The following is a 144,179-nucleotide window of genomic DNA, read 5'->3' on the forward strand; positions in this document are numbered from 1 at the left end:
TCCATCCATCCATCATCCACCCATCTATCCATCCATCATCCACCCATCCATCCATTCATCCATCCTTCCATCCATCCATCCTTCCATCCTTCCATCCATCCATCATCCACCCATCCATCCACCCATCCATCCATTCATCCATCCTTCCATCCACCCATCCATCCTTCCATCCATCCTTCCATCCATCCATCATCCACCCATCCATCCTTCCATCCATCCTTCCATCCATCCTTCCATCCACCCATCCATCCTTCCATCCATCCTTCCATCCATCATCCACCCATCGATCCATTCATCCATCCTTCCATCCATCCATCCATCCTTCCATCCATCCATCATCTACCCATCCATCCATTCATCCATCCTTCCATCCACCCATCCATCCTTCCATCCATCCTTCCATCCATCCATCATCCACCCATCGATCCATTCATCCATCCTTCCATCCATCCATCCATCCATCCTTCCATCCATCCATCATCCACCCATCCATCCATTCATCCATCCTTCCATCCATCCACCCATCCATCCTTCCATCCATCCTTCCATCCATCCATCCTTCCATCCATCCATCATCCACCCATCGATCCATTCATCCATCCTTCCATCCATCCATCCATCCTTCCATCCATCCATCCATCATCCACCCATCCATCCATTCATCCATCCTTCCATCCACCCATCCATCCTTCCATCCATCCTTCCATCCACCCATCCATCCACCCATCCATCCTTCCATCCATCCTTCCATCCATCCATCCTTCCATCCATCCATCATCCACCCATCCATCCACCCATCCATCCTTCCATCCATCCTTCCATCCATCCATCATCCACCCATCGATCCATTCATCCATCCTTCCATCCATCCATCCATCCATCCTTCCATCCATCCATCATCCACCCATCCATCCATTCATCCATCCTTCCATCCACCCATCCATCCTTCCATCCATCCATCATCCACCCATCCATCCATTCATCCATCCTTCCATCCATCCATCCATCCTTCCATCCATCCTTCCATCCATCCTTCCATCCACCCATCCATCCTTCCATCCATCCTTCCATCCATCCATCCTTCCATCCATCCATCATCCACCCATCGATCCATTCATCCATCCTTCCATCCATCCATCCATCCTTCCATCCATCCATCATCCACCCATCCATCCATTCATCCATCCTTCCATCCACCCATCCATCCTTCCATCCATCCTTCCACCCATCCATCCTTCCATCCATCCATCATCCACCCATCCATCCATTCATCCATCTTTCCATCCACCCATCCATCCTTCCATCCATCCTTCCATCCATCCATTCATCCATCCTTCTATCCATCCATCCATCCTTCCATCCATCCATCCTTCCATCCATCCATCCATCCTTCCATCCATCCATCCTTCCATCCATCCATCCATCCTTCCATCCATCCATCCTTCCATCCATCCACCCACCTGTCCCTTCCTCCTTCCCTCCTTCCATCCTGCCTTCTTTTCCCCTCCCTCCCCCTCTCCTCCCTCCCTCCCTCCCTCCTCCCTCCCTCCTTTCTTTCCTTCCTTTCCTTCCTTCCTCCCTTCCTTCCTTCCAGCAAATATTTTCTGAGTACCTACTATGTGCCAGGCTCTGGGCTAGGAGCTAAGGACACAGCAATGAAGAAGTATCGTGCCCACATTACTAATACCCAGCTGCCAACTAGACAGCTCTACTGGGCTGTTCCCAGGCTCCTTGATTCACCAAGACCCAAATCAAACTCTGCTACCCCCTGCACCATGAAACCCACTCTTTTCCTCTAGGACCTCCGCCAAGATAGTAGCCGTTAGCAAAATCAGAAATTCAGGGACATCCTAGACTCCTCTCCTTCACTCTTCACAGAGGCAAGTCCATCCCACCGGTTCTCCCTCTTGCATTCATCTATACCCTCCCCTCTGCACCACCGTCCTGGTTCAGGCCGTTATAATTTCTTGCCTTAATTCCATTCCAGTTTCCCAGCGAGGAGATGGTCAGTCTCCGCAGTTCAGCCACATTGTGCGCCCTGGATCTTTTTTCCACTCTTCCTGCCGGGCTCTGTGCCCCAGGAGGCTGATTTCTGTGGGCTCTATCACCTGGCCTCCTTTGCTGTCTGGCATCCAGTCACATTTGGCCAACGGGAGGAGCCCGCAGGAGATCAGAGGGTGCGGAAGGGTAGCCGAGGTATTGGAGGTGTTCCTATTTTCCCTTGCCCCTCACCAGCCCTGCTCTTTCGCTGCATCCCTGGGGTTCTGGAAGTGGCTGCACTCTTCTGGGCCATGGCTCTGCAGAGTTTGGTAACACTGCTCCCTAACCTCTTCAGCCTCGGAGTGACTGCGCCCACGATAGCTAGACTCCAGGGGCTCCATCAGCCCTTGGTGCACTGAACGCGGCAGAAATTTCAGGAAACAGTCTCTTTATGAAATTACCTTAAATTCTTTTTTTTTTTTTAGAATTTTTTAAATGTTTATTTATTTCTGAGACAGAGACAGAACATGAGCAGGGGAGGGGCAGAGAGAGGGAGACACAGAATCGGAAGCAGGCTCCAGGCTCTGAGCTGTCAGCACAGGGCCCGACGCGGGGCTCGAACTCACAGACCGCGAGATCATGACCTGAGCCGAAGTTGGGCGCTCAACCGACTGAACCACCCAGGCGCCCCAAAATTAGCTTAAATTCTTAAATTCTCCTTTTCATGCCAGAATCTTGACTCACAAGGCATCCCACAGTCAGTAGGATAAATTCCACGTGACACACTATTGGGATTATTCTCCCAGTTGTTTAGCTTCCCTCCTCTGTTACTGGAACCCTAGATGTGCAAGTACTTTGATTTTTTTCTGCATAAGTTTAAACAGCTTTCCCAGGAGAGAGGTTTCCCTGGGTCTAGCTCTCTGCTCTTTCAAACAACAATTTATTTATTTTTATTTTTTAAAATATTTATTCATATATTTCTGAGAGAGAGAGAGAGAGAGACAGAGAGAGACAGAGAGAGAGGCAGAAAGACAGGGAGAGAGAGAGAATCCCAATTAGGCTCCATGCTGTCAGCACAGAGACCAATGCAGGCAGGGCTCAAACTCACAAACTGTGAGATCATGACCCGGAATCAAGAGTGAGATGCTTAACCTAATGAGCCACCCAAGCACCCCTCAAACAGTAATTTAAAAAATTCTTTTTTCCTCTGGGATGCCTGGCTGGCTCAGTCAGTAGAACATGAGACTCTTCATCTTGGGGTCTGTGAGTTCTAGCCCCATGTGGGGCGTAGAGTTTGTCTTTAAAACAAAATTTTTTTTCTGTAATGTTTATTTTTAACACACAGAGTGTGAATACTGGGGTCAATGTGGTCTCCTAGATAGAATCTCTCTAGGTCAGATCCTCGACGTGGGATGGCTGGTCCATGGAAGACGGATCTTTGCAAAAGTTTTTGACAGTGGTTTGTTTGGCTGTTCTCGATTTTGTTTTTTCAAGGATTTAGGTAGGATTGTGTGGGAAAGCCTGCGAATCTCTCTCCTAGTGAAACGATTTGTCAAGGCTTCTTCCAGAAAAAGGGAGTCACGGTGCGCCCTCTGGTGGCTGCTTTCTCCACTTACAGGCAAATAGGTCCAGGCCTAAAAGAACCCAAACCCATCAAGGGCTAGAAAAGCCACAGCAAAGGAGGGTTCCGCTCTCGCCGCCGCTGGCTGGGCAGTTTCAAGGCCACTCCCCACCAGCTTGCAAGAGTACTTTTAACACTGTAATGCAAGAGTGACCAAAGGGAGCCTCTTTTCTTTCCTTTTCTTTTCCCTTCCTTTTCTTTTCTTCTTTTCTTTTCTTTTCTTTTCTTTTCTTTCCTTTTCTTTTTCTTGGTCTTAAAAAAAAAAAAGGCCATATGGAGGCATCATTGATGCATAGCAAACCATGCATTAAGTGCCCAGTGGGCGCCCCCGTGTGGCTCAGTATCGTTCCTGTATTTTACCGACACCTCAGTGGGGACGGGGCCATTCTCTGTCATCGAGCACATCACTGTTTCTGCAGTGAGACTGCAGAACTTTTCGCGGTATAAATAAGACCCGTGAATAGCCTCAAATCAATTTCGCACCAAGCGAGTTTGCTTACAAACTCACCAAAAAGAATTTGGTCTTTCAGAGCCTCCTGGATTTCAGAATGATAGACTCAAACTGTATTTCTATTTTACAGCCGAAGAGGCAGAAATATTAAGTATCGTGTACAAGGCCACCTAAGAAAGCATTCACGCCCTGCGTCGTCCCTGTCTGCCGGCCATGAACCACGTAGTCTCCCAGGGACCGGGGAGCTGGAAGTAAGCAAAACAGACAACCGCTTTCTCTTAGGAAGCTGGTGTTCTCACACAAACACTGTATGTGAGTGTTCACAGCAGCCTTATTCACAACAGCCAAAAAACGGAAATGACCCAACTGTCCAACTGATGAAGGAGAAACAAAATGTGGTCCATCCATACAATGGCGTATTGTTCAGCCATAAAGGGTATGAAGTACTGATACGTGGATGAAACTTGAAAACATCACGCTCACGGAAATTTCTGCTGAGCCAGACACAGAAGGTGTCACCATACATACTGTGAGACGTAGAGGGTTTTATAAGAAGTGTCCAGAACAGGCAGATTTATATAAAGTGGATTAGTAAGTTGCCTGGGGCGGGGCGATTGGAGGGGAAATGGACGATGATTGCCATAAGGGGGACAGAACGACGGAAATGTCCTAAACTCGACTACAGCCACGAGGGCACCACAGCCCATTAACAAGCTCTCGATAAAGCTGTTTTAAGGAGTGGATGCTCTTGGAGGTGGGGACAGATTAGCACAGACAAAAATACGGTCAATCCTTCCCAGAAGTCACCACCCACTGGACACATACAGTTGAAACAGTTCTAGTTTTGCTGAGCATTGGTTTCCTACCTACCCTGCGTCCAGATACTCACCAATCGTTCCGGCCCAGCGTCCACATGCTTTCTATTAGGAGACGGTCTCACTCTGGGATGCATTAGTCAGGGTATTACAGAAAGAGAATGAAAACAATAGAATTGTGTATATATCGAGAGAAAGAGATCTTTTTTTTTTTAAGAGTTTTTAACTTTTTAAAAATATTTATTTATGTTGAGAGAGAGGGAGAGAGGGAGCATGAGTGGGAGAGGTGCAGAGAGAGAGAGAGAGAATCCCTAGCAGGCTCTGTGCTATCAGCACAGATAGCTGTGCTAGCTATCAGCACAGAGCCTGATGCAGGGCTCGAACTCACAAACCATGAGATCATGACCTGAGCCCAAATCAAGAGTTGGACGCTTGGGGCGCCTGGGTGGCTGAGTCAGTTAAGTGTCCCACCTCTGCTCAGGTGGTGATCTCATGGTCCGTGAGTTCGAGCCCCGCATCAGGCTCTGTGCTGCCACCATCAGAGCCTGGAGCCCGCTTCAGATTCTGTGTCTCCCTCTGTCGGCCCCTCCCCCCCACTCGTGCTCTGTCTCCATCTCTCAAAAACGAATAAACATTGAAAAGGAAAAACAAAACAAACAAACAAAAAGAATTGGATGCTTAACTGAGTCACCCAGGCGTCCCTAAGACTTTAAGTAATCTCTACACCTAACATGGGGCCCAAACTCACAACCCTGAGGTCAAGAGTCACTCGCTCCACCGACTGAGACAATCAGGTGCCTCCAAAAGGGATGTTTTAAGGTACTGGCTCACATGATTGTAAAGGCTAGCAAGTCCAAAACCTGCAGGGCAGCCCAGCAGGCTGGAGACCCAGGAAGGGGGTGCATTTCAAGTTCAAAGACTGTTTGCTCCTGTTGCTCAGGGGAGGTCAGCCTTTCGTTCTAGTCAAGCCTTCAACTGATTGGATGAGGCTCACCCACAATGGAGGACCATCTCTCTACTCAAAGGCTACCGATTTAAATGTCAGTCTCATCCAAAAACACCCCCACAGAAACATACCAAGCTGACACATAAAATTAACCATCCCGGATTCCATCCTGTTTATTCTGAAACTCCACTCTCAATATGGATCTGGAACTTCCCCTTCTGGTTTCCAGAACCCTACCTCTTCCAAGCGGGGCTCCTCTGGGCGGGTTGCACTCTTATCCGCGCACGCTCCCTGGCCTGGCCAGGGCGCCCACTGCAAGCCCCTCTCTGGCTCAAGCTCTTTCTCCCACTGCCATTCGTGCCCACCGCCCAGCTGGCTGTCCTTCTAGAAGAGCAGGATGGCTCAGAAGCGGCTCCCTTTCCCAGGTTCCCATAACCCCCCTGAAGCTCCAGGGACTGCGTCTTCCCATCCCTGAATATGGACCGAATCTACTTTTCTCAGCCGAGCCTTGTGTGTGTGTGGGGGGTGTCTGCTCCCCAGGGCTGTGACCAGAGTAGCAGGATGTCCCCAGCCCCCTTGTGGGGAGTGTGAGGGGCCAGGCAGGAGGAGGGCAGGGCCTCGTGGACCACGGAAGCAGCTTGGGGTCCGTGCCCAGTGCAGGGGGACCCCCCCCGGGGGCGAGGGAAACCTGGAGCTTTTTAGTTAAAGGAGTAACACCCCCTCACAGGCTAATGCAGCCTCGCCCCGGCAGGTGTGTCCCCGCCACATCGGGCAGGCCGTCTCTAATTCCCCCCCTGACTTGGGCCGAATCACACCAGAATCGAGCAGATTTGTGTGTGAGGTTTTCATAGCTCCTGCTTTTTTACGGCAAGTGGCACTGATTTTCCACACAGTGATGACATCGCCAATTTTCCTTCACCAAGCGATTGTTTTAAAAAGTTGGTCGTAGGGGCGCCTGGGTGGCTCAGTCGGTTAAGCGGCCGACTTCGGCTCAGGTCATGATCTCGCGGTCCGTGAGTTCGAGCCCCGCGTCAGGCTCTGTGCTGACAGCTCAGAGCCTGGAGCCTGTTTCAGATTCTGTGTCTTCCTCTCTCTGACCCTCCCCCGTTCATGCTCTCTCTCTGTCTCAAAAATAAATAAATGTTATAAAAAAAATTTTTTTTTTTTAAAGTTGGTCTTAGGGGTGCCTGAGTGGCTCAGCCGGTTGAGCATCCGACTTTGGCTCAGGTCATGATCTCGCGGTTTGTGAGTTCGAGCCCCGCATCGGGCTCTGTGCTGACACCTCTGAGCCTGGAGCCTGCTTCGAATTCTGTGTCTCCCTCTCTCTCTGCCCCTCCCCTGCTCACAGTGTCTCTCTCAAAGGTAAATAAACATTAAAATAGAAAATCAGTTGGTTTTAAAAACTACGAAGTCAGTGGAGACTCAAGGTGGTTCAGTGATGTGGTAATGTAACAGGGGGTCTGAGTTGAATTCAGCCTACAGACTGTTCAAGACCCAGGGGCATTTAAAGCTTGTCGTTTTTTTTTTTTTTGTTTTGTTTTTTCTGTGAGTTGGTTGGACCGCGGTACAGCCTCCCTCACTAATGGAAGCTGGGCCCTCATCCACCAGCAGGTCTGGGTGCTCCCCTACCTAGGTCAACAGCCAGCCAGGACAGGGGCATCCCCAAGGCTTGGACCGGGCTCGTGGACTAGGGGAATCACTCTCTTGCCCCTTTGCTGGAGTTCAGTCTCTGCCACCCAAGCCGACCCAAGTGGGGGCTCCTGGGGGCCTCACCATGGCTTACCTTTTGCAAGCATCAGAGCAGGGCAACTGGCTTTTTAAAACACTATCTGTGGATGAAAACAGCAACAGTGCAGAATGCAACACATGTTTTTTTGACCCGAGGATGCAGAGTTTAAACCTGTGCACCCTAATCCCGAGGAGATGCACTTCTCCGCCCTCTGCTTAACTTTGGGGGTGTGCTGGTGGGGGGTTTGAGGGTTGCTGCGCTATGCTTTGTTTCCTGTTCCAGGGCCACGTTGGGGTGCTCTGAATGAAGGTCAAGCGAGATGTGTGCAAAGCACTGGGCATGCGGAGGACCCTTGAATTACCATCACTCTTGTTCCCCCTTCCCCACGACCTTGCAAACGTCTGCTCGGAGGAGGGCCTGCCGGGGCCAGAGGCCAGGTCTCCGGAAGGGGCTCCCAAGGCTCGATAGGGTTGCGATTCCGGCTCCTGTCCTGCGACCCCGCCGCCCGCACCTGAATTTAAGGGCTCCACAGGAGAAGAGCGAAACTCTGGGGAAGAGGGAGGACGGCACAGAGCCAGTGCTTCAGGAAGTGGTGTCTTAGCCCAGTGGTGAGTGAGCCAGCTTGCTGGGTGCGACTTCCGTTTGTCCTCGATCCGAACATCCGCCCCCTTCACCCCAATCCCCTATCTTCACACTGTTCCCTCCATACCCTTTAACCTGAATTTGACCCCACCTTGTCAAGAACTTCACCCCCACCTTCCCTGGTACAACCAGTTTAACAGAGAGGCACCATTGCAATTTTTGGTCCTCGAACGTCAATGGGCAACAGCGGTTACGCCTTCCGGTGTTTACTTAGCACCGACCACGTGACTGAGCACGTGGCTTCCACAGGCGAGCCGGAGCTCACACGGTGGCCTGGCCCAGAGCCTCGGGATGACGACCAGGGAGGGGATGCCGATTTTGTAGCAAGCGGCAATGGCAGGGGGAGGGGCGGAGGTGAGGCGAGCTCAGCGAGGACCGTCCTGGAGGGTAGGTAGGGTGGGAGTCGTTGGGCAGGCCCGCTTGGGGACAGCAGCACCAAAGCAGCAAAGCAGAGCAGCTCAGGATATCCAGGGCCCGGCACGCGTCCAGGGGCACGGGAGCCACGCGACTGTGGCGAGCGGTCCTTAGGAACGCACGACCGGGAACGGTAAAGCGTTTAGGCCGCCTCCCGCAGGCAGGCGGCGACTCGAGGCCGTGGGGCCAGCACGGGGCCCGGGGACACGTCGAGGTCGGGCCCGGACTGAGGCCCGAGCGCCTGCGAGGGGTGACGGAAGACTGAGGAACACGGTCGCTTGGGAAACGGGAGTTGTAACAACGGCAGGACGGGCCAAAAATCAAGACCACTTTTTCATTTTTTAAATCAAACACTTTATTTTCCACATAACAAGCGCAAAAAACTCCCAAACACTTTAACAATACAGTTAACGCAGTTATGAATTCAATTATAGATACTACTCAAAGCCCCAAAAGGTCAATCAGCTTAACGTTCCAAACATTTCCAAACGTGGTTTTTCAAAGCTACCTTTGGTTTTTGGAAAAACCAGTGTGGAAGTCAATATACATTGAACGCACTGAACATTCGCTCGTAGGAAGCTGTCCAGTGGCAGCTCACACCCGGCAAGCTGGAGCGCGATTTGGAGTCCTCCACGGAAATACACGCGCAGGTTTGCCCCCGAGCTCCCACGGCCGGGACAGAGGGCCGTGAAGGGGGGAGAAAAAGGCCAGTCCAGGTTGTGGCATTTCTCGTTTTGTAACAGAGGTATGAGTTTGACACCAGAACACTGTCAAGTCATTAAGCTTCATGTTCCAAACGGTCTCTTGCTGAGGCTTGAGGTGGGCACAAATGGTGGGGAAGATGCAGTCACAGAAGAGCTTTGAGCAACCGGATCCCAAAGATGCTCAAAGAGGGTAGGGAGGAGCAAGCTACAGGTTCCCATTGTTCTCACATTATTTCAGGGTGAAATTGTGGAGAAGTTCGGATAGAATGTTCAAATATTTGCTTAGATTTTTACTCGGTTGCTCTATGAGGACCCTCATACACAGCAACGTTGAAACGTTCATTGTAAAAAAAAGAGCGTACAAATAAATTCACAAAAAAGAGACAATTAATGTTGAGCAGCCAAAAAGTCATGGTTTATTATATTGGGAGGGATTTCATAATTCAAACACAACCAAACTGTACATTTTACAATCACATTCTATTTGTAAACAGTTAAAAGCCACTGACTTCTTTTGCATCTTAGGACACAAACAGTTAGCATCAAGGCAATGAAATGATGGCAAATTCTGCGTTGTTAAAATGTTTACCCTCGTTTGGCCCGTCTTCTTTGACTAAGCAAGCATTATAATACCATTTGTGGGCAAAGAAAGGGGGGGGGGGCGAGGAGAGAAAGGAAGTTTAAAAACGGTGTAACTCGTTAGTTTGCAACAACATTTAAAATCTTTATACAACGAACAATTCTGTGAGCCCAATACCTTGGCTACAGTATGCATAGTTACTGATTTCGGCTTTAAGGTACAACAGTTCAACATTAACACAGTCACAAGAGAGCAGAAACAGAGAGCCACTTGATGGGATTACAAAAATTATTATCACCTATTGATTATTAGCAAACCATCATCACTCACTAATAAAAAGACAGCATCTGAAAGCAGAATGTCGACTCCAGCTTCAAGCGTTTTTTTTGTTTTTTCTTCTTTTTTATTTTTTTTTATTTTTGGCAGAGAAAATTCTTGAACAGAGCAATGTGTAGTATCAGTGCTAAAAGTCGGGGTTTTCTTTTTTTCCTATAAGAAACTACAAGGAGGTTTTTTTTTTTTTTTTTTTTTTTTAATTTTTATTTTTTTATTTTTTCCTAACTGGGGAACTGGTTTTCCTGAGAACCATGCTCTTCGATTTAGGACAGGAATAGAAAAACAAAAGAACATGGCCAAATGCTGCTCCTTTTTCCCAGAGATAGAAAGCATCTTGTAAATCATCCTCCATTTTTTTTTTTTTTTGTCTTTTACATTTTTTTTAAATGATGGAAGAGTAAACATTTTTTTTTTTCTCAAAAAACAAACAAAAAAATCTGTAAACAAGAAGGTTCAACGTGGGAACCTTCAAAACAAAATGGAAAGCCTATTCAAAGTGCAGGGCCCGTCCTGGGTGGCAGGGGGGGCTGCAAGTCACAGCTGTGGCCACAGTTTTTCAAACTGCAGAGCGAAATTCTTTAGTTTTAGAACATGAAAACACTGGTGCAATACTTTCATTTATAGTCCTAAGTCAGCATCAGAACTCGATGTTTTAAACTCCACAACACCACAATAAGGTAGGCAAACATCAAGGCATAGTAGAGAGCGCACACCTTTTAAGAACATCCTTGAGTAAACATTTACACTGGAACAGCTGCCCCCCCATATTGCCGATGAGACGGAGAGAACATCATTCAGTGCAAAGTTAAAAGCTCATACATTATCAGCCCAAAAAAATGGTTTTGACAAAAAAATAAAAAAAATTAAAAAAAAAAAAAAAAGGAAAAGAAAAAAAAGAAGGGGGGGGGAGGAAAACGAAAATGGGGTAAGGGACGGGGAGGGAAACAAGGAAGGCAAAAAACAAAAAACCAAAAAGAAACCAAACCCAAAGGCTAAACATGATGACTATACACGTGAGCTCATTCTATACGGTTTAGCATGTATGGCGCTATTTGGGAGTGTAAATAGATAGATACCTTTTCACATTATAATATTGGCCTGCATGATTCAAGTATTCAAACTGATATGTTTCAGGGAAAACAAAGTGGAAAATGTGCAGAGAATAGCTGTTCCCACAGGTGGCCCCTGGCTGCAGGCGGCGAGCCCAACTTAGTGCTCCTTTCTTTCGCGTCTTGAGGTCACAGTTCGTGAGTCTGCGTCTACGCGCTACATGGACTCTCCACCCCCACCCAGGTGGTCAACAGAAAGAAAAGCATTAATGGGGGATGGGCTGCTCATTCCCCGGGGGTCGCTGCTGCTGGGAGGCCCCCACAGGCTTGTGGAATAATGGGGGGCCCCCCAGAGTGAAGTGCCGTGAAGGTCTCCACAGCTCGTTCCCGACAGCCCAGCACCATTCCAGTGATTGAGATCGGTCCGGCTGGAGAACGAGTGCGAACAGTCGAGGGAGCCCAGCCGGCTCTGGCTGGACCCGAGAGACTGCCAGCCGGGAGAAGGGGTCAGAGACTGACTTTGTGCAAAGAAACGGCTGATCTCCTCTTCACTGGCAAACTCAGCAAGAATAGTAGTGTTCCCCAATACACACCTGGAGGGAAGAGACACGGGGCGCGGTGAAAACTCAGGGTGTCGAGGGGTCTGACCCCAAGTGGGGGGAGAACTCAGCCTCTGCTCCAAGGGCCAGGGGAGGCGGGGAGGTGGCGACAGGCCGGCTGCCCGGGGCGAAAGCTGCCCCGGGGAGTGTGGCTGTGCCCCCAAGACCAAGGCTCCGGTCTCCTACAGGTGACTGCAGAGGTCTGGGGCCACTGTGGCGGAAGACGCTTCGCCTCCGAGTACTGACCCGGGAGCCTGAGACACGGCGAGGCTGCCGCCCTGTGAGGCGCTCTCACCGCGGGGCCCCGCACGCGGGCCCGGAGACGCCGCACAGTGTCATCAGCTGTGCCCTCGCACACAGGGAACCCCAAACTCTTGCATCGTGAGGACGCTTTGCGGGCGTCCCGCACTGGCCGGAACTTACATGTGCAGAGACTTCTGTGCCTTCACTACCTCTTCTTTTGAGCTGTAACGGACCAGGGCATTTCCATGTGGGAGGTTCAGGTGGAATGTTATCAGTGGGCCGTGCTGCATGCACAGAGTACGCAGAGTTGAGCCATCGATCTAGGAAACAGTGTGGGGGGCCGCCCGTCAGACCAGCCGCCACGGGGACCATCCAGGGAGGCTGCCCCCGGCTGGGACGCCGCTGCTCTCTCTCCTGCTGCCACTGGTCACTGGGGCTCACTGCTGTGATGGGGTACAGTGCCCCCCTCCCCACCTCCACTGGTCCCAGAGCCATACCTCTGTGGCCTCTAGACTCCTGGACACTCCCCAGATCCCCACTTCCTTAGTTAGCCATATGCCCCTGCTGTGGCTTCGTGTCTTCTCTCTTCCCTGCCCTGAGGACAGGATTCATCAAGGCACTGCTCCCTGGGAGAGGAGGGGGTGAGCTCTTAACATCCGGCCTCCAGAGGAGGGTGGTCCGGGGACTAAGGAAATGTTCTAGTCTGAGAGGGTGGACCAGGGTTTCTCGAGTGCAGGAAGGACCAGGACCACCTGCTCCAAACTGCTTCAAATAACCTTACGAAATGCAGACCCCGAGGAACCTGTACTTCGGTCGGCTCCTGGGTACATTTCACAGGGTAAAAAAAAAACCCAGGTCGGACCATAGCCTGCCTGAGGCATCTGAAGATCGTGCCCTGTTGTGTCCTCTGCCCGGCCTTGACATCTGCTTTGTCCCACTTAGCAGGCCTGGGCAGAACCTCCTCTCAAAGCAGACTGGACCCCTTTGCTCCTGTGCCGGCTGGCGTGTGCCCAGCAGCCAGGATGCCTGGAACTCTTACCTGAGGTGTAAGGTTCTTTAGAACAAGCCAATTTGTTATTCTCCCTGAGCTGCTCTCACCCCAGCTGGAACCTAAGGACAAAAAAGGGCGAGTCAGTTTTCCAAGGCTGTGGCCTGAATGTCCTTTACGACACACACTTCCCAGTCAAACGACAGCTATTCAGGAGCATCACCTGGGCCCGTGGCGCGCATCGCTTCCCTCTTACCTGCACTCGTACACGGGGCGCTCTCCCCCCAGGCTCAGAATGCCAGCTCACCCCAGCTCTGACTGGGCCTGACTTCCTGGGACACGTGGCTCTGCCTCTGGGGAGAGTAAGCTCAGACAGCCCCCAGCTCATCACATGGCAGGCGGGTGAGGCACAACAGGCCAGATCCCTTTGCGACCTTTTCAACTGTAAAGCTAAAACGACCTCAAAAGGGTGCTCTCTGGGAAAGGCCTCAGTTTGGGGCGACCTCGGGTATCCTTCCATGACTCTGCATGCCTGTCGTACAGAGTGTGAAGCTCTAAGGGGACTTAAAAGCTTGCAATCGGTATCCATCGACAGATGATGGATAAGGAAGATGTGGTTATACACACAACGGAATATTACTTAGCCACAAGAAGGGAAGAGATGCTGCCGCGTGTGGATGGCAACAACACGGATGGAGCTAGAGAGTACGATGCTTAGCGAAATACATTGGACGGAGAAAGACAAACACGTATGATTTCGCCCATATGCAGAATTTAAAGAACAAACGAACACACAAGGCAGAACCAGACCTATATGTACAGAGAACAAACCGATGGCTGCCGCGGCAAGGGGTGGAGGTGGGCAACTTGGTGGGGGTGGGGGGAAGTAGGCATAGGCTTCTAGCTGTGCAATGAATAAGGCACAGGAAGGAAAGGCACAGCATCAGGGACACGGTCAGCAGCACCGGAACCGTGCATGGGGACAGACGGTCGCCACACTGGTGGCGAGCAGTGACGTGCAGACTTGCTGCATCATACGTCCTGCGCCAGAAGCCACTGCAGGGCTGTGTGTCAGCTGCATTTCAGTTACAAAGAGAAAGCTTGCAATGGCCCAGACGTTCCCACTTCTGCCTGGGGGGGGGGCCAGGAGCCCCAAGTCTGGCCTTCCGGCTCAGCCCCAGGGCACCTACTCCCAGAACTAAGACATGCTCAAGTCACCCCTACGGGCATCCAGGGTGCCTCACAGAGTCTCCAGTGTGGCTCGAGAAGATGCCGCGGGACAGGGCTCCTGCCTGTCCTTTCTCCCCCTACGTCTCTAGTGACTCCGCCCAGGAGCACTTGCGCCCCACGCACACGCTATTCCCTCTGCTCTGCGTGGCTTACTCACCCTCAGCCGCACCCACCCTCATAAGGGGGGTGGGGGTGGGGGTCCCGGGCCACGTTCACCATCTCCCCTCCCTGGGTACTGCCACCAGCCACTTGGCCACGCCCAGCCATGCCTGGGGCCTGAAAGATCCACTCACACACCCGACACCAATGACATTCATTGGCATTTAGCAGCTTGGAACACATTCAAGTGTTCTTTTCATGTAATTAAAACTCCACCCCCCCCCCCCCCCATGTCCCCCCAAGTGAAACACTGCCAAGCTTTCTTTCAGCCAGTCACAGGTGTAAAGATCAGAAATCACTGGGAGGTTTTACTACTCTTTTCAGCCTAGAGATGGGAAGGCTGCTACAGTTCTGGGCCTGGGGGAGAATGAAGACTGGAACTGTATTTACTGGTAGAATCGGTACACAGCTCTGAGTTAAATCTGTGGCTGTGTGAGTGTGTGTGTCACGGCGGGGAACACAACGCCCGTCCAAATCCCATGCTAGGGGAAGGGAGGAGGGGAGGCGTGTGTGACGGTGTCCTGGGACAGGCTGCCCTGTGCCTGCTGGCCCCACGGGGTTAAGTCAGCACCGCCTTTCACCCTCGTGTGCCCCTGCTGAAACAGCAAAGGTCAGCATCATCTGGAACACAGGCCAGGCTTCCCTGAACAGGGCCCAGTCTGCAAAGCCAGGCGGGCTACTTCCATCTTGCCCAGCCTCTACGTGTCTTTGTGACACGGCGATCCTCTGCGGGCTGCTGCGACCCGGAAGCTGTTGCACGGTTTCAGATGCGTTCCCGAGGAACCTCTCAAAGAGAGGTGATGCCCGTTTCGTGAACCGGACCACTGACTGTTGTGTGTGTTTGGGTGTAAGTGTTCCTAAGTAAACCAGACACAACTTAAAGTAAAATTTAAGAGTGACAAGGACATGGAAGTTGCGGAAGATGGTGATGACGGAGAACCGTGTGTTTATCTAAGGTCTAATCCTGCTCCACAGAGGGTAACGCAACATATGCTACTTCAGTCTCTGTTAAACTCAACTGTTCGTGCTGGTTCCTGTTCAGCAAATAAAGCACACGAGACCACCCTGCACATCTCACCCATCTTACCTGGGGTATACCTGGCGTCAGAATTTCCCCATCCTCCACCTACACGAAGGGGAGAGTTATCCCACGTAGACAAGGGTGGCTTCTGACCAGTCAGTCCCGGAGGTGGGCGGGACGGAGCAGTGATGTTTTTAGGTGGTAAAGGGACCTTCCACAGCTCATGAGCCAGAGAGGTGTTTGTAACTGAACCAGGAGACCATGTCAATTTGGAATCACTATTTCTGGCTACTCACAGGGAGAAAACACAGCAGAGAGGGGGGAAGATAATACTTTTAGAAAAGAGAAAATTTAAATAACGATAGCACCCATTCTCCCACGAAAAGCAAACCAATCAAAAGACTGTCAAAAATCCCCAAATCAAACTAAACAGCCAAAAAACCACAAAAACCAAAATGAAACTGCTCCCTTGACTCAAAACAACTCAGACCATTCATCTAATATTCTTAATAATTTCAAGACTTGTGAAATTCTTAGCCCAGTGTACATAACTGTACTGTAATCGAAACTGAAACAAAGCTAAAAACACTCTGGATTGCACTAAGATAGCAACCGGGAGCACATTCCCTTCATGACCATAAGTGAGCCACTCGAGACCGCCACATGGATCATTACATAGATTTTAGAACTCTCTGGTTTACACACAGGAAAAAGGACCACAACAGTAGTCAGGCGGTGTCCTCAGGGGGTCTCCACCGCAGACGTTCACTGGGGGCCTGTGTGCGCTAAGCGCCCAGCCGCTGGGCACTTGGTGTGTGCTCTCTCTCTAGTCCCGACACACATCCTACCGAGGAGCACAGAGGTCAAGCAACTTGCCTATGGGTCCCGCACACAGCCAGGATTCAAACCTAGGCCTGTGTGGCTTAAAAAAGAAAGGGGGAAAAAAAAGCCAGCAAGCTCACTTCCTGAAGCATGCAGCCTCGTGGCAATTGGGGTGTGCGGGATCAGGCACACGGTAAACTATTTCAAAATAATGCTAAAAAACCATGGGGGGGTGGGGGTGCAAGAGGATGGAGAATTTTATAACTTCTGTCACTGTCCACCATTTTTCTACTTGATTCATAACGTGCACGTCCTGTAAGTCAGCGTGACTTCGAGTGTGGTCAGAAGACTGGTCACAACAGTTTCCTACTGGTGTGTGACAGCCGAGTACAGAAATTCAGAGTGAGTGTCTGTAAACCGACAGCAACGTGACATTGCCACAACTTGCACTTTTCCAGCAACTCCAAGTTCAGGTTTACTACACTTCATAAAATTATCAGTCTGTGAAGGATGAGAAATTACAAAAATAAAAGCTTCTTCATTGGAGAAGCGCTCTGAGAGAACGCGCACTAAGCTGGCTCTCGGACAGGAGTGACAGCAGGCTGTTTTGGGAAAAGACTGCTGGGTACGGTCCATTTGCAAAAGGGATCAGTGGGGTTACAAGTACTTTCCCAGGCTCAGAAATATACCCTCCTCCCTCCCCGAAAAGCCTTTAGACAAAAAGGAGAGGCCCCCCCCCCCCCCCGCTCTGACGGGGCCTCGGCAAGCCCGGACGAGCCCACCTGAAGTGCTTTGTGCTGTACTGCTGAGGGGAACGTTGTAGTTGGAGGCACGAATGGATGACCAGGCACTAGTTGAAGGCAGCGTGGTGTTCAAGGATGAGGATGACCCTACGTGGGGGAAGAGCCCAATTAGTCATCCCCAGAGCAAGGGACGTACGTGGTGCCTGAGAAGCAGCAGAAGCACCCGGTGAGGCTGCAACGCGACAGCACGGCCCAAGAAAGGAAAGCGGACGCCGGGGTCCGGGGCCGCCGCCCGTGCCCACAGCCGCACCTTCCTGTCCGCTCATCATCCTGCTGCGGCTCGGGACGTGGCTCCCCTCCTCCGCCTGATTCTCAGCACTGTCCGTGTCACTATCCGTGACACGCCCGGAGACAGCAGGCCTCCCAGTCCCCGTCCCCGCTCCAGGAGGGCTCGATCCCCCTGCCCCCAAGCCCCGTCTCAGCTCCAGGGACATTTTGGTACACGCCCCCTGCCCAGCACCACTCGCTACTCTGGGCTGGACCGTGACAGGTCTGTCCTGGCTTCCCACTCCAGTCCCCCCTGCTCGCCGCGGCCAGCCCGCCCGCCCACCTGCGACCGCAAGTCTGGGGCTCAAAACCTTCAATGGTGTGCTTCTTCTAACATCGAATCCAAACTCCTCTTCTGGCTATCTTGTACAAAAAGAAGCCCGTTTCTGCAAGCCACCAGATGCTTCCGTTAAGAAGCTGTGAGGCTCTACACTTGGCTCTGTCCCGCTTTCCTCTGGGAGAGCAGTGGGTACGTCCACCACTTCTACACAGCGGCCTAAATTCAGCCATTTTACAACGAGGAGGATTCCGTCCTTACCACTGTGATATGGCCAACACCTGTTCACGAATGATGCATTTACCGTAAAATGCTGACCGCTTTACATTTTATTATAAGCTGGCTAGCGGAATAGGAGGATACAGGTTTCAGAAACGGAAGATACTTCCATCTCATTCATCCTTTTCCAGGAGTGTGCACAGAACCCTGCAACTGGGCTGAAGAATAACCATATGGTAGGTGGCGGGGCGATTTCCTCTGATAGATACCCCACTAAAACGTGTCTGAGCGAGACCCTTAACTTGGCCTTAATTTTCACTTTCGGGAAAACAAGGAAAGCTCAACTGCTTCTTCCCACGAAGTCCTTTAACACCCAGAGTGCATAAACAATTAACGACAGAAAATCTTTTACAAAAAGCAGCACCCGTTTCTTAACGATGTCAACACTGAAGCCACATATAAAGCAGATAAACACCTTTTAATTGTTACTACAATTACTGGAGAGCAAACGTTCGCTGGAGCTTTGTGTTACCCGATGCAGTGAATATGTTTGTTTACCATATCAAGGGCTAATAAGTCCCCATCGTTTCTAAAGTGGCAAAGAGTCACCTCTGGGAAAATGGAGAATTCTCTTTTTATTTTCACTATTCCCTTGGATGTCAGGTGCTGTGCTGTAAGTTTCACATCTGCTTTGGACCATTCTTAAACCACATCGTCCAGCATCATTCAGAAATTCTGACTTGCGCCGCCTACGTACCACTGTTCCTGTCCCTGAGGTGGTCAACTTCCCGCACAGTATTAATTGAAAGATTGTTTATGACACTGCCAGGAGTGACGTAAGGGTCAGTTTCAGGGTCGATGTTTGGATAACCTTTCCATGGTTCACCAGGGCGAAATTCTGGGAAGGAAATACTTAAAATTAGTCCAGGCTTATTTGTCACTTAAAAATCCGTTATTAAATATCCAAAACTTTTATTCCTAAAGTCCACGCAATTCTCCTGATTCAGTTACCAGAATTAGTGTAACATAAGCTGCTACTTATGAACAATTTGCACATTTTTGCTAGTGAAATAATTTCTCTGCGCTTGCATATTTTTAAACACTAACATTTTAAAGCGCTTTATTAAATCACAAGCCATAGCAACGCAACAGAAAAGGCGGCCGTAAGTACATTTCTGGTGACTCCTCAGCCCACAGAAAACACGGTCAAGTTGGTCCCCCAACACGGCGAAGAGGAACAACGAACGGAGGTTTTGTGTTATTCTTCACGCTGGCCTGCGGGACTGACTCCGCTCTCGCCGCCTGGAGCGTAGGGGCACCGGTAACGGGCCAGACCCACTCGCTGGCCCAAGACCTGATGCTCAGCTTTCCATGCGTCCCATCTGTGTCCCCCCCACCCTCGGCCCAGGACTGGGCTACAGTAGAACCTACAACCTCTAGAGATAACACAACCTTACTGGGAAGAAACCCCCACGGAGGAAGCCGGCAGCACTTTACCTGGTGGCCAATTAACACTGCTAGAGCCGTTAGGCGATTTGGCACGTGGCCAGCCGTCTCCTATTGAACCTGGAGGACTGGCTGGAGAAGTACTGCTGTTCATAAAGTCATAGGGAACAAACGGAGACTCTTCCAGCCTGAAACCACTTGAAATAGCACCTACAGAGGGAGACACAGGACAGTGAACATGAGGCAAAATATACGCGTGAATTTATTTCTTGCGGTTTCTCCAATAGCAAGAGAGAACTCGTCATGGGTCTGCGGGTTCCAAGTTGTGTTCTGCAGGCCATGTGAAAAGGCAAGGCGAAAACAAGGCTCTGCACTCTCCCAGACTTCAGTCACTTTTCACGCTCTCATGTACCGAGATCTGGAAATTATCATCATGAATTTTATTTCCGGAAGGATAATAAGGACCAGAGCCATCAACAAGTGACCCGGGTACGGGTACGAGTACACACTTATTTTCAAATCGTTAAAACACTGGTATCTTGGCCTACATGGAGACCGAGCACAGTGAAGTCTCTGTCCAGGAGGTGTGTGTGGGGGGAGGATGGGCAGGGGGTGATGAGGAGTGATGGAGAGAAGAAAAGAACCGTGGAAAAGGAAGAATGATGGTGGGGAACACTGTGAGTGCCAAAGAGGTGTACCCGAGAATCGAGACTGCTATGCATGTAATGAAGACAAATATCCTTTTTTTTCAGGATGTTTATATTTCTACTTATACACACCCCCTCGTGACCATACCACATTAGCGAAGCTACCTGTTATCAAAATTGAGTGTGAAATCCCACAAAAAGACACTTTATGCTCACTTAGAAATCGTCACTTGTTTCCTGATGATTTATTCTCCACACTGATCTTTGTTTTGTCTTATTAAAATTTTTTTTAAATCTTTATTTATTTTTTTGAGAACAGAGCATGAGTCGAGGAGGGGCAGAGAGAGAGGGAGACACAGAACTGGAAGCAGGTTCCAGGCTCTGAGCTGTCAGTGCAGAGCCCGACGTGGGGCTCGAACTCACGGATCGTGAGATCATGACCTGAGCCAAAGTCAGACGCTTAACCAACTGAGCCACCAAGTGCCCCTGCTTATTTATTTTTAATAGATATACCTTGTCTATTTTTTGCTGACAGCAGAGCGCCTGACACAGAGCTTGAACCCACGGACCGTGAGATCATGACCTCGCCAAAGCCAGACACTTAACTGTCTGAACTATGCGGGGGCCCCTAATTACCTTCTATTAATTGCTTCATGGGAGAAGGTGCAGAAGATGGGAAATGAGATCGTGTAGGCGGCAAGTGTAGTTGAAGCAAGCAGAGCTGGATTTACGCCACAGAAATGCTGTGTCTTAGAGGCGGGCGTGTGAGCGGTGACCATAAGGAAGGCCAACACCGCCTGGGCACTAGTGTCTCACCCTGTCCTAGTGCTTGAGTGCTTCTGAGGTGTTGCCTTACTCACCCTCCAAACACCATAGGAGGTATTATTATACTCCCACTTAGCAGGTAAAGGTTAAGTTACTTGCCAACAGCTAATAAATAGCAGAGCTAGGTCTCAAATCCCAGGTCTGTGTCTATTTTGCCATTTTGCCATCATGTCAACTACCACTCCCACGCTTAAGAAAAATTCCAAATGTGATATGCCACTGAGTGGCAAATGTAACTTAGAATTCAGGTCTGTTTGATTCAGGGTTCGATGTTCTTTCTGCCATGTGACCATTTCACCTTCCATTTCTGATAATCATCAGTCCAAAGTTCACAAACTAGCAAACTGACCTTTAAGCCAAGGTTACTCAAATAAAGTTTCAAGATAAAAATCCAGTGGAGAGGACCGAATGTCACAAACGTGTTAATCAGAGGGACAGATTTGATGCTGCTTAGGTTAGGAAGCAGAGAGGCTCTCCTGGCTGCCACCCAACCCCCCCCCCCCCCCCCCCCCGGCCATCACTAAGTCCTATCAATTCTGCTTCCTACAATTTTTTGTTTTGCACAACTGCAACAATTTAGTTTTGATAGAGCGCGCGTACCGCTGAGCGAGTGAAGGCAGGGCAGAAGGAAGAGGGAGAGAGAGAATCCCAAGCAGGCTCCGATCTCAGTCCAACTCGGGGCTTGATCCCATGACCCTGGGATCATGAGCTCAGCTGAAACCAAGAATTGGATGCTCAACCGGCTGAGCCACCCAGGTCCCCCAAATGCAGTGATTTCTGAATTATTTTGTTTTGGGTCCCTTGTATGCAAAGAGTTGGATTTTGCTTTAGGATTCAATCTGAATTTATTCTGATAAATTACTTTGGCTCATTTTGCTTATCAATTTTATATATATTTTGGTTCTAGTTTCTCATATTATTTTATATGATGCCTTTTATTTCTTCACAGATTCTTTTTTTTTTTTTAAGTTTACTTATTTTGATAGAAAGAGAGAGAGAGGGAGAGAGAGGGAGAGAGAGGGAGGAGAGAATGAGAGCAGGGACAGGCAGAGACAGAGAGGAGAAAATCCCAAGCAAGCGCTGTGCTGTCGGCACAAAGCCCAGACTTGGGCTTCAAAATCACGAACTGTGAGATCATGACCTGAGCCGAAATCAACCGTCGGGTGCTTAACTGACTTGACCACCCAGGAGCCCCGATTTCTTTATAGATTCCTTAAAAACTCTAAAAATACCTGTTTTTCTCTTTTCTGAAAATGTGGAAGACTTACGTTTTTGTTTCAGTGGGTGTCTTTGTAACTTGTTTAATCTCGTCTTCAAAAAATTCTGATATAGCTGACGTATAACACTGTGTTAGTTTCAAGTGCACAACATAAGAATTTGATGCTCTTATGTACTGTGAAATGATCATATAGCTCTTGAGTAATGACTACACTGGGTCAGGCTACACTGTCTCCTGTTTGGCTAAGCTCTGGATCAGGCACAGAAGTTTCCCAGCTGATCTCCTTGCCCCAGCTGATCTCCACTCCCCAGGTCTCCACAAAGCAGCCAGAGTAATCCCAAATACAAAACATGCCACTTCCCAGCTGAACGTTCTCCAACAGGTCTCCACTGCAGAGGGGGGAATACTCAAACTCTTCAATCATTTATAAGGCCTCCACCCATCAGCCCTGGGTTCCCCTCTCATCACCTCTGCTTGGTTAACTCCTGTTATCTTTCGTAATCTCAGCTTAAGAGATCACAACCTTCTTCTGGAATCCTTCAGCTACTGCCCTCAACCCCAAGACGGAAATAAATATTCTATATATGTACCCCCACCACAGAACAACGTGCTGGGTGCTGATGAGGGGAAAAGATTTTATCAACTGCCTTCTAGTTGTAGGATCTTAAGACCATAAAGCTTCCCAGATAACCTGGTCCAACCCTTCTGCGACGCACGCACAACTTCCTGGTCAGATGTCCTTGCCATTCCACCCTACCTCACTTAACGAATCTGTCTTTTCTTACTCCGGAAGGTGTGCAGTAAAGAGTTAGGACAGTAGGCCCAGAGTACACATTACAAAGAGCTACGAGACTGGCCCTCCCTCACTCCTGGGCTCCTCCAAGCCCACAGCATGTCCTGCAGATAAGAGTACCTTTGCATACCCTGCACCTCAGCCAAGCCAGATAATTTCTGGTAACAAGGTGACTTCTGGTGAACATCTACTTCTGTCTGCCCGAGGCCTGGGTCATACAGTATTTTTATCAGATCTCTGAGAGGTCTGCGGGGGTTGGAGACCGCGTAACACAACCACGCAGGTGCTAATGCCTATGTGACTGACCCCCCGATAAAGACCCTGGATGCCAAGGCTTGTGTGAGCCTCTCTGGTCAGCAATACTTTGTATGTGGTTTCACACACTGTGGCCGGAGAATGAAGTCCGTGAAACTTCACTGGGAGAGGACAACAGGAAACTTCTCCTGGACTCTGCCCTATGCACCTTTCTCCTTTGCTGACTTCCGTCTGTATTCTTTTGCTGTAATAAAGCATAACCATGAGTCATACGGCTTTCCTGACTTCTGTCAATTCTTCTGGCAAACCAGTGACCTTGAAAGTGGTCTTGGGGACTTCTGACACAGAAGGTCTCCTGGGTTCGCCCTTTCTTCTCTGCTCCACAAGTAACTTATTACTAGCTCTCTATGGTGATAAACAGAGACCCCATCTCAGACAGTGTTGTGAGCAGTCAATGCCGGCCAAAGCCTTCCCCAGCCTCAGCTCGGGTCTGACGCGAGCCTGAACACTACCATCACATGCCTCCCCCTTAAAGATGATCTCTACCCTGCTCCACTGCTAGGGGACAACAGCCCCTCTCTTCTACAACAGGGAAGCACAAATGCCAACATGAACTCAGGGTTGATGAAGAAGCGAGGGAGGCTGGCTACAGGCAAACTCCCGTGGTCCTTCCCCAAATGGGAGCATGACTAGAGAGCGAGATCTCTCTGGTTAGGGATTGTAGGAAAATCTCTTTCCCCCAGTGGAAGGGAGGGCACAGGTGTGAGGGGAGGGAGAAGAGAAACGGAACAAGCCCCGCACTCCCAAGTACGTGCAAACGCAAATGGCAAATGCTGCCACCCGGGGCTGGTCGGTGGGGGTGGGGACCACGGGGCGGGGCAGCGAGCACACCAGCAGGCAGCTACCCCGCTCCGGGTGTTCACTGCTCCGGAGCTCCGTGCCGCCAGGCCTGCTTGTTTCTAAGAGACGCCACAAGTCTGAATTTGTGCGTGAAGTTTTCTGAATGTTTACACGGATGCTGAAAAAGATGATTTCAAAATCGTGAGGGTCTAACAAAACATAACACGTGGGCTGGCACCTAGCTGAACACTGACAGCCAGGTGTGAATTTGATTATAAGTGAGAAAGGGAAACCGCAGTGAACTATCAATAATGGGAATAGAATGATTAACATTCCTCTCCCTCTTCTTAATATAAGGAAAGGGAAAAACAAAGCCAACAAATAAGATTCCGAGTCTCTGCTGGGAGAGAGGCCAGCAGGAGCCACCGATCAGGAAGGAGCAGCCCCGGGAGGGGAGACCGTGAGAGTGTGAGGAACTGGAGGGTAGTAGTGTAAGAAAAAGCACTTCTTTACACAGACTGCAAAGCTTTTTGAAAAAGCCAACACTCTAAGACTCGACATTTAGCAGGCTCTCACATACAGATATCAAACCATCTTTCCTTCTGGAGCTGAAGACCAAAACCACAACCGGGTCAAGAAGTATTTCCGAAATCATTTTTACAGAGGAGGAAAAAATACAATGACAAAGAAAGAATCAAAGCAACCAAACAGAATACATCAGATCAAACATTCTTGATTTTGAAAAAATTTTTGAGAGAGAAGGAGAACCTGTGCAGGGGGTCCAGGGGGAGGGGCAGAGAGAGAGAGAGAGAGAGAGACAGACAGACAGACAGACAGACAGACAGACAGACAGAGACAGAGAGAGAATCTTAAGTAGGCTCCATGCTTAGCCCGAAGCCCAACACAGGGCTCAATCCCACAACCCCGGGATCACGGTCCAAGCTGAATTCAAGAGTCGATCGCTTAACTGACTGAGCCACCCAGTGCCCCATTCTTAATTTTTAAGGGGATGAAATGTAAGTCTGGAGATACCGAAATAATACCTATGAAACAAAAACCACTGGTCTTGGGTTAGTTACTATCAGCTATGCCACCTGCTCAAGTACAGACAAGGAGAACATTCTGGGAGCAGAGAAGCTTGTAAATATTAAGTAATTTGTATTACTAATAGAAATATTTTTAAGAAAAGAAAGAATGACTAAGTTTCAAGCATCAAATTAAGTAAATAAAGAACAGCAGGGATCTAGACTGGAGCAAAGAAAAAGGATCAACCTCTTCCTTATTCGGAAGAAGAGCACTTTCCTAGAACATATATAAGAATAAAAGTATTTACTGTTTAAGCTAGTAACTAAAAAACTTAAGAATTTACTGCTTACACTGCAGATTTATGCAAAAACAGTCCATGCGATAAAATGAGTGGGAAAAAAAGATCAACATTAAGTTGTAAAAGAAGATAAAATATAAACACAAAATCATTTGATTAATTGAAGCCAATGAAGGACACACAGGAACGGGCTGCTTACAGGAAGGCCCCGCCGCCCAAATGGGCACACACCAGGTGCCAAGCCGCAAGGGAAGAGCTTGACGGCCGTTACCGCATTCAGTCCCGTTAACAATTCTGGGAGGGCTCATTTCCTTTTGCAGGTGCAAACACTGTGGCTTAAGGAGTTTAGGAACTGGGATGAAATCCTAAGCGTATGTGACTTCAAAATCTATGCTGAGGACCCCATTTATGTGACACACACCATGTACCGGCGTGCCCTGGGTCAGTATGCCGAGCACTGTAGGGTACATGAGGGATGTGACAACTGCCACAGCAGTGCACGGAAGGCAAGAGGTCATTTTTACAAAGAAACTGAGGCTCAGATAAGCAGGGCAGACATGGAAAACTCCATTTTACCCTGAGAAGACAGAAAACCGTATGACAGAAGCGTTTCTCTGGCTCTCTACATCTGACCTCTCCAGCTACTCCTTTCACTAGAGCCACACCCGGATGCTGTCCTTGTTCTTTTCTAGGCTCCACTGCTCTCGGCAACCTCGTCCATGTCCATGACCTCAACATTCTGATGAATACCAAACCTTATTCTAGCTCAGATTTTTCTTCTGAGCGCTGGCCTCTATTCCTGATTTCTTTAGAAAACTTTTTTTTTTAATGTTTTATTTATTTTTGAGAGAAAGAGACCAGGAGCAGAGGAGGGGCAGAGAGAGGGAGACACAGAATCTAAAGCAGGTTCCAGGCTCTGAGCGGCCGGCACAGAGCCCGACGTGGGGCTCCAACTCACAAACTTCAAGATTGTGACCTGAGCCGAAGTTGGACGCCTAACCGACTGAGCCACCCAGGAGTTACCCCCCCTTTTTAAAGTTTATTTATTTTGAGAGACAGACAAAGTGTCAGCAGCGGAGGGGCAGAGAGAATCCCAAGCAGGCTCTATGCTGTCAGGGCAGAGCCTGATGCAGGGCTAGATCTCATGAACTGTGAGATCATGATCTGACCCAAAATCAAGAGTCGGGCGCAGGGCGCCTGGGTGGCTCAGTCGGTTAAGAGTCTAACTTCAGCTCAGGTCATGATCTCATGGTTCTAGCCTCACAACGGGCATTGTGCTGACCGCTCAGACAGAGCCTGGATCCTGCTTCAGATTCTGTGTCTCCCTCTCTCTCTCTCTCTCAAAAATAAATAAACATTAAAAAAAAAAAAATTCTTTTTTTAAAAAAGAGTTGGGCACTTAACCAACTAAGCCACCCAGGCAGCCCACCCCAAGCCCAGTCTTAAAGGTCAAGGGGTTGGGCTGAAGGAGAGAGGCCCAGGAGGTACGTTACGGATAATCATGTATTTGCACAAGGACTTATGTTAGTTACCCAGCCCTTCCATCCTTAATTCTAAGGCTCTTTTTGGTGCACTCTCTCCTCATCCACTGCCTTCTGCCTCACTTACACTGCTTGGAGTCTTCTGTGTCTCTGGGTTGAAAGTTTAAGATGATTTACGGCACAAAGTGGTCTGTGATTTGCTCATTCTGGCCTCTACTGTCCTAGATTCTTCTTCCTCCCTTTGCCCCCTCACCTCTGTGACACGCGTGCATAACAGAACCCCGCGGGTTGTCCTGCGTTTGAACTTTTCAAATGCTCTACTCTTTTTGCCATCCTCTCTCTACCCCTTCATGTGGTCTGAAGACCCGCTTCTTAGTCTCCATATAAAAGCCTTTCCAGACCCAGCGCACCGACAGGTTGTCGTTCCTGCCCCCTGCCACCCCCCAACAGTGGACCGCACACTGCCATCCCACGTGTGCCAACATCTCAGTCCGTCCGTGTTCCTGGCACCTACCACAGGGTGTAAAAGCTGTTACATGCTGACTTTTGCTACCAAACCAAAGAGCTCCGTTCAGGGCAAGTACTGCTCCTGGCTCATCTATGCTCAATGGTGTGCATGCCGTGTGCATGTGTATCTATGTAGTCCAGGTGGCCAAGAACGGTCCTTTGGAAAGCAGAAAATGTTCCACTAACATTTGCTAGATGGATTGATGTTAAACAGGTTGAAAATTATATTTCTAAAAAACAAATGTAATTAACGGATGAAAAGACAATAATATTGAAATCTATATGCTTTACACAAAGCAACAAAATACATGAAGAAAATGTGCCATTATACAAAACGCTGACAGAAATCAAATTATGCTGGGAGTTTTTAATACCCTCCCCATCATACTAAATTAAGTAAATGTTAAGTAGAACACTAGAACGACCAAATCTATTGCAAAAACCTAAATGACCATTAAAGAGGGACAAATTTTTAAACCCCAAATGTATACTGAATCTCGATTTTGTACAAAATCATTAATTGTGTTAATTGTGCCTTTTTAAAATTTTAACTAAGATTTAATAACTAATAAGCACTTTTTAATAATGAGGAAAGGGTCTACGTGGATTTGGCTACAAATATAGACATTTAAGAGAAAATAAAAGCCTAAATTTAGTATTCTACAGGGTTTTGTTTTGTTTAAGTACAACATGTAAGAATGTATTTCATACCATGTTTGCTGGAGTTTTGATCCAAAGATGTGTTCACAGAAATGCTGTCCACTGTAGTCCACTTCCTTAGTCTTGACTGTGGCTCTTTAATACTGTTCATATCCATATTTACATTCAAGTTTGAGTTCAAGCCTGAAAACAAAACAATATTTTAATAGAAAACCACTTTATAAAATATAACATGTTTTCCTTCCAATACCACGACCTCCATTTTCTAGGAAAAAACATGTAACTAATCTAATGTTTTTAATCCTGTGACCTGTGACTGTTCCTTAGCAGGTATCACCCTACAAATGTGCACAGCCAAATGATTACAGACAAGCACAAGGTAGGCAGAACACTCTGGGCCCCTGGCCAAGGTTGTGTAGAAATCCTCAATTGATATTCTAATATTCAATAACCCAATGTTTTCAAACCATGAAACTGTTAAAACTATAATTGTGTTAATGTGGAAAACTATTTCTCTATAGAATATGATTATCTTAAAATTCCTTGGTGGGGCACCTTGGTGGCTCAGGCAGTTGGAGCATCCAACTCTTGATTTCGGGCTCAGGTCATGATCTCAGGGTTGTAGGATCAAGCCCCACATTTGGCTCCATGCTGAGTGTGGAGCCTGCTTAAGATTGTCTCTCTCTCCCTCTGCCCCTCTTGTGCTTGCTCTCTCTCAAACGATAAACAAGCAAACAAATAAATTTCCCTGGTAAAAAGACAATTTTAAGGAAGCTCAATCTTAAAGTTTATCTCCAATAAAATAGATCTCTTTAGCTATCCCCCAAGAGCACCACGCATGAAGAAACATAGGGAATCACGTTCAGTTATCTTTTGCTTATAAACAAAAGTTTTCAACTGGCTGGCCAGCCAAAGGACACCGTCATTGAAAAGCAAAAATGTCCTGGGGCGCCTGGGTGGCTCGGTTGGTTAAGCATCTGACTTTGGCTCAGGTCACAATCCCATGGTTCGTGAGTCTGAGCCCCGCATCAGGCTCTCTGCTGTCAGTGCGAAGCCTGCTTTGGATCCTCTGACCCCCTCTTGATCTCTGTCCCTTCCCCACTTGTGCTCTCTGTCAAAAGTAAAACAAACCTTAAAAGAAAAAAAAAAAAAAAAAAAAGTAAAAACGTCCTGCTCTAATAATTTAGAGACTCCCATATCTCAAGGCGCAACTTCCTTGACCTTTGGTGATGAAACACATCGCACTCAGATATTCTGTTGGAACAGGATGGAAATTTCCATCTTGCATACTGTGGGTCAGAAAACTGACTGTTAAGCCAGGGTTTCTTAAGTGTGATCCAGGGACCATCAACATCAGAATCATCTGAGATTCTTGTTAAAAATGAACACTTTTCAATGGGAGCCAGAATCTCTGGCCACATAGCCAGGTGGTTCGTATTTTAAAATTTCAAAACAAATAGTTTTAAACACTTGGGTTTGACGACAGTCCATGTGATATCAGGTCAAACTTAAAAACTTTTTTTTTTTTTTTTTTCAACATTTTTTTTTTTTTTTAATTTATTTTTGGGACAGAGAGAGACAGAGCATGAACGGGGGAGGGGCAGAGAGAGAGGGAGACACAGAATCGGAAACAGGCTCCAGGCTCCGAGCCATCAGCCCAGAGCCCGACACGGGGCTCGAACTCACGGACCGCGAGATCGTGACCTGGCTGAAGTCGGACGCTTAACCGACTGCGCCACCCAGGCGCCCCCAAACTTAAAAACTTTAATAACGTGGGGCGCCTAGGTGGCTCAGTTAGGTGACCAACTTTGGCTCAGGTCATGATCTCACGGTTTGTGAGTTCGAGCCCCGCACTGGGCTCTGTGCTGACAGCTCAGAGCCTGGAGCCTGCTTCGGATCCTGTGTCTCCCTCTCTCTCTGCCCCTCCCCCATTCACACTCTGTGTCTCTCTCTCAAAAATAAATAAAACATTAAAAAAAAAAACTTTAATAACGTAAATTCTCTAATATCATCCCAATTTTTGGAAGACAGCAATTACATTTGCTGTTCTCTGGACTCGTCAACCAGACCCAAGACTTGGCAAATTTTTCTGTGAAGCTTCAAATAGTAAGTATCTCAGGCTCTGTGGGCCACAAGGTCTGTGGGTCTCTGTGCAACTCTGTTGTAGCACAAAAGCAACCACAGAAAATATGCTAACAAAAGACCATGGTTGTGTTCCAATAAAACTTTCTTTACAAAACCAGGCCACCGGCCAAATGTGGCCAACAGGCTCCAGTCTGCCAATGCCTGATTTAGACAACCATGCTGTGTTGGTATGGGTTAGGCAGACCTCTTAACCAGGAAAATGTATCTCTCTGTCCTTGCTGAGAGTCCGCAGCAATACGAGGGGGAGCCAGAGTGAAGCGAAGCAGGGCAACAGCAGGCCCCACCCCACCCACGGCCAAGAGCAGGCTAGCTTGTTAGCTGTCTTCAACACACTTGGGCTGGCTACCAATCAAGCTGGCTTTCGAGAAGCCATTTTAAGGGAAAAGAGAGAAAGCAAAAGCAAAATCAACAGTGTCAACAATCAAGGCTCAAAATATAATCAGAGGCACAAAGAGAAAAGAGACCCAGGGAGGGGGAAAAAACATACAAGCCTGAAGTTTCCAGAGGGAGACAGGGAAAGAAAGGAAGAGGGGGGCTACTGCAAGGGCAACAGAGGCAACCCTCCTGCCTCTGTGTCCTACACTCAACACTCAAGCCAGAAATCACCCCTAAAGACTCAGACAATCGTGACAATTTCAGGCGCTGCCCCACAGAAGCCACTCATCCCAGTTATTCCCCAAAGCGGCACTGCTCCGGGTGTCTCTGGCCTGTGGTTACTCACCACCCTTCCCCCCCACACACACTCTACAAGGAAACCACCTGGGGCTCGAGAGCAACTTCACCTTTATTCTAACCCACTTTAAATGAGCAGGGAGTTTTTGAAACAGCATGGTTTTCTGGAATGGAGAGAGGCCTTCCTGGAAGCAGGGAGATAGGCTGACCCTGGGAGAGGCAGGGCAGCTCCCAGAGAGGAACGAGCCACAGAGCCGGCGCGGTTCCGAGGGGACAGAACTGTGCCGCCAAGGGAGAAGACGTCAGGCAGTGGCTCCTGGTGTCAGGTGAATGCCCTGGCCAAGGAGAAACCCACCTATAGGGAAGTTGCTGAAAGCATTTATTGGTGACGGCCCTTTCTGCAGCTCGGGTGTAGTGTGGGGCATGACGTTCTCGAGGAAAGGTTTCATGGCTGGCTGATGGAGTGGCTGCTGCTGAGCTGGCGGGGTCTGTTGCTTCACCAACAGGTTGGGGTCCAGTTGGCGAGACTGCTGCATCATTTGCTGCTGCACACTAAGAGGTCGACCCTGAAAACAACCAAGTGATCGGGAAACACTGGAGAGAAAGTCTTTAGGGATACCCAGGTATTCCCCCCTCAACTGCCGAATTCCCCTCCTCCCCGGCAGGAAGGTGAATAATCACCACACTCCAGTTAACACGACCTCCGGGCAAACAGGAGACTTAACGCATCACATATTTTGTCGTATCTCGATACAGGCATTTCGCCTCTCTTGTCACAAGCTCGAATGAAGTGAGTTCAGCGCAAGCGAAGCAAAAGGGGAAAGAAAGGTGCGACCTACCTGCTGGTCTTGCTGCTGCCGGTTCCCAGAAGGCACGCTTCTCTGACTCTGCGCCCTTTGCTGCTGCGCTAACAATCGCTGGAGGGGAGATGGCGAAAAGACCGTCAGCACCTCATCAGAGTCGTGTCATAGAGCAAGCTTCGGGATGGCTGCAGGTGGACCTAAGGCGTGGCCTCATCTGGCGTACCCTCTTCCTGGGGCTCCCTGGCCTCAAGCCGTTGTCGAATTCGGTCTTTGGTTCGGTCTAAACTACTTGCGCTTCATGAGGGACATGTCCTCACCCCCCCTCCCCGCCCCCATCCCACTCCCTCCGCCATCCCAGATCTGACTGGGTGGTGCTCGAAGAGCATCCCGCCCTTCCAGCTCACGACCTGTCCTCCCCGACAGACTGTAAACTTCCTGGGGGTGACGGCACCCACTGTTTGCTGCCACGCTTCCCGCAGAGTCTTGGGTTTATTAGCACACAGTAGACGCTCAACAGACTTGCACTGAATAGGACTGTTAACCGACTCACCTGTAACTGGGAGATCTGAGAAAGCTGGTTTAGTTGGGATAGCTGGTTCAGCATGGCTACCTGTTGAGGGCCAAAGAGCGGATTCAGGCCACCGTTGTTTGGTGCATACTTCAGCAATGAAACTGGAACCTTAGGATCACAATGGCAAGTTAATAACGTTGATCAAATAACTCAAAACTAACTAAATGTGCTGTGTATTTTGACTTGTCAATAGAGCAATTAAATCTGTGGACTATTACCATGGAAGGTTGGTTAAGTTCTTGCTTTGCTTTATCGTTCATATAAACTTTTCTGGGTTAACTACAAGAGGACAGGGGTGAAATCTTAAAGCGGCCAATTTACTTTGCTGTTGTCTTCCTCCCCTCAACGTGTTTTCCGGAAGGTAGTGGTAAATTTCAGGTGTAACTGAACTTGGACTCATTTTCTTGACCCAACCCACATCCGTTTGTAAAGACCGCTAATTCTGCATTAGCTGCGTCTCAAAGATGCCAGTCGACGTGATGAGCACCTAACTGTCTCGTTCAAATATCAAGTGTTTCCAGGTACACAGGGGAGAGCACGCCCACAGTTGCTACCTGAGGGGAGAGTAATGGAGGAGGCACTTGAGCACGGAGATTAGGCTGAGATGAACTAAGAGGTTGTGCTGGAGGCTGCTGCAGGCCCCGGGCTTGTGCTGCTGTGTTTCCAACACCGAACATACTGGGATTGCCATTCTGCAAAACCAAACGACAGCAACAGAACCCCAGTGGGATTCTTTAGGGACGGACGTCGCAATACCACACTGTAATATTGATTTAAACACAGTAACTACAAGTAAGAGAGATCTTATTACTTCTACAAAGCATTCAACAGAGAGCCTAAAATACACGCGTGGACTTACCTGTCTAACAGAATTCAAGTTTTGCATACCCAGCCCTGCTATGGAGCCAAGGGCCTGGTTAGGTAGTGCACTATTTGAAGGGGGAAGCTTCATGCTTTGACTGGACATAAACTGCATGTTTTGGGATTCATCTGCTACAATGCCATCCTGATTGGACAGACACAAAGATGTGCAACACCAGCCAAGCAAACAAGTAGAAGGGAGAAATCATTGCAGGAACAGAAGAGAAGTCACATGACATTCCAGCATCAACAGGAAACAGGTAGAGAACAGAAGAGATCAGATTAGTGTTAATTCTAGAGTACATAAAAAGAACCAAACACATTTTATGGGATTCAGAAGAAAATACAAAATGCAATCCCTATGCTAAATTGAAACATAAAAGGGAGAATGAACTACAAATCCAGTAGTAGGATTATAAGCAGTACCTTACATTAAATGCCCTAACCACTAATGAGAAAATTATGCCATTAAGTGTACTGGTTATTAGCCACAGGGGTGAAACAAACAAACAAACAAACAAACAACAAACAAACAAACAACTTACCTTATCAAAATAAGGGCTGCGCTCCATGGAAGACTCTTTGGAAATCTGAGGCCGAGAACCAGGGCCTTTCCCGACCGTTCGATTGTAATCACCAATATTTAGGCTATGTTTATCTATGTCCATTCGTTTGTCTTGTAACATTCCTAATAAAGGCAGGAAATGATGTTACCATGTAGGAAGACGATTCAGTTGGCTTCAGATAAATTTACAGTAGAAAGCAAAACATTTCCTCCCTGCGGGAGGGCTTCTGCCTTGAGAAGGACACGTGAAAAATGCGCTTGCATTTAGTAAATCTTGCATTCCTCACAAGTAAAGTTGGGTTTAGCAGACGCTGCTGTTTTACTGAACCAATTAACCTGAAGTAAATAGGTTAAGATGTCTTTGGTCATCTTTAACCTAAACTTTATAATAAAAACAATTTCCAGTTACAAATAACAAAAACAGCCGCCACGAGAATGCGCCATCGGGACAGATGCGCGCAATGTGCCGGGCACTCACTGTCCCAAACGTGTGCTCTAATTTCATGCTGGTAACCCTACTCTTCTCGCCCCCATTCAGCAGATGGGGAAACTGGAGACAAGACAGGCTCACACCTTCTCCTCTCTCAGGTCTTCCTCTCCCATTACGGTCCACATTCTGCCTTCTCTGCAACCTCAAACTCAATTTCTTATTCCTATATGTATCTCATCTTTTTTTTTTTTTTTTTTTTAATTTATTTATTTATTTTTGGGACAGAGAGAGACAGAGCATGAACGGGGGAGGGGCAGAGAGAGAGGGAGACACAGAATCGGAAACAGGCTCCAGGCTCCGAGCCATCAGCCCAGAGCCTGATGCGGGGCTCAAACTCACGGACCGCGAGATCGTGACCTGGCTGAAGTCGGACGCTTAACCGACTGCGCCACCCAGGCGCCCCTGTATCTCATCTTTAATAATAACCACGTATTGTTTACTATCTCTCAGCTCCAAATTCACCCTTTCTGACTGCCCAGTCAAAGCACACCTGGGCTCTTTACAGTTTTTCCTTTGCCAGTTGGTGCAGAGGCTCTGTCGGCAGAGGGCGCCGGAGAGACGCTGTGGGAGGAAGTTCGATGTGCTCCCAGCAGCCCCCAGAATCCCCCCCCATCCCTCCACATGGCTCTGTAGCAGAGTCTCTAGTGAGACACCGCTCTGCGGACAGATTTCCACCAAGTGCCACCAGCACAACAGCACAGCGACTCGCGTGCCATTCAGTGAGCCATGGAGGAGGCGGGGCCTCCTCCTCACAGAACGGACCCACGGTCCGGATACGGATTTGTTTTTCCTGCCTGAAAAGCTTCTGGCATCCCCAGTCTGGCGGAAGGCCTTATATCCCCACAGCACTGTGTCTGACCACGGAACTCACTCCAGAGCAAAGGGAGGACGGTCATGGGATCACGCCCATGGATCAAGCGGTCTGACCACATACGCCGTCACCCAAAAGTAGCTAGCCAAACTGACAGGTAGAACTGGTTACAAACCAAGTCGGGAGACAACATCCTTCAAGGATGGGCTTCTGCTTCATGGCGCGCACTGCCACCCACATCACCAGAACACAGAGGTCTGGGAATCAGAAGGTGAGAGTCGGCATGGTTTCTCTGTTATACCTAACAAGCCACTCAGAATTCTTGCTTCCTGTTCCAGCAACTCTACAGATTTGGAGACCTTAGTCCTCAAGAGAGAGAAAACCCTTCTACGAGGAGACACATCAGGCCGCTGAACTGGAAGATGAAAACGGCACCTGGACATTTTGCCCTCCTTGTGCCACTGAACCGCCAGGCAAAAGGGGTTCATCTGCTGGCTGAAGTGACTCTGATCACCAGAGGAAATGGGCTTTTTGATACAAAATGAGGGCCGCGAGGACTCTAGAACCCAGGGGGTTCTCTGGGGGTGCTCCTTCGCATTTCCGGGCCCACAAGTGAAGGTCAATGAAGAGCCAGAGCAACCAAGAAAAGGCAGGATGATTAAGGGCTTGGATTCTTTGGGAACAAAGACCTGCATCCCTCCAGCAGCAAAGGAACCCGGGGGCGCTGAGGTACTGGTGAGAGCAGGACAGTGTGGGACGGGTGCCGACAGAAGCAAGCCAGGACACCAGCCACAGGTCTGACCAATCACAGAAACGAGGTCAGTACAAGCTCTGCACGTTTCCTATGGTTTCTTACATGAGTGTGGTTATCTGGATAGGCCAACCTTCTCTCTCCCATTTTCATTTTATCCACTCTGAACTGATGAAAGTTCCTACCCTATCCAACTGCTGAAAGTTCGCTCTACAACTCGGTCTTTCAGTCTCAACTGTGACTAACTTTGAGGGGTAGTAATACCGCCAATGACAATGCAATGACTACTGGGACCGGTGTGTGTCTCCTCAGTTTGGTGAGAGGGCAGACTTCCTCACCCGTCAGAAAGAGAAAGAGAGCCGTGTCTCGTTAAAACAGAGCCGCTCTGCCACTGCAGTGGGACAGGGCAGTGTGCGCACAGGGCGCGCGTGGAAGATGGTGGTCGAAGGGCGGGGTGAACCGTGCCATCCATCGACCTACCGCCTCTCAGCTCCAAATTCACTTCGTCAGCCCTGGACCCTTTCCGTATCTTTCCCTTGGCCGGCCGACACTGCAGCTTTGCGGGTAGAGGGTGCAGGAGACACTGCTGTCTCCCGGGTGCAGGCACCCCCTCCTGCTGCACAGACCCCACCCTGCCGCGGCACCCCCGGCAGCGGCTCTGGCGGTCTAGTGGCAGAGCGCCTCCCGTGAGACACCTCCCCGCGGGGCACAGCTCCTGCAGTTCCGCGTGGGCGACACCACCGTGACTTCTCTGCCACGCGGTGAGCAGAGGCCGGGTCCAGGAGTCTGGACCCCCTGCACGGGCACGCCACCTCAGTCCTAAGGTCAGAGACCTCTCCTTGCCTCTGCTAGTCTATCTTCAGTGTGCTCCTTACCTCCTACTAGCCAAAGCCTCGTCACTCGAATAATTCCTTAGATTTGTATCAAACCTTCCTGTTCAAATCACTGCATAGTCCGCTCTCCTGCCCGGACTCAGACTAACAGAAAAACGGCACCACCTACTAAAGTTTTCAGGCAAGAAAGTGGAAATCAGCTTTTATCACACCCGCTCCCTCACCCTCCACAATGAATTGGTTCAGACTGGTTATCAACTTTCGTTGATTCTAATTCCTGAATCTCCACAGAATTAAGAGTCTTCCCACCTACTATCTTAGAGTTTTGAAATCCTCACTGGATTTGAAATCCCCCTCCAACAAATCTCACACTGGTTCTGGTATCTTGTCCTTAGTCCTCTGCCGCGAATCTTTCCTGTCCTAAGACATTTTCAACCTGCAGCCATAATAATTTTACTATTATTATTATTATTATTTTTAAAGTTTATTTATTTTGAGAGAGACAGAGAGACAGAGAGCATGCATGCATGAGCAGGGGAGGTGCAGAGAGAGAGAGGGAGGGAGAGAATCCTAAGCAGGTTCCATGCTGTTAGTGCAGAGTCCGACACAGGGCTCAGGTGAGATCATGACCTGAGCAGAAATCAAGAGCTGGGCACTTAACTGGCTGAGTCACCCAGGTGCCCCTACCATCATAATTTTCTTAAAACATAAACCCAAATCATGTCATTCTCCTGCTTCAAATTATTTAATTCTGTGCTTTCAGAATAAAGTTCAAACCCCCCAGCTCCCTATGTTTTAGCCTCTGCCTCATTTCTAGCACCTTCCCTAGGCAAAGCTTCTTCATTACCACACTCCCACCACCACAACCAATTTACATTTCTTCTCCCACTGCATGGAACTACTTGCCATTTCTCTAGCTGTCTTATACTGTCTCTATCCTATTATCTGAGCCTTTACACATACCGTTCCCTGAATTACTAAGACTCTATCATCCAACCTGGATGACTCTTCCTCACAGTACTAGATTTGAGGTAATCACAGACTGGTATCACCATGACCTCAGACCTTGCACAGCGATGTGCACTTGGAAGGCTTATAAACCACCGTACTCTAACGCGGGCTGGAGAGCACAGGATACCGTAACGGGAACCCAGACCTCCCCTCTCCTGGCCCAGGTCAGTGCTCGCTTAGTAGGATCATGTCACAGATCCGTTTGTCCATCAGTGATGAATACAAACTCAACCTGATTTACCTCCAGAAAGGTCCATCTTATTGCTCTGTACGTTTTCTTCTGGTGAGTCTCTCTGAAGGAAGAAAATGGGGCATGTTAGCAGGCCTTCATTCATCAATGGAAAGAAATTAAAAATGAAAACCTTTACTTCGTTATTTGTCAAAAGGCAAAGAGGATATGTGACCGATGTTTTTAGCTACAACTATAAAAATAAAGAAGGCTTCATGGCCCATTTTATTGTAACCTCCAGCAGACTCCTAAGGCCTCAAACGTAAGTAATAATTTGTTAAGAAAACAAAAAGTTAAATTAGGGTAATTTAACCATCATTATAGGTGGTTAACAGACCACCTATAACATTATGGGGTATCAGACCACCATTAAAAGGGGAGGGGGCTGCTGGGAAAACATACTTACCGAAAAACTGATATTTGAAAACTGTTTAACGAATGGATTTATCCACGCTTCTTCTTGTTTGTTTCCACCTTTCATGGTTCCCTTTGCAAAACAAAAGAGTAGAAAGCTGCCACGGCCACCTCTATTGATCTGGGTACAGTGATGGATTACTATAACTTCAAGACAATTCCCAACTCTCATTTTTAGCCAATTAATTTCTCCTTCAACCAACTCTTATCTGAGTTGTTAACAATTACAAATCAACTTATTTGATTTTCAACTTCCTTTGCTCCAGTCCTCTGGTATAGCTGTAATGTACAGAGAAATCCCTAAAGGCAAGCAGTCAGAAGGAAAAGACGGAAGCAAAGGGCCTTGATGACCCACACAAGGAAAAAAGGTCCTCGGACTAACGGAGAACTGCTCGTCACACAGTTTCCAGTTTATAACTGGATGGTGCTCTGAGAGCTTACTCATAATCTGGATCTGTGGAGCTCTCACACCACACTAATGTAAAAGTAGTCATTAGGTTTCTCGGGTTCATCCAAAGAAACCCACATAACGCGTACTTTAGTTATGCTGCATGCGCTGTACTGAAAAAGCACCACACGTTTCCAAATGAAAGACTTGAAAAATTATGATCTGTGTTGTCAAGAACACAGTACCCCAGCAGCAGCTAAGGCTGGGGACCCCCCCCCCCCTTCCACCCCGGTGCTGGCTGGGAACAGGCGGTACAGAAAGTACCGAGACATGCTTCGAGGGGGTGAATGGTCCACGACATGCCCGGTCGACCGGGAGGCTGGAAGCCATAGGGACCAAGGTGTCCCGTGAATGTGAAGACCATGGGGCCATTCTCGGTCTGCTGCCTTAATTTCCCTTTCCCGTTGCTACCGCCTGTTCCTTCCGACTGTGGGACAGAACACAGCTTCACAGTCCCCCCCAAGTGCAGGTCTCTGAAGCAAGCACCTAACAACCCTCGCCGTGGTTTCTGAAGTCGTCCTTGATTCCTCTGCCTCTCACTCCCACCCGCACGCCTAACTGGCTGCCAAGGCCTTCTGTCCCTTCCATTTCAAAATGTCTCTCCAATCAGTCCTTGCACTACACATCCATTCTTGCTTCCCCATTCAGGCCCTCACTTCTCACCCGAATGAGTGCAGAAGCTTCCTGAGATCCCCAACTCTGGTCCCTCCTCAGTGCCAATGATCTTTCATACGATCACTGGTTAGCTTTCTTTAAAGTGAGTAATTTAAAAAACCCAAGTTCATGTTGCCTTCTATGCAATTTCACTGGCTCTGTATTTTAAACAGAATAAAGCTCAAGTTCTTTGGCACGGTACTGAAAAGACTTTACAACCTGCCCCTTCATCTAACTATAGAGCCAGATCTCTTGTCACCTCTGTCCAGAGATTCCACATTTTAGTATGTCAGGCTACTATTCTCCTTAGCACATCCCACCCCCAGGCATCTTCCAAATTCAAGTGGGCACTCCTTAGAGCTCTCCTATGGCCCCACACTAGACTCTGAGCTCCTTGAAGGTGCAGCTCATGTCCTAGTGGTTTTGAACCCCCAGCACCAAGCACAGTACCTGGCACACAGCAGAGGCTAAATAAATGTTTGCAGTTGCTTTCTAAAAGATTTTTACTAGCAGAAACAAAGGAGAAAGAGTAAAAAGGCTACACACCCTTTCCCTTCTCCTTTTTTTGCCACTCAGACCCTGTAAGGAAAGACAAAGTCACAAAACAGCATGGTCCAGTGGGAAGAACACAGGGTTTGGAACTGGAAGGCCTAAACTTAAGTTCCCGCTCTGTCACTTACTAGGTATGTATCTCTGGGCATGCCACCACCTTTTCCGGTCTCAAATTCCTAATCAGTATTCTATCACAAAAGGTCATGAGGATCAAATGGCTTATGTAAAATATGGGAAAACACTTCATAAACTACATGGAGGCAACAGGCAAATTCAGCCAAATGAAAATCTTTGTAAAGGAAAATGGCAGGTCCTAGACTGAGAATCCCAGGATTGAAAGGGAGGGACCCTGGTGGCCAGCTAGGGGAGCTACTGGATATTTTACCTGCAAGGTCCCTTGGGGTGGGGAGGGGGGTGTAAAAAACAAAACAAAACAAACGTTTCTCAAAAAGGCGGCGGCGGTGGGGGTGGGGGGGAGGGGGGGGGAGAACCCCCAGGGGAGGGCCCCCCAGGGAGAACCACCTGGGGGCTGGGCATATATTTTGAAAATGGTCCCCAAGAGAATCTGACACCAGCATCCAATACCATCTCTTAAGAACCTGTGCTTTATGTCAGTGGTCTCAGACCTGGCTCTGCATCAGAGACATTTGGGGTCCAATTTCCAAAACTACAGCGGGTCTGGGGTACAGGAGGCTGTGCTTTTAACAAATGCCATTATGATTCTCATGTGCCGACAGGTTTGGGGGTAACATTTGTCCACATATCGGAGACAAACCAAACAACTCTGATCATTTCTGGGCATTTCTGTCACAGGACCTTTCGGGGTGAGGGAAGGGCTGAGGACGAGGGATGAGAAAGGAAGACGGTGATTCTGGGTAAAGGGGGGTTGGGGGCTCCGGGTGAAGCGGAATGGGAGATGAGCTGGCGGTGGGAGGGAAAGAGTCAACATGGAGATTTGCCCTTCTCTTCATCCCCACCACTGCGGGCACCACTCTGGGTGAGGGGCTGTCCCAGGCAGCACTGGTGGAAGGGGAGGAGGAGAGAAATCCCAAGCTGTAGCAGTGGGGAGAAAGGAAGTTCCTGTGGTCTTACGGTTTTCTAGGTGGCTGCCCGTACACGAGGCTACACCTAAATTGGGGACTGCCTAGACTGTACTGGTCGCCATAAATGGTCAGGCAGGACAGCAATTTTTTCTGAGGGTAAACTACCTTTGGAATTCAAAGTTTCAAGGGCTGTGCCCTTGAAATGTTTACCTTCGATGACATTTTCTTTGTATATGGTGGCCAATTTAAAGATGAGTTAAGCTCTTGAGATGAATTACTATTCCACATTCCAATCTCTACATCCTCTTCCTCTTCCCAGCCAGTGGGGCGATTTCCAGGCAATGGCATATCATCACCACACCAGCCATCTTGCATAGATTTTGGCCCTGATTGTGGATTTGTGATACAAAGAGAAACATGCTTTAATCAAACAATTCTTTCTAGAGGATGAGTACTCATTAACAGGGTGGGGCAAGACGGGGGTACCTAAAAAAACCCCACTTTTACTTCCCTTCCCAAATCTACAGGGCAGAAGTGTATGTTTTATACTGAGTTGAAAGTCCCATTAGGCAAGAATTTTTTTTTTCTTTTTTGAAGTAATCTCTACACCCAACATGGGGCCCAAACCCACGACCCCGAGATCAAGAGTCGTATGCTCTACCGACTGAGCCAGCCAGGCACGCCTAAGCCTGAGAATTTTTTTAAATTAAAAATTTCATTGAAACATCTCCCATGCTTTTACAAACAGAAGGTACCTAAGATGGAACAATGGTAGCCTTCTTGTTCACCCTTAACATTCTGCATGGCAGTGCACAGGGCAGAGGATAGAAAAAATTTAAAAATTCATTTTGAAATACATTTTCAACGAGCACGGCCAAAAAGTATTGCAAATCATAAGCAGAAAGTATCTCATCTCTATACTCAGCCTTTAGAAGTCCTACGGGGTACCCCACACACAACTTATGGGACAGTGACCGTGTTCATCTAAATAACAGGGGTCCTTCTTGAACTTTGTTCATTTTACATATAATATTCAGGGAATTATCTGAAACCTCAGCCGGACATTTTGGATATGCGTCCACATGACTATATATTCAGTCACTCATGCCGGACAGCATAAAAGTTGCTTGACCGTTACTAGATAATCTTATTTGGTAAAATGTAATTTAGATTTGGTGAAGTATATGCAAATCCTTAATAGTCAGCACAGTTCTAAGGAAAGGTAAGAAAATTCACAACGATAAAAGAGCCAACCAAGTTACGAATTCAAAGAGCCAGTGAAATCATCCAGTATGATAATATAGGAATACATTTACAATATAAACATTATCTGATTATTTACAGTCCTAGTCAATGACCGATCACCACTGTGACAAAATAGCTACCAGGAATTATCAACAACTTACCAGATTTGCTTAACGCTTGAGGACCAACAGAGCTGGAGCCCCACGTGGACGTGCTGGATGCCGCAGCAACGGGCTCCCCCCAGCTGGGACCACTGTCTATGGGTTTACCCCATGCTGAAGTACCATTATCCACAGTTGTGGCTGGAGTAGAAGGCTCCCCCCAGGGCTCACCCCAGCCTTTAGAAAGTGTGGGAAAAGAAGTCATCAGCACATGATAGGGTGGGGCGGTGGAATAAGGGGCAGTAAGGAATACTTTAGGGAACAAAAGATGAAGACCTTCACATTCACGTATCTAATAATGATGCTGTGATGCGCAAAAACAGATGGCATCTGTTTTATGCAAAGATGACGAGTCATTTCCCATTATGAGAGTTTAGCCAGTGATGTGACTTTTTCCACCTCTTCTTTCCTAACTGCCCTCTGGGTGTAGAGCAGACTGCTTCCAATAACCCCGATTATGGCAAGTTATCTTCCTTCGAAGACGGACTTAATTCCTGGGAAAGTCAAGTCACTCTGAGCCAAACCTAGTGAATTCAAGCGGGTGATCAAGCCGCGTAACAGCGTGTGGATGAAATTTGTACCCTAAGGGCAACCTTTCAACGTCACTGTTCTGGGATAAACAAAAATGAACTGCCAGACTAACAAAAGGTAGGTATCCGATTTTTATACCTGCTGGACAATGCTTCTTAAATATTCTGAAGTGTTAAGTTGCCCAAAGCAAACCCATCAACATTGTTTAAAAGAACCAAAACAGCCTTTCCCTCAGATAGGCACCTGTTTCTTCTAAGAATTAAATTCAAATTAATACAATAAGCTCTACTTGGGAGACTAATTAGATGCTGAGAGGTTAGTTTATGAAAACACTGCTATCGCTACGTCCGGTGGGATTATTATTCAATAAAACCTCCATTAACAAAGACAATGCATTCCAGTGACACTTAATGAAAACCTCATTGTCAAGATAATCTGCAGAGATGGCAATCAGTTCCTTGTTATGGGAGGAAAGTGGAACGTACCACCAGAAAAGTATTATCAAATGGGTTAAGCACACATACACACTGTGTGTCTAACAGACTCGGATTTCAGGCCTCCTTAAATAAATGTCTCTGAAGGCGAAATACAGCACCTGGTGTTTAGAGTATTATACTTGGATGCTTGCTGTATTTCTGGGACTAGTGTAGTCAAATAACAAAACCAAGAAGTGACGGCTAGGCTCCGGAGAAGTGGGAAATGTACGGCATTCCCACTCAACACCACTTTTCCGACTCTGCCTTCTGAAGCCTTCCTAACAGAAAATGGAGCGCGTGAGGGTCACAACCAGCGCGGCCACCGGCAGAGCTCCACTCCCTCATGTTACACACCTTGCCTGTTACCATCTTCCCTAGAAGCTTCTCCTGCATTAGAGCAGAAAAGCCCTTTGCGTGCACATCCAACTACTCTGTGAAACAAATCTTAACAGCAGCGGTAAACGAAACGAAGCTACTGCAGTCCTGGGGGGTGCTGTGTGACACCACCAGACTCGACCCGGTGGAAACTTACCGGAGCCGCCGCCCGTCTCTTTGCTGGAGATGGCACTTGCAGACGGGAGCAGCTGCTGGACCTGTGCTTGCTGGTCTGAACGGCCGCTGCCGTTCGGGACGTTTCTGTTCCACATGTTCACATTTTTGTAGTTGTACTTGCTTGGGTCTCCCCAAGCCGAAGTTCCGTCATCAATCTCCATTTTGCGACGTATGGATTCCGGGGATGGTTCCTCCCAGCCTGTGGGCTCTTCTTCCTTTGTCGGGGCTGGTATAGGTCCTCCCAGCCAGCCTGTACCGGGAGGTTTGCCTGTAGCTGGCGGGATCCCCCAGGATCCGACAAGGTCTTGTGGCTTGTTCCAGTCTGGAGAACCGACTGGCTTCGACGAATCTCCCCAACCTAGAGACTGATTAGACTTTGGAGGATCTCCCCATCCCTGGGAAGGATTAGGTTTAGAAGATTCATCCCATCCTGATGAATTATTTGGATTTATGTTATTTCCCCAAGTAAAAGAACTAGTTTTACCAAGTTCGTTCCAACCGGAAACGGACCGGTCACTGTCACTACCTCCTGAGCTAGATTTCTTATTAGCCTCACCCCAATGGTTACTCCTTGAAGTTTCTCCCCAGTTATCGCTGGCGGACACGGCCCACCCTTGGTTTGATTTTTGCCCGTCACCCCATCCCTGTTTGCTCTTTTGCGAATCATTCCACGTGGACTTCTCTTCTTTGCAGTTCCCCCACTGATTGCTCTTGACCGTTCCTGTAGCAGCAGAATCATCTTCCCATCCCCCCTGGCAGTTCGAGCCTTTGGAATCTCCCCACCGCAGAGCAGGTTTGGGATCTCCCCACCCCGATACAGATGAGGTATCGTTACTAGTAGGGCTAGTCTTATCTACACACGCCCCTGAGTTAAAAGTCTGTGTGGCAGAGCTTCCCCAGGCCTCTGTCCCATTGTCAGTCTTTCTTTCCCCTCTAGGTGAAGTTTCGGTGTCCCAGGCAGTATTCTGCTTTATCGGAGTCTGTCCCCAACCAGAGTTGGAGAGGACACGTGGATCCAAGTCAGTCCTGTTCACGATGCTTTGGAGTAATGTGTGCTGATCAATTTTCCTCCTATCTCTACTCTGACTTTCCCCAGTTGCTTTTTCCTCGAGGCGTCCAGTGCTTTCTGTACTACCTTCACTCTCCACTGTTCCTCCTGTTTTGGCCCACACGCTGTTCTGCTCGTTTGTCTGGGATGTGGCAGCACCCTGATCCTCTTCCTCAGTAGATTTCCATCCGTTTGTAAACTTCTTACCATTGCCGTTTGCACTGTCATTGGAATGCTGATTGCTAGGCAGTTTGCTCCACTCCGCGCCGGGTAGATTAGTGCCAGTGTTTTGTGCGGGAGCTCCCCACCCTCTTCGACTTCCTCCAGAACTAGCGCCATTCCCGCTTCCCCATGACGCACTCTGGGAACCCGCTGCCCCGGACTCCCACACGCCTCCTCCTTTATTTGCGTTAACTTGAAAGTTAGTGCCCACAGGCCCATTCATGCCAGGCTGCATTAGAGTTGCATTCACAGTGTCACCATTAGCTTGGCCGTTAGGGCTCGAACATTTGTCTCCAGAGTAATTAGAACCATAGGCACCCCACGTAGTACCGTAAGAGCCTCCACTTTTTGACTCTCCATTGCTAAGGTGAGAAAGGGAAGTGCCATTCATAACTGACGGAGCCTGTATCTGAGGAGGATTCATTGTGCTCACACGCCAGGCCCCTGTATTACTAGGCAGTTCATTATTCTGTACTGAACCGGAGTTTGGTAAACTAGAGGTCATAAAGTTAGTAGTGTTATTTGGTCCAGTCATTTCAGTGGTAATATTCTGAGGTTGACCACTGAATGAAACCTTCTGTGTACCACTTACTTCAGATTCACAAGTTTCCTGAAGGCTTCCCCAGGTACCATGGGTGGCAGAGCCACCCACTTTAGAGTTAATACTCTGATTGTTAGGCATCTGGCCTATGGTACTGCACTGAATATTGATGCCGGAACTACCGCTCCCTACAGGCCCTTTTAGGGCAAGTCCGTTGTTTTCTAATACTGGCCAGGCACCATGGTTGCTAGCTGGATTCAAAGTGCTTGGATTTAACCCTCCATTTGATGAAGAACTTACAGTGCCCCAAGCATTCATTCTATTGTTGCTACTTTCTGATTTGCTTTCCGGAGCATCCACAGAGACCTGACATGTGCTTATTATGGCTCCATGGGAAAAACCCCATGGCCCAGTACTACCTCCATGGCCCACATTATTGCTGCTGCTACCAACCACAAACTTGTTTTGGGAACCAAGTCCAGTGCTATTCCGAAGGCCATCTTTTTCACCACCTGTGTTCCCTGAAGCCATGATAGTGATGTTTCTCTCTGATTCAGAACTGGAGACAGAATCAGCATCCATACATTCTGAAGCCAACTCTGGATCACTGCCAGGGACTGAGGGCCATACTTCTTTCTCAGGGGAGTCGTTCACAACAGCATTCTTACAATTTGTGCTAGAGTCACTCGGAGAAGACACAGGTCCCCGCTGCGAATTTTCATAATGGGATCCTGAAGTGTTGTGGTTTAGATCTAGAGTAAAGGAGAAGTACAAAAACACTTAGGAAGGGTCTGAGAAAATGATAAGTACGTTATAAATGTATGTGGTTCCGCAATACTGACAAATACGATACTTGGCAGTATGGTTACAAAGGCACTGGGTATATGCCAGCCGCCAACGTTTCTCATCCAATTGTTAATCCCACACGGGAAGGGTATTTTGCTGCTTTGTTCACTGATGTTATCCTATAAGCCTAAAGCAGCACCTGGAACATAAGAGCCCCCTCTCAATAAATATCTGCTGAATGAACAAACTGTTACCTTATCAGCAAAGAAAAGAATTTTGGTGTCAGGAAGGACTAGGTGATAGTAAGCGTATTAGGATAATGAGGCAACCCAGGCCTAGAGGCCTGACATGAGAAAGAAGGGGTTGGAAAGTAGATGGGTACGGACAAATAGACAAACTTGATTAAATGTATTAGAAATATACTAGAAATGCCTTCTTGTCTTCCCTTTCTTAGAACGGCTTTTTCACACAACTGTTTTTGGGTGTTGTAACATGCTTATAAAAATTGCAAAGTCTTTTCCATTATATTTCCATTTCACTAGTGTTTATACTCAACCTGAAATACTGCACACAAGTCAGCATATTTTTAGTTCCATTCCCCTTCATAAAAATTTAATTTACCTTCACAGCCATGTTTTTTTTAGAAGATCACAGAATTGCGAGGATTAAAAAATCAAGGGCAGACACTGGACACTACTAATGACCGACCAGTCATATAATCCTATACTCTTGGCCTCACCGCTGTATCTCATCATCTAGTTATTTTGCCGCAGGTAGGGGGCAGGCAGTTCTCATGTTTCTAATACCTTCCCAGATTCATTATTCTCATTTGGCTTAAGGATCTGGTAGTTAGTAGTTTCTCAGAGATGCTAACCTGCATAAGATGTCTGCATTTAGACTGCCTTTAGGGGTCGCTTATGTTGTAGTTCTTGACTAGAGTGGTAATCAGAATCCTGTGTGGTGCTTCTAAATAACCCACGGGTTCAAGTCATATCCCAGACCCAATGAGCCAACCGCCAGGGACTGGAGGCCTAGAAAACATATATAACTCACTATCAGGATGTTGCTAATGTGGAAAACCAGGTTCACCTGGTATCACTGTGTCTCAAAGCACAACCTCCAAGCAGCAAAACATTATGAGCTAGAAAAGAGTAGCAGAAAAAAGGACTAAAGAGAAACCAAAAGCATGTATATAATTCACTAAATACATGAAATTTAAAGTTCTATGAGAGACTCTGGTCTCCGCTCCCTGTTTGAGAGTCAGGTTTTTTCAGCTGCCAAATCAAGTTTGCCATCTTTCATTGCCTGTGAGAAGGATTTTTGTCACAAAACACAAGACACCGAACAGTCTGTCTCGTTGGGCAAAAACAAGCGAATACACGGACTAGCACCTGCACCGCCAGCAACATCATTCAGTACCATGGGTCATGTGTTTTCTATGCATTTTTGTCACTGACTCCTTGGAACGACCCTAGAGCACAGCTATTACCTTCAACTTTGTAGATGGGGAAATCGAGGCCCAGAGGGTAAGTTATAGCACAGGTGAGGAAGAGCGGATTCAGCACTTGGGTGAAAAAACTAGGTGGCTAATAACAACACGGCTGGAACTCTAGAGACACAGAGGTTCAAGTCCGGGCTCTATGCAGCAGCTGTATGACCAAGTCTGCAGACTGGGGACACAAACTGCACCACGCCACCCAGCCGGGAGCTACACTGTCCTGTGTAAAGTATTTAGTTCAACACCAGCTTCGAGGAACTGCTCCACGGAGCGCCAACCGGGTACAGTGAGTAAGAGCACAGCTCTGTTGCCAGACTGCTTGGACTTAAAAGCTGCCCTGCCATTTACTAGCTGTGTGATCACAGGCAAGAGGCTCCGTCTTCCTGCAAACTAGTTTCCTCATCTGTAAAGCAGGGACGATAATAATACCCATCACAAACAGCTGGAAGATTGAGTGGTTAATAATTAAAAGTGCTTTGAACCATACCTGATCCAGAGTAGGTACTTAATAAATAGGGCGGTTATTATCACTAATTAATATATAGTGACGATTACTGGGATTTTTCAGTCCTGTCTCCAAAGCACATTTTTCACTCCATCACGTCTATCTCAGGAAGAACAAAACTGGAAAACATACAACAACCTGCTTACTTTAAATCTCTACATAACTCACAAAGAATGCTAATTCCTGAATTATTCCCCCACAGGCACCTCCTCTCAAAGGGGGAAAAAGTTCCTGCTTCTTTATTGCTTTTCTTCATCTCAGTAAGTTTCCTAAAACCTAAGATTTATCCTTGCTTGCTTCCTGAGCGCGGCAAATCCTAAACACTGCCAAGCCCCAAATCCATCCACATCTCCAAATCTAAATAATCAAGCCGCCGCCACCACCACCACCACCACCACCACCACCACCACCACCACCACCACCATCTCAAAGGCTAGAGCAAAAGTACTTGTTTCCATTCTTTGTTTTTCTGCAAGCACGTGTTTTCTTGCCACTTCCAAATAGCAGGAGTCAGTAAGTAAGATCAAGAATGTTAGACAAAACTACTTAAGCTGAAAATAAACGAACAGACCTGGAATTTAACACTGAAACAGCAAAAGCATTCCCATAACGACAGGAAAAAGGTAGGATAGGTGTCGTCAACACTAATACGCAGCCTTGTGCTGGAAGATGATCCAGAAAAAGGTACGGAGAGCAGACAGGAAACAAAGCAGGTTAACATGTAAAAGCCATGGTTTTCCTATACACCAGGAATAGTCAATGAGAAAATGTGATTGAAAAAGGATCCTAACTGCAGCAGCCACAGAAACTATAAAGCAGCTTGGAATAAAGCTAACAAAAATATTTAGTCATTTATGATTACATTTGATTGCAGGCCACAGAAGACAACTTGATTAAATACAGAAACTTGTTCCTGAATAAGAAGAGAACAATAATATTCTTTCTTAAAGTTTAATTCAATTAAAAGAAATTGCCAGCAGGAGTCTGTAACTTGGTTTAAGTGACTTAAAGATTCATGTAGAACATAAGAAAATTCAAGAAAAACTCTCAGGAGTGGGAGAGGGTGGGGGGAACCGCATGATCATGCAACAGCTAGCCAGCGCTGCACTGCCCGAGTGTGTAAGCTTTAACCGAACAGTAAAAGCAAACCAGAAACAGATCCAAGCACTTGTGAAATGTTAGCATTTTAAATCAACAGGAGAAAAGGAATATCCAATACTTTAAAAAGATTTCTTGAAATGAGACAAAACTTGTCGAAAATAATTTCATAGGATTGTGGTAAAAGATGAAACCATGAAGTCACCAGTGAATGAGAATTTTTATACATAAAAAAGTAAAAAAAAAACAACAACAAAAAAAAAACAAACAACAAAAAACAAAAAACCCACAAAACAAAGGACCCAGATCTGACTACTTGCCCCGAATGCGAAGCCTTTTTATGTCAGAATACATCAAAAGCAAGCAAGCAAACAAACAAACAAAAAAACCCCAGCAAACAGCATGATACATTTTGCAAACCAAATTCTATCACCTTTAATGTTAGTAAAAATTTCTCAGAATCTAGTCATGAGCTGGTTTGGAGGTGGTGGTGGTCTAAATGTGTCTTTTGCTATATATTTCTATGTATTTTAGGAAAAGGAGAGATCCATCAGCACTTATTAGCTAAAATTCCATTTTTAATCTGAAAACTATTTGATACTTTCAAAAAAACCTAAAAGAGTATTTTGAAAACTGTTTACCAAGGACCTTTTGGTTATGAAAAATGTGCAGTTTAGACAGAGGTGGGGAGATCCTCGTCTAATTAAGGTGTAAAAAGAAGAGGGTTCCTCGGCGATTGCAACTAAAACATTTCAGAGACTGAGATTATTTCAGAATTGGGAGAGGTCAAATTTTTAGTATGTTTCCCTTACAGATAAGGAAACCAAAACCCATCATCACAAATGATCCAGAGGATAAACCCAGAGGAACCTTATTAACAATCCTGTTAAGTTTTTCCAGGAAACAGCAAGCAACAGCGAGACTGTGAAACCCCATGTTGGCGTGAGGAAAGGGGACAGTGGAGTTTTACTGAGTGTGGTGCAAAACACAAATCTGTACACACGGCAATGATGTGGGCAAACTAAGATCCGTGTGACTGTGCTTTAACTGCAGAACACAGGAAACGCAAACTACCACCGGCTCCTAGTCTCTCAAGGGTGCTGGGGACAGCTCTAGCATCACATCTCAAGAAGAAAGGTGTCACTTCCTAGAGCCTCTGCACAAAGATCAAAGCGGGCGTGTGCAGGCAGAGCACAGAGACTGGCTATAATTCAAGTGATTTGTAAATTAACAGTATAATCTGCTCAGGAAGAATTTAGATTCAAGAAAGTTCATTTACTTTTCTTATTAAATATATAGCATATAACAGATTTAACAGTTAAACATGTGCTTTCTGCCTTAAAGACTTCATTCTCACCAGAGGAGAAAGTCCTTCAGAAGTAAATAGTACTTCGGTGTCATAGTATTTCTGGGAAGGATGATGCAGTATCACTGGGAATATGAGAGGCTGACATGCACAATTTCAAACAGCACTCAAGGGACAAAGTCTAGAACGTTTCTTTCAGTTATTCTGGCCTCTAGTCCAGGGGCTGGGAAAACTTTTCCCGTGAAGGTCCGATTAGTGAATATTTTAAGTCTTGCCAGTCAGATGGTCTCTGTGGCAACCACTCTGCCACTGTGGCCTGGAAGCAGGCACAAAAACAATGTGGACACGAGTGGCGTGGCAGTCGTCCAGTAAAACTTGACTGGAATGGGCTGCAAGCCATCCTCTTCTAGATTAAAGAAGACAAAAGCAATACTACCAACCAAATGTGATGCACGGATCATGGCTGGTTTCTGAGACACGAGGTGAGGCTGCTGGGAGACAACCATAAAAGACAATCTCAGGGGTGCTGCTCCAGACCAGATGGTGAGTGCCTCGATGGGGCCAGTGGTGATGGCCATCCCCGGGAAAGGAAAGCTGAGACATGTGGGAGATGAACCAGCAGGACCTGGACAACCAGTGGCCCGTGAGACATGAGTTTAAGATTTCTAGATGGCTGGTGCTGGATGATGGGGGTGCCAACCTTCTGAGCAATGGAACCCAGAAAGAGACACCGGAATGTGGCCAGATGAGAAGTTCCATTTTGGACGTGTGGGGTTTGAGGGGCCTCACATCAGCTGAAGACATCCAGAGGACATGAACCTAAAACTGGGGAGAGATCTGAAGCAAAGCCATGGGTGGGAATAAAACCTGAAAATTGGTCAAAGAAAAGGGAAAGAATGCAAGAGCTTTCAGGAGGAGGGCGCGATCAACAATAAAAATGTAGGTGTCTATTAAGATAAAAACGGAAAAGCCTGTTTTTTGCCACAACTAAAACTAAAAATAAGTTAGTCTGGATTTGTCGTTCAGAAGATCAGTGACCTTAGGAAGAGCTATTTTAGTCAAGTGAGCAGGAGCCAGACTACAGAGGACTGAAGTGATGTATCGGAGAGTACAAATATAGACCACTCTGCGAGACGGTGGAGGAGAGAAATTCTGTGATTCCTCAGGAGACTGGGAGTTTAAATTTTTCTTAAAAAGACGATACAAGCTTAACTAGGTTTATAGACTAAGGGCGAAGAGGTGCGAGTAGAGAGCAAAAAGCAGAAGCTCCGGGACAGCAAGGACGTGAACCACACTGAAAAGGCAGTAAAGAGCACAGGTGGATGGACAATATTTTCATCTTGAAACACCTATGGAAACCTTAACATTTTCTTTTTCATTAAAACAGCCCCGTTTCTTGGTCATTCCCCATGATAGCTCAAATGACCTTGAGATCTCTTAAAAAAAAAAAAAAAAATTCAAACGTAGTAAAGGCTATGAAAAGTAATGCAGACAATACCCACATGCCCCTCCCCGTGAGAAATAACTAATACAAAAAAGTCCTGTGCACCCTTCTCTGACCACATCTCCTCCCTTCCCCAGTGAGTCACCGAGGGGTAACCACTCAAAATCCTGTATCTGAACTCATCTCTAAGCAATACAGAATGCTGTTTTGCAGGTTTTATATTTTATATAAACGATATCCTACCATAAACAAACAAAATGACATTCTTGGAAGAACCAGTGGAACTGTGAACACGAACTACGTATTACAAGATACTGAACATGCCCCCTCTTTGCGCAGGGGTGGATCGTGGCATCATGGTTGCACAGGAGACGATCCTTATTCTTGGGGAACTTCCTGTAGCAGTATTAAAGGTGAAGTGTAATGAATGTGCACGTGTGTGCACACATATGTACACATGATGGGGAAGTGTACACGTGAAGGCAAGGAGGAAGGTGAGGGAAGGAGGTGTGTATGTGAAGTCAAGGTGGGAACTACTAAGAACCGCTGGATCTGGGTGCAGGGTACACGGGGATTTGTTTCTCTCTCCGTTTAGCTCTTTGTCAGCTGGATAATAAAACGTGGGTCGGAACACTTTGGCCCCGTAAGAACAATACTGCTGCCAGCCCTGTTAGGTGCATCAGCGCCGCCCAGATCCTTTATTACCTAAAGGCCTCTAGGTCCCCCAAACTGAAGTGTTATTTGGGCAGCAGCAAAGCCCGATACCCGAAGGCTCTAAGTCCCTTGGCACGGACTGAAAGCATCATGCGTGTTTGAGGCCCGGCCACAAACGGGAAGCTGGGCACGCAGAGCAGTCTGGTTTGACCGGCGCAGCAGGGTTCTAAAGGCTGGCACAGGTATTTCGGAAGGGTACAAAACTCAGTACAGTTGCCCCAGTTCCCATCACTCTTTCTTATCTTCTACTTCACGTACTTGCTAGGCCCTCGGAGGGGCTGAGCTTGTGACCTCTGATTCACGAAGTACTATTCTCATCTAGGTGAGACCCCTGCTCCCTGACTGCACTGAATAAACGAGAAATGAGTTCTGTGAGGACAAGGGAGGTGTATCCAGCACTCCTCACTTTTATCATGAAAACTTTAAGCAAATAGCTGCGTATTTATTGTATGTACTGATTAACATGTCAAATCATCTCCATTAACTGCATCTGTTCGGGAAACAAAAATGTCAAACACGGATACAAAAATTAAAAGTTAAGATTGTGTTCGTACAATTCGGAACTGCATGCGGTTTACAACACCGCAGCTTTTGTGTCTGTGGACTGCTGCTCAAGTTGTTTCCAACATAGGCTACGCCGCTCCTCACTGATCACTAGCCTAAGCTCGAATCTGTAAAATGAGGCTTGAATGTGTTCGTGAGGTGTGTGCATCGTAGCGAACACCCGCTAAAGGTTAGTCATTACTGCTGTAACTACCCCTCAGAGGCCAGGGCAGGCCTGACAGTCCCAGGCGGCTTCCCTGGCTCACAGACACCCGGTGGTCTCTTACGTGGCTAAAGTTGCTCCTACTCCGAGTAGCGCCTACAAAGATGTTTTAATGTAAACATGCGACATACGCTGGTAAGGGGGGTTCGCAAATGTTTTCAAAACAGATAAAAGCACAGGTCTGGTTTCTCTGCAGAGCACTCTGCCTTTGTCATTCACAAGCCTCCGGGCTCAGCCAGACTGCCGACTGCCGCACCCTCCTGGCTTCCGGCTCCACCTCCACATTAACGCAGTGCCCCCTCGGAAAGTCCTTGGAGAAACACGCAGGATACTTTTCCTTTTCAGCCTCTGTTGAAGATTTCTTCCTATGCTCACATAGGCCTTCTTTTCATCTGAATGCACATCTGTCATTCTTGGGGATTTCTGACCACTACCCACTTTTGAGAAAAACTCTCTTACACTCCTATTGGTCCATTTCAAAAACACCTTTGTTCTTTCATGTCCCAAACTGAAAAAGCGTATTCAACATCACACCATTTTCTAAATTTACTGGCCCACTTCCCTGTTTGTTTTGTGAACTCCGATGCCACCAGTTTGGCGTGTAGTAGGTACTCGAGCACGTGTTGTGTGAGTAGCCTCTCCTAAGGTTTCAACCACACTTTTAGAAAACATGCTGATGACTCAATACATCTGTTCCCAATCTGATTTCTCAGATGAACTTCACACCAAATTAACTGCTTGGCATCATATATAATGTCTAAACCAGACTCTTCTTCCTGAAAAGTACAAGTTCTTCTGTAAAAGTTTTGGGGAAGATAATTCATTCAGCACCTAAACATTAGGCGCCAAGCTACATGCTTAAAACACATCGCACAGTTTAATCCTCAAAGCAACCATATAGGTTGGGCACTAATGTCCGTACTAACAGATTAGGAGAAGGTCCAAGTAAGTTAAGTGATTGGGCAAGCCCACACAAGGGAGTTAAGTGGCTGGGGTGTGGGGGGAGGGGCGGTGGTAATTTACGTTTGCATCCTTTCCAATACTAATGTGCTGCTCTGATCACCTATGCTAGAAAGATCACATCTGTGTCCTCTTCCTCCTTCCCCACCACCATGCAGTATGGTGCCCAAATACAGCACGGCTGTCAGGAGCACAGCTCTGGAGCTGGAACTTGAGCTCTGCCCCTCATTAGCTGGGAGACACGGTAACATGACGTGCAGAGGAGTTCCTGGTGTACATAGGACAGCACAGAGAGAGAAAGAGAGCAACTCTTGCCGGGATGGTTAGTAAAGGCTGCTCGGATGAGACGCAGGCTCGTAGCGCAATTAAGTAACATGTCCAAAGAGCCGGGATTTAAAAGCCAGGTCCATTTGGCTCTAGAAACTTTGTTCATAACCAGGATCTGCTAGTGTTTGCATGTGTGGGAAACTTGATTCTCCTCAAGTCTCTATCTGGCTTGTAGTAAATGCTTCAAAACAGTTTGAAAAATGAACGGACAAACAAACCATCAGAGCCCGTCAGAACATGTTGAAACAAACCGAGCTTTGAGAAAAACTGTAATCACATACACTTCCTGCCTCACCACCCTTGCTGACCTGTGGCAATAACTGAATGGGTGTGCTGTCTGAATATAATTTCCACGTGCAATAGTCTTTTAATGGCACATGGTAACGGAGTGAGGTCAGGCAAGTTAGCTAATGTCTTGGTGCCCCAGTTACCTCTGTTGAAAAGTGAGGATAAGAACAACTTATGCCTCACAGAGCTGTCAACAATTAATTGCAATAATGTGTATAACTGCTTAGCACATCCCTTGGGGGAGGGTGCTCAATCTGAGCTACAGTTTTATCGATTTAAGCTATAAGCTACTTACTAAAATGGGTAGAACCTGGAGGGACAGTGATTAAAATAATCATTTAAAAAGCAGGATGGGCAGTCAGCTTACAGGAAACATTTTTAGGTTCCCCATTCATAACTCCCTGCACGGAACTCTTATTTGTAGACACTGATGAACACAAATACACCCCCCAAAAGCCATGAATGTATACACTTGCTACGCTGCTAATGATGACAGTGGGAGTCTCGTAAGAAATGCCTTCTCTCACCTGACTGGTTTTTGCTGTTCTGCACCTCTCCGTTATTTTGTGGCTGTTGGTTTGTTAAAGCACTGCTTTCTGACTGGCTGCTTAACACTTTAACAGCAGATCCCAGGTTTGCTGCTATGACAGGAAAATGCTGACCCCTCTTTAGAAGCTGTTTGTGTTCCTGGTGGCGAAATCGTGGTGGTACTTCCCGAGGATACCGAGGCAAGGCCTGTGGTGGCTGCGGCTGCGGCTGCGGCTGCTGCGGCTGCTGTGGCGGCTGTGGTGGCTGCTGCGGCGGCTGCGGCTGCTGCGGATTGTTGGCTGTGGCTCGCTTGGCATTATTATTAGTGCTGGTTGCTGTGGAAGTGCCGTTATTAGAGTTGGCAGGCTGAGGCTGGCTTACACTGGGCTTTATCTGTTCTGGCACTAATCCCAACAAAAGAAAAGGGGTGGAAAAGATTAGCCAGTAAAGTGTACCTCCACAGTAAGCCATCTAAGTAAAAAGGCACTAAGAAAAACAACCCTAAAGGAACGGAAAGTTCAAGTGCATGAGGATATCCTCACTCACAGGCTAGGGTTTTCTTAGGAGAGAGTCAAATTTTACTTCTGCTAACTACCTCTCCAATAAGGGCGTGGACATCATCAGCACCCCCTGGCCTGGACAGCTCATGCTCACCAGCTCCGTCCCATATTATTCTGATCAGAGAACAAGCACCTGATTGTGCAACCAGAGAACTCACAGTAGCTTCAAGAACAAATGTGCTGAATTGAATTTTGGTAATCCTAAAAGAATCCTCAATTCTCTGGAAACTGTTCTTAATCTGCCTCATTTTTAATGTGTTTGGTTCCTATTCTTCATTTCTGAAAGACTGAACACAAGTAACAGGTAGAAAGGATAGAAAACAATCTGACAGTTTCTTTAAAAACAGACAAAGTTAACAATATTTTTTGCTGTTAAAACATGAAGTCTCAATCAAATAGGACAAACTCAGAACGGGGAAATGAATACAAAGATAACAGAATGACATCTATGAAACTAACCAAAATGGGAGAAGTAACATAGATAACCTCTCTTAAGCAGAGCTGGGAAATAGCCATTTGTCCACTGTATGAACAATCTGGAATTATAAAGTGTATTTTTAGACCCTTAAAAGAGATCAAATAAGTAAACAAACTGATGGAAAGGACTCAAGCCGGTGAAGATACACCTAGTCTCTAAACTACATAAATGCCGCGTGGTATAAGAACTTTCAGTGCTGGATGGACCCAGGTTTTAATCACAGTGCTGCCTTTACTGAGCTCTGTGTCTTTGGACAAGCTGTATAGACATGACTGAGCCTGTGGTCTCCCCCGTAAAATGGGGAAACACCTATACCCTGCAGAGCTATCCTCGAGTTAACTGTTACTGCTTACAGAGCACCAAGTACAAGGCGATACAAACAACGGGTATCTGTTAATGATCGGCACAATTCCACCTTTTGCGGCCGTTTAACGTTTCCGTGAGAGTTCGACACATCTTTACAGATGCCACTGTCAAACAAATAAAGTGAAATGTATCCATGTGACCAGTGAGGATGCTCGGAGAAAATGCTGCCCAAGGGTTGAGAGCTCCAGGCCTGAAATTAGAGCAGCGGCCACTAGAACTGGGTCGTCTGTGTGTCTTTCACCTTGCCCATACAGGCAGTGTTGATCCAGCACCCAGCACAATGTAAAAACTCCACAAGCAGAAGCTATTCTGTGGACCAAATACAGGAAATATTTGTTAAGTGCCTACAATGTGTATGATGGTGTGATAAAGGAGGTCACCGGTATCATTTCCAGCAGCTACCTGCTCCCCCGTCCCCACCCCCACGCCTCGCAGCTCTAGAGTCTCCTTCATGTAGGTCTGGCCTCACTAACCACCTTCTATCTCCGGGCCACTGGTGGAGTTTGTCTACGTCACTAATACTAGTATTCTTTAATACAGGATCTGGTCTCTTATTTTTTCATGTGATTTTGATTCCTCTAAAGTAATACAAGCAAACTGTCATTCAGGAGGACTGCACTGAAAAAATTACAAAATTACATTCCATCTATTGCTTGGAATCCCTTCCATTCTTGAAGGCAACCAAAAAGCCTCACATTAATAATTTGACCCAAGTATATTCTAGGTCTAATTACTTTATATATTAAACTTTTGTCCCCCAGACAATTTAATGCTCCCAGAAAGCAGCAATAATGTATATTCCTCTGTCACAAGGAAAACAAGGCACTAGAATATTCTAAAGTACCTCTGGAACCAAAAAAAAGATAAAGTACACATAACTATGAAATCATAAAAAACACAAAAACTCCAACTCAACCTTTGCACGTTTAGTACCAGGTTCAGCACTGTATCTGGCAATTGAATGTAACCTTGTAATACGGTTATCCACTGCTAAAACACAGGCTTGCCTGCCACTGTATTACTAAAAGGAAAAGACAAGATTGTAACAATTTAAAACCCAACGACATTATTTATATGAGACAGCAACAGGAAAATGGTCTTTAATACATTGAAGGAATTAGAAGATAACCTACAGGCAAACACTTGTGAACGATTTATGTGAATAATGTAGGAGAGCCTTAACACTATGCCAAAAGTGACCAGGAATTCAGAAGCAGTATTTCCGTCTGTCACCCAGCAGCCCCATCCCTGCCTCCAATTCAGAGAGCTGCTGTACTCCTCAGTCGAGTGTCATGGGGAAAATAAGGCCGAGATAGGTCCTCATTTCTGGGGCCAGAAGAGTTAACTAAAACCGGTAAAAATATTAAGACAATGTCACTACCGATTATAAAACTGAACTAAGTAATCTGAAGTGAAATCCCAGATGTAAACATGACGCATACTGAAGAGTAAAGAAGTTAACTGCGTGTGAAGGTAGGGTGGTAAGGATCGGGTTGCTGGGTAACAGACATAATTACTGCATGATTTTTGGCTAGTGTGTTTGTGCAGTTAAAATTTAGGTTAATTACATCAATAAATATCCAAACCACTGAAAAGAGAAAAAAATGAGCAAATAAGAAAACTCAATCCATTCAAAAGATACAGAAAATGCAATAAAAATAATTATTTCAGAATTGCAGTTAATATGAAATATAGACTAAGATGCCACACATAAGCTCCAAACTATCTGTAATCAAAATAAATGTAAATGAGTTAAATTTACTTATTAATAAAAGCTCTTTAGCTTTTTTAAGAAAAGAAAAACTTTAAGGAATGTACTTTGCAAAAATCACTTCTAAAACAAAACAATACAGGAAGTTGAGGGGGAAAAGTATACAGATATATGACCAAAAACGCTAACAAAATTTAAATAAAAGCAATATTAATGTCCAGTTTAAAAAAATTCAATCAGAAAAGCATTATAAAAAACAAGATGTTTCATACTGATAAAAGAAACCAACTAAAAAAATTTAAACAGCTAAAGAAACTTTATATACCAAAACTTAGTATCAAAACATGTAAATCAAGTGGAGACAGAAAAACTGGGAAAAAAGGCAAAAGCATCTACCTTGATGGACAGAGAACACCTTTTTTTGACAAATACCGATGAAACAGTATAAAAGTACACACACACACACACACACACACACACACACACACAATATAGTACTGAAGAAAGCACCACTATATTGCACAAAGTACAAATAATACAGATGACATTTCTGGATTACAATGCAACCACATTAGAAACAACAAAACTAGCAAATGAAATGGCCTTAAATAAATTTTGAGCTGAAAAAGAAAAAGAAATACCAAAACTGTAGAGTTATCAAAAAAATACTAGTGAAAACAAAACACATGATAAATTTTAAGATACGGCTAAACCAATGCTTAAAGAAAAATTCCTAGCCTTAACTATTTTCAACAAACAAGAATGAATAAAAAGCATCTTACTGAAGTTAAAAAATGAACTAAATGAAGCATAAGAAGGAATTAGTGGAGATAAAAGGAGAAACCAAGGACTTTACAAAGTAAACTAGTAACTCCAAGGTGTGGCTTTATGAAAAAAATAAACTGGTAGTTAACCTGATTTTTTAAAATTAGGAAAAAATGAGATGATTTTCTAAAATGAAGATATTTCTTTAGGCTCAACTCTATAACTAACTCGAAAAGATGGAGGAGAGATTTAACTCTGACCCTGAAAAAGGCAAGAAAATAAACAGTAATTAGAACAGAAGAAATGGAGGAATTTATGAAATCACCCATCAGGATCAGACAGTTTGACCAATACTGCCATTCAGTGTTTTTGTTTTTTGTTTTTACTAGAATACTTCTAAGAAACATGTAACTCTAAGTCTAATGCTATTTAAATCGTTGAAGAGCACAGCAGAAAAGGGAACACCCAACAGTGTTAACCAGGAAGTCTGACAGAATTTTAGTAATCCTGAACAATGGGGAGAAAAAAGAAATACAAACAGTGCCGGGGATTAAAAAAGACAGAATTCCAAATGTAAACAATGTTCCATAACATGGCTTGGCAAATCTTTCCTGTAAAGAGCCGGATAGTAAACATTTTATAGGCCATATAGTCTTTCAACTACAACTCTGCTATGGTAGCACAAAAACCAGCCATAGACAACACATAAATGAATAGATGTGACTGTGTTTCAGCAAAACTTGGAATACAAAAATAGGCACTGGGCCAAATTTGCAAGCTATAGGCCCAGTGTCTGCCCTATAAAGTATAATCTACCCAAATGAGCTTATAGAGAAGATCCTAGAACAACATCAAAAAACACTGAAAAAAGTCCTCCACGATTTACCTCTCTAAAAAGCACCAGGCCCAGATGACTTTACAGGGAATGTGCATATAAAATCTTCAAGAGGGGCACCTGGGTGGCTCAGCTGGTTAAGCGTCCAACTTCAGCTCAGGTCATGATCTGGCGGTCCATGAAATTCGAGCCCTGAGTCGGGCTCTGTGCTGACAGTTCAGAGCCTGGAGCCTGCTCGCATTCTGTTTCCCTCTCTCTGTGCCCCTCCCCTGCTCTCTCTCTCTCTCAAAAATAAATAAACATTAAAAATAAATAAATAAAAATAAAATCCTTAAGAAACATGTCCTATCAATCTACACAAACTGTTTCAGAATAAAGAAGTGCAGGTTCAAAAGACTGACTAGATTCAAATCTTGGCTCTGCAACTTACTAGCTGTATGACCATGGGCAAGCCACTTAAGAACCTGTACCTCTGTTCCCCTCATCTGTAAAACAGGGGTAAGTATTAATACCTCCACCATGCAGGGTTGTTGTGAGGCTTTAATAAGACAATGGGTGTAAAGAACTGAGAATAGTACTTGGCCCCTTGCTAGTACCCAATAAATGTTAGTGATCACTACTGCTGTCTAGGTTAAAAAAGGGGGAGTAAGGATGACCCTCAGATTTCTGGCCTGGAATGTGGGTATACAGTAGTACCATCTACCAAGATACTGTAATAGAAGACAAAAACTAAGTTTGGAAAATACGTGAGAATGAGCTTTGGTTTTGATGTTAGGTTTACTGTTTCTGTAGGACAGTAACTCTCAAACGTTTTGGTCTCAAGACCCCTTTATGCTTTTAAAAGTTATTGAGAACACCAAAGATCTTTTGTTTATGTGGGTTAAAACTATATTTACCATATTAGAAATTTATAGAGATATTTAAAAATATATTAATTCATTTAAAAAATAAACTCTTGGGGCGCCTGGGTGGCTTAGTCAGTTAAAGCCTCTGACTTTGGCTCAAGGGCTCAAGCCCCGCATCCAGCTGTGTGCTGACCGCTCGAAGCCTGGAGGCTGCTTAGGATTCGTGTGTGTGTGTGTGTGTGTGTGTGTGTGTGTGTGTGTGTGTGTGTGTGTGTGTGTCTCAAAAATAAACATTAAAAAAAATTTAAAAACAAACAAAAACAAAAACTCTTGGAGTGCATGGGTGTCTCCGTTGGTTAAGCATTCAACTCTTGATTTTGGCTCAGGTCATAATCTTACGGTTCATGGGACTGAGTCCTGAGTCAGGATTCTCTCTCCCCCTCTCTGCCCCTTTCTTGTTTACTTTCTCTCTCTCTCTCAAAATAAATAAACATTTAAAGAAAAAAATAAACTCTTACACGAATATGTATTTTCACTGAATGAATATATATTTTCTGAAATAAGTTTTCCAAAACAAAAAGAGAGTGAAATGCATGCATGCACTGTTTTTACATTTTTCCAAACATCTTTAATATCTGGCTTAACAGAAAGCAGGTCGATTTCACATCTACTTCTGCATCCAATTTGTTGTGACATCCACATTATGTAGTCTCTAGAAAACTCCACTATGTACTTATGAGAAAAAAGAGTGAGGACCACAAGTAAACTTCCTATCATTATGAAAATAGTGTGACCTTGTGAATTTCATGGAAGTTTCAGACTGCCTCTGGGGAGTCCTCAGATAAATTCTGAAAACCACTGCTCTAGAATATCCATGTGTAGAATGCAGCTGAACATATGGTTCTGAAGTTCGGTGAAGTATGAACCAGAAAAATCAACTTAGCATTCAGCAGAGAGGTGGGAGAAAGGTGACGCGAGCAGCAGAATGAGAAGCATCACCGAGACCCAAAGGAGAGGCTACTGTAGCCGACAGAAGAGCAGTAGTGGCCAGAGAGGCAGGACACAAAGAGCTTTTAAAAATGGCCTCCCTATTTACTCAAGCAGGGACTTGTTCCCCAAATTCTCCCTATCCCTCCACGTTCAGGCAACAGGTCTGACAGATTATCTACTGGACAGCATTCAAATGCATCCTTATCATCTCCAATGTCACTGCTGTGATTTAGGCCCTCCAATTTACTCTTGCAAAAACCTCTTACTTGGTCTCTGGGGCTTCCATCTTGACTCCCCTCCCCAAATCTATCATCTCTCTGCCCCAAGTTGTCTGTATCATTAAGTGCTTTCAGAAATCATCTAAAGTCCTTGGCATGGCCCCGGTCTACCACTTCTCCAGATTCATACCCCATTGCATAAACATGCATTTCCTTCTCTCTCACACCAAGAACCTACCATACTCCAAAAGGTACCATTCTTTTTCAGGATATTCTTTGTGCCTAAAATGCCTTGATACTTTTCTTTTCTTTTTTTTAATGTTTGTTTATTTATTTTGAGAGAAAGAGAGACAGAGAGAGCACATGAGCAGGGGAGGGGGAGACAGAGAATCCCAAGCAGGCTCCACACTGTCAGTGCAGAGCCTGACGTGGGGCTTCAACTCACAAACCTGCGAGATCATGACCTGAGCCGAAACCAAGGGTTGGACGCTCAACCGACTAAGCCACCCAGGTGCCCACGTCCTTGATACCTTTCTTGAAAATCTTTCTGTCCACCTTTCCTAGGAAACAATGAACTACCCTGCAACCCCTCCCCAGGTTCTGCCAGTCTTAAAAGCATTTTATGACAAGCAATTTCCCCTCCTCTTTCCCATAAAACTCTTAATGCATCTCTCGCCCTGCACGTGCTTAACTGCCGCCTTCTTGCTCCTCCCCTTTATCACTGGCATTCCCAAGCACCACACACAACCAAGAACTACTGGCTGAATGAACAACCGAAGAACTGTCAGCATGACATGAACCCAAAGAACAATGTAGAATGATACTGAAGATGAAACACTGTGAAACACTGACATTTAATCGGTGGAAGAATCAAGAACTGGTAAAGAGAAAATGATCAAAAGAAGAAAGAGTTAAGGACGATGATGGTAGCTGGCTGGTATGTTGCTGAGTGACTCAGTGGTTAGAAATCTCTGCTCTAAACAAACAAACAAACAAACAAACAAACAAGCAACCCAGAGCTGGCATCCACAGAACAAGTTCAGTAAATATGATTGTTTATCTGGGAAGTTACCCTAATTGGCCACAACATCATGTTATCCACAATACCAGAAAAATATTTTGAAGGAATTTCATTTGGCCAGTACAAAACACACATACCCACTAAAACTTTTTTATTTTACATTTTTTTGCCATTCTGTGACCCAACTGGTCTTTTGTACAGTTTAAGCAGATGGACAAAATTATGAACTGGCCCAGAAATCAACAAGTTTTAGAACATTTTTTAGAATGGAAAAATTACTCATGCAAAGAATTTAAACCGACATTTTCCTAAATCATGCTCCAAATCAAGACTTCGCACTTTGCAAAAAAAACCGAAAGAACCAATGTGACAATTAAATTATTAATTTGTGCTACTTTCATGTGTTTTGAGATTTCTTATGCACAAGCATGCTATCACTCTGTAAACTGGAAGCTGCTCTGAAAAACGTCTATTAACTGGGGGAAAAAAACCCACAGCAATTGTCCTACATTCAAGTAAAATACTAGGACTAGATAAGAGATATTTAATATCCAAAATCCTAAATATACAAGTTCTAAATTTGTAAAAAAATTTTTTTACTTATTTACTCAGTCATTACAAATTAAAATTATATGAATATTTATTTCTTTTAATCTTTAAGATAACATTTTAAATGCCATCTGAATAAATTTCAGAAAACAGTAAATAAGAGAACTTCCTGTTGGCTATCTACAAGTTTAATAGAAACAATAGTTGAAATACAAAGCAGCCATCAGTATCATGAATTGCTTACCAAACTCCCCAAAACGTGAATGACCAAATCTTAATACCTCAAGCCCTTCCTTTAGTCCTACCCTTCCAAAGTCTATAATTTAGCTTTGTGTATGAGTCTTCATATTGGCTACATTGTGAATCTTCTAGAAATACTGGCATAAACAGCAGGCATAGGATACAAAAATGCCATTTAAGACATGATTTCACTTTTAACAGAATGAAATATTAAATTGACCTCCAAAACATAGAAACCATATACAGATTTGTGTGTGAATTCTTAAAAGAATTGAAATAGTTGACATCACCAGTTTAAAATAATACTTAATAAGTATCTATAGAATACACAGTGCTTTTAAAGACTTCTTTTGGCAAACTTTAAATTTACCTAAAGTAAGGGGCACCTGGGTGGCTCAGTCGGTTGGGCGTCTGACTTCAGCTCAGGTCATGATCTCACAGTCCGTGAGTTCGAGCCCCGCGTCAGGCCCGCGTCAGGCTCTGTGCTGACAGCTCGGAGCCTGGAGCCTGCTTCAGATTCTGTGTCTCCCTCTCTTTCTGCCCCTCCCCCGCTCATGCTCTGTCTCCGTCTCAAAAATAGATAAAAAACATTAAAAAAAAAAATTTACCTGAAGTAAGCATGCCTACCCTTAGTACCCGTCATCATACAGGAAAAGACAAGTGTCAAGCTCTCTCTGAAGACACATGGCAAAAGCACCCATGAAAGGGCCTCAGCTGGAAAATGTCATTCTCACATAAGAGCAAAAGTCCAGGGTTGTCCTAAGTACTTCTTATTTTTATAAGAAAAAACACCCTACCTTCTCAAACAAGTGTGGGGTACGTGTAATTGACAAGATAAAAATGTACTGACAACAAGCCAGAGTTTCCAGAAATTAACATTTCTAGCTGTCAATAATTAGGCTCAACTCCAAATGCTTGATGGTTAAGAAATTCTTACCTTTGCTCAAACGGTATTTTAAAAAATAAATGTCACCTATAAACATTCTTTGAAATCTTCATTACAGAGAATGATTTTATGCTCTTAAAAGCCACAAAATAAAGTAACTTCTGGAAGAAAAGTCAACATGTTACAAACTAGTATATTTAAACTGTAACTGCTCATCAGGCAACACCACATACAAGATTTGTCTTTCTTCCCTACTGTTAATGTTTCCAGTAAGTAATTATAATCTCTTTAAGCCTAAACTCTCAAATCAATTATTCTAGCTGCTGTGCTAAAATAATACGGTAGTTTTCAATAGAATCTGCCTCATGATCAGAGGAAAAGCAAACCCATACAGGTGAAATCAATTCTTCCCGTTTTCCTGATTAGCAGCAGCAGCAGCAGCAATGTCACAGGGGACAGAGTTTCAAAAAGCACAAACCTGACAAAAACTTCAAGCAGATTAGAACATTCTCTACACCAAGAAATTCTAAAGAAAGGAGCTTCCAACTTCTGTTGCTTTCCCACTCCATAGCTTTCTGCAGGAAATGCAGAAAGGCACAGTGTCCCTGAACTGCTGTGGAGGTACAGCTCACCAACTTCCCCTGTATTTGAGGCACAATAACTCAAATTCCATCTGCTTATATTTTAAGAGGGACAGGAGGGGAAAGCAGCAGCCAGCTGGTTAAACAATGCAAAGAGCGTTCTGGTCAATTAAGATGAGCCTACAAATCAAATTTACCTAAAACTTAGCCAAACTTTGTACTACTATAAAAATCCTCTTACTCATTAATAAACACACTGGAGGATTTATAATATATTTCCCCTGTATAATATACATTCCCTGTCCTATACTGACTTTGGTGAGTTCTGGAGTGCTGAAGGGCACTGAATGGCACAGAAGGGGCAAGTCTGGCTTTTAAGTTGATACACACAGATGTAAATGCTAGAATTTTCACTGGGGACAAATGGCTACAGTGTTAAGTGCCACTGGTCAACCTGGACAAAATACCTAAATGCCTGCCAATCCATCAGCTTCTGTTAATCCTTAGCAAGTAGGCTGAACTAGATGGCTATTTAAGAAGTTGAAGACTTAAAAACTAATATGAACTATAACAAGCTATATTTATATTTTACACAGGCGCAAACAAATCTTAATATATTTGTTATAAAGTTACTAAAGTAAGGAAAAATCCCAAGCGGCATCATAAACAACTCAAAATTAAATACTGAATTTAAAACACATATTAAATTGAACTCATTTAGTTGTAATTCGCTTCACATGCCCTAGAGAAATGGGAAGCACCCACTTCTAATCCCTCAGGGAACGTGATCTTCCTACCCAAACATTTCCCACCTCAAATTACTAACACAAAGAGAAACATCGCTGATTTGCCTCCATACAATCCTCAACTCTTCAGCAAAATGCCTGAGCAATCTGTTCTAGAGTACAGATCTTCTCTAACAGCTGGAGGATATCCACACAACATTCACAGCATGGTATTTCCAAGATCTTTAGTTAATCTATCCGTCACACCTTGTCCTATAAGTATGTGAGATTCGAAACAATGGGATGATGGAAAGAGTTTTCAGGCAGATGTACACGCTTTCAAAGAAAAAACAAGTCAGACTGCCCTTAAGTATCTTTCATAACTTAAATTCTAGAAGTGATCCTTAAATTTGTTTAACTAGCGCTGTTAAGGGAAAGTTGTTTAAAAAAACAGATTCTTTAGCCTCACAGATAAATCAGAATCTATATTTCTTGAAACAAATGTCGCATGTGGTTCTCATGTCTGAATAAATTTGGAAAACTGTTATGACAGATAGTGTAGAAATATCTGGAGAGCTTCTGAGTTCCATTTGTGACTCAAAAAAAAGAAAATACCTAACAATTCAACTAAGAGTTAGTAGCAGGAACAACAAAAGTCCCAAACACACTGAAGCTTAAAAAAAATTAAGGGGTGGGGGTGGGGGTGGGGTGTCACCAAATTTATGCAATAAAGAAATTGTCATAAATTACTGAAGATAACAAATTATTTAGGAAATACAGCATGGTTAGTTGATTTGTCTTAATTAGAAAAAAATAAAGTTCAGATAAATCAGTTAATAATGTCATAAAGTGCTGGCATTTTTAAAAGCTTTTAGAAAAGAAGCAAATTTTTTTCTAAATCTGGATAAACAGCAGGCTTTATAAAAGTCAAGTAATCAAAAAGTAAAAGATTGTTAAGTTTAACCCAATGAAATTATGCAGTGCAACTTATTTTTTCAAGGGTGTGTGTGTGTTTATTCCAAATTAAAAGGCAAACTGGAAAAATATTTGTCCTTTGGAATAAGTTAAAGGGATCCATTCTCTCTCCCCTCCCACTGCCTACCCCAATTTTCCCTAACAGAGGGAGGGAAAGGAGGTACTGTTTTGGTTTAAGGCCCCTAAAGCTAACATAGGGAAATATTCAACAGAGCCACTAGAATTTAGGGCCAGAGTTCAAGCTAAGAGTATAAAAGTTATTTAATTTTGCTTTTCTTCTTCTGACTATATATTTTTACATCCTCTGCATACATATACCCCCTTATGGGGATCTAGTATTGGGCAAAATTTAGGTATTTTTGTCTGGTATCTCATCCTCAGAACAACTTCAAACATATGACATAGTCTGTAATGGTGGAAATATTTCCATCAAATATATCAGACAGAATGCTAATAAGCGTATTATACAAACAGCTCGTGCAAGCTGATAACAAAAGCTCTAGGCCCAAGGGGTGAATGGGTTACAAACAAGAATGGGTAATTCATAAGATGAAAAAAGTACAAGTGATTAAACATATGATATTCCATTTTACCAATAAACAAATGTAAATCAAAGCAATAAAATACTAATTTTGGCCTGCCAAATTTATAAAGATGCTATGGCCCATTTTAATGCTGCAAGACATACTCCTTGCACTATGGCAGAGACGCTGCCCTGTGATTCACCCAAGCTGGGTTGGGCCCTACTTTAGCGAGAGGAAAAAGCAAATCATCGTCTGGGTGAGGGAAAGCCCTGAACTGACCTGGACACTGTATGCGGTTTCTGGAGACTGAGAGACTGCCAGGACACTGCACAACCACAGTGGTGGTAATTAAAACTTACCAAGTATCAGCTGGATGCCAGACAATATAGCTGGTATCTATCTTCAGGATTCTATAAACTTGAAATAGTATTTCCATTTTTACAGATGAGGCAACTAAGGCTTAGAAGAAGGCTGCCCATGATCCAACATCTACTAAATGGCAGAGCTGAAATGTGAAACCAAACTGGACCCCCAAACCAATGTTTCTCCTAGTATAAAGTAAGTTTCCTCTTACTTATAAGAGCAAAATCAAACTCTCTGAAAATACGGAAATCACTGATTAGGGCTTAGCCACTCTAAAAGCTGCAAATCAAAAATTTCTATCATAAGATGTCTATATTTAGCATTTACTAACCTCTGGCCCAGTGATTTATGTTCTATATGATTTCATTTCCACAATATCAAGTAGCCTGGATTATCTCTTTTTAACCAAGTCAAATTGAGGCTTAGGGGTTGAGAAACGTGCCCAAGGTCACAGAAATAAGAATACAAAGGCGATATTCAAATCGAATGCTATCTGACTCAGAAGCCTGGACTTTTAACACTATGCTGTGTTTACGCTAGAATTCCAAGATTATCATCTTCAGTAGAAGATTCAATACTTTCTGCTTCAGGCCAAATGCTGTCTTTATGCACGATTTTATTAAGTGCGTTTTCACTAAGACTACAACACTGAGCGCGCTCGCACTCAGTACGCATTCTGAAACACAGCTACTACTCTTATTAGAACTAAATGAAGAACATAAAAGTGGAAATTACGACCTATGCTGTGTTATTTGCTAGTCTGGAGCTTTCTCTTACCTGGTCATAGCTGATAAAGCTATTCTTGCTAATCTCTCCTGACTTCTCCAAAATTTAAACCAGAGGACTCCGGGTTTGTTTCCTTTGAAACTGAAGACCTAACTGTTGCCAAGGCAGAATCTCAGGGTAGGACACAACCTCAGGATACTCCCACAAGCTCCCCAACAGCTATGGGATCATTGGCCACTGAATCTACTTTCCAACAACAGTTTGCCTGCTGACTGCACGGATCTCTGCTTCTCTCCTATTTCCTGTCTTTGTCCTGCCCCAGCCTCATCACAGATCTCTAAAGTTACAAAATCTTTCATTTCTACTTATTTTAATAATTTACTGGCATTTATAAGCAAACATATCTACGTTGGCTAGAAATAAAATGTTCCTTACCTTACAAGCAAAAAGGGGTCCTTAAGTGTCATTACCTCATTGATCACATAAATGTAGATTTACATGTATAAACGTATATAAATCATTTCTCCTTCTCAACAGGAGGAAAGGAAAAATGGTGGCTTTGATATACCTAAACAGAGTAATTTTACTATTTCCCTGGGAAGCAGAATTTTCCCCTTCCAGTTAGTGCAGAGCTACAAACAGAGTTACTTACAAAGCTCAAAGACACCTCCCATGAGAAGAAACACCTTTGCCATCAGTAAATTCTTCACCAGCAGGAAACCTGCTTCTCCTTCAAAGAGGTCAGCACATATTTGCCTTCAAAAAGTTACCAAGACGGCACATCTGGGATCAGAACCTGGTCTGTCTCTATGACTTAATACCTGCCTATAACATAGAAGTCGTGTTTCTACATTATACTGTGTGTGTGTGGGGGGGGGGGGGGGGGGACACTGCATGAAAGCCCCAATTCTAACAGAACTTCCCAACCTGTGTGACAAAGAGTCACAGGTGTGCTGAGGGGAGGAGCACCTCAGCGGCTGCACAACCAGACTCTCTGGGACTGTCAGCTTCAGCTGGGGGGTGGCCACTGCTGTTTACCTTAACAGCCCCACCAATACCATTTCCACGTGAGCCACTATGTGATCAGGTCAGGCAACACACTTTGAGTCACATCTTTTTGGGTCTCAGCTTCTCCTCTGAAAATCTATGCAGCACAGGAATTCTTGGCCAAGCCACCAAGTTCCTGAATTTCAGTATCACAGGACTGTGACTGAAAAACTTAAGACCTTATGAAGGAATAAGCCGAGACCACAGGTAAATATATTTACCTAAATATAAATATATTTACCTATATCTGCAAAGATGAGAATATATGAGAATATATTCTCAACATGCTCAAATATATGAGAATACCTATAACACAAAGATGAGAATGGGAACACAGGGGGACAAGGACTTGAAGTTGGTTTTGTCATGAACAACACTGACAACAGTACACGAGACGGGACCAGACACAATAAATACTTCACGAACGTTAAATGAACAACAACAACAACACCAACAACAAAACAACAACAACAACAACAACAAAACAATGACACTTTATGGATCCTAACTTTGGGAAAATGGGTTACCGCACAATTATTTTGCATTTATCTTTGTTTCCCAAAGGTTGTGAAACACAGGTGACACTGGCAGTGATGATTAAAAGAAAAAGCAAAGAAGTGCTTTATTTATTAATGAGAAGGGAACAAATTACACACTTTTCTTCCTTGGGCTGAAATTGAGTCATTTCCATCATATTCCCAAAGCTAAACTGTGTCAGCTTCACCAAAGAGCATACTAAAAAGAAGGGACTCTTCAGAATATACTTCTCCATCCTTCTGAAGAGTGCGTGACATGGAGGCTCTGCAGTTTTTTGGTCAGAGTCTCTTTACATCCTCCTTAATTAAGGAGCTGGAGCAAGGCATTCCAAGCTTAATTAGAAGTCAGGTTTTGTACCAAAAAGGGATTCATTCATTTTCACTGTGTGGAAGTCTGACACACGGTGAAAGCTTTTAGAAAATTGGCTTCTTACTTGGTCCTCAAAACTCCCATTCTTTTTCATCAACAGAGATGAAGTAAACAATTTCAGAGCTTTCTCTAGTGATTCTTGAAAAGCCAACCACTTTATACACTGCAATTGTCAGATCCCTCCCGATTCATGAAATTATGCTGGTGATAACAAGTTTTTATTGATTTCTCTGTGCTCAGGGAAATACCATAAAAACCTGTTAAAAGATCTCTCTGGAATATTTTCAAAACATGCTTTAAGGGGTGCCCGGGTGGCTCAGACGGTCAAGCATCCAACTTCAGCTCAGGTCATGATTTCACAGTTGGTGGGTTTGAGCCCTGCACTGGGGTCTGTGCTGACAGCTCGGAGCCTGGAGCCTGCTTGGGATTCTCTCTCTCCCTCTCTCTCTGCCCCTCCCCTAATCGCGCTCACGCTCGCTCTCTCTCTCTCTCTCTCTGTCTCTCAAAAATAAATAAATAAACTTAAGGGGCACCTGGGTGGCTCAGCTGGTTAAGCATCTGACTTGGGCTCAGGTCACAATCTCCTGGTTCATGAATTCGAGCCCCGCGCCAGGCTCTGTGCTGACGGCTTGGAGCCTGGAGCCCGGAGCCTGCTTCAGATTCCATGTCTCCCTCTCTCTCTGCCCCTCCCTCACTTGTTCTCTCTCCCCTCCTCAAAAATAAAAAATAAAATAAACATTAAAACATGCATTTATTTGGTTTATTCACTGAATATTATTAAAGCATGGGCAAGAGCGTAGCCTTCCTGTTTTGTCTCCCATGTAAATACAGGGCTGTTTTCAAAGAAAAAGCAGCAGTAGAGCCCAGTAGAGTCAGTCCTCAAACCCTGGCTCAGACACTCAACAGCTGCATAACCAATAGGCAAGTTACTTTTCTTGGCCTCAATTTCACTTCTAAGCGGTGACAATACTATCTACTTTCATAGGGCTGCTGAAGGGAGTAAATGCAGACTTAACATTGTGCACACACACTGATAAAGCCCTACTTCCATATTAGTTTTTCAACATCCTACTTCACAAAGACTCAGAGTTCCCAGCCTGCTACCCTGGCCCCTCCCCTGGGTCCCACACATCTCCCCAGATTTAATAGCTAAAGATGAAGCTTTTAGGACACTGCTCCAGTATGTGTTCTGAATCACTGGTGACCACTCATTATTAGTGATTAAATATTCAGAATATTTCCCTTGGTTAAATGAAGTAAATATAAAGCAGTGCCTGACACACAGTAGGTGCTCCAACTTAGCTATTATGGTGTCTCCAATATGACTTGACATGTAGTCAATTTAATAGGTCGTGAATATTTTGATCATTCTCTAGGAGCAATGAAGTTTTAAGCAATGAAAATGTGTTTGATTAAAAAAAAAAAAAATCCTCTAAGGCTAGAATTGAGTAAGAAGGGGCGGGGGGGAAGTGACTGAGCAAGAACAAAGGCTTCCAAATGTGGCAAGGAACAAAAATGTGTTTTAAATGTTGATCCAATTTTCATTAAGACTTTTTAGTTAATCCAGAAAGAGAACAGCAGCAATAAACTATGCTTCCCTATGTAAACACCAGCAAACAAAAAAATCATTATTTACTATTTTCCATTACTGCTTCCATCCCAGCCTCCCTTCATCTCTTTTCAGAGCTCTGAGGTTTGTTACTCTCTGGAATATAACTTGCTTATAAAAATCACCTGAAGAAAGCACTGGTGAGAGAGATGGTGAGAGAGAGAGAAAGAAGGAGGAGGAGGAGGAGGAGGAGGAGGAGGAAGGGAGGGAAAGGGAGGAGGGAGGGAGGGAAGAGGAGAGGTTAGCTGTCAAAAATTAACAGTGTTTATTCTTTTACAAGGAATATATAATCAGCATGTTTTCAAAACAAGCCAGTGTCAGAGCTGAAAAGCTGCTTTTAAAAAATTACTTTTCTTACTCAAGTTCCCAAGGGTGTTGTGAAGCAGGGGAATATTAACTCCTTCCCTGCCTTTACATTATGTAGGCCACAGGGCATTCTTAAAACTTATCCATCTATTTGCATATCTCACCCTAAATTTTTCAGCATTTGACTCCCTTGTTGTTTGAAGGAGAAACTCACATATTTTTAAAAGACATTTCAAATATTCAAACATTCAAATATTCATGCTCCTTACAGTTTTTCAAAAAAGTTCAAGTCACAAGGTGAGAATAAAACTTTCAAGAATTTCATTATGTCTCGCATTATGTTGGCTCACATTTTTATCCGATGAGTTATGAATCCACTGCACCCAGAAATAAACACCTACTTGTCTTCATGTAACAAAGCTGGTCAAGAATTTAATTTATGATACTTTACAAAAACCCAACTTTTATATAAACGGTCTTACCACAGGGTGAAAGCAACACGAGTGTTATTTAACCAGAAATGGCAGTAGCCTTAGAAAGAACAGCTCGTTAAAGTCAGAACTCTCTAGAGGGTGCTACAGCCAAACTGGTAATGCTCAGTCTGAACACTAAGATCTTGATTCTTGACAATCAAGAAGGCTCTAGAGCTATGCGACCTAATCAGATTTAAAATTCAGTTCCTTGGTCACAGCTTTCTTCCCCACAGCCCTCTGTCACATTTCTGTCAAGTATGTGATAGCCACAAATAACTCAACCTGGGCCTGATACAGACTCTAATATGGAAAGACAAAAAATGCTGCTGACAGTATATTCTGGATTATGTGGATTCTCCTGATTTTTAAAGGTTGGCAATCAAAATTTTAAAGGATAATAAAAATACTGTGTGGAGACCAGAGGAGACTGAGGAAACAGGACAACTAAATGCATTTGTGTATCTTGTACAGGATCTTAGAAGAGAAAGAAGTTAATGGAAGAAACAGTGAAATCTCAATAAAGTCTAGAGTTCTGTTAATACCCACATCAGTTTCTTAGTTTTGACAAAGGTGTCACAGAAATACAAGATGTGAATCATGGAAAAACTGGGTGGGGTGCATATGGGAACTCTACTACCTTTTCAACTTTTCTATATAGCATCAATTATTCCAAAATCAAAAGTTTAATAAATAACAACAACTGTGTGTGCCAAAACTGTCCCACAAGCCTCCAGTCTGTAATCTCTAAACACCACGAATCCCAAATCACAAACACCTCACAGATATTATACACAGCACAAATATAAACAATACATTTTCATAAACGAGAATAATTGTGACCAATTATGAAGGGAGATGCTATCAGAAGAAGGGTAAAACGAGTAAAACGCTGGCAAAACAACATAATGCACCTTGAAGAGTTTCATAGCCTAACATTCTCAGAATTGTGCAAAGTCTAAAATCTAAAAGATTCAAATATATTCATATTTTAAGTATAGATGTACACCCATGGGTCAGGCAAAAATCTAAGATGGACTATAACCATGTGCCCCAAACGTAAGATACATCATAATAGCCTAAGAAATCGGGAAGGGAGGACCAATGGCCACTGGAGCGATCTGGCAGACGATGAGCTCTGAGAGTCTGGAAACACTGAAAGGGCCTCCTTGGCCGAGGAGTTGGATCAAAAAGAAACAGAAACAGGGATGAACATGAAAGAGAGAAGAATGCTCTGCCAAGTATAAAGGAGTGAGGGGCAAACAGCCTGGTTAGATCATGGGAGGTCAGATCAAAGAGGGCCTTGAAAGCCAAGCAGAGAAGTCTGGCCTTGAAGCAGGGCAAAGGGACAACGTAACATCCCTACAGAGGGAAGGGGTGTGAGGAAAGCAGAGCGTGAAGAAGATGAATTTGGTCATGTTCCTACTACATTAATTTGGAAATGCTCACCCCCCTGTATCATTCCACACCCCTGTAACTTTCTCACATATCCAGGTTCAAAGCCACAATGTCACCCTCAATTCCCCCTCTGATCTCACCAGCTGCAATCCTACGAATTCTATACCTCACACATCTTTCATCCATCTTCTACCCCTGCTGCCAAGACCTCAGTTCAAATCATCTTTACCCTATCTGCTCCTCCTCTTCCCTCCCTGGTACTGTTTCTATTGGTACCTAGACACTAGACACTAGACGCCACTGACAAAGAAACATTCCTGAAGCATAGCTTATGACCATGATCTTTGCTGGCTCTCCACTCTCTCTTTTTTAAGACTCAAATCAGTAGTTTACTTATTTTTATTTACTTTAATTCCAGTACCGTTAACACACAGTGTTATGTTAGCTTTCGGTGTACATAATACAGTGATTCAACCATTCCACACGTTGCCAGGGCTGGCTCTCCACTCTCTAACCAGCAGGAAGCCCTACGATTTCCCCCTACCTCCAGGTCTATATTCTGTCACTTCCCCCAACACTCCACACTTATTCTCTGAATACTCCCTCTTCTTGTGCACCTGCTTCCTCTGCCCAAAGCGCCTTGCTTCTCTTAGCTCCATCTTCCAGCCAAGACTTTCCATGCACAATGACTGACAGCTTTCAAAAAAGAACAAAAAAACAAACCATGTCACTCTTCTGCTTAAATTCTTCCATGGCTCCTGTGTATAAAACGCACGTCCAGGCTCCTGGGTCCACAGAGCATGTAAGGCCTCCATTGACCTAACTCCTGCCTATCCCTTCAGAAAAACCCTTCTACCCTCTACCTACTTACTGCTGGGCATTTGGTTCTCTAGGGATGTCCATTGCCAGTATCATCACATTATTTCTTGTCTCTGTACTTTCAATCATGCTGATCCCCTCTGTCATTTCCTTCTTTCTTGGGTTTGGCTGTTTCATCTTTTAAGATCCATCACCTCAAGGAGATTTTCCTTACCCGCGCCCCGCCCCCCCCTCCTTCCCGCGCCTTCCTGTCCTGTGTTAAAGAAGCTAACTGTCACTCCTCTGCATCCAGGACAACATCAACATTTTTACTTGAAGCAAATCACCTCATACTATCGTATGTATAGGTGTGTCCTTCTACTGCCACTTTCTCTAGTAAAATGTAAGCTAAGACTGTTCTTATTCACTCTTACACACCTGCTCCTAATAAACGTTACCTTAACGAATGCTGACCTCAAATAAAAACAGGAGGTACTGGCTGCGTATCTCAACCAAATGTAGAGGATATACTTCTGATACAGCTAAAAGTAAAAACTCAGAACCTTCGAACTAACAAGTTCAGCATCTGAGAGCCCTACACCTTTCATTACCAGGCAGTCAACTCCCGGGAGGGCAAAAAATTCCTGATTCAGGATCTGAGAGGAATTAGGATCCTGCCTCCTTACCACCCCGATGGCTTTTGCTTGACATGTACCGGGAGCTGTTCAACCTAGCAAAATAACCATGAGGTTAGCAATCCGCTATTCTTAGTAATTAAATAGAGAGCGGGCATCATCGTCTGCCTCTAGGAAGGAGCTGGGGACAACTGTACACAGAGACCAAGGAATAAAGCAAGGGACGAGGCGAGAGTCTCAGAGGTAACCCCAGACAAGAAGACTTTTAAATGGAAAACTGAAGGGAAGGTACATGTGCTCAAAGACTCAAATCAAGGGAGTATGTTAGGAAGTGGTGTTCAACCTAGGAGACAGTTGTAAGGTAGGTCTTGAGGCAGTATATTTTAAAAGTGGCAATCTAGACCACAGTAACCATTAACCCGAAAGGACGTCACTGAAGAAGTCTGTCCCCACCCCTCTCTTCTTTCATGCTCTTCACTCTCCCATCCTGGGGGTTAATAAAAATGCATATCAACAACCTTTATGAAAAAAAAAAAAGGATAAAAAATAGCTTTAAACAACGTACCTTTGATTTTTTGTTCAGTGGCCTAAAATAAAAACAAACAAACAAAAAACAATGTAAATATGAAACTGAAAGAAATGGATTGTTATGATAAAATGTTCATATATTACTATTACATAAGACATATACAGTTTTATTAAGGAATTTGTCACTCAGATGAACTGCATAGGAAAAGATATGCAAAGAAAGCATGCTTTTCCCACAGATGTGCCCCGTTGTCTCTGACACAATGTTTAGTAATAAAAAATTTTGAAATGTTTCTTTTAGATATATAGCAGAGAAGACATCATTGTATGATAGTAAATTAAAAAAAAAGGGACTGCACTGTTCTCATTATTTAGTTTTTAAATGATTTTTATGTAATTGTCACCTTTAACATTTCGTGGATCTACTGAATTTTGTGTATGTTTAAATGGCTTCAAAAATTCTTCTTTCAAATGATAAAAGATGGATTAAGTTTTCTGGAAGAAAAGCTGAGGTTAGGTTAAACATGGTTAACTTTTAAGTATTTCTTAGTGGGAGAAAATATATCAAACATATCTGTCGCTTCTGACACACCCGACAATTCAGTAAGATCACTGTGTTCAGAAGCTGAACTGCCACAAAGCCCGCCTTTCCGTGCCTGCCCCATCGCACACCCTGAGGTCTCCTCATGAGGAGCAAGGGCTTGTGACTCCAACTTCAAGGGCCCCCAAAAGAAAGAAGTGATTACAGACAGAGGCCACAAGCGAAAATCAACTTTTTTATTAAGATCAATTGCATGGGAGTCCTAAAAATAAAAGACACGAGGAGAGGCAGGGAGGTGAGGAAAGACCAAATAATTAGTAGCTGAAGAACCAGGAATTCTTCCAAAATAAAGACAAGGCTTTCCTTAAGTGCTATGGGGCATGATAATTTTGCTTAGTTATATGAAACTACTGTCATTAGAAATATCATTTTTTGAATTAGATCATTATAGAACTAGGTGGTAAAGGACTACATGGCAATGACCCTACTCCTGAAGCCACACTGAACAATCTTCCCCTGGAGAGGCAGAGTCAGTGTGGCCAGTGAGCTACTTTACCAAGCTTTAGAGCACTAATGCTGTGGCAAATAATGGAGGCCCATCTTTTACTCTATATGGATCAAAAATTAAAAAAACAAAAAACAAAAAACAAAAAACCGATGGAAGGACAATGGCAAAAGACCAGTCAACTAGCTTGAACCCTTTATTTCTGGAGACATTGTTTTAAAATTTGATGGTAGAAAAACAGTCTTATTAGAGAAAACTTGGTATATGAATAGTTTATGACAAGTACTGTACCATGTCAAACAATAAGATACCTAATTTTCTGAAGCCAAAACATTATAGCACAAAATTTATTTTACATCCTAAACTTAAAAAAAAAACAAACCAAAAAACTCTCCTGGTCTCTTCCACAGTTTACTTCCAAAGGAAACTAAGTTACGGAAGCCACGACCACATTACTAAATCCCAAGACGGACAGCCAGCGTTGCTCTTGTAGGCCTTAACATAAAGGATGTGTACTCTCCAACTCCTCCGGAAAAACGACTCCAAGTTGCTTCAGAACAGCCCACCTCATTCAGTATCCTGTCATCTACAGAGAAGGCACCAAGAAGACATCCAAAGGTGTCTGCCCATCAGGACGCTGACTACCACAGTAAAGGGACGAGAATAATAGAACCCAAGAGCGCCTAACAGATTAGGAGGCAACTGAACCGACATGTGGTCCAGGGACCTAGCATATTACTCAGACTATTAAAAAGAGAATTTCCCAAATGGGATCAGTAATTTTAAGAGTTGTCTGCACTGTTCAAAATGGTAGCCACTGTCCACATGTGGCTGACCCGTGAAATAAAGCTAGTCCAAACCGATGTGTAAAATACCAGATTTCTATTTTTTAGTATTTAAAAAAGGTAAAAATATCTCATTAATAAGTCATATTTTGGATATATTTGGTTACATAAAATACATTGAAATTAACTTCAACATTTCTTTTTTACTTTTACATGACCTTGTCATTTAAACCCTCTGGGCCTCGGTTTCCTAATTCTTGAAATGGGGTGGGGGATGAGGGCAGGGGAGACTGGACTGCCTACCTTTCAGGGCTATTATGAGGCCTAAGTACAATATAAAAGATTTTTTTTTTACAACACTATTCAAATGTGAGGTATCACTGTAGGACAGAATTAAAGGCTTCTGTCAAATCTAGAAGCAAAATTACTTCCATATTGAATATTTTTCCCTTAAAAACACAAAAACAGGAGCACCTGGCTGGCTCAGTTGGTACAGCACAGGAATCTTGATCTCAGGGCTGTGAGTTTGAGTCCCACGTTGGGCGCAGAGCTTACTTCAAAAAACAAACGTGAACTGTGATTCGACAAGCAATTACCTCAACTGCCTCACTTCATAAAGGTATCGGACAGGTGGCAGACACACCACACGCCAGGCTGTTTCTGTCAGGCTCTGCACCAGTTGTCCCCATCCCTGAATCCCTAAGCAGACTTGAGCGGCTAAGAGCTCAGTGTCTGAAGCCAGACTCTCAATCCTGGGTCCACCACTTAACACTACGTGACCTGGATCAAAATTAATTAGCTTCCATAAAGCTCAGTTTCCTCATCTATAAGGGCAGAACAAAAACACCTACCCCAGAGCTGTTGTGAGACTAAAAGGATCTAACTCATGAAGAGCTCAGAGGGGAAAAAAGAGCTTAGGACAGCGCCTCGCAGGCAGGAAGCTTTCAGTGGGTATTAGCAGCTGCTGCTGTCTCCGCCCGCCTGTCACCAGCCACACCTGCCGGTGGCAGTGGCTCAATCCTTTCATGCTGGGAAAAGGCCCAACTCAAACACTCCAGGTTCCCAAGTCCCTGTTTATTTTCTCTTAATCATCTACAGTATCTAATACAGTGCCAGGTATTAGAAACTAACATTAGGGGGGCACCTGGCTGGCTCAGTCATTGGAACATGTGACTCTTCGTCTCGGGGTTATGAGTCTGAGCCCCACGTTGGATGTAGGGATTACTTAACCCTTAGGGGCACCTGGGTGGCTCAGATGGTTAAGCGTCCAACTTCAGCTCAGGTCACCATCTCACAATTGGTGAGTTAGATAGAGCCCCATGTCGGGCGCTGATCTGACAGTGTGGAGCCTGCTTTGGATTCTCTCTTCCTGTCTCTGCCCCTCCTCCCCTGTTCTCTCTCTCTCAGAAACAAACATAAATATAAAATAAAATCTTAAAAAAACAAAAAGGAACCTTAGGAATAAAGAACTGATGCTTGAAATCACCTATTTTAAATGAGATAATCAGGGCTCAGAAAACTTTTCTAGGATTTCTTAGCAAGCAGCACTCAGTCTAGCCTTCAAGGCTAGATGCATACAAAGTGGCTTTTTAAAAATTTTTTTAATGTTTTTATTTATTTTTGAGAGAGAGAAGACAAACTGTGAGCAAGGAAGAGTCAGAGAGAGGGGGAGACACAGAATCTGAAGTAGGCTCCAGGCTCTGAGCTGTCAGCACAGAGCCCGACGCAGGGCTCGAACCCGCGAACCGTGAGATCGTGACCTGAGCCACAGTCAGGCGCTCAACCGACTGAGCCACCCAGGCGCCCCCAAAGTGTTTAAAAAAAAAAAAAAAAAAGACTGGAGACCAGCAAGGTGAAACAGGCAGGACTGGAAGAGAACACCTGACCGCCCTGGATGACTGCAGCACTCCAGGCCTGCTTATGTTACTGCCCAGGCTGCTGAGAAAATGTTACTTACACTGCTGAACATGATCCCTAGTCTCAGAACAAAATGGTCTTCAGGAGACATGGCGATTAATACTTAAATCTCCAAAAAAGGGGAATAAAAATTGGAAGTTTTCTACGATGTAAGTCCCGCTTAAATTCAAACTGAGTACATTTAAATCCACAAAGCCTAGAAAAATCCTCACAGCTCTTAACACAGTAACAAAAATACTCAACGGTCTGTGTTCAACAGGCTTTAAAACAATCTCAACAGTAAAAGGTCCCAATTTGTACTGTTGCTTCCCTCCGGCCCCTCAATTCTTAAGTGCTTTCTAGGAACTACAATTACATGCTTAAAGGTTATACCAAATTATCCCTCTATAATTAACCTATTTCTCAACCTCCTTTTCCCTCCTCCCTACATTTCTCTCAAGATTCCTTCTAGAAATTTCTTCTAAAAACAAAACCTGGAGATAAATCCAACCTACTGCTACCACGGTTGCCCCCCCCGCCTTCGCCTTTTAATTGCTTGAGTGACTCCATTCTGAGCCTACTACCCCCTGTTTAAGCACAGAAACTACATTCCCGTGGAATATCAAATTATTTCCTAAGCCTTAGAATTAAAAGATAAGTAAACAGCCATGATTCTTAGATAGGAAATAGAAATATTTTCAAAAAACAAAATTAAAAATAAAGACATCCAGACATGGACCTTCATTGTGAGAGATATACTGAGGCTGAAATATAAGAAGCATGTAATCTTTGTGTAACATTTCTTTAAAGAGGAAGTTAAATACTTAAATTTATATTGAAGAAGATAAAATTTTAAAAACTACCATAGTAAAAATATTACGGTGAGCCATGTTGGTGTCTAATAATTTACATAACGAGTTAGGTCACTGGGTTTTTGTTGTTTTTTGTTTTTTTAAATTTAAAATAGAAAATAACCAGGGCACCTGGGTGGCTCAGTCGGCTAAGCATCCAACTCTTGGTTTCAGCTCAAGACAGGATCTCAGTTTGTGGGTTCAAGCCTTGCATCAGACTCCGCACTGATAGTGCAGAGCCTGCTTCGGATTGTGTGTCTCCCTCTCTCTCTGCCCTTCCTCTGCTCATGCTCTGTCTCTCTCAAAAATGAATAAACATTAAAAAATTTTTTAATTAAGTAAAATTTAAAAAATTTAAAAACAGAAAATAACCTGTGATCAGAATTCCTTAAAAATACTATAGTGACTATTAGGGACCGTTTCTGTATGCATGGCATACAGGCCTGTTAAATGCCTTACAGAGATTATCACAATATATTATTTGCAGCTTTAAAGTTCACCTTTAGGTTCGGAGGTGGGCGGGGGGGGGGGGGGGGAAGCAAGAAGTATGAAAGATACAGATGCCTGGCTGGCTCAGTCGGAAGAGCCTGTGACTCTGGATCTCAGAGTTCAAGCCCCACATGGGGTGTAAAGATTACTTGAAAATAAAATCTTTAAAAAGTAAAAAGGATAGGGGCACATGGGTGGCGCGGTTGGGGGTCCGACTCTTCACTTAGTTCAGGTCATGATCCCAGGGTGGTGGGATGGAGCCCTGTGTCAGGCTCCACACTCAGTGGAGCCTGCTTGGAATTCTTTCTCTTTCTCTGCCCCGCCCCCCCCCCCCCCCCCCCACACCGATTCTGTCTCCCCTGCTGGTTCGCTGTCTCTCTCAAAAATATTTAAAAAAAATAAAAATTCAATTAAAAAGATGAAAGATAACACCATGGCACCTAGTTCTGGAAAAGTGCCAGCTGGGGGATTAAGCAGCTTCCCATCCTATTCCTAGTTCTGTTATCCTGATAAAACCATGGTCGGCCACTTAACTCACTTTAATGCTTGGGCTCCTTCTATTTGTAATGAATGGATCAGAACAGATAGTATCTGAAGACTTTTTCAGAAATAAAAATATATAGGTTTTTTTTTTTTTAACATTTGCATAGATTACATAAAACAGGCAGATGGTTTTTACTGTGGTGAGTTTATGTTCCAACATTTATATAAATGGGCCTGCCTACCTGGCTTATGTAGCTGTCTGCCACCTACCTGCATACACCTGCTGGCTCCTTCTACAGACAAAAAGCAAGCTTGAGGAAACCTGTCTGAAAAGTCTTGTGACTCACATTCTTTCATATGGACTGTACATGTGCCAACTTGGGATTCTTCTTTGTTTTGTTTTTTAATAGCTATTTGGTAACAGCCTATAGCAATACCAGCTGTCCTCGCTTCACCGATGTGTGTCATTTGAATTCAGTTATAGGCTGAAATTGGAAGAACAGTCTTATTTACAATGGCAGTCTACTCTACTACACTTAACATTTATTAGAGGTATTAAACTTTCTTTAATATTGTGTTAAGTGATTAGTATTACTGTGCCTACAGGACACACAGGGTACCCTACCAATGCTCCCCCACCATTATCGCTAAGCCTCTGTGATGATTCCAGTGGGACATGGTTAGGGGGAGAGATTGGAATGGGTGAGGCGGGGATGGAGTGGAAAAGAATATGAAAAGCTGTCACTTCAGATCTGATGAGAAGCCAAATGGCACAAAGGTCATTATTCATGTATTAAAGACACTGACTTGGTGATTTAGAGATCTAGTCATAAAAGAACCTAAAGATGAACTTCAGCAATTAGAGCCATTATTTGTATTTGTTACAACTTAAATTTTTTTTTACTTACATTGCACATTTTAAAAGCATAACTTTTAAAGAAATCATTCCAGTGACCCCCCTCCCTGTCTCAAAACTTCCTCAGTGAACAAGGTAAATCCTAAATAAACGTGCTTCATTCCATCATACCTTAGGCTTCTTCTCCAGCCATTTCACAGACATACCGACTTACCAGCTAACTTCTGAATTCCTTAGCAGCAGGGATCAACAGGTCCAATGCAACACGCAGACACCTGCCAAACTACTGATCCTACCTAACGTACACCTACGCATCTTCTTCAACAAGACTCTGATATTTCTTAGTTTTCTTCGTTAAGTAAATGGCCTTCACACCGTGGAACAAGAAGAGTCTCATAAGCCTTCTCCCAACCTCAGACTTGCAGAGGATACAGTTCTCTACAATAAATCCTGAGCTAAAGACTGATCGCACTGTAAAGACCAACCTGTATCAACAGGCCTCTGACAGAAGCCTAAGGCATCATCAATGCCAAAACTCTGTATTAGAAACGTGTTTCAAACCCTGTGACCCTTATGGATGCATCCCTCCCAGTCACTCCTGAGAGCAAGCAAAAGCCCAAATGCCTAGGGTCGCCTCTCACCTCTTCGCTCTCAGTTCTCCAGTGGTCTGTACTCTACCTCCCGCCCCCTCCAGCACTCACTGGTCACGCTGTAAGCTCATCACTCCAGAAGGAAATTCTCATTCCCCCTTTCTTTCTACTTCCCTGACCTGATTAAGTGCTCCCACGATGCACTCCATCACTCAGTCTGCAACTTAAGAGTCAACCGAAGTTATTCTTCCTTCATGTCCCCTTCGGTCCCTCCACCAGCACCCTAGCCTCTAGTTTCCACCTCTTCCAACCAGAGTCCAAGTCCGCTAAGGAAACATTCTCAAACGCATCACCCTGCTAAAATGCCTTCGCTGTTTTCCCCAACACCCAATGGCCAAAACCCAGAGAAGAGTCGGCAGCTACCACCACCCTCTGCAGTCTCATCCTTGGACGTTTCCGCCCTTGGCGTCTGACCCCAGCCAATCAAAACCTGCACTTCTGTAAGGCTGTGGACGCTGACCTCAGAGTTGACTCTGCTTGGAATCCCTTTCTACTCCACTCCTTGCTCACTGGGCTAATTTCTATTCCAAGAAACTGTCCCCATTCCCCGGCCCCATTCCAGGCTGACTGAAGCAGTTCTGTGTGCTTCAACAGCTCCCTACCTACCGCAGATGTATGCGCTGTTTTTCCCTAATAAATAATGCAGAGATAAGTGTGCAGCCGTAACACAGTGCCTGGCACAAAAGAGGCAGAGGTTACAAATTAAAGTCATAATTTTCATTAGAATAGACAGGTGGAACAGTAATTTCAGTGGGTCTTTTGGAACATTTTTAAGGTCCTTGAAAACTTGAGACAGTAGGAGAGGACTGCCCAGCTGTCATCAGGATTCAGGATTACTTTGTAAAAATCTTTATAATCATGGACATAATCTTTTAGTTTTCTGCAATTCGTATTGCTTTAGTTACAGTTTCTGACAATGTACTGGCTAAAGATTATCTACAGTAAATTATGTCCTAGGCTAATTTTAGAGTATCTTAATGTAAATAGCAAATTCTTGAAATCAGCCCAGGTACTAAATAAAAAGTGAAAAGGAAATTGACACTTTATTCCCAATTGTGTGCATTATATGTATTACGTTATTTTGTTTAATTAAATTCTCATTTTACAAAACACAAGGAAACTAAGGCCCAGAGAGGCTAAATGAAGTTTAAGGACACACCGTTCGGTATGCTGTGTGGGAGAGACAGATTTCAATGCAGCCCTCTATGCAGCTACAAATTCCATGCTCTTCTCACGTATAGTAAGGTGTAAATATATTATGAAAACCTAGGAAGAGTTAATTGAAAGACAAAAACCTATATAAAGCACTTACCTTTGAAAACACTATCGGCAAGGTTAAAGAACCATGCATTAAACTGTACACACTTGGCAAGTTACTATATATGCATATTCAAAACACTGAATGTTAAAATGAATCTCAACTGAAGTTAAAACATTCAAATGCCTTAAAAAATCCAATAAGAGTAACTTTCTTTTTAAATCTGTTTAGACCACTTAATATAGAGTTTATACATATATATACTACCTTCTTTTGAGCAGCTTCCTTCTTTTTCTTGTCGTCTTTTTTCTTTTTCTTTTCTTCCATCAACTGTTCTTCTTCTTGCACTAAATCCCTGAACCACACAGTTGCAATTAACTTTCCCAAAATGTATTAAGAAATACAAATAAGGTTGCATACAGATTCATTTTCACTCTTATTAGAAGTAAAGACATGGCAAATTATTCTTTTACATTCATGAAATAAAACACAACTTGCAACCTAATCTAACCCCGCAGCTACTATTTAGTACTCTTCCTCAGGTAGCAGAGCTTTTGTCTTCGTGTCATGTCAAGGAAGACAACCTAAAATTAGCAAATTCTACTCTGGGAAACAAGCTACTCCTTCCAATTCTAGAACGTAAACATCATGTGAGCCAGAGTTAACCTTGCTTCCGGCCCCAATTATCAATCAGTAGCCAACAGCAATGCCTGGGACCTCCCCACAACCCTCTCTGCCCAGGTATCTGGGCTATCTTTGGCTTTCCTTGCTCTAAAAAGCTGCATTAACTATTTTTGAAACACAAGTTATTCATAAAAAGATCATGTATTTCAGCTTACAATAATTTCATATCCCATAAACATTCCAAATAATTCTATCAATAAAACACATGGGAATCAATAATGTACTCACTATATAAGTTTATTTCAGTTCTTAAAATCACAAATGCTTAAAGTTGTCTGGGGCGTCTGGGTGGCTCAGTCAGTTAAGCGTCCGACTTTGGCTCAGGTTCTCACAGTTCATGAGTTTGAGCCCGAAATCGGGCTCTGTGCGGACACTCAGAGCCTGGAGCCTGCTTCAGATTCTGTGTCCCTCTTTCTCTGCCCATCCCCGCTCATGCTCTGTCTCTCTCTCTCAAAAATGAATAAACATTAAAAAAAATAAAAAATAAAAATAAGAAAACCAAATGCTCAAAGTTGTCAACAGAACCCCTGGTTCATAATTTCAAAAACGACAGACAGATTAGGGAAATGGGTCTGCCTCTTTCTTTCCACTCCGCCTTACTGAAATGATAGGAAGAAAAAGTAATAAATCTATCGAGAGCTGATACATAAACAAGAGCAGAGAAAGCTACAACCCAGGAATAAACACAAGAAACGTCATGAATGGATGAATGTGCCAAACCTTGGTGGAGCTCTAGAGAGGCTCCAACAGAGCTAGGAGAGCAGGAATAGGCACAGAGGAAAAAAAGACTGCCTAAGGAATAGAAAAGCCATAACCATTCCACTCCTCCTTTTCCACTTTCCATCCCCATGACTACATGGCCACGGGCAGCAGCTGCACTTGAATCTAAAACCAAAGAAACAAAACCTTGGCAGGAGGCAGGGAGGACTCCTTCAAGGGGTTTGGGACCCCAGATCAAAGTCTTCTTTATTGGAAACTACTCTCCATCACACCAGTAAATCCTGGCAATCAACACCCTTTTCAGATAGACTCAGTATCCATCCTTCCGTTCGAGGTGGGAGCCTCTGGGTAATGAGGAAAGTTGGAGGAAAAGTTAGAGGACACTCACTCTAGTTAACCCATATTAATCCCCCTGGATTCTAGAACCAAAACCTTCATCCATAATATCAACAGGCGACCAAAAATCAGATACTTGAAGGAAATCACACAAAAAGAAAGTACCTAACTCTGCCCTGAGGAAGCTTCCCAGAGGGGACATTATAAATATCAGGCAGACAAGACAAGGTTCAAGGAACATGAGCTGGACATGGGGAACTGCAAATAATTGATCAAGGCTGAAATGCATATGACAGTGGGGATGCAGAAGATAAGATGAGAAAGACAAGCAAATACCTAAGAAACTGGAAAAGGGCTGCAGGTGTAGTGCAGTGAGATCACACAAAACTTAAGCTGGCTTTGTGGATGGAAGAAACAGAGAGGAGCTGCAGGTAGACAGTGAAAAACAAAATGAGGACATTACGTATGACAGATGGTAATTTAGTGAAGTTGCGTACATGACCGATAAAATCAGAAGCTGGAAGAAGAGTGTAACGGTTGCTATAATCTGTTGTCGTTTTGTTCCAAGTAGAACTGTCGTGTGGCTGATGGAGTAGCACAACAGGGTCATGCCAACTACAACCATGACTCACTCTTTCGCCTCTTCCGTGTCTGGGAGGCAAGTAGAGTGCGCAAGCTCTCTGTAACCCTGGGGAAGTCGGGGATCGAGACAGCCACAGCACAGGAGAAAGTAAAATCAGCAAACAAATTAAGTTACATCACCGTCATGTTACCCATTAAGACCAGATTATTACCTCTAACTACTGAACATTCTTCAGCCTCAGTGTCTTCATTAAAATTGGAGATTAGTTTCTGCAGACATCTACTTCATAACATTTTGTAAGGATTTAATGAGGAGTGCTTACTTAACATGGTGCCTCTAGCAAGCACTCAAATGCCTAGTTAGAAGCTCCTCTCACCAATTCTCAGCGGCACCATGACTGTATTTACTTTTGTCAAGAGTCTACGGACACTTCTTGTGCAGAAACATCAGGAACCCCCAGCGTCTGCTCTCCGTGTCCTCCTGTCAGTATTACAGAGCAGATGTTTTCCACCCTTGTCCTAGGTCAGTATTATTCTACTCTACGGCATGCTCCTTTGCTATTTATCCGGAGTTTTGTCCCTCTTCTCAAATTTCATTTTGAAGGCTTTGTGATGAGGTTAGCAGGTGTGTTTCTGGCCCCAAATGGTGGCATTCGTGCTTACAAGATGCAGCACGTTAGCTCTTGGGAGGTATTACAGTATCAGCTGCTACTCTAAGCACAGGGGAAAGTTCTGTTCTTCAGCACGGTCACCACAGCCAACTGACCACACTTGACCCACACCTCCTCCTTCAGAAAGCCACGTGAAAAAATATAGAAATATCCTACCTGTGCCCAAACACTTTGGCTTTCAGGATTTAAATGCGAGCAGAGATTTATTTAAGACATCTATCATTTTACAGATCTATCAAAAGGAGGAAGGGGTGATGGATCTGATTGATCTACGTGGTCCATCATACTTGACACATGCTCCACAAAGAAAACATTCCAATCAGTAATCATTCATTCCTTGCAGGCTAGTCGCAGGACACCCAAATCTGCAAGCTCTGGATCTAGGAATGAGAACAAACCTCGGAGTGACTAAAATGTCAATGACTCTGCTGGGCACTTTATGCATATTTTCCCATTTATAGTTACCACTTGTTAAAAAATGATAAAGATGTAGCCTTTTATAAATGAAGAGACTGAAGCTCAGAAAGAAATGAATGGTCCAAGGTCATACAGCTAGTGCAGGGTAGAGTCAAGATTCAAATCAAGGCTCTCAAAGTCCTGGTCTTTCCTCTCCAGCAAGAAACCTCCCAAAGTAAAGTGCTAGTGCCTTTCAGGAGCCACAGAGAAGAAATCCTTTGGCTTTAGACAGGTTCCGTGATAGACCTTCTTACTTACAGCGTATCTTTTCCCCAGACTGTGTGCCTCCACAATCCTTTCCTCATTTCCTTCCACGTTTTACAAGAACACTTCCATGGCTATGTCATCAGGAGCAAGAACGGCAAAAAAATCAAAGACAAAGACTGCACAGCCACTGGTCTGAACAAGAGGGGACTGGGCACTGGTGATCTTTAACAGAGCGATGACGGCATTTGTTTCGTGAATGTCTGTGGGAGGGTGATGTGGGAGACACAACTAGATACAACTAGTGAACGGCTGTAAGGTCCCACATCAGAGGAGTTCAATAGCTGAGAGAAGTAGGAAGGTAGCTAGAAGGCTACCAGAAATTAGCAAAAACGTCTGTCCTTTAGAAAAAACTGAGGGAACATGCCAGGAGCACGACAGAATACGCAGGACACTATCATTCGTGTAAAAAGCAAGAGAGAGGATACGTGCTCTCATTCCCCTGTATGTGTACGAAATGATTCTGAAAGAACACCTAAGAAACAAACAGTGGCTGTGGGGAGGAGGAGGGAGGACCTGGGCTGATGGGGGATGGGAGGAAGGATCTCACTACAAACCTTTTCATAGTATTTTAATTTCTGAGCCATGTGTGAATGATAAGCGTTAAAAAATTAAATATTAACAATTTTTTTCAAGCATTAATATTAAATGAGTACATTTTGATCTTCACAAAGTAAAAGGCTGTTCTAGGTTTCTGGTTTGCCAAGAGACTGGGTCATGTGTGCATGCTAGATTTTGTTAGGTTTCTTTCCTGTATCTATTGAAACACTTATATGATTTTTGTCTTTTTTATTTTTTTCAGATTTTTATTTAAATCCTACTTAGTTAACATATAGTATAATATTGGTTTCAGGGGCAGAATTTAATGATTTGATTTTTGTCTTCTGCTGGCAGGTACAATTAATTGTATTGATGAATTTTCCAGTAGTGAACCAAGCCTGCATGTGCCAGTATAAGAATTCAGCTCAGGGGCGCCTGGGTGGCGCAGTCGGTTGGGCGTCCGACTTCAGCCAGGTCACGATCTCGCGGTCCGTGAGTTCGAGCCCCGCGTCAGGCTCTGGGCTGATGGCTCAGAGCCTGGAGCCTGTTTCCGATTCTGTGTCTCCCTCTCTCTCTGCCCCTCCCCCATTCATGCTATGTCTCTCTCTGTCCCAAAAATAAATAAAAAACGTTGAAAAAAAAAAATTTAAAAAAAATAAAAATAAAAAAAAGAATTCAGCTCAGGCCATGATCTCATGGTTCTTGAGTTCGAGCCCCGCGTCAGACTCTGTGCTGACATCTCAGAGCCTGGAGCCTGTTTTGGATTGTGTCTCCCTCTCTCTCTGCCCCTCCCCACGTTTGTACACTCTCTCTCTCTCAAAAATAAAATAAACAATAAAAAAAGATGAAAACTATAACGTTGTATCTTTTTTTCTTTTACTAATTTTATTGGCAAAAATGTTCAAGAGTAATATCTGGTTCTGGCAAGAGTGAGAGTTAAAAGGTTCTCTCTTCTATTGCTGGTGGAAAACTACTGGAAAGTACTGTGGTGTTTTAACAACTGAAGTTATATACATTCCAGACAGCCAACCCATTCAGTAGAATGTATCTGATGATAATAAACCCACAGTATGCAAGGCCATATGCATATCAAAGTTCACTGAGAGGTTCACAACGGAAACTGAATGTCTATCAACAAAGAAATGGCTATCCTCTCGGTTAGCATAGCACATTGTATTGAAAAGGAGTTGCTCTGTTTGTTTACTGACTTGAAGGAATGGTCCTTCTTAAATTTTATTTTGTAAGATTTAATTATTTTAAGTAATCCCTACACCCACTGTGGGGCTCAAAACCACCAATCCCAAGATCAAGCGTTGCACACTCCACCAAGTGAGCATGCCAACCGCCCTAGGAATGTTACTGTGTGTGTGTGTGTGTGTGTGTGTGTGTGTGTAGACATATAAATATATAAAGCAAGTTGCAAAAATGTGAACAATGTTATCCCATACTTTTTTCAAGCTGTTTATATGTGCTTGAACAACTTTATAGGAATTTAGAGAAAGTCACGAGGAAATATCCTCCTGAACTAGGAACATCAGAGTAACCTCACAACTGGACCAAGTATCTAAGGAAATTATTAAGTTTTTTAAAAAGTGTATCCCAGGGGTTCCTGGCTGGCTCAGTTGAAAGAGCATGCAACTCGATCTTGGGGTCGTGAGTTCAAGTTCCACACTGGTACAGAGATTATTTAATTAAATAAATAAACAGACTTTTAAAAAGTATATCTCAATTTGAAATGTTACATTACAGGTACATTACTTTTACAAATTAGTACCAAAGAAATGTTTAAAACTCCATAATGTCCAGGATTTGCTTTCACTACTCCAAGCCCCACCCCATCCCCCCAAAAAAGGACAAAAGTGCAACATGATTGGCACGTTGGCAACTGCTGAAACTGAGTAATGGGTGCCCGTAGCTTCTTTGTTCTGTTCTTATCTGTGTATGTTTGAAATTTTCCATAATAAAAGACAAAAACAAGTTACAAGCCTCCACACGAATGATTAAAGGCAAGGCAATATGGAGGGAGATTAGAGACAGAGGAAGGAGCAAAAGTGTAAGAACAGGAGTCGTGGGAGCAGGAAGAGAATGGGTAAGGCGAGTGCCCATGATGGCAAGCAGGACACAGCCAGGATCAAGAATGCCCTTCCTCGTCCTGCTCTTCCTGATGCTTGATGGTCCGTTTTTCCTACATCCCCAACATGAACATCACCAAAGTAATCACTTCCAAAGGATACTCTTGTAAACTGCTGTGGGGAGTATGGACTAATAGAGCCCACAGGTGAACAATTTATAAGTATCTAATATCAAATTTTCAAATGTCACTACGTTATGACCCATAGATTCCAATCTAAGCCCATAAAAAAGAAATTGTACAAAAACAAGATACCGCAAAATAGCCTAAAACCCCATCAACAGAGAAAAGTTAAACACACCATAATGTACTCTTACCATGGAATCCTACCTGGGTTTCAGAGAGGTTCCCACCATTCCCTAACTGATAATGGTAAACTGTACAAGCCATACAGATCATGCTGAAAAGGCACAGTTGTGCTTTCCTTTTGGGAATCTGGAATTTTGGTACATGTTGGCAGACAGCACCTGTCACCAACCCCTAACAGGGACCTTGGGCACTGAATTTCTAAGGAGCTTTCCTGGAAGACATCTGACACATGTTGTCACAATTTGGTGCTAGAAAATGAAGCATGCCCTGTGTGACACGACAGGGAGAGAGCTCTTGGAACTTGCACCTAGTTTCCTCTGGATTTTGCCCAGTGTGCCTTTTCTCTTTGCTGATAGTTTTGCTGTAATAAATCACAGCCACGAGTACCACTAGATGCCGGATCCCAGGGAATCATCAAACCTGAAGGTGGTCTTGGGGACCACCTGACAAACATGGCTTTATAGAGAAATGTCCCTAAGACACATTGCCGAGTCAAAAGAAGGTCAACATTCAGATCACTAAATCATTTGTTGGAAAAAAAAAAAGAAAATCCCACTAAAAGGCACACATTTTCCACAGTACAGTAGGGAAGCAGAGGGGAGCAGACCCTCAAGGTACCCAGTTGACTCTGCACCCAAAATTATTTAGTGACAGCCTATACAATGATGAGTCACTATACCAATAAAAAATGTCCTATAAGCCAAGCAGTCTCTGCGCACTAGGAGAACCTAAGCATAAAACATGACTTTATTTTTTTAAAATCAATTTATTTATTTTTGAGGGGTGGGGGAGGGGCAGAGAGAAGGAGAGAGAGAATCCCAAGCAGGCTCTGCCCTGTGCACGGCCTGATGAGGCTGTAAGCAAGTTTAGGAAAATAAGACATGCATACGAGCTGTTACAGCTATGGAAAGCTTCAAGAAGGTGATCTTAAAGGATCCTGAAGAGTTTTCTACAGACAGAGAGGTGGGCCTTTCAGGCAAGGAAGGTCAGAAAGGCACAGACACGGCAAAGCATAGAGATTTGTTAGCATCGTGATTTCAGGGACCAGTACTCAGGAAATTTCAGAAAAAAGGAGGAAAAGTTAGATAAAAGTAGGAAATAAATTGCTAAATAGGATGACAAGCCTTTTGCAATACTTAGAGTAAATATGCAATGTCCTGAGCCACAGCGGTGGACCGGAAATGAAAAGCAAAGATCACCACACCAAGGTAACCATAAGACGCTGGAATAGTTGATGGTATTAATAAGAATGATGAGAAGCATGTTAATGATGATACCTCCAGATTTTAGAGAGCAAACACTTAAAAGTGGAGGTTCTGGTGTTGAGATGGTAATTCTATAACGGGACAAGAGGTTATATCTTGCTTCAGAGAATAGAAGATTGAGGGGGGGAGGCAGCTTTCCACAGGGCCTAACTAGCCTGCCAGTCAGCAACCTACCATAAGCCAGCTCATCACCACACAGAAGCCAGCTGTATGTGACAAGCTGGTTAGGAAAATATATTTCACATCTCCTGCCAAAAATGCTGTTCTCCTACTTTTCCCCTTACTGTCTATTCTATTTTCTCCCAGCCTTCCTGCTTCCCCTTTTTCTATCTGCTTGCCAACCCTCCCTTTTCTTTTCTCCTCCTTGTCCTCCTACACGTAAATTAATCACCAAAGCCAGTCTAGCACTACACAGTACAAAGTCACTAGTAACCTTCAAAACAATAATTTCACCACATAGTAGAGATGGAAACCCAAATGCAGCAAAAATAGGTAAGAATGAAATCAGGGGTTTGGACAAGTTTTTCAAAAACTTTGGCAGTGATATAAAGATAACACAATAAAAATCAAGTTTTTTGGATTGTTTTTAAAATAAGAAGACTAGGGGTGCCTGGATGGCTCAGTCGGTTGAGCATCTGACTCCTGATTTCGACTCAGATCATGATCTCACAGTTCAGTTTGTGAGATTGAGCCCCATATGATGGCTCAAACCCCGTGTCCGTGCTGTCAGTGTGGAGCCTACTTGGGATTCTTTCTCTCTGCCCCTTCTCCCTTGCTCTCTCTCAAAATAAATAAACATATAAAATAAAATAAAGACTAGAACTTATTTGCAGATATAAGGGGCTAGGGAATATAAGTATCAGAGAAAGTGACAGCAGATGGGGTGACACAAGAGAGCCTAGTTTAGAGTCACAGGCAGTTTAATAGCTACACATACTGAAGGAGTGCAATAAAAGTGATACATCCATAAAATGAAATACTACGCAGCTATAAAACAGGTAAGATCCCCATGTTCTGGTATGAAAGATTCTGGAAGGTATTCAGTTAGTTGGGAAAAAAAAAACCTGTAAGATTCAGTATACTATGTTTTGTGTTAATAGGAAGAGATAAAAATACATATCCCCTTGTGTTTTATTTGCGTAAGGAAATTCTGGAAGCACACACAAACTAATAAAAAAATATCAGGATGGCAATAATGTATATTTCTAGATACTATCTGATTTTGAACCATAGAGCACAGACAGCTTAGCTTTAGAGGCACAGGTGGCAGTGAAGCGTCTGCGTATCTTCTGGTTAAGAATTACAGGAAGGGGAGCCTGGGTGGCTCAGTTGGTCAAGTGTCTGACTCTTCATTTTGGCTCAGGTCATGATCTCATAGTTCGTGGGTTTGAGCGCATCATGCTGACAGCATGGAGCCTGTGTGGGTTTCTCTCTCTTCCTCTCTCTCTGCCCCTCCCTGGCACTCTCTTGTGTGTGCATTTGAGTGCTCGCTCTCTCTCAAAATAAGTAACTTAACAACAACAAAAAGAATGAAGGGAAAATAAGACAGAGATAGTGATGCATTATCCAGATGGTGATACCGAGTCTGGATCTCTTCAAAAAGTAAGAGGGTAAGCCTGAAGGGGGCTTCCCCTGGCCTCATAATCTGAGCACCAAATAATTCAAGTCAAGGATTACAATCCACCAAAGAAAATAAGAATCCGGGAGATCTTAATGATATTAATAAATGCGCGGATGGATAAATGCACAGGGTAAAGGGAAAGATTTTACAGCAGAATGTCAACAAATACGGAAAGAATAATGGCCTTGGAAAGTCACTATTTGGCAATCCATTGACTGAGGCAAGAATCCTGGTGAGAAACAAGATGTTTTACATAGTTTCAAAGTTCTCCCAAGAATATAATTATTAATTACAAAAGGAAAAATCCTAACTTTACAATTACAAACCTGACATACACCACCTTAACCAAGTAACTGAAGTTACCGTCACCAGTAACGGCATAGATGAACATCATCGGCCTCCTGACACAATGCACCAGGCAAAACACAACACTGCTTCTGTGCTATTCCTGCCCAAAATGCATAACCTGGGGCACGGGTGGCTCAGTCAGTTGGGCCTCCAACTCTTGGTTTAGGCTTGGGTCACGTCATGGTCCTGGAGTCTTGGGATCGAGCCCTGCATAGAGCTGGGTGTCGAGCGTGCTTGGGATTCTCCCTCTGTCTCCCCCTCTCTACTCCTCTCCCTTACTCCCATGTACTCTCTCTCCCTGTCTCTCTAAAAAAAAAAAAAAAAAAAAAAAAAAAAAAAAAAAAATTAGAAAAAAACTTTTTAGGGGCGCCTGGGTGGCTCAGTCGGTTGAGTGTCCGACTTCAGCTCAGGTCACGATCTCACGGTTCGTGAGTTCGAGCCCCGCGTCAGGCTCTGGGCTGATGGCTCAGAGCCTGGAGCCTGCTTCCGATTCTGTGTCTCCCTCTCTCTCTGCCCCTCCCCCATTCATGCTCTGTCTCTCTCTGTCTCAAAAATAAATAAACATTAAAAAAAATATTAAAAAAAAAATAAACTTTTTAATGTTTATTTATTTTTGAGACAATGTGAGAGACAGAGTGCAAGCAGCGGAGGGGCAGACAGAGGGAGACACAGAATCTGAAGCGGGCTCCAGGCTCTGAGCTATCACCCCAGAGCCCGACACAGGGCTTGAACTCACGAACCGTGAGATCGTGACCTGAGCCGAAGTCAGACACTTAACCGACTGAGCCACTCAGGTGCCCCGAAAAAAAAAAAAAAAAAACCTAACCAACAGGACACAACACACAAATATGGATGAGGGACATCCTACCAAATAACTAGCCTGTACTCTTTAAAAAATTTCAAGGTCTTGGGGCACCTGGGTGGCGCAGTCGGTTAAGCGTCCGACTTCAGCCAGGTCACGATCTCGCAGTCCGTGGGTTCGAGCCCCGCGTCGGGCTCTGGGCTGATGGCTCAGAGCCTGGAGCCTGTTTCCGATTCTGTGTCTCCCTCTCTCTCTGCCCCTCCCCCGTTCATGCTCTATCTCTCTCTGTCCCAAAAATAAAATAAAAAACGTTGAAAAAAAAAAATTAAAAAAAAAAAAAAAAAATTTCAAGGTCTTAAAAAACAAAGACTGAGAAACTTCCAGAATGCCGGTGACTAATTGAACATGAAAACTGAATGCAAACTGTGTTCCTGGGCTGAATCTCCAATGAGAACAGTTTTGTTTTGTTTTTTATTTGCTCTAAAAGGCATTATTGAGACAACTGGCAAAATCTGAGTAAGGTCTATAGCTTTACTCTTAAGACCTGCACCAATATTACTTCCCCAATTTTGATAACGGTACTATACAGTTATTAAGAAATGTCGTTGATTTTAGGAAATAACTACATAAAAGTTTTTGGGGCTAAAGAGGCAACATGCTTCCAAGTCACTCTAAAAGGGTTCAGAAGGGGCGCCTGGGTGGCTCAGTCGGCTGAGCGTCAGACTTCGGCTCAGGTCATGATCTCACAGCTCGTGAGTTCGAGCCCCGCGTCAGGCTCTGTGCTGACAGCTCAGAGCCTGGAGCCTGCTTCTGCTTCTGCTTCTGTGTCTCCTTCTCTCTCTGCCCCTAAACCACTTGCATTCTGTCTCTGTCTCTCTCAAAAATAAATAAACATTAAAAAAAAAAAAATTTTAAAAGGGTTCAGAAAAAAAGCAGTAAGATGTAAAAAGAGAAAATGATAAAACAAATGTGGTTAAATGTTAGCATTTGAGGAATACAGGTGAAGGATACTCAAGAATTATTTGATCTATTCTTGTAAAATTTCTCTAAATCTGAAATTATTTTAAAATTAAAAGCTCAGGGGTACCTGGGTGGCTCAGTTGGTCAAGCATCCAACTCTTGATTCTAAGGTTATGGGATCGAACCTCACGGTGGGCTCCACGCTGAGTGTGGAGTCTGCTTGGGATTCTGCCCTCGCCGCCCACGCTCCCTCTAAACATATAAACTTTTTTTTTTTTAAGTCCTTAAAATAAAAAGCTCAGGTTGAGGACAGTCGGTGAAATTAGAAACAGGAGAACAGACACCCCACCACAATGACAGAAGCACCCTATAGTCTGCAAGTGCTCTGAGAGATTATCTATTTGAACCTGCAATTCTGACACACAGAACTGATGCTCTTCCCATTTGAAACTTAAAGAAACCAATGATCAGAAAGTCTAAGTGACTTGTATGGTATATGGTAGTCGGGTAAGGCTGACCCAAAACCTGGTTTGCTAAACTACTCTCCTAAACTCTACTCTTCTGAGGCTTAATTACTAGTTCCTTCAGGATTCTTTCCAACTCACACAAACCTCACTCTTGACCTCTAATTAAACGATGCTCATTTTCTAATTGTTTCAGATGTTAATCTCACTCTTCCAAATAGGACTACTTGCTGCTCTGAAGGCAAAAACCAGTTCTACTTGTATTGTGCTCCCCAGCACTGGGCGCTGCAATTAAACTCCTGCTTCCTTGCTTTTTACTAACACTCTAAGCCGATCCCCACCACCAAATATGTGTTCTTTCTACTCTTCTACCCACATTCTACGTAAGGACGATCCTACTTAAGCGCTTCAATCTCCAATATCTACTTGTGTAAGCAACTTGTTTCTTTTCTCTCAAACCTCCATCTCCCCCTTTATGAGAAGTCTCAAATTATACCTCCTCCCAAGGGTTGTTGTGAAGGTTAAATTAGGTAATGCAGAGAAAGTGCTTAATGGACACACATAATAAGTGTACACTCATTAGCTACAAGACTGAGATCCAAAATCCTGTACTAAATAAGGCTAAAGTTAGGACACAAGGAAGGGTACAAACTGAAGAAGGGAGAACATACGGCAGAAAACAGACCTGATGCACCTCTCTGAATGGCTCTCATCAAGAAGACAAAAGATAACAAGTGTTGGTGAGAACAGGCAGAAGAGGGAACCCTTTTGTGCACTGCTGGGAATGTAAACTGGTGAACCCACCATGGAAAACAGTTTGGAAGCTCCTCAAAAAATTAAAAATACAGGGGCGCCTGGGTGGCTCAGTTGGTTAAGCTTAGTCTGACTCTTGATTTGGGCTCAAGTTATGATCTCATGGTTCATGAGCTCAGGCCCCACATCTGCGTCTGTGCCTGACAGTGTGGAGCCTGCATGGGATTCTCTCTCTGTTCTTCCCCCACTTGTGCTCTCTCTCTCAAAATAAATAAACTTACAAAAAAATTAAAAATACAACTACCAATGACCCAGTGATCCCACTTCTGGGTATATTTCCAAAGGAAATATAAACAAGATATCAAAAAGATACCTGCACTCCCATGTTTACTGCAGCATGATTCACAATAGCCAAGATATGGAAACAACCTAAGTGTCCATCAGTGAATGATGGCGATGTGGGATGTGTGTGGGTGTGTACACAACGGAATACTATTCAGCCGAAAGAAAGAAGGAAATTCTGCCATTGGCAATAACTAGATGGGCCTTAGGGCATTGTGCTAAGTGAAAGAAGTCAACAGAGAAAGACAAACACTATAGATATCACTTATACGTGGAATCTAAAAAAAGCTGAACTTCTAGAAACAAAGCAGAACGGTGGTTACCAGGAGCCAGGGAATGGGGGGATTGGGGAGAAGTCGTTAAAATATACAAACCCGCAATTAGAACAGGAGTAAATTCTGGAAATCTGATGAACAGAAGAGTGATTATAGCCAACAATACTGTAGTATACGCTTCAAAGTCGCTAAAAGACTAGATCTCAAATGTTCGCACAAAGAAGGAATGCTAATTATGTGACATGATTAGAGGTGTTAGCTAACACTATGGTGGCAATTACACTGCAATATATAAACATTGTATCAGCACACTGTACACATTCGACTTACACAAAGTTAGGTTTCAGTATCTTAAAAACAAAACAACAGCACACAAGGGCAATGCGCTAACCACTGGTGGGGTGGGGATGAAATTATTTCAATTGTCAATCCTGCCTTTATAAAGATGGAAAAAAATTAAAAAGACAAAATGAAAACAGAACCGAATACATAAAAACAATTATTACAGCACAATGAAAAATGAGGTAGATGCCAGAACAACAATTCAAGACCCTAGATTCCAAACCAGACCAAAGTACCAGGTACCAAAAGAAGACAAAGATATCAAAACTACAGACCAATAACACTTATGAATACAGACACAAGTCGTCAACAGAAGACTAATAAACCCAATCCAGCAACGTATAAAAAGTACTAATCACAGTGCCCAAGTGGGATTTGTCCCTGGAATGCAAGGTTGGTTTAGCATATGAAAATCGATGTAATACAACAGTGTAATAGAACAATGGGCAAAAACGACATGGTGATCTCACTAGACACAGAAAAAGCATTTGACAAAATCCATCCTTTCATGACAAGTTAAAACACTCAAACTAGAAATAGAAGGAAACTTCCTTAACCTGATAAAGGCCATCTACAAAAAGCTGCCGGCTCATAACATACATAATGGTTAGGACTGAATGCTTTTCCTCCAAGATGAGAAACGAGACAGAAGTCCACTCTTGCCAACTTCTATTCAACACTGTACTGTAGATTCTATTCAGAAAAATTGGGCAGGAAAAGTAAATAAAAAGCACCGAGACTGGAAAGGAAGTTATAAAACCATCTCTATTCACTGATACGATGTTATATATAGAGTGAGAGTCCTAAATACATACACACACACACACACACACACACACACACACACACACACACACCAACTAGTAGGAATAATAAACAAGTTCAGCACAGCTGCAGGGTACAGGATCAACATACAAAAATCAATTGACTGATGTGCTATGACATGGATGAACCTTGAAAACGTTATACTAGGAGAAGTCAACCACAGAAGGAAAAACATATGATTCCACTCATATGAGGCACCTGGAACAGTGAAATTCAGAGACAGCAAGTAGAATAGTGGTTGCCGGCAGTTGAGGGTATGGGAGAATGGGGAGTTATTGTTTAATAGGTACAGAGTTTCAATTTTGCAAGATGAGAAGGGCAGTGGAGATGGCTGGTGGTGACTGGCTGCACAACATGGTGAATGTAATGCACTTGATGTCACTAAATGGTACACTCAGATTTGGTTAAGACGGTAAACTGGACATACCGAATTTTAAAACTTTTGTGCTTCAAGGGACATCAAAAAAAAAAGGCAACCCACAGAATGGGAGAAAATATTTACAAACTGTGTATCTAACACAAGACTTGTATCTAGAATATATAAAGAACCCTTATGGGGTGCCTGGCTGGCTCAGTAGAGGCTGCAACTCTGGATCTCCAGGCTGCGTAAGTTCAACACCCACCTTGGGTCTTTAAGAGATTACTTAAAAATCAAATCTTGGGGCGCCTGGATGGCTCAGTCGGTTGGGTGGCCGACTTCGGCTCAGGTCATGATCTCACAGTCCGTGAATTCGAGCCCCGCGTCAGGCTCTGTGCTGACAGCTCAGAGCCTGGAGCCTGCTTCAGATTCTGTGTCTCCCTCTCTCTCTGACCCTCCCTCGTTCATGCTCTGTCTCTCTCTGTCTCAAAATAAATAAGCATTAAAAAAAATTTTTTTTAATAAAAAAATAAAAAAAATAAATCAAATCTTACCAAAAAAATTAAAAAAAAGACCCCTTATAGCTCAACAAAAAAGAACCAAATTTTATTTTATTTAAAAAAAATTTTTTTTTAATGTTTATTTATTTCTGAGACAGAGCACGAGTGGGGGAGGGGCAGACAGCGAGGGAGACACAGAACCCAAAGAAGGCTCCAGGCTCCGAGCTGTCAGCACAGAGCCCGACGTGGGGCTCGAACTCACCAACTGTGAGATCATGACCTGAGCTGAAGTTGGACGCTCAACCGACTGAGCCACCCAGGCACCCCAAGAACCAAATTTTAAAATGGACACAGGATTTGAATAGAGATTTCCCCAAATCAGATACGCAAATGGCCAATAAGCACACAAAGATGCTCACATTATTAGTTATTAACGAAATGCAAATAAAAAAATCAAAACCACAATGAGATACCACTTCATACCAAGATGACAATAATAAAAAAGAATAAGAAGTGTTGGTGAAGATGTTGAGACACTGGAATCGTCATACAGAGCTGGTGCAGATGCTTTGAAGACAGTCTGGCAGCTCCTCAGAAAGTCAAACACAGAATTCCCATGTGCCACAGCATTGCCACTTCTAAGTAGGCACCCAAGAGAACTGAAAACATCATGGCCACACCAACACTTGTACAGGACTGTTCACAGCATCATTATTCATAATAGCCCTAAAGTGAAAACTCTAACGCCCATCAAACGATGAATGGATAAAGAAAATGTGGTATATTGGGGCCTTGGCTAACTCAGTCAGAGAAGCATGCAACTTTTGATCTTGGGTTGCAAGTTCAAGCCCTACACTGGGTGGAAAAATTATGTAAATAAATAAAAACAAAAAAAAATGAGAAAATGTGTTATAGATGCATAATGGAATGTTTTTCACCCATAAACTGATGCATGCTACAACATGGAGGAGTGAATGGGGAATGATTGCTATAAAGTACAGGGTTTTTTTTGGCGGGGGTGCGGGGGGCATTAGGCAATGATAAAAATGTTCTGGAATTAGGCAGTTGTGATAATTGCACAACTATGAATATACTAAACCCCACAGGATTGTATACTTTACAAGGTTGGATTCAATGGTATGTAAACTGTATCTCAATAAAGTTGCTATTTAAAAAATGGAGGGAGAAACTAACAGAAACGTTTGCAGTAAAAGTTGAGGATAGGGCAAGAATAGATTGGATAACACTAAAGAGAGAGATAAGCTGAGCATAGACAAGAGTGTATGCTTAAATTCCAGAGTCACTGGGGAGCCAGGAAAGGTTTCTAAATAGTGAGGGACACGCTCAGAACTGTCGCTTGAGGACGATTAACTTGCAGCAGCGGAGAGGATGCTCTCTATGCCCCTTCCTATCTTCATGTGGGAAAAGTCTCACGCACACATACACCTCACATCACTTGGAGCTTCACAAGTAGAAATACTAAGCAAAACATGTTTCTCTGACAATTATCAAGCAGTGGAGTCATGCTTAAAATCACATTTAAGATTGGTGCATATTTAAGCACCACACAGCGTTAATGCCTTGTGTTTCGCAGGGACACTTCAAAAGAATAAGAAAAGACCAAAGTCAACAAAACACAGATGTCAAAATTATAAAAATATTCAACGATCAGTGCGTCAAGCTGCTCAGTAAATGCTAGCTGACTCAAAACCACTAGTAAGAACAGCAAAATAAGTGACTTGGTTGAATCTTGTTGGTTACTATACCAATCCAATCAATTGCTGTTTGCGGAAAATATCTTGTAAGGTTCCAAGTATAAAATTCCTTAACCAGGTTTCAATCTGTTGTGAGGGCTCCATCGGAGACGGGAAGTCAGCTGAGTCATTGCCACACAACATACTACTGCAAATTCAAAATGCTCTCCCCTAGTTACAAGAGTAGAAAGGCTAGGATTTCTGCTTCAGAGCCAAGTCACACACCCAGAGTATGCAAATCGTTTTTAAAATAAGACCACCTTCATAAGACATTTAAACTATATTTACTTCCATGGTTTTTTGTGGGGTTTTTTTTTTTTTTTTTTTGAAGAGAGAAACTAAGCTTCTGTCAAACGTTACTTTCTCTCTTTGAATCTTAAAATCTCCCTTTTTGTTGAGACTATTCAGCTCCCTGATACCCTCCCTGTAACACACTGTCTCTTACTCTTTGGGGAGCCATGACCTTTTGAAATCTGACAAATGCTAAGGTCCATTTTTTTTTAAAGCACACATTCAATTTTTCAAACTACCTCATGCCATCTGTATCCCTGTGTGGAATCCAGGATGAGAATCTCGGTTCTGGTGGCATCCTTTTTCAGGAAGCAGATCACGAGCCCAGGCCCTATGTTTCATTTTCTTACCAAGGTTATCACCGGTCATAGTTGAAAACAAGCAACTTTTATGTCTAACAGTTAGGGAGCTACCTTCAGAATGACCCTTCAAGAAAGCTACAATCGTTACAAGCGATCAGTTTAAACATGAAGACCTGTAATTATCGTAACCTCAACTATTTAAAATGGTATCTCAGTTTAAACTAATTGTCAGCATATCCGAAAACGAAAAGAAACACTGAGTTAACATAAAGGTAAAAGTACAGGGTCAACTTTCAGTTAATCTGTTGAAAAACAGTGGGGGAAGGAGCCTGATGTGACCTAGTGACAACACATCACCTATGTACTACTCCTGCCGAAAAGGTTTAACTGAATCTAATCTTACAGGAACCATCAGAAAAATCCAAACTGAAGCCTGCAAAAAAGGGGAAGGAGAGGATAAAGAAGTGCTCCTGACATAAGGAAATTACAGACAACTAAAAGCAACCCTGGATTAAGGAATTTAGAGAGGGAAACCAACATATTTATAAAGACATTAGTGGGGCTCCTGGGGGGCTAGGTCAGTTGAGTGTCTGACTTTGGCTCAGGTCATGTCACGGTTTGTGAGTTCAAGCCCCACGTGGGGCCCTGTGCTGACAGCTCAGAGTCTGGAGCCTGCCTCGGATTCTGTGTCTCCCTCTCTCTCTATAACCCTCCCCCGCTGGTGCGTGCTCGTGTGCGCGCTCTCTCGTCTCTTTCTCGCTCTCTAAGATAAATAAGCGTTTAAAAAAAAAAAAAAAAAAAGACCTTAGTGGGATGACTGGGAAAATGTGAATATGAACGGAATGGCATTGCAACAAAGTTAAACTTACCCGTGCATGACAATGCGATGGTTGTGTAGAATGCCCTGGTTCTTAGGAGGTACACATTGTCTTACTTAGGCGTGAACTGGCATGATAAAACACTATGGCGAAAGATTAATAATGGGTAAACCTAGGAAGAGATACAGGTGTTCACTGCACTATTGCTATTTTGCTGAAGATTAGAATTACCTTTTAAAAATTTTAAATGGGAGGTCATCTTCTCGACTTTGAGCGAGAGACCTATCAAAAGACAGCCGGAAGAGAATACATACAGCACATTCTACTTTAGCCTCTCCAATCATGGGCAGTACTTTTGAAGTCAGAAAAGAGAACTGTAAGGGATTTTAATTATTACTTGCAGACTTACTTCAGATGCCAAAAGCACAAGAGGTTACAGAGTAGTACTCAGACTTTTTAATGACGTTCATATTTAAATTTTCCACAGAGGGTTGTTACGCATTTTTAAACTAAGCTTACGGTTTGATTCATTTATTCTATCAATTGATTTACCGCATAGCTGCCAAATTAAACTAGAAAGAAACCTACCATTATGAATTTGCCAGCCTCCAAACCATATCACAGGAAGGCAACAGAAAAGCGTAACAAAAATCAGAAGGCTTTTTTTTTTTTTTTTTTTTTTTTGCAGCTAACGGCTGATGAATTACAAGAGAAGGGTCCACCTCATCTAGGGAGACCTGCTATCCTGGTTCATTCCTGCCGTCCCTAGTCTTTTTTTACGGAGCACCTGTCCCAGGCAAAAGTGCCTCAGACAACAATGTCCCAGTTTAGATGCTATTTTATATGGCATCGCAGAGTCTTTAACAAATTTTCTTAAATGATGGCATTCAATAGCTGGTTTGGGGGGGAAAATCAGCTAACATGAAACATGTAACTTTTACTTTAGATGATATACCCTACATTATAACAAATTAACTAGAATGAGCACAAAATACATAGAGATAATTGTTTTTACATTTCCCGAAAGGAGAAACCAAAGTTATCATTTTTTTACTGTGCAATATAAAATAAAATATTGCTCAGCTGCAAGAACTCGATAGAGCTGAGAGGCCTGTTGGAATTCCAGATCTGTCACTTGAGAGAATATAACCTTGACTGCGTTACTAGATCTGTCTCAACCATAGCTTTCTCATCTGTAAAACAGGGGTCATGGGGCACCTGGGTGGCTTAGTCGGTTAAGTGTTTGACTCGTGATTTCGGCTCAGGTCATGATCTTACGGTTTGTGGGTTCGAGCCCCATGTAGGGCTCTATGCTGATTCCACAGAACCTGCTTGGGATTTTGTGTCTCCCTCTCTCCCTGCCCCTCTCCCACAAAATAAATAAATAAACATTAAAAAAAAAAAAAAAAAAAAAAAAGAAGGGCTCAGAATACTGGCTGGTCTCTCTGATGTCATGGTCTAGCTCTAAATACCCAATGATTCTATGGCTATGGCCTGCAAAAGATTTTTTAAAATTAGATCAGTTGCATTCGAAAATTTTTTTTTTACAACTCAAAAATGTAAGTTACTATCTTCTCTCACCAAATTCCTATTTCTGTTCTGACCTCTATTCTGTTCAGAGGCTGAGTCAATCTCCCATTCATCCAAAACGGAGACCCTGGTATGTCTAGGCCCCTCTCACAACTAAACCCAGGTTAGTTACTTGCCAAATCCCGGACTGCACTTCCTCAGTATCTCCCACTCTCACGCCTTTTCTACCACCGCTGTAATCCGGGCCTCCCACACCTCCAGCCCACATCACAAATTACCATTATTCTAGCGTATCACACTACCCTCCCCAAGAGCGTATGATAGCTCCACACTACTGAAAGATCTATGCCCAAAGTCCTCAACCTAATACTGCATCCGTCCCTGCTCTTGTATGCCAATCCAACCAAACTACCCACTGTCATTTCAAAATTCCCTGTACTTCCTGGATTTTGTGCCTTCAGTTCTGTTGTTCTCACACTGCCCTTTTCTCTGCCTTTCAAAAGTGATTCTATCCTTTAAAGTTCTGTTCCAGTGTGACCACCCCCATCTAGATGTTACAGTTTCCTCTTTTCAATGCCCATGATACTGACATAAAGTGACAATTTAAAATTCTTTTAATGTTTATTTAGTTTTGAGAGACAGAGCGTGAGCAGGGGAGGGGCAGAGAGAGAGGGAGACACAGAATCCAAAGCAGGCTTCAGGCTCCGAGCCGTCAGCACAGCCCGACGCAGGGCTCAAACCCACGAACCATGAGCTCATGACCTGAGCTGAAGCTGGGCATTTAACCGACTGAGCCACCCAGGTGCCGCAGAAAGTGACCATTTTAATGGCCAACTGTGAAAGGACTATAGTTTACTCCGGGTAAGTAAACGAAATTTCTGTCTTGTGCTGATTCTAACTCTCGCTCGCTACCTGGCACGCTGTCTTGAGGATCTACCACTTGGCAGAGGGAACGAAGAACGGCAATACGACGTTGACATTCAGAGACTGGAGGGTTCAAAACAGGGGTACACACAGTAACATTTGGACTTCCACAGTACTAAAACACGTTAAAATTAACTTAACATTAAAAATTTGCATGTTTGGTTATCTTTGGGGAACATGAAGATCTAGAATAGTGGTTCTCAGCTGTGGGGGTGATTTTGCCCCCCAGAGAACATTTAGCAATATCTGAAGACGTTTCTGAATGTCACGCCTGGATGGGGGTACTACAGGCAGATGCTGCTGAACACCCCACAATGCACAGGGCAGACCTCACAATAATAAACTATCTGGTCCAAAACATCAACAGAGCCCAGACTAAGAAGCTCTGGTCTGGAAGTATTATATGTACCTGTGTCTCTGCCTCCTCAGAGAGATTTTCGAATTTTTCAAGGCAAAGAACCATGTCTCTAGTAACAGACGATACAACATGATCTAAAGCCTGACAGCTCCTTCAATTACTAAGTGGTGTGGCCTCCTTTGTCTCAGAGCAGGAATATTCCTGTAAAACAGGACCACTGGCACCCACCTCACACAGTGACCCAGGGATGAGAGGAGTCCACGTAAAGTCTTGAAAAGAGTGTGCCAGGCAGAGTACGCATTCAGTACATTAAGCTACTTCTTTCTCTTCTCCTCCCAGGTGCCTAGCCTTGCGTTTGGAACACAGAAGATGCTGAAGACATGTTTGCTAAAGGAATACAGGATAATGCCTGGATTTCCTAGGGAGAGCACAAATGCCTCCAGACAGACACACTCTCCTTATATGGGAAAAAGGAAGCACAGAGATGGAGTTGACAGAAAGCATTTGCCCGCCTAATCGCACCTCTCCCCCCTCGGAACACTTTTAACCTTTAAGCAACACTACCCCCTCACGGTCCTTAGTACACGCTGCCTTGTAACCTCCTTGATACTCGTCCTTCCTTTTCCATCTTCAAGTATGGCAGGAGATGGTGGCCTGACCTCTACATCATCTGCCTTGTATTAGTTACTTGTGCACATATTACGGTCTTCCTACCGGATTGAACAAGTTCTCTGTTGCCAAGTGTCACATTGGACTCCTTTCTATACAACCCAAGGGGCCTAACACACCTTAGCAACTGGCTGGCCCGAACCCCTTGTTTTATAGATTACACAGAGAGGCTAAGTGACTTGCCAAGAGTCAAGGTCATATTGCAAGTGGCAGAGCCGGGATTCAAACTCTGATACATAGCTCATACGGAGACTAAGTTCTATCCAACTAGAATAGCGTATGAAAATTATACCCACAGTAGAGGCAATTTTTAATTAAGCCCCAGAAAACCTCCATAGAAATTATACTGATAGAGTTTCCTGACAGAGCAAAAAAGGAAGGAGAAAGAGACTCCAATCTCCCTTCTGCTGCTGAAAATTCAACCTGTTTTCTTTCACGGTTTCATATCTTAACATTTTTTTTAAAGGTTTGACAACAAAACTGATTAAATGTCCGAAGGACAGATATTTAGTCAGAGATGTCAGGCTTAATTTCCTTTAACCAGTCCCCATAATTATAACAGAAGATATCTTATTTGGTAAGCCAATGACGCCCACCCTCACCAACTGAAAAGATTTTTTAATGATCACCTTAACAGACTAATTATCTACAAAACTCAAAAGACCAGCAATTTGGAACGAGTTTACGTGGTGAAAAATATTCACATGATTTGAATTCCGTGTTATTAACCTCACCATAACGTAAACCTAAAACTTACAGTTGTCAAGGACAAACTCCATTAAGACCTGAGACAGGAGAAATTTTATTTTACTCTGGCCAAGTGAAAAAGAAAGGTGCTCACTGATAAGGTTAATCTAGAAGTTTCTCTGAGTCTCTCAATAGGATTCAAAAGAAAATGGCAAATAAAAAAAAAAAAAGACTGAGGAAATGGATGTGAAAAGGAGTTAAATACAGTGCAATGCTCTGATGCTTTAAGCGATTATGGCTCAATAAAGCTAAACATTTCCATAAAGGCAACGTTTAAAAAAACAAAAAATCCCTTTGTGGTGATGATTTAAGTTACCAGTGCAACAGCACTCAGGCCCAATAGAAATGATAACCACGCATTGGGAACAAATTTTTAATTATTCCACCAGCTGATAAAAAGAGCACACACCGAACACAGACACAAACCTAGTTTCAAAAGAAAACAAAACGCAGTTTATGCTTGTTCAAGTTCAAGGGCAAAACTGTTTCCAGTGCAACAGAATCCGACTGACTACAATGTGTTGGAGGAAAAAAAAAAAAAATGCGAACATAGTATCTTCTTATAAAGGCAACAATTTGAGTTACAAAGTAATAACGGGGAAGCCAAAACAGTTTGACAGCCCGCCATAAGGGCCGCCTCAATCATGAGTCACACAATGCCTGCAACCATTTACAATAGTAATTAATGCACAAGTCCCCTAATTAAATTCTAAAAGGGTGAGAATGCTTTAACTAAGTTTACAAGAATTGCTTTTCGCTGTTTTTTTTCTCTCCCAAAGAAAAGAACACACGCGTAATTACGCATCTCCCCGCAATCCCTCCATCCAGTATTCCCTCAGGCCTCTTCTCCCGTCTGCCTATTCCCTGCGTGCGAAAGAAAATGACACGGGGGAACTTCTAAACCCAGAAAGGGCGAACCAGAGTGCAAATACACGATTAATGGGGCGACAGACGGAAGCTCGCCCATCTTACCTGCTAAGATTCCTTTCTACGTCTTTGGTAGCTTTAGCTTCCAATTCTCTGCAAGAGAAAAGAAAAGGGGGAGGGGGGGAGAGAGAGAGGGAGAGAGAGATGCGCGTGAAAACGGAGCTGCTGCGGCAGAGGCTCGCGCCGGGGCGGATGGGGGAGGGGAGGGGAGCCCGGGGGTGCTCACAAAGCTGCGGGGCTGCAGCCCGGACTGCGGGCGGGCTGCGCGGGCGAGCCGCAGCCCCCGGCCCGGCCCCAGCTGCGTGGCGCGGCCCCTCGGGCCTCCCGCCCGGCCTCCGCAGCGGCGCCCTCGCGCCCCCCCCCCTCCCCGTCGAGGCCCGAGGTCTCGGGGACGCCCGCCGCCGCCGCCCGCGGTCGCGGGCCCTGCGGCAGCGCCCCAGGCTCCTCCCGCCCGAAGGGAGGCCCCCGCCCTGCTCACCTCATGTGTGTAAAGTGCACGAGCAAGTGGGGCGCGGCGAGTGAGGCTCGCGAGCCTCAAGCCCTCCGCAGCGCCGCGGGGAGAGGCCCGAGCCGCTGCACCAGCGCCATTTTCTACACCGACCCGCTGCCGCCGCCGCCGCCACCGCCGCCGCCGCAGGCCCCAGACCGGAAGTGAATGCCCCGCTCGGCAACCCCTTCCGGGGGCGCCGCGGCCGCCGGCCTCAAGATGGAGGTCCTAGCAACTAACCCCGCTGACGGGACGGGCCCTTGGCAACCGCCCGGGCGCGGCTCGCGGCCCGCGGCCCGCGGCCCGGACCTCCCTGAGGGAGTTCACTGCCTCCTAGGCGTCCCGCACAGAGGCTGGGGAGCCCGCCGAGCCCCGGGCCCAGCCTCTTTCGCCGCTGCCGGCTGCGATCCGACTGGAGTCCCGCCCCTCCTCCTCCTCCTTCTTTGCTGCGACACAAGTTTCCTTCCCTGCCGCCCGGCCCCTCCCCCACCGAAACACACCAAAAAAAAAAAAAAAAAAAAAAAAAAAAAAAATCCTAAATCGCAAATTCTACCCCTGCCGCAGCAAGATGACCCCGCGCGGCTTTTGAAATCCGCCACTTGTAATTATTTTTGACCTTGGGCCAGTTATTTAACCTCTGTGCTCCTCTGCTTCCTCCTCAGGTAAAGAATGCATACCTGAGGTGGGCTGGGAGGTTTAAAAGCGATTTTTATCCACCGAGTTTTGCAGACCGTTTGACTCAGGAATTCCACGGGCACGGATTTCTGTTCGAAAATAATCCTGGATATCTACAAATATTTTCACCGTCAAGATGTTAAGTGCAGGCATGGACGATGGTGAAGAACCGTGAACGGCCAAAATGTCCAACACTCTAAGGTGGCTTTAAAAACTGAGCTATTGCAAAAATGATGGGGAGGAAGGACGACGGCGAGGGGAAAGTGGTTACAATAGAATAAGTGAAGAAGCGGGTTCCAAACTCACTCACACCGCAGGAAGCATGTAAATACAATACGCTCCATTCGTGCAGTAAAGTGAAAATATATACCCAAGTGTCTATGGGAGATTGCTGCTTACCTACAGGTAGATACAGCAAAGTACCTACACGTAGATACAATAAAATACATGTATGTGTTCGTGTGTGTATGTGTATTTTCTTTCCATCCCCTCAAAACGCTTTTCTTCCCCCTAATCAAAAACGATTCCTCCTCTCTGTGCTTAAAATCCACTCCTTCGCAGAAACCTCAAAGGAGCATCCCGTTTCCCTCTTTCTAAACTAGGTCTTTCTTCGCACTGCCTTTAAAACATGCCCCAATCTCTCCCATTAAAAAGAAACCAAACCTCCCTTGACTGCCTGCCCAGTTCCTCTCCTCTCTGAGGCAGATGTGTAATAAGTTAATGAATGAATGCATGCATGCACAAAAAGTCCTAAAACATAAGCGCCAAAACGTTAGCTGATGATATTATGAGGATTTTAAATTTCTTCTTTTAACGTATACGGCTTTTTTGTTTTGTTTCATTTTTACACAACGAGCATGTTAAACAAACACAATTTTAAAAATCGGGTTTACAAAATGTAAAAGTAGAGGCCATCAAATAAACCCTAAGTGATTTTCCCCCCTGCCATTAAGTCCATACAAACGCATATTTGGTTTGGTTTTCTTTTATGGTCCTTTGTACTTAAAATGTTAAAAAATTATATTACATCATTTCTTTAGGAGTTAAAAAATATGAACATGTATTTATAACACAGTATGTTTTCATACCAGGTTTATGAATAATTTTCCATAACAGCATAACGCAATGAAGACAACAATATTTATTGACATTTACACAGCTGATTTTTTAAAAAAATCCTTTGTAGTCCTCCCCCAAATTGCTCTTATGCATGTCACAATTGACCTTGAAACTGCCAAACTCAATGTGACATTTCTCGCCTGGTCTTGACTTAGGTCTTAGCTGTATTTCCACAACTGGCCACTCCTACTGAGTCTCTTCTACCTGCTGTCTTGGCAACCCATTCTCCCAAATTTCTTTTTACCTCTCGGCAATTCCTTTTTTTGTACCCTCTGCCAGCATCTCCTGCTTTATACCAAATAAATGTCGGGATCCCCAAGGCTCTGTTCCAAACCTCCTTCTCTCTCACTCTTCCCCCCCCCCCGTCTGTCTCCACTTTCTCCTTGGGATGGGCGATCTCATTGACTCTCTTATACTTAAATACTGTTCAAATGCAGACTTTCAAATTCATGCATTTAGCCCATATCTCACCTGTATACACCAGAATGCCAAAATGACAGATCACCCATGCAACAAATATTTATTGAGCACCTACTGTGTGCTAGATACCGTGTTAGGGCCTGGTTCCCTGCCATTTGTGAGGAACTGCTTTGGTGGATGAAGTCTAATGGGACAGATTTCTTTTTTTTTTTTTTTAAGCAAACTATAAAGTATATAATTACAAACGATGACAAACACACAGAAGGAAACGAAGGTGTCCCAAGAAAGTGTAAAACGAAGGAACGTAACATAGATTATGTGGTCAAAGAAGGTTTCTTTGAAAATGTGAAGCTTCACCAGAGAGCTGAAAGCTGAGGAGAGGCAAACCAGGACCCAGGGAACAGCAGAGGAAAGGTCTCAGGCTGGAGGTTTATACTTGTGAGTCCTTGTTGTGGATGAAAATAGGTTCTGTATTGCATTTGCCTTTAAATCCACTGGAGCCGCCATTTTTATTCTACTTTGCATAATCAATTCAGAACAAAACCAGAAACGAGGTCTGGTATGCAGTAATGGGTTTCATTACCACTGCTCATTTCAGTAAGCAAATGCCATTCCTACAACAAGCATACTTTCTAATTAAATGAATATTAGAATATTTTGTGTGGCGCATTGTTGAACTTTACAGTTTGAGAATTTGTACAGAACATGAAACACCTTTCCAACAATAACTTTTTTTTAACGAAAAAGCTTGGGAAAAACACATAACTGTGTCAGGAAACTTCTCGCTTCTTCTTGCTGAGCATAATATGAAACAGAATCTGTACCAATTTAAAAACTTTTTGAAGATTTTATGTTTAAGTAATCTCTACCCCCAATGTGGGGCTTGAACTCACCACCCTGAGATTAAGGGTTGCATGCTCTACCAACTGAAACAGCCAGGTGCTCCTGAATTTAAATTTAAATAAGCCCTTTTCTTCATTTGTCTTTGTTCCTTGGGTTCTTGTTTCTTTGGTTTCTGAGGTTACCAGAACATATATGTTCTTCAACCCTTTCTTCGTGTCACTGGGAAGAGTGAATGACTAGCCTGACTTGGGAAACTACGTACTTGAAAGAAAATGATTTTTTTTTCCTCCCAAGCCTTTTTTTTTTTTAACCAAATGTCATCCTGATATATCTATATATGTATTTTTTAGGCAAAGCTGACTCAAAACATTTAAGAAAAATTTTTTAGTGTTTTCATTATTTGTTTTTGAGACAGAGACAGGCAGAGCGTGAGCAGAGGAAGGGTGGAGAGAGAGGGAGACACAGAATCTGAAGCAGGTTTCAGGCTCTGAGCTGTCAGCACAGAGCCCGACATTGGGCTCAAACTTACAAACACAACGTGAGTTCCAACATCGACGCGACCCTTAACTGACTGAGCCACCCAGGGGCCCCAAAACGTTTTTAAATTTAGAAAATTTTCCACAATAATGTATAGATGGAACTTAAAGGCATGAACATGAAGAAGATTTCCCAGGGAGAGTGTATTTATTTTATTTAACTAAAATTTATTTGGTGCTTAATACGTGCCAGTCATGCATTGGTCTAAGTGCTTGACAAATATTAACTAAACACTCATGGTTTTCCTCGCACACCCCCACGAGGTAAGAAAGTGCTCCCCGTTTTACAGATGAGGATAATTAACTTGTCCAAAGTCACAATAATTGTAGTAGTAAAACCAAGCAATTTGGCTCCTGAGCCCAGGTCACTAACCACTACATTGTAGTCTCGTTTATCTCAACCATTTTAGACTCTACAGGCCCTTTTGGTAACAAATATTTTGTAACACCACCCTTTACCCTCCCCAAATGATAACCATAGATAATATAACCTACCTAGCACATCATTTCAAAAGAGGTATGCAATGACTGATTCAAAGGAAAAATAAGAGAAAGGTACGCATCATAAAATAAACTATCTTTCCCTGGGTAAGGGCTTGGGAATAGTGTCCACTGGAAACCTCAGGAAAGTAGGCAGAAGCTGGCCACTGCAGGTCAAATCCCTATGACAAATGCAGGCTGACCCAGCAGTGTCCCACCGATGACGCACACACCGAGAACGGTAGTGATGTTGGAGACAAATTTTTATCCGGAATACAGCACAACTCTCAGTCAGGTTCCGAACGACCAGACAATAATTCTCCTTCAACTGACGTGGTAATTGCATTCCCAGAACTTTTCGGGTACATTAAAACTGAAAAAAGTAAGGCATTGGGTCCTCTGGTGATTAGAAACATGCCGTTCACTTGTGTGAGTGCCTGCCGAGCGAGAGAGGGAATTTTCCACTTTGTGGGACCAGCCAGCACCCACGGCTCCTAGCCACTGAATCTCCCATCCACTGAGGAACGGGGGTGGAGAACCATTTCTTGAGACCCACTGCTACAGAGTGAGAAGATCGTGGCCAGAATGAGTCCTGAGGAGGTTAGATACTCCAGCCAGGGAGGAGGAAAATGGGGTAAAGGTACTATAATGGGGCCAAGTACATTAGACTGATGAGTCTCAGACTCACGTCCTCCTCTGCCTCCTTCCCCCACCGCACACAAACATGTCTCCAAGGGGACAGTTTTCCTCAGGTCAGTAGTAACTGACTGTTACTGTTCAGCTCACTGAACCTGCCCAGCCAGAAACCCAAGAATCCATTTTGACTTTTCCCTCCCCCCATCCAATGCATCAGTAAGTTATTTGGTCTCCAAACGTCTTTCTTATTCGTCCCTTCCTCTGTTTCTCCACCGCCATCTCCAGCACACCCCCTAAAACTCCACAAATTCTTCCCTTCCTCCCTCTTTCATTTTTTGCTTGTGGTATTGTTTAAGTAAAACAAATGCACCCATGTGAAGTGCAAAATGCAATGAGTTTGACAAATAAATACACTCGTGTAACCACTACCACAGTCAACATGTAGAAGACGTCAAACACCCCAGAATATTCCCTTGTGCCCCTTCTCAGTCACTCATCTGCTCCCCCTCAACACACACACACACACACACACACACACACACACACACACCTGACACCAGGAAGCTGCTACGTTTCTGACTTACATCCCCATAAATTAGGATTGTCTGTTCTAGAACCTTATATAAATGGAGTCATACACCATATATATATATATATATATATATATATATATATATATATATGGAAGCCTTTGTGCCTGGCTTCTCTTGCTCAATGTCAGTGAGAGTCATTGATGTTGTTGCAAGCATCAGAAGTGAATTTCTTTTTGTTACTGAAAAGTATTCCATTGAATGGATGCACAGCTTGTTCACCATCTTCTGTTGATTGACGTTTGGGTTATTTCCAGCCTGGGGTTATTATGAATAAAGCTGCTAAGAACATTTTTGTGCATGTCTTTTCTGGTGGACTGTAGACATATGTTTTTATTTCTCTTGGATAAATAACGAGGAACACAATTGCTGAAGCACAGGATACGTGTATGTTTAACTACGTGAGAAACTCTAGAATGTTCCTAAAATGGTTCCACCAGGTTGTACTTCCAATCCTGGGAAGGGATCCCACCGCCCCACGTGCTGGGCAGTACTGCACGTGTTCGCTCCTCGCCTCTTGAGATCATTCTCCATGTAGCATCCTTAGTGATCTTCTCTTAAAATGAAAACTTAATCATCTTATTCTCCAGCTTCAAATCATTCAAAGACTTTCCAAGGCTCTTGACTCAATGCCTAACATCTTTAACATAATCTGCGGTTTCTTCTTCTTCCTCTGCTTTTTTTTTTAATGCTTATTTTTGAGACAGAGAGAGAGAGAGAGAGAGAGAGAACAAGCAAGGGAGGGGCAGAGAGAGAGACACAGAATCTGAAACTGGCTCCAGGCTCTGAGCTGTCAGCACAGAGCCTGACGCGGGGCTCGAACTCGCAAACTGTGAGATCATGACCTGAGCTGAAGTCAGCCGCTTAACCGACTGAGCCACTCAGACGCTCCAATGGTGTTTTCTTAATGGTATCTCTGGTCATTCCCCTTGCTCATAAATCCAGATAACCCAAGGGCCTTCCTTTCACTTTTGAAAAGGTGCCCAGCTCCTCGACCCGGCCTGTTGCTAACCATGTACTGGCTCTCAATCCCCGTGGAACTTCCTCAGGAAGGACTTTCTGACCACCACCTGTTAGTTGTCCCAATTACATATTCTAAAGGCAGTCTTTGTAGCATTATCAAATTTGTGATGGAATATTTTTGCCATTATTTATTCAATATTTGATTCTCCAGATTCTTTGTAAGTTCCAGGAGAGCAAGGACCAGGTTCCTTGCTCTCATTTTTAGCATCTATCACAATGCCTAGTATATATTCGGCTCTTAGTAATATTTACTAAGTGAAGGAATCATTTTTCTAAAGCAACCTTTTTTTTTTTAAGTTTATTTTTAGAGAGAGAGAGTGACCAGGGCACGGGCAGAGAGAGAGGGAGACAGAGAATCTCAAGCGGGCTCCGTGCTGTCAGCTGGGAGCCCGACGCAGGGCTGGAACCACAAACCATGAGATCATGACCTGAGCTGAAATCACGAGTTGGATGTTTAACGGACTGAGCCACCTGGGCGCCCAGGATTGATTTTTCCATGCATTGTTCACCTTTCTCTATTCAAATATCCACAATGCCATCAAAATGATCTTTCAACAAGCAAATCTGGTCAGGTATTGCTGCTGCTTAAAATTCTCTCTATTCTATAGGATATTATCTGAAACTCCTTGCCTAGCATAAAAGGCCCTTCAAGAATTCTTACCAACCAAACTTTCCCAGTTTCTGAGAATTCTTTTTTTTTTCCCCCCGATGTTTATTTATTTTTGAGAGATGGAGAGAGACAGAGTGTGAATGGGGGAAGGGCAGAGAGAGAGGGAAACACAGAATCCGAAGCAGACTCCAGGCGCTGAGCGGACAACACAGAGCCTGACACGGGGCTCAAACTCACGAACAAGGAGATCATGACCGGGTTGGTGGGAGCCAAAGTTGGACGCTTAACCTACTGAGCCACCCAGGTGCCCTTCTGAGAATTCTTATTCTGTGTTCCAGTGATACTGAATCGTTGCTACTCTCTCGTTTTGTCAATGCTTCTACGACTTAAACATCTTATTTCTTCTGAATGGAATACTTCTATTATGTCCACCTAACAAACTCTTATTTCAAAGCCCAGTTCAAATGTTTTGACAAGCCTTCCCTGGGATTCTCTGGACCTCATAACAACGTAGATGGGATTCGAGTACCAATGCTAACTTAGACTTCACGGACTCTTGTCCCCTCCTATTCAGGTGGAAACCCAGCTCCCTGGAAAGACCCCCTTGAGCATTTGTGGCTGGAATTTCACATGTGCTCATGAGTTAGCTCATTTTATCCCAACACTGCTGGCATGTAAGGCCCTGTAGAGCGGGGACCTGACAGTTGAGTTCAGTGTTATATCCCCCAGTACCTACAGCCTTGCCTACGAGGCATTAAAGATTGAATTAATACTTGTTGAATGATGAAGAATGAACGTCGTTTTTCTTCCAAGGAGTTCCATAATGTGTGTCAAGGAACATCGTTGTTCTCCCAAGTACTTGCTTGTTACCGTCTTGACTGCCAGCAAGAACTAGATTCGCCTAGACATATGCTTGGCTTCTGATTGGCTGGGTTTTGCTTTACCTTAAAGATGCAAATAACATTCATTCTATAATGCGTTCCTTTGCCATCAGGTACCTTCACTATTGTGTCGAGAATAAAGTGAATGCTTCTGCTCCTTACTGGGTCCCTCAGACATTCACTGTTAAAATAATCAGTTATTGGCGCACCTGGCTGGCTCAGTGGGTAGCACACATGACTCTTTATCTCAGGGTTGTGAGTTTGAGCTCCACGCTGGGTGTAGAGATTACTTAAAAATAAAATCTTCAGGGGCGCGTGGGTGGCTCAGTCAGTTAAGTGTCTGACTTTGGCTCAGGTCATGATCTCACAGTTTGTGAGTTTCAGCCCCGCATCCTGCCATCTGCTGTCAGGACAGGAACCTGCTTCAGATCCTCTCTCCCCCTCCCTCTTTGCCCTTCCCCTGCTCTCTCTCTCTCTCTCTCTCTCAAAAATAAATAAACATTAAAAAAAACTTTCAAAAAATAACAATCAATTGTTCTTTCCTTATTTTTTCTGTGAATGGACCAAGTGATAATGGCACCCTGCTTTTCCTTGAGGGCCAATCACCTTCATTGTCAGTCCATTCATTTTGGTGGAGAAACGCCACACCGAGCATTTCCATATTTAAAAAGGTTTATATTCACTGACCAAACTTAGGATAATTTTAACATTGAAATAAACAATGACAGCAAGGGATTATAATCCACTCAATAAAATAGGAAACTATCTGTTTGTATAGACACAAATGTATTGCATTCATTCATTCATTTATCCAATGTGAGGAACAAGGACTTCTGCTTCCAACTGAGACAGAGCAAACAAAGCTATATTTACCCTTCCTCCTGAAACAACTGAAAATACACACAAAATTTATGAGACAACAGTTTTCAAGATGTTGAAAATCAAGTAATGGAAGACAGTAATCCCTGATAAGAAAAAAAAAAAAAATGGAAACAAAAGAACACCCTTCTAAATAACCCGAGTGTCAAAGGAGAAATCAAAAGGAAAACTAGAATGTATGAATAAATGAAAATGAAAACATAACACACCACAGTTTGTAGAATGTAGCTAACGGAGTAGAGGATATTTATAGCACACTAAATATCTGTATTAGAAAAGAAGGTCTCACATCAATGGACTTAGTTTCTCCCTTAAGACACTAGAACAAAGAAGAGCAAATGAAAATCAAAATAAAGAGAAGAAATGATAAAGATCAGAGTGGCAGTAAGTGAAACAGAAAACAGAAAAATAATTGATAAAAATCCATGGTGGGGGGGACCCTTGTTCTTCAAGAAAATAAATACAATTCATACAATTCTTTTAGTCAAGAAAAAAGAAGACACAAAGTAATAATAAGAAATAGGTGATGTGATATCACTGTAAGCAAATAATGTGAACCAGTTTATGCCAAAAAAAATTCATCAACTTAGATAAAAGGAACAAATCCCTTGAAAGACACAAACTAAAAAACTCACTCAAGAAGAAACTGATGACCTGAATAGTCCTATATCTATTTACAAATTTGACTTTGTGGTTAAAAACGTTCCATGAAGAAAACTCCAGGTCCAGATGGCTTCATTTATTTCACCAAATATTTAAGAAATAAATGATATAAATTCTATCAAACTCTTCCAGAAAATTAAAGAAGAGAGACTATTTCCCAATTCCTTCCGAGGTCAACATTACTCCAGTAACAAAGGCTAAGATATTGCAAGAAAAATACACACCAATGTCTCTAATGAACACAAATGTACAAATTTTAAAATTTTGCCATATATTCATTCAACCATATATAAAAACAATATTCCATAGCCAAGTGGTATTATTCCACAAATGTAATCAACATAACTCATCATATTATAAAACTATAAAAGAAAAACCATATGATTATCTCAATAGATGCAGAGAAAGCTCTTAACAAAATCCAACATCCATTTTTTAAATTTTTTTAAAGCTTTTTTAAGACTTGTTTTTTAATGTTCATTTGTTTTAGAGAGAGAGAGAGAGAGAGAGAGAGCACAAGCTGTGGAGTGGGAAGAGAGAGAGGGGAACAAAGGATCTGGTGCAGCTCCAGGCCACCAGCTGTCAGCACAGAGCCTGATATGGGGCTCGAACTCACCAACCGTGAGATCATGATCCGAGCTGAAGTCAAATGCTTAACTGACTAAGCCATTATTATGCCCCCATTATTTTCTTTTAATATTTTTATTTTTGTAAAGTAATGTCTTCACCCAACATGGGGCTTGAACTCACAATCCCGAGATCAAGAGTCACACACTCTACCAACTGTGCTAGCCAGATACCCCCTCCAATATCCATTCTTGTTTTGGGGGGGGGGGTTTGGTTTGTTTGGTTGGTTTGTTTTGTTTTTTAAAGCCTCATAGTAAACGAGGAATAGAAGGGAACTTTGCTCAGCATGGTAAAGGACATGTACAAAACTTTTGCAACTAATATCACACTTAATGATGAAATACTGAATAGTTTTCCTCTAATATCAGGAACAAGACAAAAATGCCTGCTTGAACCTCTTCTATTCAACATTTTTCTGGAGCTTCTGGCCAGTGCAGAAGAGGGAAAAGGAAGAAATACAACTGTCTTTATTCACAGATGGACCGATCATCTCTGCAGAAATTCTATGGCGTCTACAAAGAAGCTACTAGATTTAATAAGTGACTTTAGCAAGGTTGTAGAGCACAAAAGCAACATCCAAAAATCAGTTGCATTTCTATACAACAGCAACGATCAATCTGAAATTGGAACCAAAAGCACGACCATTTTCTTTCTTCTTTTTTTAATGTTTATTTGTCTTTGAGACAGTGATAGAGCACAAGCAGGGGAGGGGCAGAGAGAGAGAGAGACACAGAATCCAAACGGAGGCTCCAGGCTCCGAGCTGTGAGCACAGAGCCTGATGTGGGGCTGAAATCTATGAACCGTGAGATCATTACCTGAGCCACAGTCGGACATTTAACCGACTGAGCCATCCAGGTGCCCGAAGCACAACCATTTTCAATGGCATAAAAAAAATGAAATACTCTGGGTGCCTGGGTGTCTCACTCAGTTAAGTGTTTGCGGCTCAGGTCATGACCTCACTGTTCGTGGGTTTGAGCCCCGAGTCCTGCTCTGTGCTGACAGCTCAGAACCTGGAGCCTGCTTAGGATTCTGTGTCTCCCCTGCCCCATTTGCATGCACTCTCTCTCTCTCTCAAAAATAAATAAACAATTAAAAAATGTATAAAAAATGAAATACTCGAGATAAGTCTGACAAAACATCTGTAAAACCTATACACAGACAACTACAAAAATATCACTGAGAGAAATTAAAGAATACCTACATAAATGGAGATATATTATGTTTAAGGATCAGAAGACTCAATACTGGTAAAATGTCAATTTTTCCCAAACTGATTTACAGAATTAATGCAAGGATAATGAAACCCCAGCAGGCTTGGCCTTTCTTGGTTTGGTAAAAATTGGCAAGTTGAGTCTCAATTTCATATAGAACTGTGGAGGAGGTAGAATGGCCACAACAATCTTGAAAAAAAACCAAAACTGGAGCGCATGGCTACTCTGACCATAAAGCGTGTGACTCTTGATCTCGGGGTCATGAGTTCAAGCCCCATGTTGGGGAGAGAGCTTTACTCAAAATTTAAATAAGTAAATAGGGGCGCCTGGGTGGCTCAGTCGGTGAAGCGGCCGACTTCAGGCTCAGGTCACGATCTCGCGGTCCGTGAGTTCGAGCCCCGCGTCGGGCTCTGTGCTGACAGCTCAGAGCCTGGAGCCTGTTTCGGATTCTGTGTCTCCCTCTCTCTGACCCTCCCCTGTTCATGCTCTGTCTCTCCCTGTCTCAAAAATAAATAAAATGTTTAAAAAAAAATAAAAATAAATAAATAAATAAGTAAATAAGTAAATAAATAAAAATTAAAAGAAAAAAGAAAAAGATCCAAGCTGGAGGATGTAGACAACCTGACTTCAAGATTTATTGGAAAGCAGCTGTAATCAAGTGACATCAAGAGAGACAAATAGGTCAATGTAACAGAGCAGGAAATCCTGAAATAAATCTATACACTCTGGTCAATCTATTTTCAGCAATGGGTATGAAGACAATTCTGTTGGATAGCCATATGCGGGAAATAGTACCTCCACTCATACCCTACACCATATACAAAAATAAACTCAAAATGGATCTCATGTCTAAATCTGAAAGCAAAAACGGTAGAATTTCTGGAAGAAAATACAGGAGAAATCTTTGTGACCTTGAGTTGGGCAATGATGTCATAGTCACCAAAAACACAGTCCATAACACATAAAAATTAAGAACTTTAGCTCTTCAAAAGACACTGCTCAGAGAATGAAAACACAAGCCACAGACTAGAAGGTAAGTTTTGATATAGGTATATAGCCAATCACGTATCCAATAAAGAATTTGCATCCAGAATGTACAAAGGAGATATAAAACTCAGCCATAAGAAAACAACCTATTTGTTATTTATTTTTATTTTTTTAATTCTTAAAAACATTTTTTTTCATGTTTATTTATTTTTGAGATCTTGAGAGAGAGGGCGAGCGGGGGAGGGGCAGAGAGCGAGAAAGAGAGAGAATCCCAAGCAGGCTCTGTGTTATCAGTGCAGAGCTGGGTGTGGGGCTCGATCTCACGAACTCATGAGATCATGACCTGACCCAAGATCAAGAGTCAGACGCTTAACTGACTGAACCACCCAGGTGCCCTGAGAAAAAAACCTATTTTTTAAATGGGCCAAAAATTTGAACAGACACTTCACTCAGTAAAGATATATACACGCTCCAAAAAAAAAAAAAAAAAGATGTACACATGCTCAACATCTTTAGTTTAATTAGGGAAATGCAAACTTAAACCATGGTAAGGTAATACCACACACCTATAAGAGTGTCCAAAATGAGGGGCTCCTGGGTGGTTCAGTCGGTTGAGCGTCCGACTTCAGCTCAGGTCATGGTCTCACAGCATTACAGTCCTAGATACTTACCCAAGAGACATGAAGGCATTTGTCCAGACAAAGATGTGCATGTGAATGTTTATAGTAGCTTCATTTGTAATAACCCCAAAACTAGGAACAGCTCCATTGTCAACCAACAGAACAATGGATAAACAAATTGGTGTATATCCATACAATGGGATATTCTTCAGCACTTCAAAGGAATGAACTATTGATGTGTGCAAAACATAGATGAATTTTAAAATAATTATGCTGATAGAAAGAACTCAGACTTCCAAAAAGAAGAAAACTATCATTCAATTTCAATAAAATTCTAGGAAATGCAACTTATTCTATAGTAGTGGAAAGTAGATCAGTGCTTGCCTAGGGTTGGGGAAATGCAGGAAGAATGAGAGGGGAAGATTGTCGAAAGGCAGGAGAAAACTTTCAGGGGCGATGGAGGTTTATTATGTTGATTGTGGTGATGGTTTCACAGCTGTGTACATATGTCAAAACTTATCAAATTACACACTTTAAAAACGTGAGTCAATAAGGCGGTTTCCACACACACAAAAACGTTTGACAAGAAAGAGGGTATGTACATAATATCAAAACGTCTCCCGCAAAATACTTACAAATTAAAAGAGACAAGAGCAGCTTTACAACAGGGAAGCCTCAGAGACACCACCTTGACGGAGTCATAACAGTGGACCTCACCTCAAAATCTAGCAGCACCTGGTAGGTAGGATCCAACGAGAAGTTCTTGTGCTGTTTCTCTCAAAGGTGCATGAGTCAAACCTAATCGTGAGGAAATCTCAGACCAACTAAACTGTGGGGCATTCTTCAGACCAACTGGCTTGTAATTCAGTCAAGTGTCAAGGTTAATGACAGTCCAGGAAAGACCGGAGAGCTGTTTGGGGTTGAAAGGGATGAGAAAGCTCAACTAAAAACAATGTTGGCTTCTCTGGATCCCTTTGCTGAAAAGACATTATTAAGATAATTATGGGCTTGAAAGGGGCCTCGGGGTTAGAGAATATCAATGTTAATTTCCTGATTTCAACCATCGTGTGGAGGTTATGCAGGAGAATTTCCTACCTTGTAGGAAATGTACTCTATCTTATTCCACACTGATGAGGCATGTATTTGGGTCTATTTCCAGACTGTGTCCATGGTTGGTTCAGGAAAAAAGTTCTTTTTCTGTATTCCCAGCTTTTCTGTTAGTTTGTGATGGTCAAAGAAAATTATTCTATTTACACCTTTGTTGACATATCTGAGATCTCTGTGCCATGAATTCGAGGAAGTAGACTAGTTGGGTCAAAGGATATGAACATTTAGGAATGTAATAAATATTACTAAACTGCCTTTCAAAAGATTGTGCCCAATATGTACTCTTGCCAGCAATTTATGAGAGCACCTATTTCCTTTCTCATTTGGGGCACTATGAAACACTTGTATCTTTGCCAATCTATTATTTTTTAAAAAATTTTTTTTTCAACTTTTTTTTTTATTTTTTTTTTTTATTTTTGGGACAGAGAGAGACAGAGCATGAACGGGGGAGGGGCAGACAGAGAGGGAGACACAGAATCGGAAACAGGCTCCAGGCTCCGAGCCATCAGCCCAGAGCCTGACGCGGGGCTCGAACTCACAGACCGCGAGATCGTGACCTGGCTGAAGTCGGACGCTTAACCGACTGCGCCACCCAGGCGCCCCTGCCAATCTATTATCTCATTTTAATTGATATTTCTTTAGTTGCTAGTGAGGTTGAGAAACTTTCTTTCTCTTTTTCTTTTTTTTTTTTTTTTTTAATTTATTTAGTTTTAGTAATCTCTACACCCAACGTGGGGCTCGAACTAATGACCCCCTAAGATCAAGAGTCTCATGGTCTTCCGACTGAGCTAGCTAGGTGTCCCAAGAAACTTTCTATGTGTTTATAAGTAATTTCTTTTTTATGAGATACTTTATATTCTTTGTCCAATTTTTTTTTTTAACATTTATTTATTTTTGAGACAGAGAGAGACAGAGCATGAACAGGGGAGGGGCAGAGAGAGAGGGAGACACAGAATCTGAAACAGGCTCCAGGCTCTGAGCTGTCAGCACAGAGCCCGACGCGGGGCTCGAACTCACAGGCCGTGAGATCATGACCTGAGCCGAAGTCGGACGCTTAACCGACCAAGCCACCCAGGCGCCCCTCTTTGTCCAATTTTAAAGCTATTCCTATTTTCCTGTCTATTTATAAGAACTCTTTACATATGAAAAACATTGGCTTTTTTGTCTGTTGTCTGGATTTTAAAATACCTTTTCTAGCTTGATACCTACCTTTTAACTTAGTCTGTTCTATTTTTATTTTTATACTGTCCACCTGATTTTCAATTTTATGTAGCCAACTTTTTCTTTTTAACTTCTTTAAAAAAAATTATTTATTTATTTATTTGTTTATTTTTTTTTTAATTTTTTTTTTAATGTTTTTTTAATTTATTTTTGAGACAGAGAGAGACAGAGCATGAACGGGGGAGGGGCAGAGAGAGAGGGAGACACAGAATCGGAAGCAGGCTCCAGGCTCTGAGCTGTCAGCAGAACCCACAAGATTGTGAGATCACGACCTCAGCTGAAGTCGGATGCTCAACCGACTGAGCCACCCAGGCACCCCCTTCTTGTTAGCTTCTCAGTTTTATTTCTTGCCTAGAAAGACTTTATCCATCAAAATTGCGTGTGTGCATGCGCGTACGCTTCCACGTTTTCTTCTTTCCTTGTTTCATCCATTTACATTTCAATTGTTTATCTGTCTGGAATTTATTTGGTATACGGAATCAGATAGGCATCCAGCATTAACTTATATTTTTCCAAACGGCTAGCCAGTCACCCTAACGGCAATTACTTCACTGTATCATTCTATTTTTTCTGCCCTGATTCAAAAAACTATAGCTTTACTGTGTAATAGCTTCTCAAATGCATTTGGGTTGATTTCTAGATTCTAATCTGTTTTGTTAATCTGCCTTTCTCTCATGTACCAGCACCAAACTTTTTTCATAAATGCAGCTTTAGAGTACGCTTCGATACATACTGGGGTTAAACCTTTTTTATTAGTTTCCTTTTTCAGAATTTTCCTGGCTAGTCTCACTTGTTTATTTTTCCATTTGAACTTTAGACTCAGTGAGTCCACTTCCAAAAAAAAACCCTCCGAATGTACTTTTTGTTGATATAAAATTAATGTAAAGTTTAGTTAACAGAAAACATGCATCGTTACACCATTAAATCTTCTTATTGGTGGACAGGGTATGTCTTCATTTGTTTCTTCTTTCATTTTCCTGCATTTTTTGTTGTGGCTGATGTAGTAATAGTTGGTTTTGGAGCTTTTTTAAAGTACAATATTTTCTTTCTTTCTTTTTTTCCTAGCTGTTTTTTCTGCAATATAGAAATGCTGTTGATTTGGGGGTATTCATTTTATAACCAACTTAATTCTGACTTAATTCATTGTTTGTAAGATGCTTTCGATTAGTATTCTTGGATTATCTAGATATGCAATTCAATTACTTGAAAATAATTATCATATTTTTCTCCACTTTGGAATTCATAAACTTCTTATTTTTCCATCTTGGTACATCCAGAATAATGTTAAGTAATAGCAATATATTTCTCTTAGCTCGTTCTTGGCTTTCATAGAAAATGCTTCTAGCATCCAACCTTAGACATGATGCATTTTAAAACCGAAACATGTTGTTATCATGTCAATAATGGATGTTGAAATTTATTGAATGCTCTTTCAAATCTCTAAGAAGGGTCATGTGGTCATTCTCCTGTAGCCAGTATTAAAGATTCCTCTAATATCAGCAAAGAGGCTGTGTGACACAGAGTTTGAGAGGCCACGTTGTCAGGCTGAAGTAAGTTCTAGCCCTGCTACTTGCCCACTCGGCAAGTTTCTTAGCTTCTCTGTGCCTTTGTTGCCTCCTTTATAACGCAATCAACCAAGGGGCGCCTGGCTGGCTCAGTGGGTGGAGAGTGTGACTGTTGATCTTGGGATTGTGAGTTTAAGCCCCACGTTGGGCATAGAGATTATTTAAAAAATCAAATAAATAAAACAATCAACAATAGCACCCAGCTCATAGGCGTGTTGCAGGATTTAAAGGAATAACTATACACAAAGGCCTTGGAATAACATATGGCTCATGGTGAATGCCCCATAAGTATTAGTCATTAGCGTTGTATTCCTGAAATAACCACAACTGTAGGGCTGAGCTTTTCCGTTTGTTTAAATGAACTTATTTATTTATGGGAGCAAAAAGCACAAAGCTGGATGAACCACTACACAAGTTAAGGCACACATTCGACTCCACCCCAGAAGATCCCCACATCCTCCCCGCATTTCTACCCTATGCCCCTCCCCACAGGAAACCACCACCCTCATAGCTAACAGGTTGTGGTGCACTGTATGATTTTAAGGTGCTGCTAGATTTGTGTCTGATTTGCGTGTCAGTATTATGCTGGCTTTGTGGAAAAGTTTGAAAGACTTTCTATTCTCTCTCTAGTCAGTCGAACCATCCCACACTGCGAATATTCAACTGTTTTGGAATTTACAAAAATAGCAATTACATTAGAGGAGATTTATTTTTTCTATTTTTTTATTATTTCTTTTTAGAGATTTAAACAATGGAAGGACATCCAAAAGACTCAACATTGTTAGGGTGGCAACATTCTTCAAACTGATCCAAAAATATAACACGATCTGTATTGGAATCCCAGCTGCATTTTTTATAGAAATTGACAAGCCAATCCTAAAATTTATATGGAAATGCAAGGGAGCCAGAATAGCTAAAAGCATCTAGAAAAAGCACAAAGTTGGAAGACTTACATTTCTCAATTTTATTAACATTTTTTTAAGTTTATTTATTTTGAGAGAGCAAATGGGGGAGAGGCACAGAGGGGGGGGGGTTTAAGCAGGCTCCACCGTGGAGCTTGACCTGTGGGGCTCTATCTCATGACTGTGAGATCATGACCTGAGCCAAAATCAAGAGTTGGATGCTTAATCGACTGAGCCACCCAGGCGCCCCGCACATTTCTTAATTTTAAGAGTTATTACAAAACATAGCAATTAAACAGTTTGATCCTAATGCAAGGATAGACATTTAGGTCAATGGAATAGAACTGAAAATCCAGAAGTAAACCCTTATGATCACACTTATGATCGACTGGTTTTCAACAAGGATGTTAAAACAGTTCAATGAGGAAAAGAGTAGTGTTTTCAACAACTAGCTCTGAGGGGCACCTGGCTGGCTCAGGCAGAAGTGCATGAGACTCTTGATCTCAGGGTTATGAGTTCAAAGCCCCATGTTGGATGTAGAGATTACTTAAAAATAAAATCTTAAAAAAACACACACACATACAAAAACCAAATAACTGGTTCTGGGACAACAGGATATTCAAATGCAAAAGAATAAAGCTTGATCCATATCTCATGCCATTAACTCAAGATGGATCAAAGACCTACATGTAAGAGCTAAAACTATAAAATTCTTAGAGGAAAATATAGGAGTATATCTTTATGATCTTGGATATGGCAGTGGTTTCTAAGTTATGACATCAAAAGCATAAGAAACACAACAACAAAACATATTAATTAAATAGATCAATGGGACTTGATCAAAATTAGAAACCTTGGTGCATCTGAGGATACTACCAAGAAATTGAAAAGATGACACACATATAATTTAAGAAAACTCAGTCAGTTGAATGTCTGGCTTCGGCTCAGGTTATGATCTCATGGTCCATGAGTTCAAGCCCTGCATTGGGCTCTGCACAGACAGTGTAGGGCCTGGAGTCTGTTTGGGATTCTGTGTCTCCCTCTCTCTCTGCCCCTCCTCTACCCCTGCTCACACTCTGTCTCTCTCAAAAATAAATAAACATTAGAAAAAAAATTTTAAAGAAAACATTGGCAAATCAGATATTTAAAATATTTTTATTTATTTATTTTGAGATAGAGTGCAAGTGAGGAAGGGGCAGAGAGAGGGAGAATCCCAAACAGCCTCAGTGCAGAGCCCTATGTGGGTCTCGAACCCACGAACCGTGAGATCATGACCTGAGCCAAAGTTGGACGCTTAACCGACTGAGCCACCCAGGTGCCCCGGGTGCTCCAGGTGCCCCAAATACTAAACGTGCAAAGGATCAGTATGGACAGTCTGCCAAGAAGATATACGAATGACCAATAGCACATGAAAATACTCTCAACATTATTAGTCACCAGGGAAATGTAAACCAAAGCCACAATGAGATATTACTCATCCCACTAAGATCACTGTAATCAAAAAAAAAAAAAACAAAAACCAAAAAACAAAAAAACAAAAAAAAACCCCACAACAGATAATCACAAGGAACGGTAAGAATGTGAAGTTGGAACACTTACACAGTGTTGGTGGGAATGTCAAACAGCGCAGCCACTTTGGAAAACAGTGTAGCAGGGCCTCAAAAAGTTAAACATAGTTACCATATGGATCCATCCACTCCACTTCTAAGAATCTACCCAAGAGAAATGAAAACGCACATCCATGCAAAAACTGGGGCATAAACGCATTCAGCAGTTCTGTTCATTATAGTCAGGAAGCAGCAATAACCCAAAGGTCTATTAACAGATGTGCATAACCAAAGTAGTATATCCATTCAATGGACTATTATTTGGCCATAAAAAGGGATGATGTACAGATACATGCTATAACATCAATGGATCTTGAAAACATTACCCTAAGGGAAAGAAGCCAAGCTGGAAAAAAAAATATCACATATTATATGATTCCATGTATATGAAATACCCAGACTAGGCAAATCCATAGAGACACATAGTAAATCAGTGGTTGCCGAGGGCATGGGTGGGGGTTTGGGGGAGAGGGAGGTAATAATTAAAGGATGTTGGGGTTTCTTTTTGGGGTACTAAAAATGTTCTAAAACTGATCACGATAGTTGCACAAGACTGTGAATATACTAAAAACCACTGGATTGTATACCTTATTATTTTTTTTACTGCGGTATAGGTGACACATAATGTCACGTTAGTTACAAATTGTACACTTTAAATGTGTGAATTGTAGGGTATGCGAATTACATCTCGATAAAGCCGTTGCCAGAAAAATGGCCATTTCGTATGCTTTTGTATGGCTTTGTGCTGACAGCTTGGGGCATCTTCAATAGCACTGCGGTACGGCCTGAAGGTTCGATAGAGCTTATGTACAAGGCCTGGGCTTCTGTATAGGAGGAGGAGGAGAAAGAACCAGCAGAATGGGAGATGAAGGAGCGGGCATGAGGTTGATGGCCGGCCCCCAGAGTCTGGAAGGAAGAAATCACCTTGGAAGGAGTCCAAGCTCTTTTCCAGAAGACCAGAAGGAAGAAGGAACGGATGAGGTCAGATACTAATTAGTTGGTGGTGTAGAGAAGTTTTTTTCTGGCTGGCCTCGATTTTCTCGGGAAAGAAGTCACAATAATTTGCAAAAATGAGAGAGGGCGAGCAGGGCGGTGGGTTTGCGGAGAGGGGAAAGCTACTGAGAGCTTAGTAAGGGCAGTGACTGGGGCGTTTGGAAGGCACTCAGGAGCACCCGAGGCTCCGCGGCCAGCAGAGGAAGGAATTCTGAAGTGGCAGGAGACCTGGCTCCTGAAGGGTTCCCCTCCGGTTTCCTGCAGCCTCGTCCGGGAGCCTCCTCCTCCTGAGTCATCTCTGCTTCGGGCCAGACAACCCCAATTCTTTCGATGTTACTCATACATCCTGGCGTTCAGCCTCTCACTCTGGATGATATCCTGTGAACTGGCTGCCTTTGGCAACCCTCCTCCCAGAACTGAATGTTCTTCCCCAGTGAGGGCTGATCGAAGTCCACCTCCCAGGTTCTGGGCCCTATGCCTTCATTAATTCAGCCTGGGATGACCAGATTCCATTTGGCTGCCTCCTGGCATTGGGTCAGTGACAAATCCAAAGAGCAGAGAGCAGGTCTGGGTGGAGGTCCCAGGGCTTTGTTAAAGAAGCTAGAAAAGATGGTTAACATGTTGACAACTGGGGAATGTCTCAAGGGGTGTGGGATCAAGGATCAGGGGTGGAGGGGCACCTTGGTGGCTTAGTTGGTTAAGTGTCTGACTCTTGATTTTGGCTCAGGTCATGATCTCACAGATGTGGAATCAAGCCCTGCATTGGGCTCTGCACTCAGCATGGAGACTGCTTGAGATTCTCTCTCTCTCTCTTTCTCTCTTTCTCTCTCTCTCTCTCCCTCCGCCCCTCTCCCCTGCTCACACTTTCTCTCTCTCAAAAAAAAAAAAAAAGGGGGATTTGGGTGGAAACACATGTGAGGGATATTCCCCAGGGCCAGGATCTCATTGGGTAAAGCCATCCGGATAACCTCAGCACTGATCACCTTGAACCTAGGTACCGAGCACAGCCAATCAACCACCTCCACCCTGGAGAGCCACAGCCAACAAGGGTTCAAGAATGCAGAAAGAGAATGGGAAGAGTGTGAGGGAAACTTCCAGGACACCTTTTTTTAATTAAAAATTTTTTTTAATTTTAATTTATTTATTAGAGAGAGAGAGAGAGAGAGAGAGAATCCCAAGCAGGCTCTGCAATGTCAGCATAGAGCCCAATCTGGGGCTCGAACTCATGAAACTGAGATCACAACCTAAGCCCAAATCAAGAGTTGGATGCTCATCTGACTGAACCACCCACGTGCCCCCCAGTTTTTTTTTAATTAAAAAAATTTTTTTTTAAGTAATCTCGGGGCGCCTGGGTGGCTCAGTCGGTTGAGTGTCTGACTTTGGTTCAGGTCATGGTCTTACAGCTCTGTGAGTTCAAGCCCCGCATCGGGCTCTGTGCTGACGGCTTGGAACCTGCTTCGGATTCTGTGTCTCCCTCTCTCTGCCCCTAACCCACTTGCATTCTGTCTCTGTCTCTCTCAAAAGTAAATAAACATTAAAAAAAATTTTTTAAAGCAATCTCTACACTCAACAAGGGGCTCAAATTTGCAATCCCAAGATCAAGGGTCGCACAATCCACCGACTGAGCCATCCAGGTGCCCCTCGGGGACAACTTTCGACACCAGTTATTATTAGATACTGGGGTTACTGCTGGCCAAAGTCTCTGGACACCAAGGGATATGGGGTCCCTGATTCTAGAAGGGGCTGGAGAACACGTAGTGGAAGGAGCACAGCATTTGGTGTCAGGTCTAGATTTAAAAACCTGTCTCTGCTACTTATTTTCCACATAACACTAACATTTGGCACATTGCTTAGCCTCTTGGAGACTCAGTTTCCATGTCTGTAAAATGGGAATTAATAATATCTACATGGTTAAGCATCCAACTTTTTTTTTTTAATGTTTTTATTTCTTTTTCAGAGAGAGAGTACAAGCAGGGGAGGGGCAGAGAGAGGGAGACAGAGGATCTGAAGCAGGCTCTGCATTGACAGCAGAGAGCCTGACGTGGGGCTCAAACTTATGAACCATGAGATCATGACCTGAGCTGAAGTCAGATGCTCAACTGATTCATCCACCCAGGCGCCCACATCCAACTCTTGATTTCAGCTCAGGTCATGATCTCACACTCATGGGATCAAGCCCTGCACCACGCTCTGTTCTGACAGGCAGAAGCTTGCTTGGGATTCTCTCTCTCTCTCTGCCCCTCTCCTCCCTCCTCTCTCTCAAAGTAAAATAAATAAACATTTAAAAAATAATAATAATAATATCTACCATTTGGAGCTGGCTGTTGATGAAGTGGCATCAGTGACGCTCCAGTGCAGGGTTTTGTTTTCTCGGAAGCCCCTTTTACACAACCCAGCTTTGCCTGAATATCACCTGGTCATCCTTCAGGCCGCATCTGGCTCTTTTCTGTCTCCTGCAATCCTTCCAGGTCAGGTGTCCCTCTTCTGTGCTTCCATAGTGCTGCCCACTTTGCTTATCTTCCACACAGCTAATCACACCACACCAGAATGTCTGTCTGTCCTCCCACAAGTGAGAGGTAGGAGTGCTGTCCTGCTCACCCTTGGGTCCCCAGTTCAAGGCATGCGCAAGGCACTTAACAAATGTCTTGATGGAAGGAAGTCTTGAAGGCGACACAAGATCATGATTGTTTAGCCCAGACCTCTCAGGCCACACTAGCTGGGTGTAAAAATAGGAACGTGAAAGAATACATATCCACCTTCTAGCTCCCTTGATATTCTCCCCAAAGACTGTGGGGAGATCTCAGGGAAGAGAGCATGGACCCTGGAAAGAGAATTTTCCAGAGTCATTTATCAGCTCTATGATTCACTCTATCTGTGCCTCAGTTTACTCATCCATGAAATGAGTCATAAGGTTGCCATGGAGATTAAATAAGTGTAACAATGATTTCAGGAGTAGATTCCTTAGTGCCCCTTACCCATTTAGCCCATCCCCCCCCCACACCCCCTCTAGTAACCCTCAGTTTGTTCTTCATATTTAAGAGTCTCTTCTGTTTTGTCCCCCTCCCTGTTTTTATATTATTTTTGTTTCCCTTCCTTTACGTTCATCTGTTTTGTCTCTTAAAGTCCTCATATGAGTGAAGTCATATGATTTTTGTCTTTCTCTGACTGACTAATTTCACTTAGCATAATACCCTCCAGTTCCATCCACGTAGTTGCAAATGGCAAGATTTCATTCTTTTTGATTGCTGAGTAATACTCCATTGTATATATTTTTAGTTTTTTGAGGAACCTCCATACTGTTTTCCAGAGTGGATGCACCAGTTTGCATTCCCATGGGTTGGCTACCTCTTAAATAGTGAAAATTTCAGAATTACATATATAGTAGGCTGCTAGGTGTTTAATTTTTTAAAAAATGTACATAGCAACAGAATGTGGATTCTACAGAAAAACAATCTGTTTAGAGAAGCATCTGGAAGGATACACTCCAAACTGAACAGGGGCTGGAGAAAGCAGCCTAGGATTGGTGATGGCAACCAAAGGGGACTTTAGCCTTACCTGTTACATTTTAATTATTTTTTTTAAAGGAGGATAGATTCATGTATTACGTATAAATTAAAATGACGTGCTAACAACCTAAGTTACAATTAAAAAAAAAAAAAGATGTGGGTGAGAGAGTAGTTCAAATGGCCCCAAGAAAGGGCACCCATGGAGCACCCTTTGCTTTGCTTTTTGCCCTTGGGTCTTTTGCCCCTAAAGGGTTTCCATAACTATAGTTTTCTGTTGGCTTGAGAAAGAAACAAGGAGCCCTTTCTCTGAAATCTGGTCAACTCAGTGCTCCAAGTTCCAAAGACCTTCACGTTCTGGGTCTGTTCCTGTACTCTAACAAACTCTAGGCAGCTCCCAGAGATGATAACCGTGGACGCACAAAGAGGAGATACGTGGGCAATGGAGACAGAGATAATCAAGAATTGTGGTGAAAAGCCTCACCAGGTCTTCAGGGCAGGCTTAACTATCTTTACCCTTTAAAAACCTTTATGCTTCCTCTCATGGAATACACTGGAAAGATTTCATTCATCTGATCACACATAGCCTTCATAGTGAATTCATTTTCTCTTTCCTTTTCTTTTCTAATAGCACTGCTCCTAGCTTCTGAGAAACATGACTTTGGACCCTACTAAGTTGCCACCATACCGTCAAAAAGGAAAACAGGGGCACCTGGGTGCCTCAGTTGGTTGAGTGTCTGACTCTTGATTTCAGCTCAGGTCATGATCTCATGGTGGTGGGTTCGAGCCCCAGATGGGGCTTCTCTCTGACAGCATGGAGCCTGCTTGGGATTCTTTCTCTCCCTCTCTCTCTGCCCCTCCCCTGCTTGTGCTTGCTCTCTCTCTCCCAAAACAAACAAACAAATAAATAAAACATTTAAAAAAAAGGAAAACAGAGTGCTGTTGGCTGGACCCACAATCTATTGCCATTGTGCCATCTTGGGTGGCTTACTTTACATGACTGGCTTTTGGTTCCCATATCTATAAAATGGAAACTAAATAAAATAATATTTGTGAACAGATTGGAATAATGTGTTTGGTTTTCACGTAGTAGACACCCAATAAATACCAGGGTTATTCTACCATTACAGCGTTACTCTTGTGTACTTAGTCACAGAGTACAGAAAGGTACTGTTTGTCAAAGCTCTTTGTTGATGGGGCACTGGGTGGCTCAGTCGGTTAAGCATCGGACTCTTGTTTTCAGCTCAGGTCATATTCTCACAGTCATGAGATCGAGCCCTGTGTTGAGCCTGCTTAAGATTCTCTCTGCCCCTCCCTCACTCATACTCTCTTTCAGAAAACAAACAAAAAAAACCCCAAACTTTTTGTTGAGAGAAACCTCTACTTTGGAAAGCCATGGATTGGGAACTTCTGGCTTGTAATTTCCCTTCCCTGACAAATCCTTATTCCTTTTTCCCTTTTTAAAGTTTTTCTTCATGGGACAGATCACCATATAACCAATTCTGGAGGTGTGCTTATTCATTTTCTTTATTGTCTGCTCTTCCGCTAAGATATTGAGTCTAGAAGGGCAGCAATTTGTGTCTGTCTCCTCCACTGCTCCGTCCCCAGCAGCTAGCACAGTACTGGCACAGAAGAGTTCCAAAAAATGTGTTGGATGAATGAACAAATATTCCTACATTTTCTCCTGGCCTGTCATGTGGTCCCACAGTCTCAGGGCATTTGGAGCCTAAGGAATAATCCTTGTCCGTGTGTATATATTACTTCCAGTCTTTAGTGTTACCTAAGTTGTCCTTGGTCCACACACTCACACCGGATGTCCTACCTCTACTCTTAAATCCTACTCACTTTCCTCACTACCACCAGAGGGCTCTTTTTACAGCATTAGATCCAGTCATGTTACTCTTCTCTACAAGATCCTATGTTGCCTCTTGATGGCTGGATCTCCAGGCTACATGTTTATACCAGTTAGGATGCCCCTGGATTTTTATTTTCCTTTTTCTTTCTTTCTTTCTTTCTTTCTTTCTTTCTTTCTTTCTTTCTTTCTTTCTTTCTTTCTTTCTTTCTTTCTTTCTTTCTTTCTTTTCTTTCTTTCTTTCTTTCTTTCTTTCCTTTTCTTTTCTCTTTTCTTTTACCAACTGACTTAAATAATACAGAAATTAATCAAATCCAATAAAGAGTCCAGATGTGGCGTAGATTTCAAGTCTGATTTGACCCAGTGGTTCCTGCTCCAGTAGCCTGGGCTTTAGTCACGCATAGATTTCTTTCACAGGCTTGTAAAGAAAATAGCTTCAGTGCTGGCCTCACTTCTTCACCCAACAATGTCCAGAAGAGGAGGGACTGATGTATCTTGAGTGCTGTGAGTCCTTCTCTAAGTCATTGGGCCTCAATAGACTGAGTTGGGTCATTGCCCATCCTTAACCCAGTTCTTGTCTCTGAGAGAATGCCATACTTGGATTGACGTAGATCTAGATTTCTGAATCACTGACATAAAAGATGAAATACAGTAAAACCTTGGTTTGTGAGCATACTTTGTTCTGGAAACACGATTGTAACCCAAAGCACTTGTATATTGAAGTGAATTTCAAGAACCTTTGGCTCAGTTGTGATCACGTGACATTTGGTGTCACGTATGACTCATATTGCAAGACATCACTCATTTTATTAAGTTAAAATGGATTAGAGGGGCACCTGGGTGGCTCAGTCGGTTGAGCGTCCGACTTCAGCTCAGGTCATGATCTCACACTCCGTGGGTTGGAGCCCCGTGTCAGGCTCTGTGCTGACAGCTCAGAATCTGGAGCCTGCTTCTGATTCGGTGTCTCCCACTCTCTCTGCCCCTCCCCTGCTCATGCTCTGTCTCTCTCTGTCTCAAAAATAAATAAAAACATTAAATAATTTTACAAAATGTATTAGAAATGCTTGCTAGTCTTGTGGAACACTCACAGAGCAAGCTACTAACAATCCCAGGTTTTACTGTATTTCATAGCATCCCATACACTATTGCTTCAATGACCATAGTTGTTATTTTGACTATATGTGAGTAAACGAGTAAATGAAGGAGTAGGGTTTCACCTGCCAGGAAAAAAAAAAAAAAGAAGGATGTACAAGAAAGTTGGGACAGTCCATAAAGCCGTGGCTGCTGCTTCTTTTTTTTTTTTTTTTTAATGTTTATTTATTTATTTTTGAGAGAGTGACAGTATGCAAGCAGGGGAGGGGCAGAGAGAGTGGGAGAGAATTCCAAGCAGGCTCCGCACCATGAGTACAGAGCCCGATTCGGGACTTGAACTCATGAACTGTATATCATGACCTGAGCCGAAACCAAGAGGCAGTTGCTTGACTGATCTACCCAGGTGCTCCTAAAGCCATGTCTTCTTAAGATTTGTTACAACTAGAGCCTAGTGTGGTGGGCTAGGAAGAATTTCCAGAAATTAGATTAAGTGAATGATGGGACTATTCAGAGAAACAGAAATAATAAGAAGCATAGATAAAGAGATTTATTATAAGGAATTGATTCACATGATTATGGAGGATAAGAAATCTGAACCCAGGAGAACCAATGGTATTGTTCTAGACCAAGTCTGAAGGTCTGAGACCCAGGAGAGCCAGTGGTATGAACTGCAGCCTGAGTCTGAGTCTGAAGGCAGAAGACTAATGTCCCAGCTTGAATACAGTCAGGCAGAGAGAGAAAATTCTTTCTTATTCAGCCTCTTATTCTATTCGGGCCTTCAACAGATTAGATGAGGCCCACCCACACTGGGTAGAACAATCTGCTTTCCTCAGTCTACCAATTCCAGTGGTAATCACATCCAGAAACACTCTCACAGACACATCCAGAAATAATGTTTAACCAAATATCTAGACACCCTGTGGTCCAGTCAAGTTGACACATAAAATTAACCATTACAATGGTTCTTAGTCAAATTGTATGGGTGACAGTGAGGTTGGACTTACTCGTTAGCTGTTCAATCACTCACATATTCACTGATCTCCTGCTCCACAGACTATGCTAGGAGGTGGGAGTAAGATGGGGAAATAATGCAAATATGATCCTTGACCTCAAGGAGGTAGGGGAAGGTACAGATGTTGAATAGCTAATTATCTAGATGCTACCTCCTCTGGTAAGGCCTCTCTCACTGCTCATCCTCCAATTCTCCACGAAGACCCAGCATCTTCCTCCTCTGAGGTAGTGGCGATAATACAACAGATCTAAGACTGTTGTCCCAGGTGCATGCATTCACTCATTTAAACCTCAAACAGCTCTGTGCAGTGGGCACTAGGTCAGTCCCTGCTGAACAGACAGGTTATCTAACTTGCCCCAGGACACAGAGCTGATAAGTGATAGAGCTGAGACCTGAATCAGTCAGTGCCACTCCAGGAGGCAGACTCTTAACCACCGTGCTCTGGAACGCTCCAAGTGGGTATGCCCGTTGTACAGATGAGAAGGCCAAGGCTCGGGCTAGGACTTGCATAAGGCCATGGAGTTTGGGAGCTGGATCTGAATGCGGGCAGGTGGCAGAGGTTGAGCTTGCCACCACAGTTGCGTAGCACCCTGCAGAGTCCTCTGTCAAGGCACGAGGCATGTTGGATAGTGTTTAGTCACTCCCACTCCTGTCCCCATTCTCGAGTGGACATGCTCCTCAGACAGACTAAAGACCCAATCTATTCCCCCTCGCTTCTTCAGCTCCAGTAGAGTTTGGCATTTAATCCAGTATGCACGTTTGTTGAGTGAATGAAACAACTACTAAAAAAAAAAATATGAATGAATGAATGAATGTTAGTGACATTTCCAGACTCAGGGCATGACCTGTGATTAGATGGCACTCAGAAATATTCTTAGCAAACTGGGGTCGTGTGTGAGCCTCCGTTTCCTCAGCCGCAGGAAGCAACAAAACCCTTGAAAAGGAAGAAAGAAAGAAAATGGGGCGTAGCAAGGATTCCGGGTTGGATTCCATGACGTCACCCTCAAGTTGGATGTCTGGGCCGGTAAACAAAGGCTCTTGTGACATGGGCCCTGGCTGGGCTGCCCACCCGGCTGGCGTGGGGGAGGCAGCTAAAGCGGCCTGCCTCAACCCTGGCCTCCGCCCCAAGCTTTAGCCCAGACGTCTCTGCATTCAGCAGGTATCTCGTCCAAGGGAAAACCAGGACAGGAAATCACGTTGCCATGGAGACCAGAGAGGCCCTTCCAGACACAGGGGAAAATAAACACGTTCTGGTTGGACTTAACCCCCACGAAGCCAGGGTAGCCTCACCTCCTAGTCTGAGAGGTCCTGATTTTCACTAGAAATGCCCAAGGGCCCTCAGCACCAAGGGCCGCGCGGCCACCCCAGCCCCCTCAGCGTCTCTGGGGGCAGTGTCACCCCGGGGCTGAAGGAGGAAGCCATTTTTCTTTGCCCAGAAGACCTCCTCCTCAGTCTCCTTTGCAGCTGAGAGCTTAATGCTGATAAGGATTACCATTTATTTGGTGCCTGCTGTGTGCTGGGCACATTTCTACACACTGTAAGTCTATGAGCTCATTCAATCCTCACAACAACCCAATGAGAAAGGCATTGTTCTTATTATCATGTCCATTTTACTGATGAGGAAACTGAGACACAGAAAGACTAAGTGACTCGTCCAGGGTCACCAGATAGTTGATGGTGGCACCAGAACATGAGATGTTTTGAGAGTTCAGGGGCAGCAGAGTACAGGGCTCTGAAGCCTCCAAAACTAGCTGTGTGACCTTGAGCAAGTGAAATCATCTCTCTGAGCCTCAGTTTTCCCATTGGTATAGAGGCACCTACCTTGAGGGACTGTTGTGGGGTTAAATTTGATGCACGTTTATGGGGCACTCACTGTATGCGAGGCACTACAGTACTGCGGAAACAAAGACACGTTCAGTCCCACGATCACGCTGTGGGCAGGTGCATTCAGGACAGAGGGAAGTGTCCTTCTGGAAGCCCTAAGGCAGGAAGGAGTTGGCCCCTTGGAAGAACTGGAAAAAGGCCAGAGGGGCTGAAGTTCCCAGCACCACGGAGGCGAGTGCCAGAAGCTGGATCACACGGGGCCCCGTGGTAGATTTATCTGTAACCGGAAGAGGTGGGGTTTGTTCCCAGACCTGACATCGAGCGAACACAGAAGAAAGTCAGGTTTCATGGGCGCCGTTCTGCCTGAAGGGGTTCAGACTAGGGGTTGGCTAATTGCGGACTGGGGGCTAATTCTGGCTTGCCTCTCATTGGCCCACGAATTAAGAACGGTTTGAGAAATGTTAAGTCATTGGAAAAGAATAAAAAAATATTATTTTGCGACAGGAAATATAGATTTCAGTGTCCATAAATAAAGGTTTATTGGAACCCAGCTGCACCCACGTTTACTGACGGGTCTCTGGTGGCTTTGGCCCTGGGAAGGCAGAGGTGAGCAGCTGTGACAAAGATGTAGGGTCCATAAAGCCAAAAACATCGAATGTTTGGCCCTTTACAGCCCTAGACGAGACGCCTCTGGCTTTGGGGAGCAGAGTCTAACTGAGAGATGTTACCTCAGGGCCTTTGCAGGGCAGGAGAGGCCAGGAGGCAGCTGTCCTCCGTGACTTAGAGTAGACACGAGAAAAATGAGCCACACGCTCCACATGTTTTCACTCACGAAGCCCTCACTGAAATAAGTTCCTTCTGAAACAAGTGCCATGATTACCCTCACTTTACAGAGGGACAGACAGAACCAGGATGAGCTAAGGAGCTTGCCCAGGGTTACACAGCCCCGGGGGAAGGGGGTGCAGAGCAGGACTTGAACTTGAGCAGTTGCGTCCAGAATCAGACTTGCAGCCTGCACTGTCACCTCTCCTGGGCGCGCCTCCATGGTGGCTGGGGACTCGTCTACCCGCCCTGAGCTACCACCTCGCCTGTCACAGAAGCTACAGGAGAGTTTGGATCCACAGCTTTGCCCTGTGTTGGGGAATTTCAACATTCGACAACAGGTTTGTGCTGACTATTGCCTACGTGCCCTCAGATCCAAGCTCCGCGGCCCTCAAGAGCACAGAGCTCAGGAGCCCTCGAAAACTAGTGTGACCTTGGGCAAGTTACGTAATCTCTCTGAGCCTCAGTTTCCCCATTGAAACGTAAGTGCCTACCTTGAAGAATTGCTGTGAGTGTTATATTCAACGACACATTTATTGAGCACTTACTGTATGCTGTACGCCTTATGCCTCGGAAGGCCAAGTGTACAGACTATTCAAAGGACTCCCTTGCCCTCTGGCTGCCCATTGGTTTTGACCCAGAGGGAGTCCCAGAAGGTGACGGGGAAGAGGGGGAAGGAGGAGGGTACGATTGGGGGTACTAAATTGCCAGCTTCCTTCCTGTCGGGTCTCTGGGTGCCTAAGGGTGACAGAGCCAGCCCCTCCACGTGGGCCTGTCAGGGTCCAGGCTACAGTAGTTAGCCGCCCTTCTGCCAGCCTCGGGTGGTAACAGAGCCTTCCTACCTAGTCCTTGCGGATGCTTGAGGTGCTCTGATACTCCACCCTCCTTTGGAAAGGGTCCCTTTGTTAAACGTTGTTCAAATTACCTAATTTGAGTGTGTCTTCTCTTTCCTGCTGGGACCCCGGCTGCGGCACTCTTCATTTAAATGAATTTCCCAAGCACACTGGGTAGGCTCAGTGCATTCTGCCTGGTGTCCGTTCCCCAGTACAATATTGACAGTTGAATAGCCATAGAGATGAATACAGAATCAAACCAACTGTTTACCAATAGTTGACTAGGTAAAGGACTCAGTGGGTATTTTTGGAGTACCTACTAGGCTTCAAGCACTGTGCCAACCCCCAAGGACAGAGCGGGAAGCGTACGCAGAAAAAAAAAAATTAATAGTTCCATATGTGTGAGTATAGAAAGATGCCCATGACATATCATTAACAAAAAAGATCAGTGGCTTAGTTGGTTAAGCATCTGACTCTTCAATTTGGCTCAGGTCATGATCTCACAGTTTGTGGAGTTCAGGCCCCTTTATCAGGCTCTGTGCTCACAGGGCGGAGCCTGTTTGGGATTCTCTGTCTCTGTCCTTCTCTCTCTCAAAAATAAATACATATTTTTTTTTTAAAAAGAAAACTCCAGGCTACAGAACACTAAGTGAAGTAGGATCCCATTTGTATTTTTTGGTTTAGAAAAAACTATGGAAGAATATAGAACAAACTGTTAATAACGGTTAACTGGGGAGATGGGAGTTATCACGGACTTTCCTCTTTTATTTTACACAGTCTGTATTATTTGAGTTTTCCTGGAATAAGCTTTACTAATTAAAGAAATTTCCATTTTGTTTTTTTTTTTTTAATTTTTTTTTCAACGTTTTTTATTTATTTTTGGGACAGAGAGAGACAGAGCATGAACGGGGGAGGGGCAGAGAGAGAGGGAGACACAGAATCGGAAACAGGCTCCAGGCTCCGAGCCATCAGCCCAGAGCCTGACGCGGGGCTCGAACTCACGGACCGCGAGATCGTGACCTGGCTGAAGTCGGACGCTTAACCGACTGCGCCACCCAGGCGCCCCAAGAAATTTCCATTTTGAACAACCAAACCACTATGTCTCCTTCCTTCCTTTTCAGAGTAATATTTGCTTTTGCAATTATCCATCAATACATGCTTGGAGTTGAAGTTTCAAAAACTATAGACAAAGCTTAAGTCCTTCTTAACCACCCCAAGGTAACCACTGCTGTCTCTGGATATGGTTAGCTCCAGAATTATTTTGCATTTTACATGCATTTGCATACACTTAAACATAGCTATAGACAATATTTTGTGCGTTGTGTTGGAGTTTTTTCTTTTACGTGAATGATACCCTACGTTAAGTATTACTCTGCACCTTGTTTTTTAAAATATTTTTTAAAAAATATGTTTTTATTTGTTTTTGAGAGAGAGAGACAGAGCGCAAGCAGGGGAGGGGCAGAGAGAGAGGGAGACACAGAGTCTGAAGCAGGCTCCAGTCTCTGAGCTGTCAGCACAGAGCCCGACGTGGGGCTCAAACTCGTGAGCCACGAGATCATGACCAGAGCCGAAATCGGATGCCTAACCAACTGGGCCACCCAGGCACCCCTGCACCTTGCTTTTTAAAATCCAGTGTCTTGAAAGCCTTTTCACATTAGTATAGATTGACTTAGCTTCTCTTAACCACTCCAAAATATTCATAGTATGGGTATACCGCAGTTAATGTCAGTTATTAGAGATCGCAATTTGAAATTAAGCCTTAGGTCATGTATTAGTTATCTATATTTACATAACAAATCACCATGGAATTTAGCAGCTTAAAACAATAAATATTTATTATCTTACAGTTTCTGTGGATCAGGGTCTCCCACAAGGCTGCAGGCAAGGTGTTGGCCGGGACTATAGTTTCATCTGTGGCTCAAGTGGGGGAGAATCCAATTCCCAGCTCACTCACATGGTTGTTGAGGGGTCTCCTTGCTGGCTGTTGGTTGGAGGGTCTTCCTCAGTTCCTTGCCATGAAGGTCATTCCACTCGATAGCTCACAACATAGTAGCTGTCTTCCCTCAGAGAGAGCAAGCAAGAAAAGGCATGCAAAAAGGAAGCCAGAGTCTTTTTGTCACCTAATCTTAGAAGTGACATCCTGTCACTTCTTTTGCCATATTCTATGCATTAGAAGTGATTCACTAGGCTCAGCCCAAGCGTAAGGGGAGGAAATTATATAAGGGCACGAACATAAGAAGTCAAGAATCATTGGGAACCATCTTGGAGGTCGTCTGCTGTTGGAAAGATAATCCAGCAATTACATGAACCATGGATATAAAGAGGAAGCACGCGTAGCTCAAGCACAGACTGCTCATCAATTCAACAAATACGTATTGAGTATCTACTTTGTGCTTAGGCGCTGTCCTAGTATAGGGGATACGATGATGAACAAGACAGACCAAGCTGCAGACAGACCTCATGGAGTTCACAGTACAGCAGAGGCAAGAAAAAGCAACTGGAGTATAAGCTTAAGGAAGAAGAGAGAGCGGTCATGCAATTCACAAGTGATGTCACAGGTAAACTCACCACAGCCTGTGACCGATTAGATGCGGTGAGTGAAGGGGAGGGAGGAGATCGGGGTGACTCCCGTGTTTTAAGGTTGGACAACTGGTGGACTCTGGTGCCCTTGCCTGAGGGGAGGCGGAATAGACTCAGGGAAGATACTAAGCCAAGTGTTGGACATGTTGAATTTAAGGGTCAAGGGTCAACTGGACACCAACCTAGGAGCTCAGAAGGGATGCCTGAACTGGAGACAGAAAATAAGGCATTAAGTGGCATGGTGGTGGCATTTAAAGCTACATCAGTGACTATAGAGAGAATAGAAGGCTGGTGGGACCCTGATGACTGGGAACATCTAGGGGGTGGGGAAAAGGAAAGAGAAGGGCAAAAGGAAGGAGGAAAAAGGAAGGAGAAGGTAAGGAAGAAGTCAGAGAGACAAGGAGGGGATGCCATGGATTCTGCAGGAGCAAAGAATCGGAAAATAAAGGAGTTATCAGATACATCAAACTCAGTCAAGAAATCAAGATGCCTCCCTTGGCACAAAAAGGAGGCCGTAGGTGACCGTGATGAGAGGAGTTTCCGGGGGGAACAGTTTCAGAAGTGGTGACTGGGAAGTGGAGACAGTTGAGGAACAGAGCTAGTGAGTGCAAATCACTCTCACCTGCTTTCACTCATTGGCACGTATGTGAATTCTGAGGCATTATCTGAATTAAATGTCCATCCTTGCAGTTATTTTAGTGTCTGGGAGGCTGCCAGCAATTCCTTTTCATTGAGTCCTGTTGCTTTGGTTGGGAACCATTCCATTAGGCAAGAAGAACAGGATTGCTTTCGACAGGTGGGGAAAGAGAGGGGAGAGAAACCAGCCAGGGTGGCTCATCCTTCAGGACTGTGGTTGTGAAGATGTGGGACCTCCAGTAAACAGAGAAGCAAAGATCTCCAGGAGCACAATGGCGGGTGTGGCACAAACGCCTGGATCCCATGTGGGTACTCAACATCGCTTTTCTAAAACGAATCTTCGGGGCCCCTGGATGGCTCAGTC

At 43.9% G+C, this 144,179-nt stretch overlaps 1 protein-coding gene and 1 non-coding gene across 12 annotated transcripts; both read right to left on the reverse strand.

The window, feature by feature from the left end:
* Nucleotides 1-9,695: 9,695 nt before the first annotated feature.
* TNRC6A (trinucleotide repeat containing adaptor 6A) lies at nucleotides 9,696-109,869 on the reverse strand. 11 transcript variants are annotated; one of them, XM_058710544.1, is made up of 26 exons: nucleotides 109,457-109,868; nucleotides 109,024-109,071; nucleotides 103,875-103,966; nucleotides 85,378-85,465; nucleotides 76,834-76,855; nucleotides 55,741-56,145; nucleotides 43,691-46,273; nucleotides 42,152-42,328; nucleotides 40,956-41,131; nucleotides 39,697-39,729; nucleotides 38,041-38,121; nucleotides 37,647-37,698; nucleotides 33,490-33,632; nucleotides 32,943-33,089; nucleotides 32,638-32,775; nucleotides 32,063-32,191; nucleotides 31,549-31,626; nucleotides 31,065-31,275; nucleotides 27,944-28,075; nucleotides 19,393-19,551; nucleotides 18,653-18,793; nucleotides 17,112-17,219; nucleotides 15,574-15,795; nucleotides 13,149-13,219; nucleotides 12,290-12,429; nucleotides 9,696-11,860 (listed from the first exon to the last, which is right to left on the reverse strand). In XM_058710544.1, the coding sequence occupies exons 3-26, from the start codon at nucleotides 103,880-103,882 to the stop codon at nucleotides 11,485-11,487; spliced, it is 5,820 nt and encodes a 1,939-aa protein (XP_058566527.1). In that variant the 5' UTR covers nucleotides 103,883-103,966; nucleotides 109,024-109,071; nucleotides 109,457-109,868; the 3' UTR covers nucleotides 9,696-11,484. The 11 variants fall into 11 exon arrangements, 10 of the variants coding, with proteins under 10 accessions (XP_058566527.1, XP_058566529.1, XP_058566530.1 ...); XM_058710546.1 differs by lacking the exon at nucleotides 103,875-103,966 and having other exon boundaries at nucleotides 32,063-32,122; nucleotides 109,457-109,869; XM_058710547.1 differs by lacking the exon at nucleotides 103,875-103,966 and having other exon boundaries at nucleotides 55,876-56,145.
* On the reverse strand, nucleotides 80,345-80,429 carry TRNAH-GUG (transfer RNA histidin (anticodon GUG)). The gene has a single exon. It is a non-coding gene; the product is annotated as a tRNA-His (tRNA).
* Nucleotides 109,870-144,179: the final 34,310 nt, after the last annotated feature.

Source organism: Neofelis nebulosa, chromosome 18 (genome assembly GCF_028018385.1).
Source record: "Neofelis nebulosa isolate mNeoNeb1 chromosome 18, mNeoNeb1.pri, whole genome shotgun sequence".
Taxonomy (NCBI): domain Eukaryota; kingdom Metazoa; phylum Chordata; class Mammalia; order Carnivora; family Felidae; genus Neofelis; species Neofelis nebulosa.

Excerpts from the sequence above, each read along its gene's own strand:
- TNRC6A (XM_058710542.1), bottom strand. Across the intron at positions 41,132-42,151 it reads TCAAGCGTTAAGCAAATCTG|GGCCAAAATCTATGCAAGAT; the intron begins GTAAGTTGTTGA and ends ATCCACAATCAG. Across the intron at positions 33,633-37,646 it reads TAAGATGGACCTTTCTGGAG|GAATGTTACAAGACAAACGA; the intron begins GTAAATCAGGTT and ends TGCCTTTATTAG.